This window comes from Rhipicephalus microplus, chromosome X (genome assembly GCF_043290135.1).
Source record: "Rhipicephalus microplus isolate Deutch F79 chromosome X, USDA_Rmic, whole genome shotgun sequence".
NCBI classification, from domain to species: domain Eukaryota; kingdom Metazoa; phylum Arthropoda; class Arachnida; order Ixodida; family Ixodidae; genus Rhipicephalus; species Rhipicephalus microplus.
The window spans coordinates 279,634,511-279,752,303 of NC_134710.1; the positions used below are offsets into that span (position 1 = coordinate 279,634,511).

Genomic DNA, 117,793 nt, shown 5'->3' on the forward strand with positions numbered 1-117,793 from the left:
CCGTATGCTGCCTTTACACCCGTCACGTCTTTGTGCTAGCTTCTGTCACCGGCAGCCGACTCAGACGCATGTTCGAAAAAAAAACGCTTCTCTAAGTTTCGATGTGCATTAACTTTGGCGTGTTGCTTTTGTTCACTGCAATCTCACCTCGTACTTCACCCTCCCTACTTTCGCCATACTGTCCCCCCGGTCTAGAGAGAAGAGCGCTAAGGTCTCTAGGTCAGCGCAGCACACATTCGCACCCGATGACCTGTGTCCACTCCCCCTCCGCACAGACAGAGAGAGAGAATAAACGTTTCAAAGCATTGGTTCCGGAAGCCGCCTGAAGCAGGAAAGCCCACGTAACCGCGTGGGCTTTCCTGCTTCAGGCGGCTTCCGCCTGAAGCAGGGGGGGAGGCTCGGGTAACGGTGCCACTTCCACGCGTGCTGGCGGCTAGCGAAGCACTACCGTAATGGACTACCACACATGCTCCTGCATTCAGTGGTTCACGCCTGAGCAGCTCACGTTTTTGATGCGTAAGGCATAGGTAGATGTTGATTGTCTTATCTCACCTTTCTTATTTAGAATCAACCATTTAGGAAGCCGTCAAGTCACAATTCGGGTAAAAAACTAAACGGCGAATAGCTCGTTTAGCTCTGAACATTTTGTTGCAAAATTTCAATGAATAAAACAAAAACAAAGTTCTTTTTGCTCGTTGTACTGCTTGCGACCTTTACTGCACCATTTAAAAATCTCAACGATGCTTAGCCACTTTTTATGACGTCAATCTTGTGACCAAAAAATTACTTACCGATTGTTTAACGTGTTAGAAAGATCAGAATATCAAGCCCAGGAGTCTTTTTTTTTAAACTTCGCTTAGTCTCTGTTACTTGGCACATATCTGTGTTCACATCGCCAAGCAAAGTGAACATTGGCGAGTATTTTTCTGCACCCTTAATGGCTACTAGGATATAATATCTTTCTCAGATTTGTCATGTAGACCTCAGTACATGCTCCATATAAGTCAAAGGCCACAACGCCTTCTCTAGGTCCATATTTAGTTAGCCAAAGCTAAGGGTAGACGTGGTGTAAAAGTGTGAACAATCCGCCAATTTGTAAAAGAGAAACCACGGAATGAGTTGGCTTACAAACAAATGAACTATCCCAATAAATAGTGAAGGGCGACACAAATTGTCCTCTTACGTTGGTTCTCATTGATACCCCACTCTAAACGGGTGAACACTCTATGCACGGCCTGGTCTTTTTCTGATGAGCAGTTTCGTACCTGACACACATAAATAACATTTGCGACGAGAAAGCCTTTGCATAACTGTGCGCAGGCGAACACCTAGTTCTCCTCACCGCATTCATGCTTGCGAGGTGCGCTTGACAACCATCAGTGCTGAAGAGAAGCGGGGCCCTGTGTATTGTATTCGATGCAAAGCAACAAGGTGCCGGAGTGCTGGTGCACTGTTCCGTAAAATACCAGCAGATCTAGAGAATTTTGTTCTCATTACCCAAATTTTAGTTTTCTTCATAATCACGACCGCTCCAGACGAGGGGAAAAACTGCCTAGGCTTTTCGAACACTACATTTGTCAACATGGAAATACGCTTTGTCATCAGTTTAGCATTAACAAGTTTAAGCCTAAACAATTAAAATATCAGCACTCTTTCAAACCTGCTGACCATGCAAATGGTATATGTAGCGAGATAACTGCTTTTATGGGAATGCGCAAGATGGTTTTACTACCCGAGATATCCTACCAAGCTACTATCCTTCGACCTTGGTAACGCGTTTTACTTTAAAACACGTTACGTACTTTTTCAGTACTTTTGCAGCTCTTAGTGCATATCGTGACACTATATTTATGGGGTCGTTCATTCTTAACTCAATGTAACTATCAAGATGCATTTCTTACGCTGAGGAATTGAAGGAATGGAATGTAACGGCCCCGCCATTCACGAAGTGGGATTGGGCTGATTTTTTCCATTAGGAGGAAATAAAGGGAACAGAATGGCGGCAAATCCTGATTCATCGGAATGGGATTAGAATAGAATATATTGATAATCCGTTATACTGCAGTATTGTAGGTAACGTGATGAAAGCATTGTGGGCGGGTATGCAGTTGCAATGTAGCAGTTGATCACGCAACGATCACTTCAGGACAAGCGTGCGTGGTCTCCGCTGCGGGAACTGACCATCGTGCCACTGCGCTTTGACCCGTGTGCTCGCTTTTCTCGAATTCATTCTGTTGATATATGTGTATTTCGGTGGATCACTACTGACTTTGTATTTAAATATAACATTATTCCAGCACAAATATGGTAGATTCACACATGTAGACACCCAGGCGGGTTGGTTCATTATAGAATATATATGACCGCAAACTGACAACACACAAAAAGAGAGAGCGCTCGTGTAGCCTATTCTTGTGTGTTGCCCATTTAAATCTATTTACTTCCGACTGTTTATTCATTGTATGAATACTGGGATAGATACATAACGTGGTGCATGCGCATATTAAAACTGTTGAAACCATCTGCACACAGTATGCGTTTGTCACAGCCTTGAGTTCATATATATCGTCTTTTGCCGGAGCACAGAGATAGCGACGATGCACTTGCGCAGTGGTGCTCATTGTTTGTTGCGAAAAAAAAAAGCCATGTATAAGGCAGTTTAACGCACTTCGTTCGTCATCAACATTTTTTACCACCCTCCATGTAACAACGCAATCGGTGACGCTGCAGATCAGACTCACCACCTGTACAGGTGTTTATGACAAACGTGGTGCCGCTTCTTGTCACTATTTTGCAGCAAATGACACCACGCAGTGCTACTTCTGTAAGTCATACCTATCGAGAGGTGCCTGATCAATATAACGGCTGTAAGTATATTTTTCACGCACACGTTAGCCCCTGCGCCGGTGCCTTTTCGTTGCCTAAATGACTTGGTTGAAGCTTTGTTGCTTATATGAACAGACAGGTAGGCGCAAAGCACATTCCAAGTCACTATATAAAAAATGAAATATACGGAGCATTTTTGTCTTCGTGTCTACAACAGCCGTTCTCAGTTAGCAAACATTCAACTACGAGTTTATGTCTAACTCAGGAAAGAAGCGACGAAATGACTTTTTGTGTTTAGTGGGTCTTGCATGTGTACCTCTGAACGTGTCACAGGCGGATGTTCCGAGAGTAACAAATCGGTGGCAGGCGCTGCCTTCATGTGCAACGCGTTTAATGTAACCAAATGAATAATGCCTCAATGCCTTCTACATCCGTTGCTCCGCAGAGGCCTATCGAATTGAGGTGTACAGTAATGCAACGCGAACAAACAAAAAACAAAAAACAAACAAACAATTGAATAAATAAACAAAAACAAACAAACAAAACAAACAGAAGGCACACTCTAGCTTTAAATGTATCAAAGTGCTATAATAATGCACTTACAAAGCTTCTTAAAGTTGTCTCGCTAAGATTACCGCACCCTTAAAGAGCGAAAAGGAAGGCAAAAGACAAAACCTCTTTCTATTCGTCTCTGCTCCGTCTTCGTTATCAATGCGTCTCTAAGATGTTCAAACGAGAAGCCTGCCTGTTTGTAGTACATTGTTAAATGCATCAATTGTATGCAGCGTATAGCAATTGGCAACCCGTTACAGGCGTAGGTGTGTGTTTATGCATGAGTGTTGAGGGGGGGAGGAGAACTGAGAGTGACCTGTACAACTGTCTTTTTTGTCTCGTCCTCGCGTAGGTCACCCTTAGTTCAAATGTACCAATAAGATCAGCTTCTTCATAGTAATTTGAATGCGCTTTGCGCGTTCTCTATGCTTTCATGCTCACTTCTCCGTCGACCAAGATGGAGACGAGTTCAGTTATGAATGAGGTATGCAAATAAAATGAAGCAAGGTTAAAGCTTCCTCACATTGATTCCATATATTGTTCACAGGCGCAGGTGATGTACCATGTCAGCGTGACTTGCGAATTTTTCTAGACGACCATTGAATAACCCTGCAGGCTTGCCGTGGACAAGAACGCCAACATTATTTACGCTGGCCTCGGGTATCGCAGTGACCCGGCCATGCTGTGTGATACTTTGACGCTCTGCTGCGTAAGTTTTGATTCTCTGCTGTAAATGTGTGCTGTCTATGTTTTTTCTTCATGTGCGGTGTTGTCGAGATTTCGGCGCGAAATTTACTATTGAGTTCAGGCATGCACAAGCTAGCAAAACAGTGAGTACTACTGCTATAGACAATTTTCATGAATACGCCACCTGACGGCCAGCTTTTCATCAGTTTCGTTTCGAAGAGGAGCATGGAATAGCTAGCGCCATCATGAGGGCATGGAAAACGGGCCGTCAAATGCGTGAGTGATGTGATATTTGTGTTGACGGCTAGTTCTCCGTATCAACCACTGCAATCGCACCGCTTTCTAGCTTGAACGAGCTTTCTGAGCTTTCTGAACGAAGCTTTCTGAGTTTATTCTGCTGCACAACGAGCAATATTCTGTACATTTCAACAGGTTGCACGAGCAGTTTGGCTTGTTATGACTGGCATTGCATAGATCCAGCCTGCAAGAAACTCTCATCGGCGTGTTCTCCCGACGTGGTCCACGTCCTGCAGGAACGCAAGAGGTGTGCGCTGCAAGAAACGTGCATCAGCGTCGCTGGAGGACACAGCCTGCGTCGTCTGCTGCGGTGCCCTCACAATGGCTGCAGACCGTAGTTCTTGTCCGCGGCGCTAAGAGCGCGTTTTTTCGAAAAGGGTCTATGATAAAAGACAGCGCATTCGATAAAGCTTTTTCCTATAGCTTGATAAAAACATTAAACAAGCTATACCGAGTAATTTTACACACAACCTTCTGCAAGATAAACAGAGGAAAAATGTAATGTGCCAACAATGTTGCTAGTTGGCTGAACTGGAACGTGTTATTCATAATGGTATTGAGCGCAAACAGACAGAGGACAAGTGAGGAGACGAAGACGTCTGTGACCTCTCGCTTGCTCTCTGTCTAGTGTTTGCGCTCAATAATATTGTGATTATTGTGTCAGATGCTGTTAATTTAAGTACCTTATAAAATATTTAGATTTCGTAGCGAGTTATGTTGCCAAAAATACTGCATCTCTAAAAGGATGATGAGTCCATCATAGCCTCCAAGAACGTGTCATGAGTTCTCTGGTGTTATCGCCAAGGCATCGACCTGCTTATGTTTATGCATGTATATAAAGTTGGGTTATTCACTTCGACAATCATTCGTAAGGAATGGAAAACCTGAATAAAAATGATGTCTTAGCGTCCTAGTCGCTAGGCCACTTCTTGAAGCATCAGAGTTAGCCTGCTGTCATTACTACAGTACTATTGCTCACGGTGTACAACTCTCTCTCCATATATATATATATATATATATATATATATATATATATATATATATATATATATATATATATATATATATATATATATATATACAAATTGGCCATGCTTGGCATAACGGTGTCCTGAACGACAGCAAAATAATTGATATTGATATGTGGGGTTTAACGTCCCAAAACCACCATATAAATATGAGAGACACTGTAGTGAAGGGCTCCGGAAATTTCGACCTCCGGAGGTTCTTTAACGTGCACCCGAATCTGAGCAAACGGCCGTATATACTGCATTTTCGCGTCCGTCAAAAATGCAGCCGCCACAGCCGGGATTCGATCCCGTGATCTGAGGGTCAGAACGTTGCCAAATTGTCTTTCTCATTCAATACATTCGGCATTTGTCACGTTTCGCCGTGCCTCTTCTGTGCCGCAAATGATTTCAGTGAGAGTCGGCTGATCGGTATCGGAAAATAGAAGAACATATTCAATAACTGCGTGGGGCTGTCCGTAAGTATAGAGCAGATAAAATAGACTGTGTATCATTGGCGCACCTCGACAAGGACACGAAAGAGCGACACACACACACACAGACACACACAGTGCTAACTTGCAACGAGGACCCGTGACCGAAGTACGCGTGATATCATTGAAGCCCAAGAAACTCACTAAGTGAAAGAAAAACGCGTGAGTGTGGCTTCATTAGCTCTGTCAGCTAAAAAAAAGGTATATAGAATGTTCGCTGTGATGTTGGTGACTGCAGATTGTCGTGAATGACACGTGCATAAGCTGTGCTGTATATTTACGTGGTATTTTTAGGTTTTATCGATTCACTGTTACTGTACTTAATAACATGCGTGATCGCAAGTACAGCATGAGCTGCAAGTAAGCGCTATGTGTGTGCGTGTCTTTTCTGTGTCGTTGTCGTGGTGCGCTATACTCATATGAATGATAACTGTTAGTCTGCGAGAGATTCAGCGTGGTGAGATGAAAATGAGACGTAGCAAGACGAAAGAGGTCTTCACCCACATGGGAAACAAACTGCCGGCCGCGATCACTGATGACACGTGGGGACTCATGGCTTAATTTGTGACAACATGAACGGCAAAAATGGAGTGGTAGTTGCGGCTGGAATTGCCACACTTTAGGCATAGCGTGTCAGGTGGTTGACGGCCACTAAAATCCATCGGTTGCCGTTGTTGTCCGTGGAAATTGGCGGAGCAGATTAACACCAACGAGCTGAAATGGCGAAATAGTGAATGCTATGGGAGAAAGAAGTCCTGCTGGCTCGGTTTTCGGATGCTGGTAGCGTCGACAGTGCTGGCAGCTCGCAGCGTACACGCAGTCACACTATGACGCATTTTCGGCCAGAAGAAGCGTTCTTGTGTTTGTTTGAATATCCTAGCAAAACCCGTATGACCAGAATGAGGGTTGTCTTGCTTGCTTGAAGTACTTGATGTCTCAAACTTGTCGGTACACCTAGAAGTAGATGGGCGCCTATGCGCATTATTTCTTCCTGTAAACAACGCCATGCTTTACGATGAAACGTTGACCTTTCGTTTCGCAAAGAAAAAAAAAGTATGGGACTGTTGTCACTGTGTCATTATGCTCCCAAAACAGCCAAGTGAGGAAATCGGGCATTGACTACTGATAAATATTCATCGAGTTGCTTCCGTCACACCCGGCTTTCGGGAGGGGAAGCATTGAGATGCGATCTGCGTAAGCAAGACGACGACTTCTCTTATAATAAACGCCAAACGAGCAGGACGATGACTCGAGGGGGACGTAGTCCAGTGCTTCAGCATAAACAATCATGGCCTGTGATAACTGAACATCGGCGTCCACAGATAGACAACCGTGACGAGGTAGGTTGTCGGTTCACTTGCACGTGCTCTTGTCGGGGTGACAGCATCCCGTCGTCTTCAAGTCTTCGAAACTAGGGAGCAAGGCGCCTTTAAGGGGCACTAAAGATAAACTATATCTTGGTTTAGATTGATAACTTGCACTCAGTGAACTCTATTTACATACGTTTAGTTATGATAAGCTCATTATTAGCGGAAAAAATCAAGGTGCAAGTTTCATTTCTTTGAAATTTTCCGCCGAATTTCTGCGCTTGGCGTCGGAAATTTCTAAATGTTTATTTTGTATTTCGGGGTTCACCATCGACATTTTCTGAAACTTGGTATGCTAAGGTCTATGACGCCTATAAAAGTCTATGTGATTCATTCTTTTCAATTAGAAGCTGCGTAGGACGCAGTAGACGCCTTCGAAATCTATGACATTATGGTGTTTCGTGTGGGAATCGAAAGGTGCCGCTTCCACTCACATTTTCTTTTCGACCGTTTTTTGGCTTATAGGAGTCGCGTTGCAGTATAAGTGGTGTTTTCGGGATTGTGAAAGTGTACTTCACTAATACGCGAAAAGTCTCCTTGCTGTTTAGTGTACGTTTCAAAGTGCAGCAGTGTCCGATTGTGGCCGCTACGGACTCCAAGGTGTACTTTATGATGATGATGATGATGATAATTCACGAAAGAATGGCACTACCCACAAAGCGGGATGGGCCACGAGGTGTGCGGCAGTATAATTTAATTGTAGACATCTTCAACAATCCATTCTAAGATATGCCCAACCATGTCATCTTCTTTCATGCGTGGGTCTGCAGACTTGCACAATTTGAAGATTTCTTCAATATGAGTTGTGCTCGTCTGGTGGGGGATTTCGGCACGCTGCATAAACGTTTGCTCAGCGTGCTTTTTTTCATTGAGAGATCGCTGAAGCAGCTCTGGATTCTTTCTGAAACTCTGCTCAAGTCGCCATTGTTTCTTCTTGGTTTTTGAACCACAGGTATACACCGTTACTTCAAGAAACAATCCGACGTTGGTCAACCGGGAGGCCTATTTCTAGCGGTTGTATTTACTCACACGATTGTTGTGCTTCAGCCATTCGCCAACATCTTCTCCGACCTTCCCAGAGAAAGTTCATGGCACAATGAGTTGGGGCCACGTAGCACCAGATGAAGACCACGTGTTATCGCCATCAGCAATCGGGCTCGTAGAAAGGGGTACTACTCCAGCCAGTCGGTGGCTTTGGCTTAGCTCCACATGTAGCCTTCACGTGATTAATGTTACGGGCAAAATTGGGAAAATGTCAAACAATGGGTGAATGCGCATCCACACGAAGTAGCTGCTGCACAATCAAACATAGAAGGCTATTCGTAGCATGTGTGATAGCTGTCGTTTATTTGCTCCCATTGTCATGTGGCAAGATATACGTTGGCCAAATGGGCCGATGCCTGAATGAGCGTTTAAAGGAGCATCATTACAATGTATAGTCAGCTGTGCAAGGTCATTTGGGCATCCATTGTAGAGATTGTGGTGGCAGACCGGAATTCGAAAAGTGCACTGTGATAGTCTAACACTGTCAGCAGCTAACACGAGAGATTATGGAGGCCAATGAAATACAAATGCTGGGTGATCGATGTATCAGCAGGCCTTCGCTTGCTCTGACTAAAAAAGAAATCGAGTTTCTGGCTTTGACACAATAGTTCGTGAATTTTGTGCTGAGCTGTGGCGTTGTAACCATATAATGAGATGATTGTCTTGCTGTGATGCAATAGGTTGCGCGATTGCGCGGTGATGTTCGGTCACGAGTATATTTTCAGCCTTTTCGCTAATAAAATTTCAGTTGAAGTCAGCGCTATTTCTTTCCTTGTCTCTTCTTCTGTAGTTACGCCATAATTACTCGTAGTCTTGCGCTGTGCAAACATGTTGGTTCATTCCTCGCAAGAATACAAGCAGTTTCATCACCTGCAGTTTCCACGTTCAAGGTGTACTTGTGTTTTCGAGTACGCAACAGTCAGCCTCGCCCACCAGAACTAAAGCATTCACCGCACTGCTGCCATCTCCTGTGAAGCTTTAGTGTGTTTACAGAACTTTGCTGGGACAGGGAACATTTTGTCTTTTTTGAAGTTGTTCACTTTTAACCTTTTACTTGCCAATGTTCCAAAATTGGAACATACGAAACCTAATTTTTTATTTCCCCTCCCATATATCACATAATAAAATTTTTTGTTTACGCATACTCATTAATACTTGTGAAAAACGTAGAAATTTTAATTTTTAGTATGAACCGACGGAGAATCATTAGATAAATCTTCAAAAACAGGCATATTTTGCGCTCCTTGACCACCAGATGCTTGTTGCATTATTCCGCAAGAAAAAAATAGTGTTGCAGGGAGGAAAGTAGAACTAAAATATCGGCAAATAGTTCGGGATTACGCGGCAAAACAATAAAAAAATAACAAAGAAATTCTAGTTTTCAGCTTGAGAGTCTTGTGCGGATGTTCCTTTTTTGTAACATTGGCGTTTCACAGTGTCAAACGCAGCGTAGGCGCGCGCGAGCGTTTCGCTTGATTTTTTCTTCTTTTTTTGGCTTGTCGATGGCGTCCTCTGGGCGGCGCTTGACAGAAACTTGAACTTAAGCTTTCCTTGGCGTCATTTTGAGTTTGCCAGACAAGTGGAAAGAGCAGCATTGAACTACAGTGCCTAGCCACATCAATCCCTGTGAGTGTAAGTAGAAAACTGCCTTGCGGCTGGTTTTATTTTTGTAGTACTGTGCTTTACACCGCAATAACTTTCGCTGTAGGTCATGACACAACGCTTCCTCACTTTGGAGGCAGCAATCGACCTTTTGTTCAGCCTTCCCGATGACGAACGCGAAGGTGCATCTGTATGCCAATTGCCGCCTGTTGAAGATGGCAATATTACTGACGAGGAGCACGTGAACGAAAACGACTTTTCTGCAGTTGTTCCCGATGATGTTTGTGGGAACGTTGAAGTTATGCAGTGCAGCGATGAAGACGTTGATTCGCCTTCTGCATGTTCGAGTCCTGAGCCACGACGAAAGAAACCAGCGGGGCGGCATTTCACTGCTGGAAAAGGATGCAAAGCGTCAACGAACGCTCGGAAAACAGATACTCCAAAGCGCTCCCATACACCAGTATGGGGTGACCATGCCACGTTTGACAAAAAACTTCCCAGTGAGAGTCCTCCGTTGTTGCTAGAGGCATTTCCTGAGCTTGCAAACATGAGCCCATTTACGCTGTTCAGCAAATTTATTTCTCCGGAGTATCTTGGTTCACTGGCTGAACTAACTGCAAGATACGCACTACAAAAGGGGGAGGAGGTGGACGTCACAGGAGTGGACATAGGTCAGTTTTTCGGCCTTTTACTTTTCAGCGGGTACCACTCCGTTTCGTCTGAGGACTCGTATTGGAGCTCTGCAGAAGATCTTTGTGTGCCTATAGTCGCGACAGTGATGGCCCACAATAGGTTCCGGCAGCTCAAAAGGTTCTTTCATGTTGTTGACAACACTCAGTTGAAAGCAGGTGACAAAATGGGAAAATTCAGCCGTTTTACGACGAAATCTCCAAATGTTTCCGCCAGTTTGGAGTGTTCAATGAAAGCCTAAGCATCGACGAGTCAATGGTGCCCTATTATGGCCACCACTCGTGCAAAATGTTCATTCGTGGTAAACCCATTCGATTTGGGTACAAAATATGGATGATGTGCTCTTCGAATGGATACCGCTATGCGATGGAATTATATTGTGGGAGGAAAGAGAAGGAAGACAAGACACCTCTCGGGATCAGGGTTGTTAGCAATATGGTATCGGTCCTAGAAGCGCCTGAACAGCACGAAGTCTACTTTGACAACTTCTTCACTTCGCACGGCCTCTTGACAAAACTGGCTGACCAGGGGATTCGAGCAACAGGGACTGTGCGAAATACAAGAACTGGTGGTTGTCCACTGAAGAGCTTGAAAAGCATCGAAAAGGAAGAAAGAGGATCTTTCCACTACAAGTGTGACGGGGCAGTCTACGCATGCAGGTGGAATGACAATGCAGTCCTCACAGTTTCTTCTAACCACCTAAGCCACGAGCCTGTTGGAAGTGTGAAACGCTTCTCACGACGCTCAAATAAAAAGGTGGAGATCCCTCAACCATATTTGATCAAAAAATACAATGAGAGCATGGGCGGAGTAGATGTGATGGACCGTTTCCTCGGAAGCTATCGACCGAGACTGAGGAGCAAGAAATGGTGGTGGAACCTTTTCAGCAATGGTTTGAACATGGCTGTCGTCGCAGCATGGCTCCTCCACTGCGAGCTTCACAAGGGTAGTGATGCCGCCATGACACACATCGCCTTTCAGCGGGACGTCACCATGTCCTTGCTACAGCTCAAGCAGAAACTCACTGTAAGACCTGGGCCCCGCGTTCATCCGAGACATGAGGACAGAAAAACTGATGTCCACTACATCATCTCAACGACTCAGGGAAGATGCGCGGAATGCAAAAAGAATACAACAAATCAGTGCCAGCAGTGCAAAAAGCGGCTGCACAAGAAATGCTTTGCCATTTACCACGGTTTGCGATTTGCTCACTGTAGTACGGTCAGTAGTATGAAAGAAGAAGTTTTCGTAAAATGTTGTTATAAATATTTGTACTTTTCAGAGACATCGTATGATGCTAAATATTATTCTTCAGTTATCTTAAATAAAAAAACCCGACTGAAAAGTCAATAAAAGTTGTTCCAGGGAAAATGTGTGTTTTGTATATGGGAAATGCCAATGTTCCAAAAATGGAACATGCGAAAACATATGCTTAGTCATTGTGAATATGGCTGTATTATTTATCATAGCTAATTTAGAAGGCCAATGCAAATTATCAACATAAATTTTAGTTTTTTTCCTACCGCTTCATAGTGCGGCGTTTAAAAGGTTAAGCCATGCATGATTAGTTTTTGTTGCTGTTCGTTTGATGTGACTTCTTTCGGGGAAGGGGAAATCCTGTGATGTAAAAAGGCAGGAATGGTTAGTAGAAGCAGAGGAGGAAGAAGTACTTTGAAATAAATATGGCCTATGGGCCAGGCCACGTCTCCCAGTCATGTATGGCATAATTCATAGAAGTCATGTATGGCATAATTTACGTCCAGCTCGTAATTTTGTACTCATTGTAAAGTGACATATAAACCTTCCTCATTCGTGCTTCACGTGTCATTGATTCCCTCTGTATAGGAGATCTGCAAATTGTTTTCACAAATTTCATTTTTTATAAATTTTTGAACTTCAATGTACCTTTTCCAAACATTCACTGAACGAATTCTGATAAAACTTTGCGTGCATGAGTCTTAGCAAGTTGGAAACAACCTGTTTTGAAAAAAAGTGGGATCTAGTAGTAGGTGAAGCTGAAAAAATATTACACACCAATGTGTGCCGTCTGTGGTTTTGTGAATGCAGCTATTTTGTTTTTTTACACAGACTCTCAAAAATGTCTTAATCTTTTTAGTTTAGATTTAACATACATGTATGTACAATTACACGGCTGATTATCTTTACATTTTTTTGGTGGTTGCTGAGAAAGGTACATTGAATAACTGAAGCTACATTAAAATTTGGAAGTGGACCATACAAAGAGTACGCATCACAGCCATAAAAAATGATATCGTTGTATGCCGACTGTCATTCTTCGTTAGCATGCAAAATTGTGCGTGGATACTAGAAGCCGCGCCTGAAATATTGCGTTAAAACTGACAAGTACCACACCCCCTTAAAAAAAGCTGTACTTTCGTGAGTTATGCGAAAAAAATGTGATCATTTTAATTGGTGGTTTAACACAGGAGAAAAATGTGGACTTCAGGGTGTGTAAATAAAAAGATACCGTACGACATCGTGGGTATATAAAGACTTTATTCAAGGTATATCTTAAGTGCCTGATCACAGTGATCCCAATGATGAACGATTAGAAAAAAATTTTGTTTCCAGAATTTCTGTGGCTGTGTCTGGACCTAGTCTTTCGCAGCGTCATTGAGCTCGCCATTGGAGTTGAAGCACTTCTATATCAGATGTTTTATCAGGAAACCAAACACAATAGAACGGCAGGCGAGTGGTCGGTTGCGCACTTTACGCTGTCAGAAATAGAGTAACGCCTTGCTTCTCCGCATTTGTCAAATTTTGCGACATGAATGGCATCTTATACTCACACGCGCTGCCACGTCAATTGCAGAATGCTTTTTATGGGAGCCTCTGCTCCCTCCTGCCTATGCAGTTGTCCCCGCACTTCGCTATTCATGGCGGAAACTCTAATCCCATTCGTGGAAGCTGCACGCAATATGGGCATCAGAGTCCGCATGTACAACTTCATTGTAGAAGATAGAACGTTTCAGGTTTAAGTTGGCAATGAGTGCAGCTCATACCGTCACAACTGGGTTGGGGTTCCGCGGGAGACCATAATCTCTCCCACCTTATTAGATATTTTTCTAGCCGTCTTTCTCCAGGGATAGAGAAAATTAAGGGTATTGAGCACGCTATGTATGCGGCAATTTGACGCTTTGGAGTACAAAAGGCCCCCTACAGCAATAGGAGGCGCAGCAAATGGCGCTAAATGGTGTCGGTGACTTCACGAAAGAGATTGGCTTTACACTATCCTCAGAAAAACTTAAGTTTGTAGTCATTTACGGAGGCAGAAGGCCAAAGTTGAAAGATTATAAAAAGGCCAGCGTCCATCTCTACGTCGGTCGGGCACCGGTCCTCAGGAAGCGTGTAATAAGCATACTGGGGATGTTCTTGAACAAGCAGTGCATACCCACAACATAGTTCAATAAAACATTAAAGGCTACAAAACAGTTCACCCAAGTTGTTTGCAGGATCGCCAAAGGTACGAGGGGTGCAAGAGACAAAGAAATGTGGCACTTCGTGCCGGCGTTGATATATTCTCGTATCATGTATGACGCCTTCTATAACCCCTTCACCCGAACATAGCTACACACCCTAGAGTGCCTCAATAACGAGTAATCACAGGGTTGCCAAAGTACACGCCCCTCCCTGCACTGAAAAGCTACTGTGCTTTGAGGGACATCGGTCACCCTATGTCTATGCATAAGGTGACACAGATCGCGAAACTTCAATCTACGCATGCATGGAGAGAGAAAATCGGGCATGACAGACGTATCTAATCTTCCTGTGCAACCACACATATATCTCCCAGCGCGAGCACACACTAACTGCAAATCCCAAACCCATAAAAGCGACATGGGAAATGAACATTCAGAAAAGAGGCAGAGGCAAGCCCATGCCCAAAGCCACGAGAAATCCATGCTGAAGATACGCAGTGGCAACCACCCCCGCAGCTCCTGCCAAGTAGTGTACGTGGATGCATCCATCAGGTAACAAAAGCAACCACTGATGTTCGCTACTGCATGGTTACCGAAAAGGGAACGAAACTGAATATAGCGGGTAACACTGTTTACACATCTACGGTGGGACTGTGTGCTATCCTCAATTTTGTCAAAAATGCTGAGTCAACCATTCAAAGCTTGCCAAGCAACAAGCAACTTTACTACAGAGTATTTACTCGCAAGATGCATTCCGCGCTTGCAAGCACACTCGGACAACCACTCTTGTTTTTCGACAACTGCGTTTTTACTTGCGTCGTCTGTGAAAACAAGAACATGATTTGCATTTGCAATAGATTCCGGGCCACATGGGTGTACCAGGAAATGTGCAGGCACATCGACTGGCGCACGCTATGCTACTATTCACGCAGTTGAAACTACCTGTACACATATTGCGCAGTGCACCAGAAGAAATTGAACAAGACGGTGATTGGTACGACCGTTTAAAAGCAATAGCCCAAGCGAACCGATAGTGGCAAAGCTAACTCGTCGATGTATTCAACCCATTGGACATACGTCCACTTCCTCCAAGCGCTGATGCCCGCAGGCAACAGGTACTGTTGCGGCAGCTACAGACGGGAACTCTCCTTACCCCCTTCCTCGTGCAGTGTTTTCGCAGAGACATAGGAGTATCAGCTGGAGGGGAGGGTAAGGAGGGCGCAAGCCGCCCCACTGAAAAAGTTAGGGGGGGGGGGCGCTTTCGACAGGGATCGCTGTCGGCTGCACGCTGAGGTAAACAACAACAAAGGCGAAATTTTTCTTCACCACTGTAATCACTCAATTATATAGTTACGAGGAAAATAAAACATTACGACGTAAACTTACAATATAGTGACAATTTGACGCTCTACGACAAGTGACGCTCTACGCCCTGTGCTGCAGCGCTGCACAGAAGGCCAGCGCTGAACAGGGGCCCTATAATACTCCATCACTTGTTCATGTTTTAATTTGTTGCGACTGGCTGATACAGGTAAAGATGGGAACGAACAAACTTTCTATGGACCGGTAAAAGCATTTGCTGCTTGAAGAAGATCATTTTCTCTCATCGAAAAGCAATACCATCACCGCTGCTTTGCCGAAGCTGCTGTGAGCACATGATTGCGACTAATATTTTTGAATATTTTAACGCGACAGCGTTAAAGAGCTCATTTCGCAGCGTCTGGCATGGCCCCATTGGTTGTGAGCGAAAAATCATGTGTGCGTCTGCAACCGAATAATCAAGTTACCGAAATAGCCGCGGGAGGCAGCTACTGGTCCACGGGTGCGCACGCAGTCACACTAAAAAGCCACGCATTCGAAGAAGAAAAAAATGCTCAAGGTCATGAGGCATGGTAGTTTCTTTGCCCTTCCACCCTTCTCTGCTCAGCTTCCAGCGCTTTTGTCCTGACGAGAGAAGAGAAAATACAATTGCAGCATGCGACAAACCTTGGTAACTGGACTCACACTGGACGGATTCTTAAAACTTTTGCGGCGTTGAATTCGTGAGGAAATAAACTCTTCTAGTGAATTCTTTCCATGGTTACTCAATAAAGTGTTTCAGGGCCCCTTTAACGCACTTTTTTCGACAGGTGTCACGACGAAAATGAGCCCATTCGGCGAAAATAGTGCGCGGTGGTTCAATCCACTGTGTGCGTGTTTGTGTGCGTCTGTGTGTATGCAACAAAAATGTGAATAATTATGCACTTAGCGGTTGAACGGTGCACTAGGGGCCAGATTTCGCTATCGCATTATATTTTTAAAGGCGAAGCTTAATGGTCCCCCAATTTTCAGCTTTGCTGTGCTGGAAGCGCTGAGAAAGGTTTCCGCTTTAGTCTCCGATAAATCTTATCAGCCTTGCTTATGGCAACTTGAATCGATGGCGGCTTGATTGCAAAGTGGCGACGAATGAAGCAGTGGACTCGAGCTCAGTGGGAAGCAAGTAGATAAAAATTCTCATTATACCTTCGGTTTTACCATCTGCAGCTACTGCAACACCCGAGTGGACCTGGCACACCTCATCCGGTACTGCCCGCTGTAAGTACTCTGGAATTAGGCAACACGTCATTGCCACAATCCCTCCGGAATGGCGCCCTACTTCATTCCAGGCCTGGGCACAACCTCTGTGCATTACCGGCGTAGCCGCCAACGTGCTATGGCGGTCGCTGCACGATCCCAAGGCTTTAGCAGTTAGCTCAAGGTTTCGTCTCGAGCGTGACAGCGAGAACATAGCTCGCAAGACGTTCATTAGGACTGTATTTTTTGTGCCCCTTTTTCTTTTTGTTATCGTATCTTTTCTTTTATTTATTCTCATTCCTTCCCTTATACATTCAACGCAGCCCTCTAAGGGCACAAAAAGGGAATAAAAACGTGTCAACAACAACACAGGCTTGTATGTTGATGGTCATGCTCTGACAACGTTTCGTACCTTTTCATTTGAACACCTCTCACAGAAATATGGTGCAGCCCTCCTACCTAGCTACACTAAGAATCTAACTTCAGCAACGTACCTTTCTACTGTTGGCTGCTGAGTGCTGTTAGTTTAAGCTCCATGACCTAGTGCTGAGGCCCATGGTTGCCTTTTTTTCGAAACATAATCCAAAATTTTATATAGCTAGATACCAAACCCACATTTATCAAACCGATTGACCGCCACAGCGAGATGTATGTCATTCCTTAAGATTTATTCATCTAAGCCAATGGTATCTTTATACGAAATCTACACGCTAAAATCACATGTGTTGATAAGATTCCATTGCTTCAAAAGAATACACCGATGCGAAAATCTTGTCTCCGCATTTTTTTTACTTTTTAAAGTAGCTGCAAGCTGGCGATTTTATGATACCAGTACAAAGCTCGTGCTATTGAGAGCGCCACAAAGAATTCACTGAAGCGGCTGTTTGCGTGGCTTGTTGAAGATGGCACACCAAGTGTGATATCAGTTTCATTCATGAAGGCAGAACTATTTTTGATTTTGCAGCAAAAATAAGTGGCAAAATGCAAAGAGGAGGAAGGCCATAGGCTGGAGTGCTGATGAACGCTTGTCTCATGTATTGTACGTATGCATTCAGCTGCCCAAACTATATTGTAATGGAGTAACTTACTAACTGCACACCGCAGTGCTTAGGTTTAATAGAAAAATAAATACTAGAGCGACATCTATGTATTGTAATGAAAATAAAAAAAGCACAAATATTTGTATCAATATTCTTTTAAGCATGTTGTGTATCTCCGTGTTGTGGACATTCACAGCCGTGGAAATAATGGTGCCTGTTTCTTTTAGTATCGTCCTAACGTATTTATTGTTAGCACAGACATAAACACAGTAATTGCAAGCATAAAGGTAATTATATACTTGGGCACATAGCAAACGAACGGATACTGTCGCGAAATACGCGTCGAAATAAGTGAACATCGTGGAAAAGACCAAAGCGAACATCAAACCATGTGAAATCCTTTTAACCAAAAGGAGCTTAATCCAATCGCAATATTTCATTCATTAAAGAACATGACGTGACAACAAGCGAATTCATGTACAATTTAGTTAAAGACATTCAAAACACGACTGACCGTACGTTTAAAACTTTCTATAAGTAGAATTATCGATATCAAGGAAGAACACACCAGATACAAAAACAAGCAATACTTGGAATAGAATCCGCTATTGTAGACTGCGTGTGCAATAGCCATTCAAAGCTAAGATGTATAAAATTGGCTTCGTTTGAGCGCAAGACGGATGTGAAAGTAACCAAATGGTTAGGAAGCATAACACATCTGAACTAAAGTAAGCGCCCATATATTTTGCCTTCTAAGCACAATGAATCGGTAAGAAGGTTATGCATTAAATGATAGCGAATGCGGAATTCAGCTTTCAATCGCTGATATGGCGTATTTGGGCTAAGCATTCTAGGAGAGCGAGAAACCAGCTAGCCCACTTTCTTGTTTGTTTCGAGCGTGATGCACGCACCTCTCTGCATTGCTGTGCTGTTTAGGACGTGTAGTAACATTGGGCGTATATATATATATATATACACATACCGTACGTGTTCCTGTTGTTTGCCGCGGCATAGATTCTCACAGCTTCGATGTGAGCGTAGAACCAATGCACATAAACTGCGTGAAAAAGAATGTATTGTTTCCCCATTGTGTGGTGTCGATAGATGGCGGAAGAACTGGCCTATGGACTGTAAACTGTTCCTCTGAGCCCGTGACACTACCCAATGGTTTGAAATTAGCTTCGGTCAGCAAAGAACACGCGACGTTATCAGTGGTCGTGCTCACAGACGTGCCGGAAGAACGTGATGGAACTGGTTGTCACAATTTGGACGAGTGGCTTAAGGCAACGATAAATAAATCGCTTAGCTCAAGTGAGCGCCGAACTTTAATGAATGTGCTGTTGAAGCACGTTTCGGTATTTGACTTTGCGCAGAAGGGCAAAGTAATCCGTATCCCCCTGTCTCGAACGCGCCATACCATCAACACTAGCGCGGCAAGTCCGATTCGCCAAAAACCATATTGTGTTTCCCCGTCAGAAAGACAAATTATCAACAACCAAGTGGAGGAAATGATGCAAAAGGGAGTGGTACAAGAGTCAGCCAGTCCATGGGCAGCACCGGTAATCCTTGTTAAGAAGAAAGATGGATCTTGGAGATTTTGTGTCGACTATCGCCGACTGAATGCCGTGACTAAAAAGGACGTATACCCGCTGCCCCGTATAGAGGACGCAATAGACTGCTTACATTCGGCCTCTTATTTTTCCTCCGTAGCCTTACGATCCGGTTATTGGCAAATTCCGATGCACCCAGAGGACAAAGAAAACACTGCCTTTGTAACACCTGATGGGCTCTTTGAATTCAACGCGAGGCCATTTGGACTGTGCAATGCACCGGCAACGTTCGAGAGGTTTATGGCCACCATTATGCGTGGCTTGAAGTGGAACATCTGCATGTGCTACCTCCATGACGGCGTCATCTTTGGCCGCACGCTCAGTGAACAGAGTTCTCGTCTGGATACTGTTTCGAACTGCATCCGAAACGCTAGCCTAATTTTTAACTCGAAGAAATGCCACGTAGGAGACCGCCAAACGCTTCTGCTCGGGCATTTCATTGACAAAGATGGCATCCGCCCTGACCCCCAGAAGACAGCAGCAGTCGAGGCGTTCAATGTGCCGCGTTCCGTAAAGGAGCTCCGTAGTTTCCTGGGGCTTTGTTCGTACTTCCGCCGCTTTATTCCGAAGTTTGCCGACGTTGCGTATCCTCTCACATGCATCTTACAAAAGGACAATTCCTCTGAGTGGACTCCGGAGTGCGATTCTTCATTTCGTCAATTGAAGTTTTTGCTGACGTCACGACCCGTCCTTCAGCACTTCAGTTCTTCTGCTCCGACAGAGCTTCATACGGATGCTAGCGGCATAAGTATTGCAGCCGCCCTACTAAAACGTTACGGCGACCGCGAACACGTCATCGCATACGCAAGTCACTTCCTAAGCAGGCCGGAACAAAACTACACTGTTACGGAACAAGAATGCCTGGCGGTATTATTTGCAATTCAACGGTTTAGGTCTTACCTGTACGGACGCCTATTCACTGTCGTAACTGACCCCCACTCGTTGTGTTGGCTTGTCAACCTTCGTGACCCTTGTGGCCGCCTTGCGCGCTGGGCACTGCGGCTACAAGAATACCGTTTTACCGTCACTTACAAGAGTGGTCGTCGACATGCTGATGGGGACTGTCTTTCACGTATGCGACTTAGCACAACGAACTGTGAATTCGATGACTTTGACCAGCTTGTAGCTTCTTTGTCACCTACGTTCCCGAACTACCCCAGTTTGAGAGAAGAACAGTGAAAGGACGCTAAACTAGCACCACTATTTGCCGCTGCATCCGCTTCGACTATTGTACGCCGTTTCTGTATGCATGATGGACTGTTGTTAAAAAGGAACCTCTCCAGCCATGGCGCGCGTTTCCTTCTAGTGGTCCTGAAAAGCCTGCGAACAGCTAATATGAGTGTCATCCACGACAACCCTACATCTGGACATTTAGGTTTGGCGCGGACGCTTCACTGGACTAAAGAGCGCTTTTATTGGCATGGTATGCAGAAGTCCGTTGAGAGTTATGTGGCAAGCTGCATGCAATGTCAGCGTCACAAACGTCCATCAACGGGTCCAGCTGGTCTTCTACAGCCGATGCCTACTCCAAGCGCACCTTTCGAACAAGTGGGGATTGACTTTCTTGGCCCCTTTCCAAAATCGGCTAAGGGCAACCGATGGATAATTGTTTGCATCGACTACCACACAGGCTACTGCGAGACGGTGGCCGTCCTCTCCACAACTGCCAGTGAAGTCTCGTCGTTTTTGTTACAGTTTTGTCATCCTCCGACATGGCCCACCTCGCCTGATTATGAGCGATCATGGACGGCAATTCACAGCGGATGTTGTGGAGGAGCTACTCCGTTTATGTGAATCCCGCCTGCGTCACTCGACACCATACCACCCCCAAACTAATGGGCTGACGAAGCGTACCAACCACACTATTATCAACATGTTGTCTATGTATGTCTCATGCGACCATAAGAACTGGGATGACGTATTCCCGTTCATTACTTACGCGTTCAATACTGCGAAGCATGAGATTACTGGCTATAGCCCTTTCTTTTTTTACTTTATGCACGTTCGCCCCAGCACACAATCGACACAATATTACCTTTCTGTGATCACGACAATGTCACTGTCACCGAGACTCTCTGCCTCGCCGAAGAGGCGCGTCGCATAGCTCGACTACGCACATTGGCATTGCAAGACAAGGCGAAGGCACGCTATGACATTCACCATCGACCAGTGATTTATCGCCGTGATGATCTGGTGTGGTTGTGGACACCGATGCGCAAGTGCGGGTTATGCCAAAAGTTTTTCGCCACTTACGATGGACCTTTTGTCATTGTCGACAGACTTACAGACGTCAACTATGTAATAGCTCGTCTCACGGCGAGTGGTCGACGAGCTGCCAAAACTCAAGTGGTTCATGTTGCCCGCCTGAAACTGTACACGCTACGACAACTCGACTGACTCGTCCGGCGGCCTTCGTCTGCGCGGAGAGGATCGTTGCGCACATGCACGAAGAAAAAGAAGCATATACGGTGAACGCACTTGTCGCCGAGCGCCAGAAAGAATGAAGAGGATCAGGAGGAACTCTAACCAGTCGGCCGCTTCTGACCCTCATCCTCCGTGAGCGGTCACAACGTGGTTTATTTCGACGTTTCCGCCTAAAGCGTACTATATATATATATATATATATATATATATATATATATATATATATATATAGAATTAGTGTGAGCTCGTGCAGCCGGGGCTCTATATTGTATGCGTGCCTGTTTATCTAAAGTAAACATATTTTTCACACGCCTTCTGCCCGTAACATTTTGGTGGAGAGTGCGGGTCTCCCCACAATCAACATCCACGATGATTCTACACAGCGGACGTTCGTTACCCAAGTTTGTTGCCCTGCTATAGCTTAATTCAGTACGAACTGATTCGCTCATATGTCATTCCTTCAATCCAGTTCGCCATACTGGTGGGGGTCATTATTTCATATACACAGCCAGGTAGTAACGAGCGAACATTCACGCCAGTATATAATTTACTTTTATTTTTGAATTTCCTTCACTTATTATTTTGTACACAATATGAGTAACAGATAGATGCTCATTCGCAGGGTGTGGTGCAGGCACGCATAGCGAAGATAGTTTTCACTTTACTCGCCATGGCAGAGCACCTTCGGGGAGTTCTTTTAGCGGAGTTACTCACTACCGCAGCTGTAGAGCTGAAGCCTCTCTTGCAAGCTAATTTTCCCACTCAGTTCACAACGCTCGCTGCACTCGAGGAATAAGGTATGTATTGCTTTGGCTTTCTTCAGTTCAAGATGCTGCAACAAGGCTCTCTGCACAGAATGAACAATGTCGTCTATTGCTCGTAACACCACAGCGAGGCCAGATCGAAAAGACCTCAGTTCCTCAGTCACTGGCGCTCCGTTTAGGCGAAAGTACAACTGGGAGTGATCGTTTTATGCCTTGCAGTATTGGGGCTTGTCGTTGGTGGTGAGGAGCTGGACGCCTCTTCCTGGTGCCATGTGGCTAAAATAACCCATGAGGCCCCCCTTGCCACTTGACTGACACTTATTCTGCTCCAGTGCGGGGAAGCCTCCGCCACAGAACTTGGACAGGAAGCGACAGCGCTTGTTGCGGAGGGACTCGAGGAAGTAAGCAGTAGCTCGGAAGTGGTCGCATGGCAAATCTGCGAAACAAGGCAAACATAGCCCAGACAAGAGAACTTGAGCATTCCAGTTCTCACACAACAGTTGTCGGATTTTGCGCAACATCTTTTACGATTGGCAGGATGCGCCATACAATGCAAGAGCGTATCACTTGGCCATAACAACAGTTTCAAATGGTTAGGAGGCGTACGTTCACAACGCTCACACGTTAACAAAGACACCCTCTATTTTTCATAAAAGCGTCCATAGTCAGGTACAATTACCTCAAGAATTTCCAAGAGGCCCGAAAAATACCCGCTGATTGCCTCCGCAAACAAAAAAAAGTCGTACTCATGCACTCGGCAATGTTCTCCGAAGGTGTGGTTACCAGCTGCCCGGCTCATGACATCAGTCCGGAGTGCGCGTAGATTAGAACAGGCATGTATGCATCCGCCTTTAAAGCGGAAATGCCGCAGAATCCTGAAATTGTACATCCGAATATGAATGTGTCATTGCATACGTGCGTTTATGGAAGTATGTGTGCTCTCTTTCGGGACGTTAAATCCCACATATCAATCATCATCAATTACCAAGTGTGTGCACATGACATGTGCTCTGAAGTCGTTACAGCTGTAGCCCAGCCACAAGTTTTGCTATATAGCCTAACGAGTTTGTGGTCTACGTTCATTGTCAGGACAGCGGAGTCAAGATATTCGGGATAAATTTTTATGGTGGCCAACATACATTGAGCACAAAAGCGTATAGTGAGTCGGTTGTACTCCACGAAACTGTCGAATTAATTTTACCCCGCACATTCTTATCTCTGCTGATAGGGGCTGCTCCAGGAGAATTTGGTGCAATGCTGTTAAACAACTTTTGTGGTGTTTGCTGAATTGTTAAACAAAATAAAAATAAATTATTGTACGACAAGGTAAATGATGGACATAGTGGAGACAATGTTCTTTGCTACTTTGTTGTGTTTCATATAAAATGAATGGTGAGTAAGCTTATGAAAGCTTCGTATTGACGCAGTTGCGAGCTTGATCACTGGCTCAACGGAATAATTATCCTCCAAGGCCTGGCAGCATGCCAGCCAATCAAGTGCCATTTAACACCACTTTTTTAAGATCCATTTTTTGTCCAAGTGTACAGTATTGCTTAAAGTCAAGTCTTTCATCTCGATACATACTATTTAGTTTTTCCCATTGAAGCAAGAGATAACTAAATTTGACAGATCCCACTTACAGCGGGAATCGATGATATACTAAACACGAATAAGAAATGTTGATATGTCACTTTAAAATCAGCACAACGTTGTGAGGTGTAATTAAATTATGCCGTACATGACTTCCATGTCATTACTATTATGTTTGAACGTGCCATTTACCTTTGTCGTCTATTAACGTCACGTGATACCAGATCTAGTGTACATAGAGCTAGCAAAATGGTCGTGAGCGCGCTCTGAGAGTAGCATGTAGTCATGTTTTACATGACACGCATATCATGATTGTCATGTTTGAGTGTTTCATTTATCTTCGTCGTCTATTGACGTTACGTGATACCAAATTTTGTATATGTGGAGAAGGCGACTCGGCCGCGAGCGCGCTATGACCGTAACATGTATACGTGCTTCACATGGCACCCAGGTCATGATTATCATTTTTGAACGTGTCATTACCGTCGTCTATTCACGTCACGTAATACCCATATTGGTATACGTGAAGCTAGCGAAATTAGCGAAATGTCCACGAGCGCATCATGAGCATGACGTGTAGTCGTGACTAATGACCTACATGACATGCATATCATAATTTCCACGTTATGGTCTTTCACTTATGTTCCCCATGCAGTCATGTCATACCATACCGGTTTTGCAATATGTCATGTGAAATAAAGCACCACAAAAGCTGCAAAACCACGAAATGTAATCATGACATTCATGACACACATGCCATGATTTTAATGTTATGACTAGTCACTTTTGTTTGTCAAATAGTCGTGTTATGTCGTACCAATTTACGTATTGATACCATTATCGAAATGGCCGAGCGAGCTAAAAGTCTTCGGCGGCTATATAGATAGATAGATAGATAGATAGATAGATAGATAGATAGATAGATAGATAGATAGATAGATAGATAGATAGATAGATAGATAGTCACCTACGCTCTCTAAGAAATTATTGGCATTTAAAAGTGCAATTTGAAGACACTATAGCAGGAGGAGCTAGATAGGTACATATACACAAGGACTCACCAATCGGCTTGCACCCTGGTTGCTTCTTGCCACCGTTGGGGTAGAAGTCGACGTGGCCGACTGGCCTGTCGATGCCCAGTTCACCGACTACGAGGTGCTTGCCACCGCTTGTGTGAATTGCGTCAACATATTGGGCGTCACTCACGGAGAGGCAGACGCTTGTGTTGTCAAACAGTGGTCCGGCTGGGTCCAGAGCTGCGTGAGGGCCATTGCCGCCAAGAAATAAGTGAGTAATGACACTGACCCAGGTTACAGCAGATGCTTCTCATTCAAAATTAATCGGGAATAGTTAGCGTCAATTGATATTTTTAGGTGTTATAGTGTCGTGTTAATCTGTGGGATTTCATTTCATACTTTGTTGATTAAAACCAGGAAGCGGAGCCAAAGTAGATTACGTCTTCTTCATTACACGCTGGGTTAAAATGTAAAAACAAAAAAAAAAAGAATGCGGGTGCGCACTCCGGGCCCGTTCTCGTCCTCTTCCTCGTCTTCACCGTCTTTCCAGAATAATATTTAACAGCCCCCGCCGATCAACTTGCATGGATTTTTTTTCTTTTAGGATGATTTTTTACGAGGTATGCAAGCTTGTCCGGCATATTCGAGAGGATACACCAGTTGTATACACCAGGATACACCAGTCTTCAGTGTGATTCCACCAGACATGCGCACCTTGCTTGACTGAACTTTGCCGTCCTTGCCCTGAAAGAGTTCTGTAACTTGTCCCATATTCCACAATTTTCTCGGCGTGCCCATTTTTTTTTACGAGTACGATGTGTCCTTTTTTAAGTGATTCTGTGCTTGTTTTTTCATTCGCAGGAGCTGAACAAGGCTCTTGAAACGAAGCTCTTGGAGGTTCCAAAGATTATGCAACACTTGCTCTCTCTGCCTCTATCTTTGTTGAATAATGTCACGTGACGACTCAGTTCCTTCTGATGGTGTGCTCACACAATTTGCAGGAAGCATAGTCAATCGTTTTTCTGTGAGGAAATGGCTTGGCATAAGTGGGGTTGGTTCGCATTATTTTGTAAGTCAAAGTATTCGGTCGTGAATTTATCATTGATTCAACTTCAACAAGAATGATCGAAAGTTCTTTACAATGAAAGAAATGATTTGCCAGTGTGTTCTTCAATTCAGACTTTACAGATCTAATTAATCGTTCCCAAAGTACTCTCCACAAGGGAGCCTGTTTAGTGACGAATTACCAAATGATCCTATGACTGGAAAAATACGATTGTACTTCTGGTGATTTCATCAACTTATGAAGTGACTGAATCTTCCTTGAGGCCTTTCTAAAGTTCTTGGCATTGTCGAGGTGCATATTCCTGCAAATGCCTCGTCGAGACACAAATCATTTGTAGGCTAGTAGGAAGCTGCCACAACTAAGATTGGTGACAGGCTCCAAATGAACAGCTCTGACGAGTGCACATGTAGGAATCAGTATGTAAGTCTTTTTGCCTTATCTGCCCATCTGCCTTATCTTTTTGGAGAAGGGGTCTGGTAGAATCTACACCCATACTTCGAAAGGTGGAGAGGGTTGGAACTGGTCTTCTGTTAAAGGTGCGAAGGGTCCTGAGTATGGCTTCCAGGAAAATCGGCGGCCGACAGCGCATTCGTGATTGATGTTCTTCACCACCTGCCTAGCTCTCAGTATTCAGAACTTTTCTCTCAGTCCCGTCATGAGTAAACCGAGTCCAGCGTGTAAAAGCTGTTGATGTTTTTTCTTTAACAGCAACTTTCTGAATGTGCCTGAAGCAGGAAGCAGAACAGGGTTCTTGGAGCTTTCGCAGAGGTTACTGAACTGAAGTCGACTTCCTAAGCAAAGAAGCCCTAATTCATCGGGATAGGAACTGAACCGCTGAAGTGCAATGCTAAGTCACCGGACATCCAGTTCAAATGCTTTGCGTTCGACGTATCTAATGAAATTCTGCATCTTCTAATTCGTTTGCGGCTATGGTCCTTTCTCTCTGGTGTCTGAGTGTCGGAAATTCTTAGCGAACTGCTGTATCCATACACAAGTTGGTTATAAGACCTCTAGTCAATAATGTTTACAATCGTAGGTTCTTGTCATACAGCTGTTTTCAAACACATAGCTTTTTTTTCTATGTTGACTGTATCCTCGCTGTAGCAGGGCTCGTCAAATGTCGTCTCAGTGTGGAAAAATTTAGTGCTTTCTGCCAGAGTGGGCTTTGTTGGAGTTGCTCAGCAGTGGCTGCTCTAGACAACAAATCGGCAAGATTTTGATTACCTGGGTAGTGTCTCTACATATCCACTTTCATTAAGGGGAGTATCTCCGACTTTAAGTTTGCTACCAACTATTTCCATCGCTTTGTTGAACTTCATAGCCTATGATACATGATGATAGAGTGTGTGCACATAACAGTTTCAAAATCTGATAAGTTTAGGGAACATCTCACAGTTGCAATTAGTCGAGCTGCAACAAATGCTCTCATCAGCTCTATTTGTGGGACAGTCACCTTTTGTAGCAGTGCTACTTTCGATTTGGCTATCAGAGTTAGAACTTTCATGGCTTCATTGAAGTCTCGTATCTAAAGGTAGAGCAGGGCGCCGTACACAGCTGGGCTTGCATCGCTAAAGGCATGTATGGTGACACGAAAATTGTGTGAAAGAAATTGACCAAAAAGCCTCTGAACTTCAAACTGACTGACTATTGGCAGGCCTTTCGTTCGTGCAGTCCACTCCTTTAAAACAGACTTGAGTAGAAGCGCATTTCAGGTGCATTACTGTAGCCAAAGCTTTTGTACTAATAACTTCACCAGCAGAACGAATGGCGCCAGGAATCTAAAAAAATCGTACATGAGTGAGGCAAAGCCTAAAAACCATCGCTTCGCAACCTTTGGCTCACATAATGATTCAATTATCTTGTTTAACGATGGCTTCAAAACGTCTTTATCGGTATTCCAAACAAGTCCAAGAATCTTCTTTTTGTTTTGCTACGTCAAACTGTACCTTCAAGTCTTAACGGATGTAATTGTTTCGTAACTGTCCATAGTTGGTCGTCCACTTTGCTAAATGCATGCCCGCTTCTTTGAAAATACTGAAGCAGTTGTTCACAATTGCTTGTGCTCCTTCTATGCTTTGTGCTCTGATGACCAAATCAAGAACGTAGAAATTGTGTTTCGTAGTTTGGCCTCGTAGAGTAATTGCCTTCCAATAGTCGGAAGTAGGGTCGCAGAGTTACCGCAAGGAAGACAGGGCTGCTGCAGCCATCGAAAGGAACCGTTGTCATGAGGAGTTATTCAAGGTTAAATGACCCCATCTCAAACCAAAAGTAACGAAATGCATCTCGGTGTTCGGTCAGTGATACCTGAAGAAATTCTTTTTAAGCGTCAGCGGAAATTCTAATTATGAAGCTGTGAAACTTCAGCAGTAGGTCAAGAATGTTGACGTTCAAATTCGGCCCAGTACACAAGAAGTCGTGAGAAGGAGAGCCTGAAGAAGCGTGAGATGAGCGTCGAATACCACCCGTACCTTTGTTTTAATTTCCTCACGTCTTACTACTGCTCTATGTGGCTTGTAGTAGGTAACATGCCCACTCATGCTGCTTGTTGAAACCTTCTCAGCGAAGCCATTTTTGTAGTAGCTCCTTATCGCAGTTTCATATTCCTTGTGAAACACTGGCTCTCGACGTAGCTTTCTCTGTATGTACTCAAACCTTTTCAAAGCGACATCTCGGTTGTCTTTGAGCTCGTAATAATTGTTACTCCTAGAAGTTCCACCTCGTTGCGTCCATTGGTTGTAACAGCTTCTTCAAGAAATTCTTCAGAACGTATTCGTTATCTTTCGAATGTAAATAACCGTGGAAAAGTCCCAGATGATTCACTTCCCAGGGTGTTCTCCGTCTCGGAGACGTTGGCTTTCATTAAGCATACGTTGAAAGTCCTTACGGTGTCGGGCTGCTTGAGCTTCGGCAAGCTTCTGGTATCACCGTGTAGTGTCCATCGCATGATAGTTTCAGTGGCGGTTAAGGAGTCGTCCAGTCAATGAATGTTGCCGCTGAGTAGTTGCCAGTAATAGTCAGATTCTATAAGCACGCATATTTCAGGCTTAGGTGAGACCTGTAATACTAACATCAGCCGGGCGTAAGTTCCCGTCCTTCATCCTTACAAGCACAATTGTCTCTGTTAATGCACACAGGTAACTGCCTACTTGTGGGACTTCTATAGCCTCAATTTCAATCGAGTTTGAGTTGTACTGGCAATGCAGCGTCACTCTAACTGTCTGACAAGATTTCTGAGGGGCGAAAATATTTCGGAATCCAGAGATAGCTCTTCTTCTAACCCGGTGGCTTTCAGTATTCTAGCGAACTCTTCTGTGATGAATCTACGTTCACTACCACCATCAAATAACATTAATACAAAGCGTTTCCTTCCAGTGTCTTGCGTGGCCGTGCCGGTATATTTCAGCACCATTCCAGCCGGTGACTGCAGCGCCATGGCGCATCATGGCGCGAACTGACACGAGTGGCCGCGCGCTAGGTGCTTTTCTGGCGACCACGCACCTAGGAACCAAATCGCACGAACATCCCTAGGCGCTTTAGTTCCTTGCGGTGTGCCGACATCATGGAGGAAAGAAAAATATAGGAGAGGTCATGACGTCATATTCGTGAAGCCGCCGCATCGGAAACACCCGCACTACCTCCAAGCGGAGAAGCAGATGAACACTTTGCGATTTTCGGCGACCAGCTGCCGCAGCGACCTTAGAAGCGGTGTTCTCTGCCGGCAGCGAGTCAATCCACTAGTGCTGCTTCTTTTGCGTGTTTAATTAGAAAAGATGTGCGATGTCCAGCTGTAGTGTATACTCGGTGCGAATTGCGTGCACCGCCGGATGTACCTGGTAGCACTTTTCGCGTATATTCGCTTCACTATTGATGGCACTTGCATACGGAGCTCTCAGCTGTACGCTCCGTCGGTTCTTAATCATTGTGTCAACTGAGAACACACGCGAACTTTCGTTTTTACTGTTGTAGGCATCATGTCGCGTTTTTACAAGTTGTGTCGTTCATACGAAAGGACAATAAACTTTTCTTGTTACCGGACTGAGTGTGTATGCATTGTACGTGCGCTCGCTACGTGTTAGTTGTGTGCGCACTGGAAATACACACTTTACATGCACAATCAATACAGCTGTGCCTTTTTACCGACGTGAAGTACGTCAAGTGCTAGGCGGGAGTTGCACGGAATAGCTACGAAGCAAGCCCTCAAAATCGTGCATTGCCACACTGACATTATATACGAGCAATGAACTGCTAATCGGCCCGTAGATAAGAAAATATGACTAAGAGAGCGAGAGAAAAGGCCTTGCGGCGAGCAGAACTCGTAAGTCACTACCGGGTGACTTACGAGTTGCGAATACGATGATGCAGGGGCTGAATGATTTTCATCCCGACACGTACTGGTGCTTTCTGTGCCGTTGCACAAAAACACTCCACGAAGTATTTCAGCATGCCGCGCTTGGGCCTGCCACCCACAAACAGTCTGGGAAAGGTGTGCTCACAACATTTTAGTGCATGCAAACCATACAATACGCGTTAACACCGGGACTATATAAGCGAAACAGCGCTGAGACCACACCGCAGAGGGTCTGCTGTTTTGCTTGCCCCTTACCGGTTTGTTTGCCCCATAAGTTTGACGTCACTTCCGCCACACTTCTTCCAATGCATTGGAATAAGATAGGGCCTCTCCTTTGTTTTTCCTTCCTCCATGACCGACATCAACTGTCAGCACTTTGTCTATTTTGGTCAACGTTGATTTTGGTGTTGTACGGCGGTGTGTATGGATTGCGGTATTATTCCTTGCAAATTTCGTAATGCGGTAGCGATTCTCGGCCGACCGATCTTTCAAAGGGGGGATATTGAGCGCCGTGGGTGTTTTGTGCAAGCGGTAGCGTTCAATGACAAACATCCCGCGTCTATGTGATATGCTCAAGTGCTGGCTGTCTTGTGTGTGCTTCGCGGTGGTTTGTTTTACAAATTAATTCCCTGCACATGTGATGATACGTTAGTGTTGGCTGGTTCATGCGAGCCGTAGCATTGAATTACTTCCGCGTTGGCGTGATCACGCACTAGGTGCGGGGTGTTTTGTGCAGACGTACTTATGAATGAGATTTGGGGTCTGATGCACTGCATTGACAACACCACTGTCACATGGGTTCTTGTTTGCTATGTCGCACCCTTTTATATCGCAGTTAGATGACGGCTGCACCGTATTTTATTCGATTAGTGTGGGCAGTTAGCGGTTACTGATACTGGTGTCACTGGAATGCGCTTGACTGAGATCGACAGGTCTGTCGCTGCTGCGCCGGACTGAGTTTGGCGCAGACGTCCTAGCTGAAAGTGCCCGTGTGACACCGGTATGATCCCACGTACGAATGCTCGAACCCTTTCTGTGCGCTGTTGAGGTCCCTACCTCCATGGCTGCTGGTTGCGTCAGTAGACGAGCATGCAAGAAAAGCAGTTTACTACATATACAAAGCTATTCTATCAAAATTATGCAGAATAGGTCATCAGGCTGGGTAGCTAAGTCTGTAATAGTGAGACGTCCGCAAATAAGCACATGTACACAGAAGGACTGAAAGCTGGGCCAGTTGGTGACAGTACTTGTAAATATTTTAACACAGCGCACGACTATGCGGGCACAAGAGTGATTTGTCCATGCTCTAGTGTCCGTGTAGTTCTACCCTATGTTACAATGCGTTCAAGCACATGTACGTGTTCGGTCGTGCTAAATCAAGTGTCAATAATAAATTGAAGAAATTTTCATTCTTCAGGAAGTACAATGTCGTTTTGGGTCTTATTACTAGTATTTCTGCGTGTTATTTTTTATGCAAAAGATTGTGATGTTTACTTCACTATCAGATTAGCACATTTGTCCCCGCTTAGTAGTCAGTGCACGGTACAATCTTTTGGTCTTCGTTGTTGCGTGTGGGCAATATAATGAATAGCATCAAATTATATTTCTCAACTCCTCTATATTATAAATAACTTTATTTCTTGGGATAGGCACAATGATAAATTAATATGACTTTTGTATTGAATGAAATGTCTAAAATTTTGTTGAACCTTGTAAAAAAACAAATGCACTTGCCAAAACGTCGTCTCCAGCACCTACCCCCCGTTTACAAATTTTTTTATGGCTCCCCAATGTGTAGTTTTTACTAACAAATACCATTAAAACTCGACCTAGCAAAACCATTTTACCAAGTTTGTAATCAAACGAAGAACTTCTATTCACCAGCAAATATCTATAGAATGTAACGTTGCCCTCAAACCGATTTAAAGTTTTTTCTATAACGACTCGGCAAAAAAGCAGTGATTTTCTTCTTATTTGGCCACAACAAATTTGAGCATGCGCTCTGAAATTACCACGTTTGAACATTTATGTGCCCTTGCTTTACTTTTATGGCACTGCATGCTGTAACCCTGTGCAGAAGAACAATGAATGCAGCCTTTGGTAGTGTTTTTACGTTCTAGACGGTGGCGGTGGTTACTTTTGTAATTTCATGGCTTATGCGACAGAAGACACCGATCACTCCTAGCCTTTTTCTAGCTTGGAATGCTCGCATATTCACTGCATTCATTCTCCATGTCATTGCATATCGGTAACTCGTCATAGCCTCATGTCTCCCTGATCTGCATCACCCAGACACGGTGTCCCTCTTCTATGTCAAATTGGCCCCTACGGATTTTTAAGACACAAAGGTCAGGCTAGAAGCACGCTTTGCTATTTTAATCAGTTCTTGTTCTTGTAGAAGCCACAAAGATATGGCTGTTTTTCATGTCAAAATAATGAGAAAATGGGTCAAGGTGAGCTCAAAATTTTGACAGTTTACTCATCTTGTCGTGCATCGAAAATTATAAGCACGAACGTGTAGAGTAAGCTAGGCTCACATTGAGAGAACACTAACTAATCACAATCTGTGAACTTGTTTTCTACCTAACAGAAAGACAAAGTATAATTGGTACCTATAGAACTTCCTGATTTTATACAGAATGCATCCACGCATTCACCAGTAGTTGTGTCCCTACTTCTGCCAATATTCCAAGCCTTATCTAGGTATGGCTGAAACTAATGAGAATTGCAATGCGTCAGCAAATGTGCCCCACCTTTATCTTTTAACGAAAGCACATGTTTCTGTGCGTGCTCATTCACGCATATTCTTGCCCGGCCATGGTTCATCTTTTGCCGTAGGATAACGGAAATTCATAAACGACCCCGTTGATCCATTTTGTGCATGACTTGGCATGCCTCTTGCCATACCCACCTTTGTTGCTTCCATGTGATAGTATACTAGTATACATGAGAAAGCTGAGAAGATTTTCGTGGTGCAGAAAAAAATAATCGGCATGCCATCTCTGTTTGCAAATGTTTTAGGTTGTGTGCAGCTTGGTGCATACACGGTACGACCTCAGTTATCGCTGTTCTGCGCTCTTGCTTTACCCCAATACCGTGGTGTTCTCTCTTGATAGTCTGGTGGAGCAACTCAGCTAAAGCGTTAAGGAGCATGCAGAAGAAACCAACCACAGACAGCCAATTCGATAGGTTTTGAAAAGTTTTCTGCATAACGTGCGAGCACGACCATGTACATGCATACTCTGGGCATTGTTCAGCTATGGCCCTTTTCACAGTTTTGGAATACGTCAACTCGTATGGAAGAAATTTTTTTGCACACCTAGACAAAAAAAGCCAACAGCCGTGATGACTCTGCAAGATAATGTGCTAAGCCAAAAACTGCAAAAAGCCACAAGCCTTCAACTCATGCGTAAACACCAATCCTTTTTCAGTCTGCGAAAGCCAGCTAAAACATTGTCAATAATGGGCTTATATGTGACGGTGGTTAGTTGCTTTAGAATAACACAAGAATTATCATCATACGTAAGAACTTCCAAAACCTCCGACTAAGTAAAATGTGGTTAGGCGTAATTAAAAACAGTTATGGTCAAGCATAAGAAATTGCACAACACGGGAGCGACATAGGAGCCTACAAAAATGCCTCGTCTTTGAATATAAAATCGCTAATGAAGTTGGCTTTAATATAAAACTTGAGAAGGGCCATAAATGCTTATACTGCGATGCTCGCGGCATTCCTGAAGGCAACCACACCACTCTCGTCTATGCAAATTCTTATGCCTAAAAAACAATTCACCGTGCAGGACAGAATAAAATAGGTCCTCAACATCAGCCAATAACAAGTACCCATCGAAGTATTCTTTGAAGAAAGTGGATGATACATGAAGAATTCTTAGTTTAAAATGGGTCTCTCATAACAACCGAGTTTAGCTGCTTCATTAAAAACTGACTAGTCACATTCTGCCAGATACCTCAATCACTCACAATTGTCCTGAATGAAACACCCGTATTAGGCGTCCTCGTTATAAAAAACACAGAAAGGGTGTTGTTTTTGCTATCTGAATTATGCAATAGACGCTGATAGTTGTGCAAGTTCTAAGTCCTTACTAAGAGCCACCGCCTTGCTTTTCAAAACTCTTGTTTTGATGACTTTCGACTTGACGAAGTTCATGTAGACTGCTTGTTCTGCCTTGAAGTTGCACAAATCTACATTCATTGCTACGGAGCCATTACTTTTATCCACTTGAAATCGACACAAATTGTTGCACTTGAAGAATGAAAACCCCCACCATAAGACTACCCTGACGAAGTGTAGGTTCTTCTCCTGTTCTGGCTCGAGCTTAGACAATGTCTTGTAAGCAATAGTCCCGAACTGCTACAATGACTTTTGCCGCAACTCTTCGGTGCAATTTTAGTTGTTAGTGAGCCGGCAAAAGAGGTTCGTGGCTAAAATTTGGGTCTTTGTTGAGTACTTAGCGCATACTTTCTGCAATGTGAACATTTCCCAGCCCAGCGAGGCCTTCCCGGGTCGTGCGAGCAGGCTTCTTTGGTATGAAATAGTGGGCATGCCTCACCGTCAGATTACAGTTTGCCTCAGTGATGTGGGATGCTGAACGCTTGGCACCGCGAAACTTCTTCAGTGCCAGCCATTTCAGGTCCAAACTGAAGCAAAGTGCACGAAGCAGGTAAAGAAAGCACACCTGCTGCCACAAATTATAATTTCACATACTTTCGTAACATGATCAAATGAAGGTTTTACTTCCCCAAAAAGAGCACACACTTAATTCTTGTAGACCATAAACTTTCGGGGAAGTCATGTTTTCATTTGGTTGTGTTAGCAAGTATGTAAAATCCGGATTGCGGCGGCAGGTGCGCTTTTTTTTCATCTCCTTCATGCAATGTGCTTTCGTTTGGAACTAGAGTGGCTGGTGCTAAAGAAGTTTCGCAATGCTAACCACATCATACTTGACTAAGCACAATAACAAGTGCCTAGTCAGGCTCGTGTTATTAGTCGAAACGCGTCATCTTTCAGAAACCACGTGCTGAAAGCGTCCTGAAGAATCATGCATCTTCGGTTAAACAGGCACACATTTTAACATGGTCACTCTTGTGCAAAGCAGCCCAGCATGTCTATTAGGACACGCGTGCTTTTCGGCACACCACGTTGTATCCCACAACTGCCCCAAGGTATCACCGATGAAGGCTGGCTGTAGATGGTACAGAGTGGGGAAGATGGCTGTGCATGGTTCTGCTAAATGGTTCACATATGTTTGAACGTCGCTAGGAACCTGTCAAAATGCAGTTGGTAGTACAACTACAATACGTAAACAGTAGCACTGCGATGTGAGTTGAATAACCTCTTGGTATTGAAACAAACCTGCGATGGTAAACAGCTCATTAAACAGTTGGTAGTTGCTGACCTGTTTTTTCTTCTCTTCTGCTCTTCCTGCTTCACGTTATGTTTTTTGCGCCTTAGTCTTCTGCGCCTAGTATGCACCAACTAGCCCAAAAACAAGTCCTTTTGGAATGTAGGTATAGTTATGTTCATTTCCTCAATGTCATAATTTTTCTTTTGTTCTAGGGCCCCGCATACGAGTGTTCAAAGCCAGGGCTGAGAATGCGCGCTACTGTGGTTCTGCTTCATTTCAAAGGAGCCTTGCAATTTCTCTGCAAATTAAAATAATAACAAAAAAGAAATAGCATTTTCGGGTGCTTTAAAATTTCGCATTAAATTTTGGCGGGCTTGCTGATGAGGATGACTAGAGAATTCAAGCATGTGAAGAGATTGTTTTCGTCAAACATTTAAAACGAAAAGTTAAAAACGAAAATAAATTAAACACATTTCGCCGGTCCTCGCAGCTGTATCAGAGGTGGTAGCTGTGTTGAATTTTGCTCACAACAAATTAGGCTTACGTTGGCTCGTGGGCACTGCGTCTGTTTTCTGTGAGTAAAAGTGTCATGACGGCTTTCGGTTTTGTCGTTGGACCAGGGCAAAGTTCAAGCTACGTGTTTAGCTGGAAGCAATAGCGCAGCAAAATGCTGCGCAATTGCTTCCAGTTATTTGTCATGCTTTCTTGACGCCTATTTATAAAATGTTAACAGGCTCTCCTGTTTGTTTAGGAGGGTTGAGAGGTGGGCTAGTTGGTGAGATATCATATCAACATGTGATGTAATAGCGCAACTTCGACCGGGCACACAGAGGACCAGAAAAGCGAATGTCGTGTTTTCTTGTACTCTGTGTCCCGAAGTTGCGCTACTACACCATATGGTAAAATGTTGTCCTGTTTGTGACAATACGTATATTTAATCATGTTGATGATGTTTGAACTAGTGCCGGTAAAACTAAACTTTATACTATGCATAAATCACTTCTACTGCTTTTAATTCTAACATATATAATTGAAGGTCTTTGCAGGTATTAAATTTTGGATGACAACTAAGTAATTTGTGTACAAAAAATGCTGGTTTACTTTTGCATGCACTAACATGTCGGGGAACGTTTTCCGAAGCGACTCGTTGCTTGTATTGCTGGGTAATACTTGCGAAGGATACTATTTAGGTTTGGAAGTGCGTTTTGGTTTTTGACTGCAAAGGCTAGCGGCTGGTTAGGCTGTGCTATGGGACATGTTCAGCTAGTGATGATTTCCTAATTTGCAAGCTGCATTTTGGATTTTGTTGAAAGTGTTGTGCAGGTCATTTCGCCAAATGTCTCTTTTGGCTTGCTTAATTGTGAGCATAGTGATCATTGTCGCTACAGACACTTCTTAAACGCTTCGCCTGTAATTCATGACATGTTTTTGCCATGTCATGAATGATGGCTTGTGTAGTCTATGTATTATAGTTCGTTATTTTTTGGTGGTAGGTAGAGCGTAACCTTTGATTTCTCTGTAAAAACAAGAACTCCAGGACAGCCCCATTTAGATGCGCATTGCGAGGATTCACCACTGAAGAATAAATTTGGCCAAACGTGTTAGTGGCAAGAACAACATTGTAAACCAAACCAAGATTTTTTTTGTCCGGTTCGACTGGGAATGAAGTCCGCTTCTCCTGCACATCATTTCTCATCGAAATTTCACTTGGCTGTGCCCTGTTTATCTTTCTTTTATAATTGGCATTTCTTTCTATATGTATTTGTGGGCACAAAGACTTTGTCTTTTTTTCATACCCAACAATAAAGAATGTTTCAATAGATACCGTCTTATCCAGGAAGTTGATTTTACTGAAAGGGTGGTGCATGGTAAATTTACTACTAGGGTGAAACTCATTATAATTGCCAATTAATGCAATTATCATGAATGCATGTCAAAAAGGAGGCTAGCAGCACATCTATTGAATCTATTCTTGAAAATGGTTCTTTTTTCAAAATTATCAGTGTTACCTCAAGACAACTTATTCATTGAAGTATCAACAAACAATATTTAAACCAAGATACATCCATCTCTTAGTCTGTCTTTATGATAGATTTGTAAAAAAACAAGTGAATTAAATGTCATGTTTTACCACTATTGAGCCCACGTGGTTGAAACTGTGGAAGGAAACTTTGGAGGCATTTATAGGCTTCTGCTGCTGCTGTAGTCTCGAGCAGTTTGGTTCCCTTCACTGCAGCAATGTGGCATGGGTGAAATCACATTGTACAAACTCCATACTCCTAACACCAGTTCGCTGTGCAGCTTTGCACTTGATTCACAATCTTATTCTTTGCATTTTACAAAAGCATTCCAAGGATACTTAAGAGAAACAGTGGTCTTGTTCAAATTTACAACCTCTTATATGAGAAATCCAATGCCAAAGCCATATGTTTTACTATCGCAAGTTCATTATTAGTGGAGAAAATTAAGGTAGAAGTTTCACTATTGAAATTTGTGCCGAAATTTACATCCGTGACGTCAAATTTGTTTTGTATTTTTATATTTTTGCTATTGGCTCAGTAATATTTTATGAAACTTCGTATGCTAGGTCTAGGACACCCACAGATGACAATGTCCTTCATTTTTATTGACTAGACGCTATGTAGAACCCAGTAAGCGCCATCAAAATTTATGACGTCATGGTGTTTGGTGAGACATCTTTGCGTGGTTTAGCACTTACCAAGCATTGTGCTGTGGCAAGAGTGGTGTTGTGAAATCATACTTTATTAGTATGAAAAAAATTATTTCGCTCTTGAGTGTCTCTTGAATACCCAGAAAAAACTAACAAGAATGATGTAGAGTAGCTGACCAGATCATCCCCCTGTTCCAAAGAGAAACGAAAGTCAGTGTACTTTCATTGTTAGGTGTATCACATCTCAAGGCGTATAATGCAAGGAGGATAAAGGATACGAAGTTTGACACAGAAGACAAATAAATGCAACAGACACACATTACACGTACAATTAAACGAGCCCATGCACAGCTGCTTTCAGACAAGCATAAGAAGTACGCAGTATCACAAGTCTGCAGCACTGTGGTGCCTTGTGAGGCGAGGCTCGTACGTCCCAGCAGTGTACATAGAAATGGCTTTAAAGAATTAACTGTTGTGTGTTCTGGTAATCAAGGTTTGCAGTCAAGATAACTGGGTCTTTAGTCATTAATTGCAACGGAAAAAATGACACGCCCAGTTCTTGTGTTGGTACTCCCAGTATTATTTATTAACTGAATTGGAACAGCTAAATCAACCGCTAAGCAAAGCACATCGCCTTTTGACGCCGCCTATCGGCAAACATAAAAGGTATTCATAGAGATGTCAAATGAATTGAAAATTTCTTATCGGAGCGCAGGCAGTGTGTTGTTATTAATGGCAAAAGATCGAGTTACGCAAATGTCACCTTAGGAGCGCCTCTGGGCTCTGTATTGGGACCTATATTATTTTTGATATACATAAATTATATAAATTTAGGTATTAAGTCCTCCTTGGGACTGTTCGCAGATGACTGCGTGGTGTACCGAAGTATATCTTACGACGAAGATGCGACAGCGTTACAGGGAGACTTGAACAGAATATATGATTGGTGTAAACAGTAGAACATGTGTTTAAACGCGAAAAAGTGCGTCTATATGTGTTTTCCTAGAAAAAAAATGATCAATAACTATTCTATAAATAAGGAGGTTCTTACCACAATTATTGTCTCTAAGTACCTAGGCGTCGTGTTTTCTGCTGACTGCTCATGGAATGAGCACATGAGTGAGACAGTTGTTAGGGCTGGACGGGCGCTGAACTTTGTTCAACGAAACCAAGATGTCGCGAAGTTGAATTAAAACGGAGTGCATTTACTAGATGTATTAGACCTATACTAGAGTACGCTTGCCAACTATGGAATCCACCGGAAGCCAGTCTCATTTCTCGAATAGAAGTATTCAAAACAAAGCAGTCAGGTACGTACTGGGCAGGTATCGTAGAATGGACAGTGTCACAAGGATGAAAAAAGAATTGAATTTGGAATGCTCGTCTTCACGAAGACGGAAGTTAAGGCTAAAACTGTTTTTTCAAATATATAACAAAGTAGGCATAAACAAAAATAATTAATTAAATACACCTTTTTATGTTTCTATGCGTAATGATCACAAACACAAAATTCGTGAATACCAACCCAGGAGGAGCATGTTTGCGAATTATTTTTTTCCGAAGTGTTTAGCCGAACGGAACAAGCTTTCTGAAGAACAAGTCTGTTGTGTAGAGGAATATCTTTTTGTAGCTCTGTTGTAAACCCCCTTGCTGTAACGCCCAAGGGCGATGCGGGGTAGTTCTTTAATAAAGAAAAAAAAAGAAAGAAATCACAAACTATAAATAGGTGCTGCTAAATAACAGAAGTGGACACGCTTTTTTCAGTCGTAGGTTGATGGTGCTGTAGCCAGCCGTCGCAGAGCGCAGGCCACGATCTCCCGTTCTCCCTTTCACAAAGGAGGACAGTGTGTAACCATGCTGACCATGACTGGTAACTTGGGAAGTATGTCTTCACAAGCTCAATGGCTAAACTCGGGTGAAGCTAGCCCTCATTTTGACAACTTGTTTGATGGACATGCGAGTTTCATCATGGTGAAGTAAAACTTGAAACAGTACAAAGCGTATTTGGCCTTGCTGTGTTTCTTCTCCTTGCATAGGAGTAGATGCTGTCCAGGTTCTTATGTCCATATTCACAAACCAACCTTGGTCTTACCTTACGTTTTCTTCAAGTTTCTGTACTCTTTGCTTTTATTATAAGGACCAAAAAATGCAACAGAGTAAAAGATAACAACAACATTGGTTCATGCATACTCGCCTACTTCGTCTATCGATATCGAGCGCAATAAAGGCCTGAAACTTAAAGAAAACTTGAAGTAGGCTTGAGGTTGGTTTGTGAATATGGGCCTTAGTACTTCAAAGTGAAAAATCCACAGTGGCACAAGCACTACCGCCCACTTCATACTACTGTAAAATTGCGAGAAATCACCCCCTATACGCTGATAGATGATCAGGCATGATCTGGAGGGGGGCCCTTCCTTGGTCTCGGACACTAATTCAATATGGAAGTGCCTTCAGGAAATATTCGCACCTGTGTTTCTAATGAAACGCTGTATAGAATACACATTTTACTGTTTTTACAGACCCGCGAAGAACCCTTGTGTGAAATTAATGTGTTATGACAAGGGGGGAAAGATGTCCTACAAATATTCAGACAATTTGTGACAACTCACAATGCAGCCTTAAGGCATCACACTGCGACAGTGTTAAAAAAATCTTCTTCATAAATAAGGACTCTCAGAACTTTGTTTCCAAGGAACTGCTGCTGCTGACTTTTCTTTTGGAGAACAGGTTGAAAATAATTGTGGGAGGGGAGGGGGTGCTCGCTCGGTATTTTACAGTGCCCACTCGGAGTTGGCGTTGGGATAGAGGCACTAGCACGTGCTTTTTTCATAGCATTGCCAGAGCTGCACAAGTGCTTCATTAAATGTACCTGCCCGTTCAACGAAGGAACGCTCGCTACCAATTCAGCTGCTCTATCTGCGAGCGTTATTTTCACACTATCACTTTTTTGCGCTATACCTTACAGTAATAAAAGAGCATATTATAATATTTTTGTGTTTCAAAAACGTTTGCCTGAACCCTTGCAGTCTGAACAAAGTGGACACTTATCACAGTTTTTTATGAGAGTTTATGCTTTGGATTTCAGCCTGAGTCATGCAGTGAAGTTCATGCATGCATGGATGGATGAATGGATTGATATGGCTTTACCCTTTAGATTGGGCGGTGTCTAACGCCACCAATCCGAAATACTTAGTGAACCAAAAACAAGATTTCTTTTTGGATTTCTTTTTTTCTTTTGAATAGTAGGGTTGAGGACTCGTACTTTGCAGTGAAGGGTTCAATTTTCACTCGTGCTTTGACTTTAGCTACCAATCAGATAACCTCCTTCTAGTTAATTCTACCCGCTTAAAGTCTATTTTGCCCGCCCTGTCCCTAAACCCCAGTGCTTCAAAAAACTATGCGCCATAATTCTGAACAATAGGGTGAAGTCTTTTGCAGAACATTATCAGGTGTTCCGCAGTTTTCTCCTCCTCTCCACACGCGTTACATACCGTGTCTACCCCTTCGTATTTGGCTTGATATGTCTTGGTTCGCAATACTCCCGTCCTGGCATCAAACAGTAGAGAACTACCCCGAGAATTATCACATATTCTTTCCTTGGCAGTTTCCTGCCTAAAACTTCGAAAGATCTCTTGTGCGGACTTCTTAATCATGCAAATTCTGCACACATTGGTCTCAGCTTCCTTCACCTTCTTCTTAACCGATAATTCTTTTTGGTTTGGCCACCTGCTGTTTTCTAAATATTTACCAGTCAATTTTTTGGTGCGCTTCCTCCACTTTGTATCGACATTCTTCATGTACAAGTAGCTGAATACCTTCCTAGTGCAACGCTCCTCCCCCATTTCTCTCAATAGCTTCTCAAATTTTATCTTGCTGCTAGCTTCCCTGCCATCAAATGATGTCCATCCCATATCACCTTGTACTCCCTGATTTGGTGTATTCCCGTGAGCTCCCAAGGCAAGCCTACCTATTCCACGTTGCTTGTTTCTAATCATGCTTGAACTTCTGATCTCCTGCACGAGACTCCATTGCCGAACGTCAGACCAGGAACTATGACCCCTTTTTATATCCCTCTCACAACATCATACCAATTGTAATTTCACAGTGCCCTGTTTTTCATCACTGCTGCATTCCTGTTACTTTTAGTCGTCACGTATATTTCGTGTTCCCTTAGTTACTCGGTCCCATTGTTTATCCATACGCCAATATATTTGTATTTATCTGTTATTTCTAGCGTGACCTCTTCTATTCTAAGCTCACCACCTTAATATCATTAAAAATAATGACTGCTGATTTTTCCTTACTGAATCTGATATCTAACCTATCTCCCTCATCACCGCAGATGTCCGTCAATCTCTGCGAATCTTCCTTGTTGTTGGCCATTAGCACAATACCAACTGCGTACATGAATGCTAATAGTGCCTGTTGAATGAGTTTTCCTTGTTTGACAAAAGAGGGGTTGAAGCGAAGTCCACTTCCCTCCAATTTGGCCTCTAATCTTTGTAGGTACATCATGAATAACAAGTGTGACAGGACACCCCTGCCTAAGCCCCTGTTTTACCTCTGCCAGCTTGGATACCTATTTTCCCACTTTATAGCTACCTTGTTACGTTTATAGACATCCTTTAAAAGATTAGTGACGTACTCCATCTTCAACACCTAGTGTGCCCAGTATTCCCCACAAGTCCTCTTGAACCACGCCATCGTACGCTCCCTTGATATTCAAAAATGCTAGCCACAGGGGCCTGTGTTTCTTTTCTGCTATTCCGATGCACTGCGTCAGTGAAAACAGATTCTCTTCCAACCTCCCGTGTTTCGGAAACCCCTTCTCTAGTTCCCCCAGAACCCCCTCATCCTCTATCTATGCCTGCAGTATTTACGTTATAACCTGAATTGCCAGCCTCTAGATCACTGATGTCAGTTTTATAGGACGGTAGTTGCTTATGTCAGCTTTCCCCCTTTTTTCTTTATAGATCATGCTCATCCTGCTAAGTTTCCACCTATCGTGAACTCCACCATCGATTATTATTTTGCTCACTGCCTCTGAAAGTCTGCTTAGACTTCTGACCCAATGTCTTTATCAGCATAATTGGAATGCCATCTGGACCTGTTGATGTACTACTAAGAACACTCTTCTCAGCCCTTTCCCACTCTCGTTGTGAAAATGGAGCCATTGCGCCACTTCATTCATTCTTGCCTATCGTGGTGGATAAGGCACTTTTTTGTTGAAATTTTTCTGTCAACCTTGTTCTTATTCATTCAATAGCTTTGTCTCCTTCTATCCTAGCACCTTGAGCTGTAGTTAGAAACCCCTGCTCTAGCCTCATCTCATTTCTTAGGGAATTTAGATGGTTCCAAAATTTTGCAGCGGCCTTTCTATCCTTTTTATGTACTTTTGCCAGCCACTGAGCCCCCTCTCTTCAAAACATTATTGATCAGAAGGGATGTTTTCATTCTACAGCTTAGAAAGATTGCCCATTTTCTTTCAACATCATCTGTCGGTTTACCTCGCTGCTTAGCATCGCTGTGTTTCCTAGAGGCTTAGTTCCTGGTGTTTTGCTATGGCTCTCTTCCTCATCCCACCAACTATTGCGTTTGTGTCTCTTTTTACGAGGTGAATTGTCGCGTGCCTTATCAAGCTGTCACTCAAACAGTCTAATTAGATTCGTGTATGTCCATACTGTTTTATTTTTCTCTGTGATTACTTTCTCAATTTGTTCAGTAGCTATTCCTATTTGCTTTTCCGAATAAAATTTTTTATGTGGTTGCTGATCTTGTCTCCTTCCCACTTTGACTGCTCTTCCAAAACTTAGCTTGATACGTTTGTGATCGCTACCCAGACTTTTGGAGCCACATTCATCTATGTGCATTCCTCTGAGCCTATCATAGATCCTATGTGGCATCAGTGCGTAATCTATCGTCGACTGCAGCCTTCCTACCTCGCATGATATTTGTCCTTCACACTTCACAGTACTGTTGCAAATGATCAAACCATGCCTTTCACACATATCCATGATCATTTTGCCTGTTGGGTTGGTGAACCCATCTATATCTTCTATGTGCGCATTCATATATTCTAGTATAATTATCTCGCAATCTCTTCGTAATTACTCAATGTCCTTTGATATACACTCTACCATTGCCTGGTTTTCTTCTCTGGCCTTTGCTCCCGTCAAGAAGTACACCAAACCAAGGAGTGTCATTTGCCCTGCCACTTTCCCTTTTAGCCTTAAATGTTCCTTGCACTCATGCTTGACCCTTTGCCAGTCTGTACTTTTATAAATGAATGCCCTTATATCACTTCTCTTTTTGCTGCCTTCTGTTCTATTACAATATTTTCACGGGTAGTCTGGATTGCTAGCAGTTTGTTCCATGTCCCTAAGAAGTGTTCCTACAAAGCCATATACCATCGGCCTCTCCTCCCTTAGCTGTTTTTCTATCTCTTCCCACTTCAGCCTGTTCCTTCCACCCTCCATGTTAACATACCCTATGTCTGAATTGGCTCGGCCCTCGTGACTACCTCGTGACTACCTCTATTTCTGCCCCGGACTGTGCCTATCTTAGATACTGGTGTCACTTTGGAATTGTATCTGTCCATACCACCTGTCAAAGAGTGTCCCTGGTCGTTTTCGTCGTTACCAGCTATCCTGCACCCCGAAGGGCCTGCGTGCCCCCTCCCCCCCCAAAAAAAGCTACTGCGCGTCCTGCAAGTGATCAACCCACGTCACGACCTAGCCACCCATCGAAGTGAATTGTGTCTCATTGAAAACCACCACACCTATGCACCTCTCTGTTTATTTCCACTACCTAAAAGTCTTTCTCTCGACTCATCCACCATATCTCTTGGTTCGCGTTGACAACCGCTTTTTGCTGGTTGCCGTCACGCACCGGTACCTCCGGTATTGTGTATATTACTACCTGTACCTGAGCAGAAGTGGCGCACGTGTCATCGAACCCTTTCGCCAGTGTGGCCGCTACTCCTGCTGTATCTTCATTTAAGACATCGTTTAAACCACCTGAAATAATCACGAGGTTTCGTCTATGAGCTGTAGTTTTGAGCTTTGCGCTCGCTTGCCTCATGACTGCTTCCAGCTTGCGTCCTGCGAGCGTCCATACTGCAGACCTCTTGTTATTTCTAACCCTCTCTCTGATTGCTTCTGCGCATCGATTTAAATTCCAGTCCCCACTGATTATCACATGCTGTGACTTCTCAGCTGGCGCGTCCTGCACCTAGGGGTTACTTGCAGCTGTGACGCCAGCTGTTTTGTCCCCTCCCAGCCCCACCACTACTGCACTGAAGCTGGGTCTTGCAACCATTGAACTTGCTGAATCTGTTCTTTCCAAACTTGCTTGCTCTTTCTTCTCCGTCGTCCCGGGTGCCGGTCCCTACTGTTCTCTCCGTCGGCCACTCGTTTGTTCACCTCCGCTAATGCTTCCTCGGCGGACTTCAGCCTTTCTCCCATAGCCCTCGTTTTCTCTTGGTCTGTCGCCAACGCAGTCTCAAGCTCGGTGATTTTATTCAGCAGTTCACTCTGGGCAACCATTGTTTTCTCCAATTTTTTCTCGACCTCACATTGCCCACACTTGGCGTCACCCTTCTCTTCATTCGCTTCTGCACTTGGGTCCATTTTCAAACCCACCCCGCATCCTGAACACTTTATCGTCTTTTTAACCATGTTTTTCTGACATCAATTGCCCTTATGAATTGTATGACTCGATAATTACAAAACACAATCCCTGCCCTACGAAAAAGAGAAAGTCGAAGCTCTACTACAAACATTTGAGTGTTCAATGTACGTGCAATTCCCTCACGGGGTGGCAAGAGAAAAAAAAAGAAACAAAAACACACACACGCATAAACTAATAAATACCTGGTGACGGACCCCCTAAAAACCGTACAATGTATTAGTTGCTACAAAGATTTTAACTGCTGCTTTCTTAATTATAAAGGCAAGCTCAAAACATGCAAAACCACTTTTCTACGCAGTCGATTGAGAGCGCTCAAAAACACGTCCATCCACCGTGCCAGTCTAAACTGAACTCAGCTTACCGCCACCTTTATTTGTGAGTGGGAAAATATGCTGCTGCTTGAATTGTACAAGCAAGTAAAGAAGGAGGTGGGGTAATTTGTCATGTCTGTTACAGGTAGGTGTACTTGCTGCCAAGTACCTCAAAGGAGGATAGGTGACAGTGGTGGAAATGAGTCGGCACTCCAGCCAAGGGCACAACGAGCTAACTCAGGAACATTATTGAAAATATCCACAAGTTAAGAATTTTGAAAACTGATAATAAAACATTGTCTTGGCTTCATCAGCCCGCATCTAGTTTTTTCATGATGTATTTATTTTTTCTGCATGAAAAACCTCAAGCTGAGCATTCTTTTGCTATTACTAGCGCATATGTTTGCAGGTGCCTATTTTCCTGCCATCTTGGATTGCATACTTAGTAAAAGTGCTCAGAAACCTTAATGTTCATCTGCTTCCTCGTTTGGTTAGAAAATGCACTTTTTTCTAGACTAGCACTTGTCTCTAATTGTAGAGAATTCATATTGATCCTTTAGGTGTGTAGTAAATAACAACCTACTTTTTCAACAAGGTTAATTTAGCATTTTCGATTATATGTGCGGTTTAATGTCCCAAAAGCACCGTATGATTATGAGAGACCCCTAACTTTGCAATTTCCTATCAGTAACATTTATTAAACATTTCTATTTGTCCAGAACATTTTTTTCTTCTACAGTATAGCTGCATGACTACTGCACAATAATATACAATTAGTTTGCATATAGAGGATGAAGAAATTTCGCTGTTGATTTGGAAAACGCGTGTGTACGGGCCAAAATGAACACATTAAAAATGCTTGAAAGACCCTCCCATGCAGTGAATATTCCCTAGCGAACTTATCTTCTGGTTTGAAGAAATGTAGAAAAATAGTCACGGCCATTGCGAAGGCCTTGAAAAAGCAAACTGCTAAATAATGCCATAAAGTATGTGATAAACCAGACATTCTGCAACATTCCACATGAAAAAAAAAACTGGGTGCAGGTTTTTGCAAGCAGTGTACTGCTGGCTTAGAGAGGAATTTTTAAAATAAGTGCTACGGTTTTATGTCACAACACTAAAATTGTGTTTTGAGATACACTGTTTCAAATGAAAGCCTAATTATTTTGACCTCATATTCTCTCTGAGTGCATGGCACTAGCACATTAGTACATATCGCATCCATTAAATTGTGACTGCTGTGATTCGGAATCAATCCCATGATCTCGTGCAGAACTTCACGCAGTGGCGGATCCAGAAGGAGAGAGTAGGGGTGATCGCCCCCCTCAAAGCCTGTCAGTACTCCCTCCCCTTCTCTTCAGTGCTTGCCATCCGCCTGCTATCACCAGTTAAGACAAATGAGTGGGATTGCTTTGAGCACACAATAATAGTGTTTATGCTATGATAGAGTTTTTGTGCTAGTAAAAACAAAAAAGTAATGACCACGCTCCTCTCTTCGGCGTTATTTTGAGCGACCCGCCTCCCTCTAAAATGAGTGACTGAATCCACCCTTGACTACACGGCACCGTTTCCATTTATCCTAGGAGCAGAATAGAGATGCGGACTTTTTTTCTTTTAATTCACTACTTCAAATTCAAATAAAGACAGTCGCATTTACACTGATAATTTTTAAAACTACATATGTAGACCAAAATAGCATGTAAATGCGACCGATGGTATAGCGTCCTTTACAAACAAACAGTGTTGCTCTACTGTAGAATCGCTGAATAACGTCGCTGCCTTGAACAACAGTTTAAAAAGAAACCTCTTCGAGGTGACTGGGAGATGTGACATATTAAGCTCTTTTGGCATGTAGCATCGGACACAATGCTAAGTTGGAGTGAAATATGACAAAGACCGGTAATAATAATACATTTTCTGGGTTCAAATGTCAATAATTAAATGCACAGGTATAAAGAACAGGATCAATATGGCGCTGTTATATGTACATGCAACGAAGTAGAGCTTCAATACGATTATTTATATTCAATTAGTTATATGACTGTGGAGATCACCAGCAGTACTTTTACTGAAAGATATGTTACCCCCTTTATGAGATGCAATAGAACAGCGCATTCGAGTTGTACAACTTTACTGTTTATTAATTTGATGCATTTTTCAATAGATCAGTTGCGATGTGATTGACAATCTGTGAAAATATATGGCAATTGAAGCAGCAACTGTTCAATCAGAGCGAAAATATTCTATTCATTACAGTGAAGTTCAATATGTTATGATGCCGACCTGACATGCTAAATAAAATCCGAATAACTTGCGACAATCTTACCTTCAGAAATATTTGAATTTCTTAACATTTAACGTTCAGGTATCAGCAGTTTGTTAACGGATATAAAAGAAGCTATATAAAAAGTAAAAAAAGAGCTTAGTATAACATTTTTCTGAGGCATGCAAAACAGCTTAGAACCTAGGAAAACTGGTGACTTTTCTTGGTAATAGCGATGGTTGTTAAAACTCTCCTGCCAAAGACTAGCAGATGCTTTTTTATTCACAATCAAGAGAAGCCTTGCCTTGGTTTTTCTGCTAAGGAAGCATTGTCTTTTTGACCACCACGGCCTCCACAGGGAATGTTATAGCATCTAAAGATTATATTTACATTTACCTGCTCAACTAATCTTAACCAGACAAACTTCCTAGTTTAAATGTATGGCTGCAAAAGGTAAATCGCCTTCTTTTATTATGCTTTTATTGGTCAGCATCTTAGGTTTCTTGTGCTCTGCTGTGCATGAGCCTGCAAGCACAGAAACTTATGCAAGTACAAAAGATCCGTACATGATGACAGATTCTCAATTGAACTGTGATCAAGTGCTCGCACCTTTTATTTAACTGCAAATAACTTGCTTAATCATGAGTTGCGATTCGTCCCCTGAGTTACTCAGCAATGCAATGTCATCGGCGAAGCGCGGGTAACTAAGGTACTCTCCATTAACTATTATCCCTAACTGTGCCCATTCTAGGCCTCTGAAGACCTCCTGTAAGCATGCGGTAAATATCATTGGGGAGATTGTATGCCCCTGCATTACACCCTTCTTGATTGGTATTCTGTTGCTCTGTTTATGAAGCACTATGGTAGCAGTTGATCCCCTGTAGATTTCTTCCAGTATGTTAATATATGCTTCATCGACGCCTGGCTTCCGCAGTGTCTGCACGACTGCTTATATTTGTACTAGATCAAACGCCTTCTCCTAATCTATGAAGGCTATGTATAGTGGTTGGCTATATTCTGAGCATTTCTCTATTACCAGAATGATAGTATGAATGTGTTCGATTGTTCAGTAGGCTGTTCTAAATCCTGCTTGTTCCTTTGGCTGATTGAATTCTAATCTTTTATTAACTGTGTTAGCAATTACAAGGAGAGCAGAAAGGTGTGTTTTAAAATTAATATGCAGAAAACGAAAGTAATGTAGAACAACCTCGGAAAAGATCAGCGCTTCAGAGATAGGTAATAGTGCACTTCAAGTTGTAAATAAGTATGTCTACTTAGAGCAGGTAATAACCGCGGAGCCGAACCACGAGGTTAAACTAACTAAAAAAACAAGAATGGGGTGTAGCACATTTGGCAAGCACTCTTAAATTATGAAAGGTAGATTGCACTATCCTTCAAGAGGAAGGTGTATAACAGCTCTCTCTTGCCAGTACTTAGCTACGAAGCAGAAACCTGGAGACTTACAAAAAGGATTCAGCTTGAATTGAGGATGATGCAGCGAAAAATAGAAAGAAAAATTGTAGGTGTAATCTTAAGAGACAAGAGGAGGAGGAGGAAGGGAAGAAATGAAAGGCAGGGAGGTCAACCAGACGCACGTCCGGTTTGCTACCCTGCACTGGGTGAAGGGGTGAGGGGATTAAACGAGAAGAGAGAGAGAAAAGTGAAGGGCAACGTGTGTGTAGATGTGACCTTGTCCATTGCACGCTTATAAGCGGTCGCGTAGTCCGGTCGTCTTTAGAAAACTTAGCAATGCCCGCGTCGCTTTGCTGACCAGTGACGCGTAAAGCCATGAGCCAAGGATCTTCTCTTCGGAAAAAGGTCTACTGTCTAGTGTCTCTAATGTTTCGCGTAGCAAGTTGCGTTCGCTTGCAAAACGTTCAAATGAACACAGTAGATGTTCTATTGTTTCGTCAGTGTCGCACGATTCACATCGGGAGCTATCCGCCATTCCTATGCGAAAGAAGTACGCCTTTGTAAAAACTACTCCGAACCGCAGGCGGCAAAGTAAAGTTGCATCCTGGTGGAAGAGGTCCGATAGAACTTGAAGCTTTCTCGATGAGTCCAATTTGTGTAGGCGGCTGTTCCGGAGACTGGGGTCACTCACCCAAGTTTCCGACATAATGTTAGCGAACGAGTAAAGGCCCCTTGCAGCGACGGTTCTTGACAATGGAATTGGGGTTGTCTGGGCGTCCGCGTGGGTGGATCGGGCAGCATTACCAGCAAGGTCATTACCGACAATACCACAATGTCCCGGTAACCACAGGAACACCACGTCATGTCCTTTCGATAAAACTTCGTGAATCACTTCTCTTATTTCAATCACTAGTTGTTGATGTTCCCTTTGTCGTAAAGCTGATTGCAAGCTCTGAAGGGATGCCTTGGAGTCGCAGAACACAGCCCAGTTTTGAGGTCGGGCTTCCGCGATATAAAGTATAGCAGCACGTAAGGCGGCAAGCTCCGCTGCTGTGGATGTTGTCCTATGCGACAGTTTGAACTTTATAGTGACCTGGTACGTCGGGATGACACCAGCAGCTGTGGAGCTGTCAGCCGAGACAGATCCATCGGTGTAAATGTTGGTACTCTGGTCGTATTTTTCGTTGAGTAGCGACAATGTGACCTGCCGTAGGACCACTGTTGAATGACGGCTCTTGTTCGTTATTCCTGGAATAGTGAGGCACACCTGCGGTTGTTGTAGGCACCTTGGAGGTGACGCTGGTCTTGTTGCTGGATTGAAGCCAAAAGGAAGGCATTCTCTATGGGCAGAAATAATCTTTGAAAACATCGTTTGTGGTCTTTGAAGTGGCAACACTGCAACATGGTGACCAGGAACTCGGCAGAGATGTCTTATGTGGGCTCTCAAATTGTCAGTGGTGATTTATGTTTGAATTGGATGCTCTCTTGCGATCATAATTGCCCCGTAGGTTGAGGTGCATCGCGGCAGTCCTAAGCACACGCGTAGTGCTTGTCCTTGCAGACTTTCAAGGGTGCAGATATTCGTCTAGCACGTACTTGCCAGTAACGGGAAGCTGTAGCGCAAAAATTCCAGAAACAGTGCCCTGTATAGCTGCATCATTGACCTGGTCGATGTGCCCCAAGATTTTCCGCAGAGGAACAGTATTATATGGACGATGGAAGTTAGCCTTCTCTTCAGGTAATCAATGGGCACAGCACGAAAGGCCCCTGTCAATAATCACACCCAGGAAGCGATGGTTCTTCTGGTATGAAATATTTTGTCCGTTGATGGTAACGGGGTATTGTGTCATGGCTCTGCGAGTAAACGCACCAATTCACATTTCTCCGTTGAGACGGAAAGACCTTGCTTACGAAGATATGAGCATGTCGGGGTGGCAGCCTGCTGAACTCTTGCACGTACTTGTAGACGAGTTACAGCCGAAGTCCATAGAGAAATATCGTCAGCATATATGGATATGAGAATAGTACTTGGCGAAATTTCACGAATTCCTACCATCACGAGGTTAAATAAAGTGGGACTTAATACGGCGCCCTGAGGGACCCCACGGGACGTATAGTAATTGGTGGTAGGTCCATCTGAGGTTTGTACAAAAAAGGACCTTCTCGTCAAATAATCCTAGATCCATTGGAACATCCGACCACCAATTCCGACAGCTTCAAACGAGTCTAGGATGGCTTTATGTGTCACGTTATCATAAGCCCCTTTGACATCGAGAAAGAGTGCCAGTGGTATGCGCTTGAGGCTTTTCTGTTGCTGGTTAAATGTTGTGAGATCAATCACGTTGTCAAGAGATGACCTACCTCGCCGAAAACCCGTCATGCAGTTTGGGTATACGTTGTAGCGCTCGAGGTACTATTCTAGGCGTGTAAGTATCATCCTTTCCATGACTTTTCCTACGCAACTTGCGAGGGCAACAGGGCGAAATATTGCCAAATCAAATGGTGACTTTCCTGCTTTGAGTAGTGGCACAAGTCGACTTATCTTCCAGTCTTGGGGAACAATGCCCGCCTGCCATGAGTGGTTGTAATAGCTTAACAACTATCTCCTTGCCTCCTGTTGAAGGCTGGATAGAGCGGCGTAGGTGATGCCATCGGGTCCTGGTGAAGATGATCGTCGGGAAGCCGCCATAGATGCGTCAATTTTTTCTATAGTGAAAAGATTGTCCACTTTGGAGATGCGGCGTTCAGGGATAACACTCCTAATGGTGCTAGCGGATAAGGCGGACACACCAGCGATTCGCGTACAAAACTCGTTTGCCACTTTAAGTTGGGTGTGGCCTAAATTTAGGGCTAAAACCATGAAAGGATATCTTTGTTGGGGAGGCGATCTCAGGCCACGAATAGTGCTCCAGATGCGTCAACACGGCTTTCGGGGATCCAATGATTCGCAGAATGATTTCCAGCGTTCCTGTTCAAGTTTGTCTGAACGTCGTTGGACTTTTTTTCTGTGTGCGTCGTGCCAGCCTCAAGACGCATATTGCTTTCGTCCGCCTGTACCTCCTTTCCGCTCTTCGGTGAAGCGCACGCAATTTTTCCAGTTCAACGTCGAAATCTAAACGCTTGCCGGTGAACGGGAGGAGACAGTAAGCTTCCGTCATTGCCTCTTCCATGACATCCTCCAAGTTCTGGTCAGGGTCCTCATGGCATGTATTTTCCATGAGTCACTGAAATTTGGACCAATCAATTCTTCGTATTGTGGTCTTAGGAGAAGAGTTAGTAAGACCCCTTATTCGCGTATAAGTTGGAATGTGGTCACTCCCATGCGTTTCGATGTCTGAAAACCAATGCACTTGCGTTGAGACAAGAAGAGAGCAGAGTGGATTAGGGAACAAACGAGGGTTAGGGATATTATAGTTGAAATCAAGAAGAGGAAATGGAGATGGGCCATGCATGTAGCGCGTAGGCAGAGTTACCGCCGGTCGTTAAGGGTAACTAACTGTATTCCCAGAAAAGGCAAGCGCGTTAGGGGGAGACAGGTCAGGTGGGCAGATGAAATTAAGAAGTTTCCTGGTATAAATTGGCAGCAGCAAGCACAGGACCGAGTTAACTGGCGAAACATTGGGGAGGCATTTGTCTTGCAGTGGACGTAGTCAGGCTGATGATGATGATGATGAAGTTGCCTAAAGTGCCGCAGCTGTAGTTTCGTACCCATCGACTTCATATTTTAGACAAACACTATTACGCTGTGCTATGATCAGGAGGCATGGAGTATCGTTTGGTGCTGTTTAAAAACTAATGAACCAGTTGTTGTCAATTGTCTGAGCATGTTTTCACAACCAAAAGTATACAGACAAATGTTGCAACAATAGAATTTATTATGCAATAAATGTGCCAAGCAGTGGTTTTTGAGTTGCAGTTTAAAATTGCAATTTGTTTGTGCAAGATGAAAGTGCCAAGGCCCTCCATTGCTCTGGTCCTTTTATTAATGTATGAGATGTGATCTTTTTTAAAAATATTTTGCGTTATCAAGCGAGAAAAAGCAACAAGACCTTAACTGATATTTCTTGCCCATATTAAGTTACTGCTATATCATAAAAAGAAGATGACTGAAATACGCCACACTTTACTGCACTGTGGAATGTACCATATTGTTCACATAATCGCGTGCCATAAACATATCAAACTACAACTTCACATAAAACCAACACCTATACATAGCCTTCATAGATTACGAGAAGACGTTTAACTTAGTCAAGACATCAGCAGTAATGCAGGTACTACGGAATCAGGGCATCGAAAAACCCCACATAAACATACTGGAAAAAATCTACAGTGGAGCCACAGCCACCTTAAAGAAAGCGAAAGAGTCCCAATAAAGAAGGGGGCAAGGCAGGGAGACACGACCTCTCCTATGCTATTCACCACGTGTTTACATGAGGTATCCAGGACCCTAGACTGAAAAGAGTCAGGGATAAGAGTTAATGAAGAGTACCTTAGTAACCTGCGATTTGCTGATGACATTGTCTTGATGAGTAATTCAGGAGATTAATTACAGCTCACGATTACATAACTGAACATGAAAATCAGAAAAGTACGTCTGAAACTGAATGTGCACAAAACTAAAGTAATGTGCTACAGTCTCAGCAGAAAACAGCACGTTGCGATAGGTGGGGAGACGTTGAAAGTTGTAAAAGAATATGTCTACTTAGGACAGGTAGTAACCACGGAGCCGAACCATCAGAGTGAAAAAGCTAGAAGAATAAGAATGGGATGGACCACGTTGCGCAAGCATTCTCAATTCATGAATGGTAATCTGCCACTAACCCTGAAAAGGAAGGTATATAACAGCTGCATCTTGCCAGTATACTTACCTACGGAGCAGAAATCTGGAAGCTTACAAAGAGGGTTCAGCTTAAATTAGGGACGACACAGTGAGCGATGGAAAGGTAACTGATAGTTGTAACTTTAGGAGACGAGAAGAGAGCAGTGGGTTAGGGAATAAACGGTGGTTAGGGATATCACAGTTGAAATCAAGAAGAAATGGACATGGGCAGGGCACGTAGCACGGAACCAGGATAACCGTTGGTCATTAAGGGTACCTGAATGAATTGCCGAAAAGGCAAACGCATGAAGGGGAGACGGAAAGTTAGATGGGTCGATGAGATAAAAAGTTCGCAGGTACACCATGGCAACGTACAGCACAAGGCCGGGTTGATTGGCAGATAATGGGAGATACCTTTGCCCTGCAGTGGGCGTATTCAGGCTAATGATGATGACACCTTCCCTTTACGACGAGCTTTAGATCAAGGTGTTTAGCAAAAAGTGAGCATGCTAAATTTGCGCTGAAGGCAAACCACGCGCTTTCTATGCGCATGCATATTTACAGGTGAATGTTTGACACAAAAATCATACAATAAATGTATAATGCGGTGGTCCACTGGGGCTCATGTCAGCAGAACTCTAACAACAAAATTTGCCAAAAGCTGGAGAAATAAGCCTGTTTGCATGACCGAGCATGTACATGTGCTTCTTTGCAGACGTTTCCTTTTTTCTAAAGACTTGCCTAAGTATGATGCATTTTTTTCTCCGTACTTTTGATGTAATTAGTAGACTGCTTTTTTCTTCAGTTGTCATGTAAGCAGCAGCAAAAGAACTAGAGGCTACAAAAGTGTACAGAACTGAACGGTTTAACTTGGTATAAGCATTCACGTGTGATCACTGACAGAAGTTATCGCCATCACAGGTTTTTTTCTCCATGAGACTTGGAATAATTGTGTGAGTTGTAGAAATATTGCGATATTCATACCGTCGGTGTCACACAGACACTTGTGATCACGGTTAGGGCGTCTGGGCCAAACTCAATGTTGTATAGCGCAGCAGTGTCAAAGGTGTTGCGCGCGATCAAACTTTCTCGAGGAAAACCGGTATTAGTCACCGCGACACATTCTAAACCAATCTGGATCAAATTCAGTGCAGCGCGACCACATGCAGCAAGTACCCGTGTCACAGCGTTCACTAAAGCGCGTCAGAGCGCACCGCACTTTCAGAACTAACGTCCAGGCAGAACAGCCAGCACTCACGAATCACCAAATTTGCAAGGAATAACATCGCAATTATACAAACCGCCCCACAAACAACACTGAAATAGAGGAAGCGCTGACACACTCATAACACAGCCAGCGGCGCCTTTACACACCCGCACCGCTCAAGCCAGCACGGGCGCACCGCTAGGGACTGAGGAGCCTAGGGATGTTCGTGCGATATGGTGTCAAGGCAGCGTGGTGTCGCCAAAAAAGCACCTAACACGTGACCACTCGTATTAGTTCGGGCCATGACTCGCCATGGCACTGTAGTCACCGGCTGGAACGGTGCTGGAATGCAAAGGCGCTGCGCGGTCTGCAGAAATATGCTCTTGAAAGCATCCACAGACGATCTTGAAACAGAGGTCTGCGGCTTCGTTACTTTTCTGTTTCAATTTTGGGTCGCATACAGAAGTGATGAGCTTTTTCTTACATGTTGCACAACTCAACCTTTTCCAGTTTCTGAATTTTTTCGCTGTGTTAATTTTTGAGCGCATCGGAAGTAGCATCTCCATTTGCACAGTTTCTCTTTTTTTTGCGCCTAGTGTTAGTGCAGCTGGGCAGTCATCTACGTGTGACATTTCATCTACGTGTGACATCGCAGAACGTACAACTCTCTAGTGAAAGTTTGACGCTCAACATAGACGCTGAACCTCTATTATCTTTCTTAAGTTTTGGTTTGCCGGTTCAGGCTCGTTTTCGGTGTTCATGCAGTACCACATGTAGTTTTCGAAGACAAGGCCGGCTGAGTATAACGAAGTACCATTTCTTGTGGGGGATTCTGTATTAATGGCGTTTTGAACAACACTTCATACTCTTTCCCTTCGACACCAAGGATACTAAGGTATCTCACGAGAGTTCACACCTCTTCATACTGTCTTTGAAGCCCTCAAAAGTCTTCACGTGAGCGTACTTTACGTAGGTTGAGAAGCTGGTGCATACGGTTGTTCACAATCAGTGATTTATGAGCGAATCTTTTTTTTACAAGATCTATAGCTGAGTTATAACTTTTGTTGGTTGTAGCCAAGCCGCTAATGACACAATCCGCGTTACCCGAGAGGTAGCTCTGGAGATATTCCAGTTTGTCCCCATCCGCAAGGTGTCCATTTTAATGAATAGTTGATTCAATTGGATCCCAAAGTTTGGGCCATTTATTGGGGTCGCTATAAAACTTCATTGCATTAAGTTTAGGAAGTCTAATCTGTGAACGGGCGGCTGGAAGAGAGTAATGATGAGATGCGTGCCTACAGCTACGACTTGACGTGCTGACAAAATCAGTTCAGCGTCGGACTTTGCTAGAACGATAGAATCTTGCATGATATTGCCCAAAACTTTGAATCTCATCCTTAAGATTATTGTCAGAAACATGTTGTTATATCCAGCTGTCAAGGTCCATTAACAGAGTTTCCTTTATCTTCAACCGGTCAAGATGATCGCTTAGCGCACCGGTTGGCGTAGGTTCTGTCCGCATAAAAGGCGTCATGTCACTGATGATCCTGATGACCACCGCTCGAGCCGTGGTGCATTTCCGTCGTAGCTTTTCCACGTCGCCACGTCGGGAATCGAAGTCTCGTGAGGGCGTGGATCGGTCGCCCGTCATCCAACATCACCGCGTTGGTCGCGTCGATCAGCCGTCCTCTTCAGGAAGCTCGCCTAATCATTAAAGGTCTTAACTGCTCGTTGTGCTCCTAGTCACGGCACCATGTTGATGAAAAACAGGAACCTGAGCCGCAGACGAGAACGCCTTTGTCATTAGACGCTCGGTTAAAAACTAAAAACAAAATGGATTGTGGGCGCGCACTTCGGGCATGCTCTGGTCCATCTCTTCGTTTTCACAGCTCTTCCGAACTGATATTTGACATAATTTAATGATGCGGACGAGGCTCCAACTATTTGATTACTGTATAGCATTTCTCCTGAGTAGACAGACATGTGCTTACACAATCCAGTGCTCCCAGTTATGGTGCGAAGTATGCCATAACTTTTGTGTTATTTTCTTTCTTTTAGGTGATGTGGTTGCTCAAATCATTCCTTAAGTCTTCGCGAACTTTTTGTTATTTGACATCGCATCGAGAGGGTTGTTCCCTGTATGTTTTTTTCTATTCGCTCTATAGCCCAGTCGAATGATTCATGAGTATGCGCGAATGCTCCAATGCTGTAGCATCGGAAGAGATAAGTATTTGCACTTTTAAACAAAGATATGCGTTGCACTTTCGTAATTTTGTAAAGAAACTTCAAAGAAGGTCTCTCAGTTCTCTTACTCATCCATGTGAATTGAAATTATTGTCGTGAGCTTAACAACATCTCTGCGTGCTTATGAAGTCAATTATCTTCGTCTTTTACTACCTAAGGAGCTTTGAAAGCTTCCTATGGGAAATTGTACCCGACTGTAAACTTGATCTCCTTCTAATTGTTTGAGATAAGTACTTTTCTGAGGTTCTAGGTTATCTCTCAGTAACCCCTCCCAACTCCCACACCTTTTCTTGATATAAAAACAGTCACATATGTTCACGTTCGCGTAGAACAATGCCACATGTGTTTTTTCTTAAACTGTTACTCCTTCTAACCGGAGTCGTAAAGCATGCGGTCTTATGCAGCGGTCACAATGATTAGATATGGGCAAGTCCACAACGGAAAAGGAGCGGTAGTATTTAATTCAAAAAAGACTGCCTGACGCAAGGCACATTCTCAAGCTTGATTAGTTCCAACCGGTTCATATACTAAATTAACAAAAAAGAAAAAGAAAAGCAGCGGGAAATCGCTCGCAGACCTTTAAACGTGGGGTACTACGTTGGTTGAGTACAAATGATAATGAAACACTAAAGAGGTCACAAGAAAAAAAAAACCCTATTGCTGAAGCTCACAAGTCACCGTAAGCACCAATTTTAACACAAGTCGCCGTTGGCGTCATTACAAGGTGGAAGTTCTAATGAAGTCGTTTTCTGGAAGATTTGATAACGTCTACGTCACAAGGTTATACTTGTGTATTGATTTGGCCACGTGATGGCTTAAAATTGAGGCCTTCTTCTGGTATGACCCATTCATTTATACTGATAGGCCAACGTAAGACTGCATGACGCATAGCTCTACCTCCAGGGTTGCCTGCCATTCGTGCAGAAAGCTTGTTTGCGGATACACCATCGTGGCGACCGCACTCAATGCGCGCTCACCACATATATCTTGTAAAGGGATAGCGCATATAAATGATCATGCGCTTCTTTTATTGTGACAGCAATTATGTGGAAACTCTCGGCTGGATTTTGCCACCAGCGTCGGCATCGATGTCATGCACCGTATATGTATGCGTATCGGTATATGTGAAAACGCCAGACAGAAAGAAAATATAAAATAATTAAACGCTACGGCGCGCGGAATCGAACATGGGATGTTTGGGTCGTGAAGGTGAAGCGTTAACCACTGAACCAGCCCTGAGCACACCCTGCACCCTTCAAATGGCAAGCTACTTATATCTACTGCTTACCGCTGCTCACAAGTATCTAGGGGGGGTAAGGAATCGTGTTTTCAGCATTACCAACAAGATAGCGCAGTGAGCGCGCGTAGCGTCACCACATTGTGCGGTGGTGCTCGCTATAACTCCTACGCGTACTTTGCCTGCCTTAGAGAAGGGGAACGACGCTCCCTCACGCGCCCTTATCTCACGGTGGCGAGGAAGGGAAGGTCGTATACCTTGGATGGCCTTGGGCTTTACTTGGAACGATTCTGCGGTAGTTACCCGGGGCACAAAGGTCACTGCAATCACTGCAGTCTCCGTTTGCAAAAAGCACGTGCTTTTTAGACGCAGCTAAGTAACAAATGAGACGCTTATTCGCGTTCATCTATACCTGTGAGTACGTTTTGTGCGTCATTTGTGCGTGAGGAACGCGGGGCTTGTTTTCATCTGCTTTTCATTCTGCGTGCGACCTTTCAATTTGTTGCTATCGCGTTCATTGCTTCGCCTTTCCGGCAAAGCTGTGACTTTTTTGTTGAAGGCTAACATTGTGGCCGCGAAAACTTCTCATGTTTCGCAAGTATACACAGCAATATTCAGGAGGGCTTTCATGCGATGGCTTTGTAGAGCACCACAAGTCGAGCCTACATGAGGAGCGTGCTGGCGTTATTCTATTCCTACCACGCTAGATAGCACTTGGTAGAGGGTGGCTACGTAACGGCTCGTCTTCACTGCTGTACAGCCTGAGGATAGCAATACTCGAGCATATACTGAATCACACAAGCACTTTAGTATGTTCAGTGCCTTACTACAAATTACTAGTTTTTTACTGTTATGATATCACAACTCAAGTAACGCACGGTTGCCCACCGCTGGTGTCCGTAACCACATCGCACGAAATTAGAAAAAAATTAGCACCATTACAACATTGGGGCTCGAACCCAAGTCCTCTGGGTGCCATCCAAGTATTCCACAACTGAGCCACGCCGATGCATGGAAATTTACGCAAACTTGCGTTAGGCTGGCTTGATGTCAGGAAAGCAATAGCGTTAATACGGCTTAAAAAGCATTGAAACAGTGAAAGAACAACCAGTTTTCGCATAATGTAAATAGCGCAACGACTGGGTCTTCCGATGCTCCATCCCAATACAAAAACTTGTATATTAACTGTGGCGCGTACTCACTTCAGGCATACTTCCTCATCATCGTCAGCCACTGCATTAACAATTGGAACAAATTTCCTTGCAACTGTTTAGCGGTTACCAGGCTTCTAAAAAAGTAATGAAAATTAGCATAGCGAATGACGGCTTACTAACCTAAAATTTTGTTATTATTACCATGGTGCCATGGGTATGAAGCACGTGTGCTTGCTGTTGCCACCCAATGAGAGTTTAGAAAAGGCTCTGAAAAGCCGCTCTTCTAGTTTCGCTGTGAATGTGCTATGAATGTGCTGTGACTTCCCCGCAGGCCTGGAGTTTTGTTAGGTGAAGCATGATAACAATGTTTTGTGTAACCTTCCTAATTATCAAGTACTTTAAATCGTAGCATGGCCCACAAATAGGCGCTTGTGTAGAGTGTTCCACACATTTGTCGCTGTATTACAAATGGCTTCATTTCAATTACAGCGAAGACTGTTATGAGGTCATTTTTCGGGTCAGGCGCAGTTGTTGTGCGCTGCCGCCGCCGCCACCGGTGTCTGGAACCACGTCGCGCGAAAATAGAAAAAAAACTGTGCACTAATCACACAGCGCGGCTTGAACCTGGGTCCGCTGTCTGCCAGCCCAATATTCTACGACTGAGTTACGCCGGCGCTTATAACTTGTCAAACTTGCCTTAATAAAGTATGGCATAGCACCAATGGCACAGTGGGGATCGAACCCGGGTGCGCTGGGTGCCTTCCAAGTATTCTACCACTGAGTTACAGCAGTGCTTGTGAGACGTTGTCAAACTTTCCTTAGGTAGGCTTGATGTCGGGAAAGCAATCGCGTTAATACGACTCATAAAGTGTTTTACAACAGCGAAGCAACAACCAGTCGTCGCACAATGCGAATAGCGTAACAAGTGGGCCTTTTAATGCTCCAAACCATGACAAAAGCTTGATCTTTTCCCCTATTAACTTTGGCGCATACCCACTTCTGCCATAATTCCTCATCGTCGTCAGCCACTGCATGGACAATCGGCCCAACATTCCTTGTAAGTGTTTAGCGGATACCACGCTTCTCATAAGAATGACGAGAAATAGCATAGCGAATGCCGGACTACTACTCAAAAGCTTATTATTAGTTCCTAGTGGGTACCAAGCAAGTGTGCTTGCAGTAGTTACCTGATGAGTGTTTAGAAAAGGCTCTGAAAGGCCGCTCTTCTAGCTTTCGCTGTGACTGCGTTCAGCCTACCGCGAAAGCCTTCAATTTAGCAATATAGCTCGGCATATATACATGCGCAACGTCGCAAGTGGCACGTATACTAGAGCAATAACACGCACGAAAGGATGTGCGTTGATAGGCTATTTAGGCAAGGAGGTCAAGGGGCTACTGGTGAAGTTTTGGCCTCTACTTCTCGGATATCTTATGAAAAATACACTTGATAAGAAGAGTGGTGCCTCACACTATTTACATGAGCGGTCTTCGAAGACGCCCCGGATTTGCTTTAGTTTCAAGTTTTTTCTCTTTCTTTTTTATATTTTTCTTTTTCTCTCTTCGGCGCATTGGCTCAGTGCATTTTATTTATATTTTAGAGCTACACCAGGCTTCGCGAAAGCCCCTGCAGACTTTCGTTCACTGGTTTAACGCAAAAATGAAAAGAAATACCTGTGATTCGCGAGATGAGCTGGCCGGTGCTGTTTTTGAAGTGTCTGCCGAAGAAGCCCGCAATTTGGCCTCCCAGGCTGAAGCCCACGATGTGCACCTGATCCTTGCTAAGCGTGTTGCGGTAGGTGCCGATGAGTCGTTGCACGAGAAGCGATGTCTCGCGGCCCACGAGTGCAGTGTTGCCCGATGCCTTGATATAGCTAAGCAGCTGGGCTCCACCGCTCCAGTCGATGATTATTACGTTGCAGTCCTCCTGCAAATTTCCTGCGGGTGAGCTCGTCCGTTTACAGCAACGCACACGACTACAGTCGCAAAGAAGAGATCGCATTCCAATGAATGAATCGTACTTTGTCCTTGGCAATGCGGTTACGCCATTACTGATTACCTGACACTTTCCTAAACCGATTATGTATAAATAGGAGATACGGTTCTATTTTGTGGCCCATAGGACGTCATCCCAGCTGCCACGGGCTTTCTAGTCTCTGCTTGAGGACGCGCAATGACGCATTTCTGGGGATGTCTGATACGTTTTGTTGGCCTCTGGCGGTGCATGGAGCACATTGGGGGATCAGTATTGTTCACTTATTTCGGCTCTCGCCACAGCTTCAGGCATTAGAACGTTGTCAGGGATTAAAATATAGGAATCAAAATGAACTTCAATTCGCATAAAGGCAAGGAGGTTTCCTAGACAGCGTGTATGGCTCGTTAAAGAGGGCTGGTAGTGGTGGAGTGGCAGAAAGTACAAGCAAAAGAAAGCGAAAGGCTCGACTAAATGAACAGTTGGTATAGATGTTCAACAGAGGGAACATCACCGCACTATTGAGGGCACACTCGCACAATAAAAAAAAGAAAAGAACAGAAAGACAGAAAGCAACGGCGTCTTCAAACTTTGCGAGATTAAACCGAGGATATTCAAAGGCGGTTTTCAAGGACCAGTTGTCTCAACGTCTCAATACGACCACACGTAAGCATCTGCATAACAATAAATCGCGAGCAGAGGCAAGAAAGTCGAATATTGCTCTTTGCAATTGTACTAGAATTGTCAAGCAACTCTATGGGCGATTCCTGCTAAAAGCAGTGGGAACTGCTAAAGCTTTGCGATTGAAGATAAACGACCCAATGGAAGGCTTTAGCGTTTCCTTAATTGGAGAAAGAAGAATAAACTAGCAGTGAAGAGACTTCAATATTCACGCAGCGCTTCGACTTCTTTTTCGATGGAGGCCAAAATGCTGTATGCCCGTGTGGTCAATCTGGGTGCACGTCAGAGAACCCCAGGTGGTCAAAATTTCCAGAGCCCTCCACTACGGTGTCTCTCATATTCATATTCTGGTTTTGGACGTTCAACCCTACACATCTATCTATCTTTAATTCGTATTGCTGGAACTGTTTAGTGGAGCGCCTTGAGCGTTGTCAGCCCAGAACAGATAGGAATATTTGCATATTTTTATGTTTTGCTCTTTCATGCTTTGCACGGAATGTGTTTACTAAGTTGGCTGTATATGAATTACGCATTGGGAATAACAAGTTGGCGACCTTTACCGAACGCGTAGAAGCCGAGTGTTTACTGCGGGTGGATCTGGCCTTGCAAAGAGTGCCAGCAATTTCTTCACCTGAGCACCACCAACAAGGGCGGTAAATTTTATGAACTTGTGGAAGCATTTCCTATCGTTGCGTGTTATCGGAAAGCGCTTGCTAGGTGGAATGCAAAAGTAATCAAAAAGAAAACAAACATCAATTAACACCGTAGTTATACGGTGTGGGGCATGTTGGTTTAATATACACATCACTTGTTTCAAGAAACGTTTCCGAAATCCCTATACTCAAGGAAATATGATGTTCGTTCAAGGCCTTCGCAATGTCTTAATTTGTAGCCACAAGAGAGACAGAAAAGTACAAAAAAGGCAGGAATGTTACTTTGAATGCATGCAATTAGTTACCCTATGAAGAGGGAAGGAAGAAAGAGAAAAAAGAAGAGAGAAAGAAGAAGAAACACAACAAGTCATACACCCATGCGCATATCGGCGGCCGCCGCAGGCATACTAAGGTGTCTAAGACATCATTCGAGACAGTATTTTAGAAAGTTTTTTAACTACCTTCATAACTAGCGTAGTTAGGTGGTTATGTCAAACCAAAAAAAAGGCAAAATCCTTCACGCGAAAAATGCATTACAGGTTTGAGATTTTCGAAAATTAAGACTGTCTTCGACTACGTTGTACCAATTAGCTTGTGTGTACATCAGCTGAAAGTGATAGGCTTTGCACCGACCGTATAGGGCAGCAAATGATGCGAAGTGTTCATTAAAAGGGCAGCTTTTTTCGGTATTTGTCTTTTTTTCTTCTTTCCCTTGAATATAACCATAGCCTCATGGCTACTCTATCACATCCAGTCGTTTCGGTGTCATCACACCACGGCGAGCTAGCTAGGCAATTGCATACAGTGTGTGCCGCGGCAATTTCGTTCTCACGTATTTCTCTTTACACGCTTCATTTATCCTAATTGTGCAACCAACTACTGCATACGTGCGTACACGTACCTCGTCCAGAAATGCGTCCTTGATGCCCTGGATCCAGCTGACATTGCCACTCTCGAGGAAACCGTGCACGATGAGCTTAAGAGGCTTGCGCTGATTGAACTGGGCGAGGTTACCTATGCTCTTCGTGGGCCGGTAGTCGAGCTTCACGGGTGAGCGCCGGTTGGAGCGCGAGTAAAGCATGAACTTTGTGTCCACCTGCTCCGGATCGCTGGGAAACGAAGTCGGGTGTGTGAACCTGTCCCGGTTGCTGAAGCAGCCCACGAATTTGTAGCACACCTTGTCTTTCTTGCCGTCAAACTGCATTAAACGAGGAGAGAGGGAATGGAATAAACTTTGCGTCCTGATATATTTTCTCTATTTCAGTCATCTGGATACGGTATAATCGATTATATTTTCAAGCTGCACACACGCAGTCAAGGTTGCAACAACATTATCGTCTCTTATAAATGGTGTGCAAATTATAACGCAGCATGATTTAAAAAAAGAAAGTATGTTACGCGAAAATAACCTAGTTTATTGTAGCATATGCTCTTATTGTTTTGGTAATGAAGTTTGGTTAATTAGTTATAATTATATTTTAAGTCCACAAGTGCACACGTACCTATATAAACATGTCACCGAGGCATACAAAGGCAAGATCAACTGATATGCAACTGCGCTATTTTTAACAAGCTTTAATTGCGCCCTCATGTTCTCTCAGTGGATAAGGAGAGCCCACATACAAAAAGCGGCACGTGGTTAGACTTGCACGCATCGGGAAGATGCTCCATCGAATAGGCTCACTGTGAGGTAGCCAGTATAAAGGAAAAAGAAAATATGGATCGCTTTATCTTCAACTAGCCTGCTGGAGAAATGCGCCCCTTTTATGTTGCAGAGTCGGGCCGTAGTCTTAATAGGGGCCCCGCCGCGGTGGTCTAGTGGCTAAGGTACTCAGCTGCTGAGTCGCACACTCTAAAAAAAAAGGAGCGAGAATGGAGAAACGGGCTCCGTTCCTCCTTCGGCGCAGCGACTTCCTCCCTTTCGGGCGCTTTACCCGTTGCGCCCTCTCGCGGCAAGGACCAAAGGAGCAACGTTCCTCCTTCAGCGTTCAAGTTTCTCCTCAGTCATGGGGGTCTTGCTCACGCGCATGCGCACGCCAAGCCTATAGCCAGCCGCGGCCAGTCGCGAGCGATTGCTTTTACCTAAGATTGTTGTAAGCAATGCAGGAGTGATGTTTTCTTTTGTTTTATTAGTGTAGAGTTAAAGCCTCTCTTTTTTTATCGTCAGGCACTCACACGATGCTCCGCACACTTCCATGTGTGTCTCAAGTTGTTTCATACTACCAATTTGTCACGAATACAAGGAGCTCTGCTTCCCAAGGAGTCTTGCTTTATCGATTACCTTAGAGTGTAAAAAAATAATGAATTTTTTCGGTGTTGACATACTTGGTAAGCCCACGCATTTTTAGTTTCGCATGGCACCAACAGCACTCATGAGTTCAACGAGGCGCGTAAAAAAGCATCACACTTAATTTTTCAACATTCTAGGAAACCTGATACTGCTCTACAGTCCATGCGTGAAAGTACGATCATATACAATAATAGAGTTATACGTGCCACTACCCCCATATGGATGTTCTTGGCAGTTTACCCCCCTTCGAATACGGCCGCCGTGGCCAGAAGTCGAACCTGCGTCCTCCAGCATAGTCACACGACACCCAATAAGGCTATGCTACCACGGCAGGTGAAAGCACAAAGGGAAACAGGCTGCGAAGTTTCACCGAGTGTTTATTTGCCAGACTAGGTTACAACCACCAAAAACTTTTTAAGCATCATTATAACTAAACTTTTGTGAAAAGTGAACCAATGACTTCTGTAGGTTAAGCCAAATTCTCATTGGCATTCGTTTTGAATTGCCCACGCCAGCACTGAGAAGTAGGAAGGAATTATGCACGCGTGCAGTATGCCTTTCTCGTCCATGATTCTCCTTTGTCGTGAGAAACTCAACACAAATGCTCTTCTAGTAACAGCTGTGCACAGACATTAAGTCCTAACGCTCACTCAGCTTTGTGAAAAGAGTATTCCGAATCCAAGGTATTAACCACCACAGCCACAGCGCTAACAACAAAATTGTGGCACGCACTATGATTGCAAGTTGACACGCGAGGCGAATCGCAAGAGGCATCTGAAGTAGAAAAGTATGCAGGCACAACATTCCATAAGGTTATAGCAAACTTGCGCACTGCAGTGATAGTTCCTCCACTCAAGTATTAGAGCTGCCGCGACGCCAACAGCCACTGTCATAGCTCACGAAAAAATACCGTCGGATGCGAGGTCATCGCTTATTTCTCTCGCAAGACCCGAGTTGTAACGTACGTATACACTGCTAGGACGGTCGTTACCGCATCAAAAACATTGTCATTGAAGGGCTGGTGGTGTACTGTATCCATGGCTAACGGTCACACTTGTGGTACGCACGTAAAAAGAATATAAGCAAACGTTAAGACGAAACAACTAAACGAGGTCGACGTCACCACAGAACACCTACCACGACGAAGACAAAGTTTGGTCTGCATGCTGCGCCCTCTCCAAGTAACAAGAAGAAAAAAAAACGTGACCTCCAAAATGGCTAACGCACAGCAAGTGTTTGCACTCTCGGAGGCTTCAAGAAAAAAAGTAACTGTGGCAGTGGTCTACAGATGGCGCAGCGTTCGGAATGCCGTGGGCATTCTATGCATGGCTTGGGGGTATCCGCCTTCGGGAAAAAATGATAAGCTCTAGTAATTATTTCGTTCATTATTGTGCAACCATTATTAAACTTACGTTTGTCTAAGCATCAGATCAAATATATTTACGTGTGCGCATGTTGTGGTATTGATACAAAACGCAAAAAAGTGTAAGAAAACCTACTTGTAACTTGTGCCACTATGGTCAGTCGAAAATTATCGCTATATAAGCTGGCGCGCTTTCACAGTAGGGTGTGAGTAAACACGTCGATGTGTGGGCCGTTGCTGCGAATTGCAGATTGTGCTCTTGTTGCGTACTTGTTAGCGTATATGTTAGTGTACTTGTTGCGTACTATATGTGTAGTATGTGACCATGTGTGCATGTGTAGCTATATGGATTGCATCAGCACATATTAGGCTTCCGGGGTCAGTGAGTAATCTTAAATGGGCTGAGGTGTAAAAAATACGCAAGGGAGTCGTGTTTGTGTGTATGACAACGTACGTCGTGTCAGGCAACTTTTTTTAGTTTCGTTTTGTCCCTCTAGATGGCGCCAGCTACTACCTACTTCATGGCTATGACGCTCTCACACCTCCAGCTACTTATAAAACGTTGAACATCTATCTATCAAAGCTGCACTATGGATAGGGTGGCTGGAATGGGGAAGTGTGATGAGCGGGGCGCTTTTCGCTTGTCGGAGAGGGTCACTCGGTGCGCCGATGCCGCAAGGGGCGCTGATGGCAGCGACGTGGGTAGGGAGCGGCGCACTTCCCTGTGTTTGCTGCAGGTGCGCTAGGATTTTCTTCACAAGCAGTCACTACATTACAAGTATGACATCAGTCAGTGTTTGCGCGAGGTCCCTCTGAAATGCCCGAGGATGTCAATGGTAAAAAAAAAAAAGACCCAGCGTTGGTGCTTTGTGCCTGGGTGCCGATAGTGTCTATAGATCATGCATCGTACACTGCTGAGCGAAGTGACTCCCGCCTTGTATATTATGTCGCAGGCTACGTTGCGAGAAAGCGTATAGTTAGCAATAATTGTGATGAGTACAAGAACGTCTGTCTTGTCTCGAGAGAAAGTGTGCCAGGAAATCTCCCAGCCCAGGCAAGCAAGCTGTGGGATCTGGGCGGACTTTTGCATCCGTCGAATCACCTGTATGCCCTCATCCTGAACCTTGACGACAAAATCACTCGTTTCTTGAGCTCAGCACGTTTTCACGCCAAGTCGGCCTTAGAGATGCTGAAGGGGATTGGCGAGACACAACAAATTGGCGGCCCAAAGCATGGTGCTCTCTTGACCAAAAGTGTGGTGCGATTTTATTGCCTCACTCGTGTCCACTTTTTTTTGAAAGGCATCAACCAAAAAGAAGACAAAAGAAAGGGCGGAGAGTTAAGCCATGTGTACTCTAGAGGCAGAGCACGAATACCTCGGCATGCATGGAAATAAATTTATGTTTTTGTTGAAAAAGTGTCTCCTCTATTTTTGCTGCTGGGGACGATTCTCGAGTCATAGGCTTCGCGACATACGCAAGTTTTTGCACTCTTAATTCGTTACTCGTCCAAGTTAATGAGCAAAGGTCGGCTGTTAAAACTTCTACGTTCGGAAACCGATAATTGAATGCCAAGTGAGAATTTAAGCTGCGACTCACATAAGATTGTGCGTTCGCGGCGGAGCAGCAAAATGAGGCTCTTGTACCGACGTTTGTGCTCGTGGATGAAGGAAATTAGGATGCTCTAAGTAATATGAAGCTTTCCAGTAATCGCAACGTCTCGTAACACACCTGCAGTTCTGCCGTGAGTAACCGCAATATTACGAAATCCACAAAAGTTGGTGTCGGGTCTCGCTCATATGCCTTCTCGAAAATTGTTTTCAGAGACGAGAAAATATAGAGATACTTAAGCCGCGTAAGACATTACCTGCCTTAAGTATCTTAAGTATTGTCGTACATTGACTCAACAAAAAAAGGTTTTCACCGAAAATAGCTGACCGCCTTATAGAGTGAGAGCAGGCCCGTAGCCAGAAATTTTTTCCGGGGGGAGGGGCACTTGCTAAAAACTAGGAGGGAAGGAGCCCCTAGCTCCTCCCCCCCCCCCCCCCCCCCCCGGCTACGGGCCTGCGTCTAACTGCGTGAGAGAGATTTCTGCGGAGAGGAGCGCACGCTCATTCGTATGTCGCCTGCGCAAGGGTACCCGCGCCTCTGCGTGCAGCGCTCCAAGCGAAATCGGCGCGCTTTGGGGACCGGTTTCAGCAGCCGCTTATCACACCTCCTCATTCTAGCCACCCTACTACGGATTCGGAATGGTTTCGCTGCGATCGAGTGTATGGTTTAGAGGCACATCTCGTGACCTGCGGACCCGTAAACGCATGAATAACGTCGCTACACTATGTGAATCTGCGAGAAATAAATACAGGAAGCCTAGCATGCAGTCTTCAGGTGAGGGCTGTGCAGTATCTGTGTTTTTCGGAGTGAACGTGGCTTCGCTGACCGAACAAAGCGTACTTGCTCCGTCGTTCTCTTTCGCAATGTGTTCATCGCCACAGGTTCGTCTGCTTGTTTTTATAATCATTTCGTTCAATATCAAGCTCAGCGGGACCGTTTTTTGTAACTTTCAGTGCCGTGTACTCCTTATCAGTCAAGAATCATTGCATTTGCTAAGCCTACTCGCTTCGCCGGGGGGCAGCCATGTTGCTTTTCATAAGAAGGAACGCGTTTCTCCGTGGATGAGGGAGCAACGTTTCTCTATTTAAAGACGAACATTGGGAACATCGCCGTTCCTCCCTAAATAGAGAGAACGTCACTCCATTTTTTTTTTAAGAGCAGGTTGCGGGATAGAGTCCCAGCTGCGGCGGCTGCATTTCCGATGGAGGCGGAAATGTTGCAGGCCCGTGTTCTCAGATTTGGGTGCACGTGAAAGAACCCCATGCAGGTGGTCTAAATTTCCGGAGCCCTCCACTACGGCGTCTCTCGTAATCATACGGTGGTTTTGGGACGCTAAACCCCACATATCAGTCAGTCTTAACAGGGCTCCTGCCCGCGTGAACAATGAGATCAATCGGCCGTGCGATGTGAATAATGACATTGGAGTACAATCGAGCTGAAGGAATCCTAGAAAAGTAGCGATTCATAATGGATTAAGGCTTAGCTGTACCCTTTGCAAATTGCGCAAAGTTGCTCTTGACAACGAACGACAGGCAAAATGGTTGCTTGTAGTACTGTTATTTGAGGGCGCTGCTTTCTTTTGCGTTTCACAGCGTAGTGACAAGGTAGTTTTTTTATTTTGCGGGCTTCTTTATCACCCAGAAACGTTGAGCAATAAATTTTTCTTCGTAGCTTAAAAAAAAATAAAATGAGCACCCATTTTGTAGGTTGTTGAAAATGGCGCTACAAGATGTCATTGGAACATGTTTACATAGGCCTCGGCGTGGACCTAACGTTGTGTGCGACAGTGGGGGCCAAGAGTCGTCGGAGTATGGACTTTCAAGCTGACGCTTTGTAGTGAGTGGGGCGAATACGACATTTCTTTTGTACGAACTTTTTTTTTCGCCACTTTCTAGAACTAGAAATAATTCGCCCCTTACCCTCCCTTTTTTAGTTTACGTTATTAGGCTAACCGTTCATGTATTTACTAATACATATAGCTGACTTCAGTCTGTGGAGCACTGTGTTGTTTTATGTCTATTTAACAGAGTGTTTTTTTATTTACTACCCCAAAACGCAAGAATAATAGGATACAGCCTTAAAGGCAGCGCCTGTCTGTTCTTTAGCAGCTAGAAACGTTTCGCAATTACTTTTCTTTCGGGAATGATATTGCTTTTTACGACTTTTTTTTTCTTTCGCCGCTTTCCGGAACTAGAAATCATTCGCCTCTCACCTTCAATCCTTTGTTTTACGTTATTAGGCTAACCGTTAGCGCATTTACTAATACGTATAGCTGACTCCCGTCTGAAGGCCACTGTCTTCTTCTGCGTCTATTTACCAGAGTGTTCTTTATTTACTACCCCAGTACGTCAGAAAAAGAAGACACATCCCTAAAGGCAGTGCCTGTCTAATTTTAAGCACCTAGAAACTTTTTGCGTTTATTTTCATGCACTACAACCACCCGCGACGTATACGCTCAACGTAAGAGTCACATGGAAGTAGCCAATTAGTCGTAAATCAGGTGCGTGCAACTCGTAAGTTTACGGGAAACGTCAAAGTAGAGGTGCGACCACTCGTAATCAGGAAAACTACGACGTTGCGAACACTTTCAAACAAGAATGTCAATATGGAGCGTGACAGGAAGAAGTTAGAAGAGAACAAACCCGTGTGAAGGAGGGTCACTCAAAGCACTAATCCTGCGTAAACTCGCAAGGTGAGAAGTTCGAAACCACACAGGTTTTTTTTTTTTCTGGGAAATTAGATTTTCAGACATATAGAAAAAAAAGGTGAGTCGAGCTAAGAGCCATGTAAAGTTGGATGATTATAGGCGGGTCAGGTGGTTTTCTACATTGATAATAAAGAGCAACCGACCATCTACTTAGAGATAGCGCAGCAGCCAAGCATGCCATGACAAAATCTGGTTTGAATAAAGATGTCAGACCGTTCTCAATCATATATTTACTGAAAATGCGTGTGGAAGGAATCGTTGAAAAAGAAAAAAAAAGAGGTCTGGGGTGCGGCCTCGCTGGCGACCATCTGCCGGTAACGCAATCCGTAACCAGATCGGTATTGCCCACCCTGGCGCAGTATCTGGCCACAACCTCCCGTGAACACAGCGATTAACTCTTAACCCTCAGTCCACAGCAGCTGCGAAGCAACTGTTCGAGGCGGCGGTCATTTTGTGATGCAGCGGAGGGTGCTAAGAATCCCTCGGCATGGACAGGCCGCCATTGGAATCTGAACATGGCTACCTTCAGCACTAGAACGCTATTTAGTGAGGCTAGCCTAGCTTTGCTACCAGGAATTTGAGGGTGTTAAATGGCATGTAATAGGGCTCAGCGGAGTTACAGTGCTGAAAAATGGACACGTCGTATGCTGTAATTGATTAGTTGACAGAAAAGGAGTGGAGTTTCTCATATACAAGAATATCGCTTGTAACATGGAAGAATACTATAGCATCAGCGAGAGGGTAGTAAGTAACAAACTTAAGTTTAACAAAAGGTACAAGATGAAGGTGGTACCGGCATATATACGCACCTACAACGAGCCATTATGATCATTTGGTTGAGCGCTTTTATGAAGACGTACAGTCAGCCAATAGTAAAGTAAAGACACAGTATACTATTCCTATGGGCGACTTTATTGCCAAAGTAGGCAAGAAACAGGCCGGAGACCATGGAGGGGTGGAATACTGCATCAGCTCTAGAAATGCCAAAGGGGAGTTATTAGTATAGTTCGCAAAACGTAATAGTTTAGGGATAATGAATATCTTCTTCGGAAAACGGGCTAACCGTAAGTGGACGTGGCGAAGACCTAATGGTGAAACTAAAAATGAAGTTTGATTCAGTTTGTGTGCACACTCAGACATTACACAGGATGTAGAAGTAGTTGATAAGATTAGATGCAGTGACCTTAAAATGATAAGAGCTCGTATTCACCAAGATTTTAAAAAGCAAAGACAAAAACTGATATGCAAGAAGCCAATTATTAAACTGGTGGAGAAAAGAAAAATACAGGAATTCAGAGTTTTTCTTCACAATTGATTCGAGGCACTAAATGAGTTAACCGACGTTAGCGTTCACACAATGAACGATAATCTAACTAGTATCATCAAAGAGTGTGCAATTGAAGAGGGAGGTTCAGTCACTAGACGGGAGACTGCTATCTGGAGACGAAAAACCTTATTAAGAGAAGACAAACGATGAAAGCCTCTAATGAAACCGATCGAACAAAGCTAGTGGAGCTTTCGAAGTTAATCAATAGGCGTAAAGAAGCCGACACCAGGAGGTATAACATAGAAAGAATTGAGCAAACCGTAAAAAGGGGCAAAAACCTAAAAGCTGCGAAAGCAGGCTTGTGCATAGGCAAAAATCAGGTGTATTCATTGAGAAACAAGGCAGGCAATGTCATAACCAATATGAATATAGGACAGTCGAGATAGCGGAGGAGATAGCGGAGGAGCTCTACAGAGAGCTGTACAGAAGTCAATAGAACCAGGATGGTATTGTGAGAAATTGTAGTAGTGCAAGAGAATTCAACATCTTACCAGTAATGACAGGGGAAGTAAGGAAAGCCCCAGAAGGAATGCAAAGAGGCAATGCCGTTGGTGAGGATAACGTAACAACAGACTTCCTGAAAGATGGTGGAGAAATTGCGTCAGAAAAATTAGCCGCGTTATATACAAAGTGTCTCTTGACGGGAAGGGTACCAGAATCTTGAAAGAACACCAACATCATCTTAATCCATATGAAAGGAGACGTCAAGGACTTGAAAAATTGCAGGCCGATCAGCTTACTTTACGTTCTCTACAAACTATTTACAAAAATGATAGCTAATAGAATAAGGACGATATTAGAAATCAATCAGCCATAGGCGAAGCAGTATTTCGTACCGGCTACTCCACAATAGACCATTTGCGTACTATCAATCAGGTAATAGAGAAATGCGCTGAATACAATGAACCCTTATACATAGCTTTCATAGATTACGAGAAGGCGTTTGACTCAGTCGAGACATCAGCAGTAATGCAGGCACTACTGAATGAGGGCAGCGAAGAACCCTACATAACCATACTGGAAGAAATCTACAGAGGATCCACAGCCACCATAGTTCTCCATAAAGAAAGTGAAAGAATCCCAAAAAAGCGTGTAAGGCAAGGATACACGATCTTTCTAATGCTTTTTACCGCTTGTTTACAGGAAGTATTCAAGACCCTAGACTGGGAATAGCTGGGAATGAAAGATAATGGAGAGTACCTTAGTAACCTGTGAATCGCTGATAGCATTGCCTTGATGAGTAACTCAGGGGACGAAATACAGTTCATGATTACTGAACTTGACAAGGAAAGCAGATAAGTAGGTCTGAAAATCAATGTGCACAAAACTAAAGTAATGTCCAACAATCTCGGCAGAAAACAGCACTGAGGTAACTAGAAGAATAAGAATGAGGTGGAGCACAATTGGCAAGCATGCTCTAATCTTGACTGGTATATTGCCACTATTCCTCAAGAGAAAAGTATACAACAGTTGCATCTTGTCAGTACTTACCTACAGAGCAGAAACCTGGAGGCTGACAAAGAGGGTTCAGCTTGAACTGAGCACGACGCAGCGAGCGATAGAAAAAAAATGATAGGTGTAATCTTAAGAGGCAAGAAGAGAGGAGAGTGGGTCAGGGAACAAACCGGGGTTAAGGATATCATAGTTGAAATGAAGACAAAGAAATCGACATGAGCCGGACACGTAGCACGTAGGCAGGATAACCGGTGGTCATTAAGGGCAACTGACTGGATTCCCAGAGAAGGCAAACGCATGAAGGGGAAACGAAAAGTTACGTGGGCTGATGAGATTAAAAAAGTTTGTGGTTATAACGTGGCAACGGAACGCACAAGACCGGGATGACTGGTGGATCATGGGAGAGGCTTTTGCCCTGCAGCGGGCGTAGTCAGGCTGATGATGAAGATGATGTTGCTGTTGCTGCTGCTGCTGATGATGATGACAGAGGCCTCGTTGACATTTGTGTAACTGAGTAATTGCCAGTAGTAGACCACGGCAACAGAGACAACGGGAAAAATGGGACAGCTGTGCACTAGTGATGCCAGACTGTGAAAGCAGAGGAGCTGGTAGCATTGTCTTCTTTTCCCTTTTCGTCACCCTCGCTTTTCTTCCCCACCCTTCACTATCCTATACAACACAATACTATGATATTCCTTTCCTTACCAACTTCTGGTTTCCTACTTCACATTATCGCTTCCCGCTCAAAATTGCTATACTATACAGGTCAGGGCGATCACGACGAAGCATTTTCTAGAATTGAATGATAGATTATTCATTTCGTATTGATTGGTTATCGAAACCTATCAGTCATAGATTTTTCTGTTCAGGCCAAGCTCATCCAAGGATTTCCACACTCTATCGGTTCTTGATCGATTGTCGATGGATTTGCTGTCGAGTGGTTAGCGCAATAAACTAATAATGCATTTGGCTGAGCCGAAAGTCATCCAAGCTTTTTGTAGAATTTGTTGGTTATTGACTAATCATCGACTGGCTAGTGATTTGTTATTGATTGGCTATCACTAGGTTTTGACCCTGTAATTGTGCCTTGCTAAACATATCTGAACATTTACTAGAATTTACGTAATATTGATATAGTATAGATTAGGTATTTATTGGTTGTGGACTGGCACTCACTAGGCTTTGGCCATGCATTTGGGCAGGCTTAGCCCATGGTTATTTGCCACTTTTCTATTACCTATTGATTGGCTATCGCTTGACATCGATGAATATGCTAAGAGCAACTTCTTCCGGCGCAGTACACGCATAAGTGAGGCCTAGTTTTTTCGAACAATGGATGGACTAGTACAGAAAGCTACGCTGTTAAGGATCTTGTGCGGTGTAGCTGCTTAGGCTGGAAGTGAGACGTTCACTGCAAGAGACCATGCAACGAACGTAAATCTTACAAAGTGGCAAGTGTTTTTTTCTGAAGCCCTGATTGCACCCTGGAAATTGGTGGTTTCTATGTGCTAGAAATGAAAGAAACAAAAGTAAATCCACAAATATTAATCTGTTCTTAATAGTGCGTTTAAAAGCAATGCTGGAAGCTTTCTTGTATGATATGTCTGAAGTTTCAGAGCGCAACTAGCAGAGAGTGAAGATTTGTGGCATTGCATGAATAATTATTCACTTTCCATGGCAAGAAATACATTGTCAAAGTTAAGCACAACTGCTACACATAATGTCAAGTACTTAGATGAATACGATGCACCGTTTTATGAAACTCGATAAAACAGTTTTCATGTAGAAAGTTTCTTTGCGTGCCTACTGAGACTGCATTCAATAATATAGAATAGTTTCACAGCGCTTAGCTTTCAACATCTCATTTTCTTCTTTTTTTTCATTTCCTGCTAGAAAGTGTGCCAACTGCACCACGATCAGATACTCCAATCTAAGTGTATGGTGCGCGGTGACATCGGTGACTGCCCCAACAGTGCAGCCTTTACTATCAACATGTATTACAACATCATTCCTAAACTGGCCATATACGACATTTTCTGTCGTTTGCCATTCGTTCAACCTTTTTTATAGACTGAAGTCATGCGCAGTCGCTTATCGCTTGGCGAACGCTCAGTCGTTTTTTCTGGTTAAAGAAGAGCCTAGGTTCTTCAACTGGGGGTGATAGCTCGCGTTGACGTTGGTCGCCAGTGACTTTAGAAGAAGTTAACGATCCCAAAAAGTTTGCTACTTTATTTTTTCTTTTTCTTTCCCCTTTGCAGCTCCCCATACGAGGTGCTAGGAGCTTCCGCATTTTTTTAATCTCCATCACTATCCTGGCTGCGGTGGCTGCATTTCCGATGGAGGCGGAAATGTTGTAGGCCCGTGTGCTCAGATTTGGGTGCACGTTAAAGAACTCCAGGTGGTCCAAATTTCCGGAGCTCTCTACTACGGCGTCTCTCATAATCATATGGTGGTTTCGGGACGTTAAACCCCACATATCAATCAATTCTCTATCACTTCCCGATGAAATGCATCGACCCGAGAATCTTCTGACTGAACTAGAGTTCGAAGAAAGAGCGCTTAGAAAATGCAATCGGCGTTATGTGGCTCAGACATATGAGGCCCCCGCAACCAAAAAACATTACAGAAGGCGAACAATCTACGCTGCTCAAACGAGTTGGATTAGTGCAATCTAATAAAGCATCTGATTTCGAAAATTGAATATGTCATTGGTGGGAATGCTAACACCCCCTGTAAATGGCTTTGCACCTCGTGGTGCACGTGTCTCACTCATAGGCCGCATTCAGGGTCAGAACTATCGAGCGGTAGGTTTCGTTGTGCTAGCGAGCGTTTACCACCACCATTATGATCATAGTGAGCGTGGTCGAGCCGGCAGGGATGCCTGGCGGCAAGCCTAGGTGGCGGCACATCAGAGATGAGCGGTACTTTTGTGCGTGTGGCGGTTGGAGCGAGCGGGCGTGTCTTGCGGCGGGCCCGCAGTAGACGGTACCGCGAGGCGTCTGGCGTGGGTCCTCGTGGTGAGTCGAGCGTTGGTGACCACGCCTTGTGTGGGTTTTTGTGTTTGTTATGTTGTTGAGTTGTGCAATATTGTGTGATGTTGCTTTGGCGTGTTGATCAGAATTGATGTATAATAATTTGGCTGACGACATCGTCTATCTAAAAGCAGTTAAATAAATCTGTGTTTTTTATTTGGCGCAACCATGTCTACTGTGCCCATTCACTCTAAGAGTCTGGTGCTCTCCACAGTGGGACCCCACACATATCAGGTACACGCATAAGGAGTTCCCAGTAAGGTTACCATTGCGGTCACCGGTTAATTCAAGAGAATTCACATAATTTGGGAGAACTATTCTCGAAACCGAACAACGATGCTTCGCACCCTGTGATGCTCAAACGACATTGCGGCGGCAATTATTTTGATTTTAGAAAGTCTCTTTCAGGCCTCAGCAAGCTGGGAGCGTTTTCGCTCGCAGATACGCAAGAGAAGGTCAGCGAGCCTTGAAATCTAAACAGCAGGTCTGGCTTACCTTGGGCAGCAGCTTCTCGGCAAACTTCCCGGGAACAACTGAGTCAAAAACTTTTGCCGATGAGTCCAGGTAGCGGGCGGCGTCGCCTGATGGTGAACTGGTGGACAGTTCAGGATTTGATCTTGATTTTGAGGTAGGTTGCAGCTGCAGACAAGCGATGTGGAAACATGTGATTAGAGAGTGAATTCGTGGATGTTTGCGATCGCCTATGGCGTACACGTGCAGCGCACAATCAATGTGAAAGAACAAGGGAAGTATAAAAAATTAAAAATTTAGCTATAACGATTTTGTGTAATGAGGTTTTTTGTGTGATTAATGGCCGCTTAGCTCTCATAACACTCTTCCAATACGGCATAAGAGTTGCGCTTGCTCTTTAAAGTATGTTTATCATTACCCGCAGATATGAGCAGGATTGTGATTACTCAACAACTGCGCGGCTCAATACAAAAAGTCGAAACCATTGTTGCAAACATGCTTTTTCCTGTTGACCAACGGCGGCCACTGTCTATAGAAACGGTGGCCAATGACAGACGTCGTCCGCGCTTTTACGTGCGCACCATTCCTATGTTAAAGGATGATAATGTTCTGGGAGCTGTACGCCAAACTCGCAACGTGTGCCACTCTTGTGTTACTTGACGCATTTTATATAGCATTTGCTTAAAGCGTTTCCTTACACGTTTATTCATTGCGGTGAAAAATGTTAATGTCGTTAAGGTTTTAGTCTTCATCTTTTAAGCTTTCCTACTAAGCTTTATGTGACGAATTCAGTCATCATCATCATCAGTCTGACTTGGTCTACTGCAGGACAAAGGCCTCTCCCATGTTCCGCTAGTTAACCCGGTCCTGTGCTTGCTGCTGCCAATTTATACCCGCAAACTTCTTAAACTCTTCTTCTTAATCTTAGTATCCCCCTAACCCGCTTGCCTTCTCTGGGAATCCAGTTAGTTACCCTTAATGACCAGCGGTTATCCTGTCTACGCGCTACATGCCCGGCCCATGTCCATTTCCTCTTCTTCATTTCAGCTATGATATCCTTAACATCCGTTTGTTCCCTAACACACTCTGCTCTCTTCTTGTCTCTTCAGGTTACCCCTACCATTTTCCTTTCCATTGCTCGCTGCGTCGCCCTCAATTGAAGCTGAACTCTCTTTGTAAGTCTCCAGGTTTCTGCTACGTAGCTAAGTACCGGCAAAATACAGCTGTTATGTACCCTCCTCTTGAAGGATAGTGGCAATGTAGCTGTCATAATTTGAGAGTGCTTGCCAAATGTGCTCCACCCCATTCTTATTGTTCTAGTTACCTCAATCTCTTGGTTCGGCTCCACGGTTATTACCTGCCCTAAGTAAACATAGTCTTTTACTATTTGGAAGGCACTATTACCTATCTCGAAGCTCTGCTCTCTTCCGAGGTTGTTGTACATTACTTTCGTTTTCTGTAGATTAGTTTTAAGACCCACCTTTCTGCTGTCCTTGTCTAACTCCGTAATCATGAGTTGCAATTCATCCTCTGAGTTACTCAGCAATGCAATGTCATGCATACGTCACACATGCACACGTCAATTAACGAAATTAGTGGAGCTCCTGAAGGCGCTTAGAACGATAAATGGTCCAAATAGTCAGCTTGATGTTAAATTAAGTATAAGACCCCGCTGCACTTTGAACTCATGATATCTAAATAAAATTTGTGTCCCTCAAAGGCCTAGAAAATATATTATCCAAGTAAAGGAACGCGTAGAAAAGGCTCTGCAGTAATTACTACTACTACTACTACTACTACTACTACTACTACTACTACTACTACTACTACTACTACTACTACTACTACTACTACTTTTATTACGTCAATAAATATATATTACCACCTTTGTGGCTCGTGTCTCAATTTTAGAGAGTTCACGCTAGTTTAGTGTTTTGGGCCAGGTGTCGGCGTTATTAGCAACAAATTTTCAGGCGGCTCACAAACGTTATAGCTAAAGAAAACTTCCAAGTTTCTTGAGAATCTCAATACTTGTGGCAACGTTTCTTGTCGCAAAAGTAGAGACACCCGTATGTCGGTGATGGTTTGACGGATGTCACACGAATCTTACATGGCCTCAGACAAATAAGGCAACAGAAAATGCACACTTTATTATGCGTTCTTTAGCTGCCATTCCAGTATAATATTTTTATTGTTTCCATGTCTCAGTTTTGGTGTAATCAGAGAATGCGGCATCTGAACATAAGGGTTGGGAAGTAACACAAAAGAAATGAAATAAAAGAGGTTCTGAGGTAGGTAACACTTATTCACACAGAGTATGAAATCGTTCCGGTGGGCTGTCACACAAGCACACGTAGAGAAATAAGGGAACAGTACACACAGGCAAGCACAAGCATGCATGCGTACGTTACGACCTTTTAGGTATGTCGTTTCCTCATTGGTGGTCTGAAAAGGAAGACGAAGCAGCAAACAAAGGAAGCAAAGGAGGTATGCCACACCGATAGAAACGTTCTCGTGGGCAGGAGCGACAGGCGACGGATGGAGCGAAACGCTTTGCCCTGAACAAAATAAAACACAAGACTTCACCAGACAGCACAGGTTACAGACAGGACAAACACAGGCACAAAAATACACGTGACGGTGGGTATTAGAGGGGTGAGGGAGAGGAAGGAAGAGATTACACAAGTGGCACATTGTCCATGAGGTTTTGCGCGTGTGGTTTAGCGTCTCGGGTGCGAATGTTGTGACACAGGTTAAGAATGGCTGGCTTAAAGCCCTGGTACGTGAGAATGCTCCAATTCTAGGGAACACCACAGGGTTCGCAGTTATACTGCAGGCGTTACGCTAATCCTTCGAGGCTACCTCGAACAAAATGAATCGTGCTCAACCTTTCTTACTATAACTGAGTTCGTGGTAGTGTCACTGGTGGCTCTAGATACACAAAGTACATTAAGCACAATTTTGTAGAAAAGAATGAAACTACTGTAATATTTCAATGACGAGTTTGTTTGGCGTGAGACGATAGTTGTTTGCAGTTTTGAACTGAACTAGCGGTTCCCAACTCACGAAGAAAACAAGACTGCCTTTATTGCGGTGTGATAACATCAGTCGGAAAGTAAAGCATTCTACCGTATGGTATTTCAACTCTTATTTCACCTTGAACCCTTATCTATCTATCTATCTATCTATCTATCTATCTATCTATCTATCTATCTATCTATCTATCTATCTATCTATCTATCTATCTATCTATCTATCTATCTATCTATCTATCTATCTATCTATCTATCTATCTATCTATCTATCTATCTATCTATCTATCTATCTATCTATCTATCTATCTATCTATCTATCTATCTATCTATCTATCTATCTATCTATCTATCTATCTATCTATCTATCTATCTATCTATCTATCTATCTATCTATCTATCTATCTATCTATCTATCTATCTATCTAGCTAGCTAGCTAGCTATCTATCTATATATTTATCTATCTATCTATCTATCTATCTATCTATCTATCTATCTATCTATCTATCTATCTATCTATCTATCTATCTATCTATCTATCTATCTATCTATCTATCTATCTATCTATCTTCGTATAGCTGTGCTACTATCAGTGTGAAAATTGAGATGAAGTAAAATATTACAAGATCAGCGACTCTAAGCATGCTGCATATACCTATGTGTGTCCGGTGAATTATCCTAGTGGGATCGTACCCTAGACCTATAATGTATCATGGAAGATATAAAATTACCTTCATTGGCTCTTGCGTCTAACTACACAGACATTTTCGTATATCATGGTTGTGATTTACTTTATACGTCAGCTAGGGACTGACGTATATTTGTAATTTTTTTAGGTATAAAAAAGTACTTGATTAACTCCTATAGCTCATCCACTCCATGTTGTCATCTTGTAAGGGCCTAAGCTATACATATACTATATTTTTATTTTTATATCTTTTTGGCACTGCGCACTGATGAACGTTTCGCACTCTTCACGCCACGGCATGACTTTTCTGCACAGAGTTATTACACTGTTGGGACAAATTATGAATCCTATCAGACAACACAGTTTAATGAAGCTGATGGACCTCAGGAATTTTAACAACGGTGCGTGCAGTGCTGAACGAATCATTGCTGAGCCGTGTTGTTTCGATTAGGGTGCCTTAATGCACGCGCCCCAATTAGAGTGTAGCCACTTTTTTTTCAAGATGCAATCACGCCGCGATTCTCTCGTCAGCGTCCCGCACTTATTAGCGGTGCCCTCGTCCCCTCGTCGAGCTGTGAGACACTGTTAGCCTGAATATGGCGGCCGTGCTGAAGCGGATGGTGTATAGGCATTCACTCTAAATTGAAGAACGCGCGCACCAAGGCACCCTACTTTCTATAACTGTGTGAGCTAGAACACTCTGTAAAGAAGTGTGTAGAGTGGTGATTGCCGGAGAGTTTCAAAGCCATACCAGGGCGCCAAACCCGAAGTTTTCTTGGGGCGCAGCGTGCACAAGGAGCACGTCCGTGGAGAAACACGCCACCAGAAGCACGAACGCTGTTCACAGGGCAAGAAAACGTCAGGACGTAAGGAAGAAATAAACATAGAAGCCATATTTAACATTTTCTGGAAAAAATGATGCATAAAAATGTCATTTTTGAAGAGTGGGTAATAAACTATATGAAATATTACACCTATTGTATCCTTTAACTTCGCTCCAACATCCATAACGCTGATTACGATGAGGGAAGCCATGGCAGGTGGTTTACCGCTACTCATTTTTACGTGTGCACGATACATTACGAATATGGTGCACGCGTATATCTGGTATGCAGCTGTGCTCGGTTTCACATGAAGTGACTCTGTACTCGAAGTTCCGAGGTGGGTTAATTGTGGGTGGTCGAAGGCCTGATCGAAGCTCTTTGCAGAAACCTACACGGTGGTGCACGGGTGGTATAGGCGCACCTATGCATTCTTATGAGTGAGCATTTCATGGGATTTACGTCATAGAATAGAAAGTTGGGCGAGTTGGTTTATATTCATATTAAAAGAAAAGCGGCGCACAAAAATACGGAGACAAAGAAGAGAACCACACACAGCGCTGCACTCACAACTAAAAGTTTAATCCGAGCAACAAGAATTTAAAAAGTAATAGCCGCGCATGACAAGTGAGGTACAACGATAATAAATGATGCGCTCATCAATAAAAGTGAACTCTTTTTTGTGCAATGTAACCGAGGCTTACGCAAGCATCACGTGACGTGTTAATATGATAGGCTTCAGACACCTCACGGGTGAATTGGTCGTAGCGCTTAAAAATAATAACAGTGTTAGACAGATCAGGTGTGCACGCACACGTGGCACAATGCGAAGCCAAATGGGAAGGCGTCCCGTTATGCAACGAGAGATAGTGCTCCCGCAACCTTTTATTGACACAGCGGCCCGTCTGTCCCACATAATGACGGCCACAAGATAAATGAATGCGGTACACCACCCCCACAGCACAAGGCACATACTTATTTCTATGGTTTATGGCACATTTCTTAACACCTGGCTTGTCCTTCTTGTCTAGCTGATTGGACACCAGTGCACATATCTTTCCCAATTTATTGGGTGCCCTAAAAACCACATCAACTCCGTAGCGGGAACCAACATTTTTTAACCCATGTGCCAGTTTATGCATTTAAGGAATTGCTGCGAACTTCATTTTTTCCCGATTGAATTTCCTAGCTGCACGTCCTTTTAAACCACCAATTAACTTATCGCAAACAGCCACAATTATGTTAGGGGGGAATCCTGCTTCCTCTAGTCTTGCAACTTGCTTAGCAAAACCCGAGCCCAACACATGCCTGCACGAGTTTTCTAGAGCGGATTTAAGGCAGGTGAAAGCGATGCCCCTCTTTACCACCTTTGAGTGGGCTGATCCAAAATTAAGAATTGGTTTCACTGATCGTGGCTCAAAACACCAGCAAATATGGGAACTCTGAAACTGAAGTTTAAGATCGAGAAATTGTAGACAGTCAGATTCTGGAACCTCCGATGGGAAGGACAAACCCATGCCTTCTGTCCTGAACACCTTCAACACATTGGAAACATTATCCGGGAACGTGGTATCCTTTGTTGATGTGGTTTTTAGGGCACCCAATAAATTGGGAAAGATATGTGCATTGGTGTCAAATCAGCTAGACAAGAAGGACAAGCCAGATGTTAAGAAATGTGCCGTAAACCATAGAAATAAGTATGTGCCTTGCGCTGTGGGGGTGGTGTACCGCATTCCTTTATCTTGTGGCCGTCATTATGTGGGACAGACGGGCCGCTGTGTCAATAAAAGGTTGCGGGAGCACTATCTCTCTTTGCATAACGGCACGCCTTCCCATTTGGCTTCGCATTGTGCCACGTGTGGATGCACACCTGATCTGTCTAATACTGTTATTATTTTTAAGCACCACGACCAATTCACCCGTGAGGTGTCTGAAGCCTATCATATTAACAAGTCACGTGATGCTTGCGTAAGCCAGACCTCGGTTACATTGCACAAAAAAGAGTTCACTTTTATTGATGAGCGCATCATTTAATCTCGTTGTACCTCACTTGTCCTTCGCGGCTATTACTTTTTAAATTCTTGTTGCTCGGATTAAACTTTCAGTTGTGAGTGCAGCGCTGTGTGTGGTTCTCTTCTTTGTCTCCGTCTTTTTGTGCGCCGCTTTTCTTTTAATATGGATTTACGTCAGCTGCGGTGAACCTGCACTCCCGATTGAGGTCACTGCTATATGCCTTACAGTTGAAAATACTCGTGAATTCATTACACATTGCGGCGAGCTGGTAAAAATTGATCTTGTTATAGGCATATTTGTTGTTGTGAAAGATGACGATGTAGCCTAACCACCACGTTTTTAGCACGTGTTTCCACTGAAAAGCTAATCAATATTTCCCCATCATCATCAACATCTTCTCTGTGTTTACCTTACCACCCCTTTACCTCACCTAATGCTGAGTAGCAGCAGGCCACAAAATTGAGTCCAGCTTACCTGTAAGCTATTCTCTCACAATAAACCTCTCTCTCTCTCTCTTCGACTTTCTGTTTACGCAAACATAATTATTTTATATAACAACGCGCCACCTCTATTCGTCTTGTATTTTTTGTTTGTGTTCCCCGTTCCCCGCCGCGGTGATCTAGTGGCAAAGGTACTCGGCTGCTGACCTGCAGGTCACGGGATCTAATCTCGGCTGCGACGGCTGCATTTCCAATGAATGCGGAAATGTTGTAGGCCCGTGTTCTCAGCTTTGGGTGCACTTTAAAGAGCCCTAGGTGGTCGAAGTTTCCGGAGCCCACCACTACGGCGTCTGCCGTAACCATATGGTGGTTTTGGGACGTTAAACCCTACATATCTATATATATTCCCAATTACTCGCGTCATTAGATACACCTGTGGCGCAGTTACGATGCAAATTTTAGCGACTATGTCACCTTATTTTTGAAGTATAGTGTGAAAAAAATTATGCTGTCTCTGTCTCGTCGTTTTAGTTCATTCAATGATTATAGCAGACAAAGCAAGATGACGCTTCTTAGTGGACAAACACTATAGCCTTCATCGGAATAGGTATGGCGATTTCGTTATACCTCCATTGACGAAACTAGAGCGAAAACACTATAGCTTCTTGGGCAAATTGGTCCTTACGGAATGGCATGGCTACGTGAAATACCTATTGACAAATCCCCGTGAAGATAACTTGCATGTTATGGTTGAAGTTTCTGTCTAGAGTTAGCTCTCAACAATACAGAAAGCACGCTGATAAGGGGCTGGGCCTTCTCATATGTGCCAAGCCCTTTTTATCATTTTTTGGTGGATAAAATAGGCAGAGATAAACAAGGCTTCCGGCTGCTGGGTGTCATTGGGAAACTGACAGCGCACACTTCCAGAGGGTTTGCATCTTTTTTAGGGAGCTTCCCTGAAGAGAAGTCAATGTTGCACCTTTAAATGATATCAAACATCCCGCATTGTTTGCTGCTAAAGTTACCAGCGAAAGGTATGGCAGGAAGAAGCAGACAAGAAGATAGGGTGGTGTACATTCCCGTATTATGAAACAACCTGAATTAATGGCAACGTCCTATTGCTCTACCGAAACAGCCTTCTTCTTCTTCTTCTTCTTCTTCTTCTTCTTCTTCTTCTTCTTCTTCTTCTTCTTCTTCTTCTTCTTCTTCTTCTTCTTCTTCTTCTTCTTCTTCTTCTTCTTCTTCTTCTTCTTCTTCTTCTTCTTCTTCTTCTTCTTCTTCTTCTTCTTCTTCTTCTTCTTCTTCTTCTTCTTCTTCTTCCAGGGCCTTATTTTCTGGTCTATACCGGTAAAGTGCTGCAGGAAACCGTCTTGTGTACACCTTCAGCATTCGAAAGCTTCTGCTCGGATATAACATTCACTTAGGACTTCAGCTTGGGTTATTGAGTACAACTGGCTGTTCACAAACTGTTTATACGTGTATATATTCGAGGTATCGTCACACGTACATGACGCTAGAAGACGCGCTTCGCTCACTATCAGCTCACTCGGAGCCCGGAACAACAGAAACAAGAAGATTATACAATATCGGGAGTAAAGAACACAGCTTCACATGAAGTAAATAACAGAACGTGGTGCGTACGTTTATATTTAAAGACAATTCAATAAAGAAAACTCCCAGAGGTATTAAAGTTTTTTATACACAACCTCTTCATTGTTAGGACATGAAAGGAGGTAAGTTGCTACACCCTTCTTGACGAAGCCTCGGGACAAGTTCTGCTGAATAATTTCTAAGGCGTATGTATGTCTGTTAAGAATGCTCGGGATTTATACGAAAGCATTGGGGACTGTCATTCGAAAACAAAAAAAATGCACATGTTTTTTCTTGAAAAACATACGACAACCACGTGCTGCTGTGTTTTTAAATATTTGCTAGTAGTTTCATACTGCTTTTTTAAACAAGTAAAGTTGTAACAATTTTTATAGTTATTCCTAGAAACATAATCTCAATAACAAGAAAGAACTCTAACATTAAAATTGGGTGATGGTCCAATTCCTCTAATAGATGTCACACCTAGGAAACACGAGCTGTTACCACAACAAGTATTAATCAGTACAGGAGAATGCTGTGCCTGGCATTTGCGTATGAAACCTATGCACATCACCCAGCAGTCGTGAGCCCCGCATGCTTATATGGGGCTACAACTGCGTGAGATTTCACGATGCTCATTTAAGTGCTGGTACTTTGTAACATGGTTCTTTGGTGGGGAATGTGAAGTGAACTTACCGTAAGCTTCACAGAGTTTCGCCATTTTTCCTATTCTTCGGATAGGTGAAGGTAGAGTGGTCTGCATAAAGAAAGTTGAAGGATAAAAGGGAAACATGTCAATCGTTTTTGAAACGCGCGTGGATTCAAGAGAATTTTCAAGTTGAGGCTCGGCGGAGCAGGAGTAAACTCTCTACTCTTCTTAAGTGAACCAGAATGAAGCTCGGGTCTTTTTTTTGGCTATGAGATCAAAACTGGATTTGTGTGGTTACACGTGTCTACGTGACGTGTGTAACTTCAAAAAAAAAAATCAAACGTGAGTGCTGTGAAGTGCATCGGCGAAGACGTAAAAACCAAAAGTACACATATCAAAGAGCTAATTGCATGTGAATCTTGGTTAGAAACGAAGACCTTCGCAATCTGTATTCACTGCAAGAAGCAGTGAACTGCGGGTGCTAGGTAAAGAATTCCACGCTGAGTCGTAAAACCAGCCTTTCACGTGTGGGATGTCGTCTTGTTGGCAGAATGCACATCTAGGCGTACCTTCTAACAGTTTACTACTACTCCGAAAGAAATTACGTATTGTGATTTGCCATCATATACATTGAAACTTTGTAATAATTGTCTTAAAGAAAACAGCGAAAGAAAAGAAAACGAACAAAAGACTGATTTAAAGGAAATATTAGGACCATTCCTAAATAAGAAAAGTGTAGCATTTAAATTTACTTCACGGGTTTGAATAGTTTCGTATTACAAAAAATGCACAGTCGTAAGCACAGAATATTCTTTCTGCCCTGTTCCGCTTTCACTTACGCTCCTCCTCGTGAACACGATAAGTCTTCTCGCTTTCATCTACTCTCATCCACTTTCTTCCTCTTCTATACCTCGTAGATAAGAGGCATGATGATGCTTCGTTTGGGCTTCTTGTGAAACAAAATGGTATTTTTTTTTTGCTGCTACTGATTGGAGGTGACTTCGCTATAGTTTTGAGCTGAACTTTGCTTATTGTATGTGAGAGAACGCGGTTCACAAAAACAAAATCGGACGCAACAATGAGTCTGAAAAGTGAACTAGCAGCCAAATCTCGGGCAGATATTATAAACGAAGTTGTAAGTTCAATTTAGAAAGTTTAATGATATGCCATATACCCCAGGGGTGGATTCAGAAATAAACAACTGTGGAGCCCAAACTGTCATTGCCGTACTATTACACAGCACCTGGAGTCTCGCTTTTGGTGCCATGTTGGGGTGAAGGCCGTCTTCTCTCTAACAAGTGACGCCCATGCACTAAGCTTCCCATACACTCAACTTTTGGGGCATCTGGTGAGGCACCAGAAGTCTCCACTATTCTCCAGCGTGGCTTTCCACAGAGAGTTTAATGCTATTATCATGACGCCAATAACCCGCACCCTTTAATACATGAGACTCCGGCGAGCGCAGAAGCTGCTGACGTCATGGGGACAGATAGGGTCATCCTTGAAAGCATACGAATTACATCCCCAAGGACGCGCGTGTTCACTGAACACACAGAAGCATAAAGCTAGCCAATAATGAGAACTGTTTACACAATCGCAATGTATTTATTGGTACCTTTTCATTCGGGGTATAATTAATAATATCCCTGGACGGCAAAGGGCAAATGTTTCGAATGATCACAACTTTGTTAGCTTAGGGTAATTTGTTGCATTTGAGATACGGGCTGTTTCAATGTATTCGTGATGGCTCAATAACATGGTTTTACGATCTGTATCTGTTAACGAAAAGAACGCAACAAACATTTTGTATAGTTAGTGTACGCAGTATGCGCATTCAAGATATTCTTGTGGCAGTGGTCTTGTTTCACTTCGTAAGTTTTGCCTGCATCTTTACATGGACGACCGGAAAGTTTCTTTTAACACTAACGACTTTGATTTTCTGTGCTTGTGTACTTCTCTTCACTTATGCAGCGTGTACTTGCACGCAACAGCAGAGAAAGGCTGGGTTGCTTGTGCTGTCGTAAAAATCAAATAATATATTGTGCGTGTTTTGTTAGTACTATGAAGAGTTGCAGCAGCACTTACGTTTTTAAGCCGGGAAAATTCGGATAAGAAAGAAGAAAGGTGTGATACAATAGACCTAGAACAATACAAAAGAGGTTGCCTGTCACACCAACGTTTCATCATACTGTCACACAAACCAGCTTGTGTTACTCTGAGTTCTGAAACTTATTTTTAATAGATGGTGGGTGACAACTAATAATAGAATAAATAGTTGTCTGGTCTAAAGAAATGCATTTACAAAATTCACTGAATAGTTTGAAGGAAGCCTTTTTTTGTTCTGTGTGCCTGAGGTTCATTTATATCTCTTGACAAATGCAATGCATGATGTAAAAAAACAAAATGACTATTACAAGGAAGCAGAAATTTTACAGCAGTGACATTCAAATGTGGTGCTTTACTATGCACACTTCTTTAGGATCATCTTTAAATCTTTAAAATCTTTAAAATCTTTAAAATCTTTAAAATCTTTAAAATCAATGACTTTAGTGTCTTATACTCTTTGATGTTGCCTTTCCTCTGTCGCAATTTTTTTGTAGTTTCTCCCTCTCTTCGCAACATTTCTTTTTAACATCTTTCATTCCCCTCACCCCTTTCCCCAGCACAGGGTAGCCAGCCAGTCTAAGAACTGGCTAACCTCCCTGTCTTTCCGCTTAAAACTTTCTTCCCCTCCACACTTCTTTAAGGGCCCCAATTTCAGTTTTAAATTTTGATATAAATATACACTACGCAAGCAAGAATGCCTATTAGTGGTATCTTTGACGCTGTTTATGATAAAGTTCTACTTATTCAACATTATATTATGAACTGTTTTGGCAAGCTTGAGCTCAAACTATAAAAAAAGATGATCTCGCATGCAACTGTACAACTGTGAACGAATCTGTATAAGCAATGTTTCTGGGTCTTTTTCATCAGTAAAGTCTGCATTGAGCTTCCAGTATAAGAGTTTGTGTGTTTTACTGAAAGCGAGCCAATGTTTCGCCTTAGAGTGTTTAGAGAAATAAATCATGTTTTAGGGGAGGGCACGTTTTTTGAAATTGTGATCATTACTAGACATGGCGCTACTAGCTACATATGTAGGTTCACTTCAATGCATGTTCTGGAGTCGCCACATGTAGTGGCAACGTTTTCCTTAAGAATAAGTTGTATAAAAATTTAGGCCATTTTAGCATACATTATTTAGTCATCTCATTCTTCTGGGGTGACGAGTCAAACCTTCACAGATGTCAGAGACTCTTGATTGATGAATGGGTAACCGTGTTGGCAAAATTGATCGCAGTGGGATGGTGGCAGAGTGTTTGCTCACTAGGTACTTTGTAGACTCATATTATCTTCACATAAACAGATAAATAAAAAATTTGAAGAATATTGATTGACAGAATTGTATGTAGGCGTGACGCTATTGTGTTTTATTCCTTCAAACGTTACCGTTCACGTGGTCACGTGTCAATACTTTTCACTTCACCTTTCATGCTTTCCAAAAAAGATTCTTTTAGGCGATCTCCAATTGGACTCTGAAGCAGATCTGGAGGCTTCCTGTTGTCACTAAACGCTCGATAACGGCGAGCACATTTAATCAACGGTCTTGAAAAAATTCAAAACAAAAATAGTAGATCCCACGCACAGTGGGAGTCAATGATATGCGAAGCACGAATGAGGAAGGTTGAAAGGTCACATTAAAATCAGCACAACGTTTCGAGGCAAGAGATAAATTATGCCGTGCATGACATCCGTGTAACAATTATTATGTTTACGCCTGAAATTTCTTCTCAGTTGTCAATTCACATCACGTAATACCAAATGTTATATATGTGAAGCTCGTGAAACGGCTGCAAGCTCTTTATGAGCGTAGCATGAAGTCATGTTTTTTTGTGACACGCATGTCATTATTATCATGTTTGGACGTGTCATTTATCTTCGTCGTCTACTCACGTCACGTAATACGCAATTTGGTCTATGAGAAGTTAGCGAAACAGCCGTGAGCTCATCATGAAAGAGGCATATAGTCATGTTCTTGCATGACACGCATGTTATGGTTATCATGTTCACACCAGTCATATACCGTCGTCATTCATTGACGCCACATAATACCGAGTTTGGTTCATGTGAAGCTTGTAGCATGTGGCCATGTTCTTGGATGACACACATGTTATATTTCCATGTGAGGACCTTTCAGTTATGTTCACCATGCAGTTATGTCTTACCATACAAGTTTTGGATATGTCATGTGAACGAAACCACCCCAAGAGCAGCGAGACCTTGACATGTATATCATGACATTCATGTGATACACATCATGATTTTCTTGTTAAGACTAGTCACTTATGCTCGTTGTACAGTCATTTTATGCCATGCCAATTTTGGTATAGATCCCATTGTCCAAACGTCCCGGATAGCAAAATGTCGTAGGCGGCTAGATAGATAGATAGATAGATAGATAGATAGATAGATAGATAGATAGATAGATAGATAGATAGATAGATAGATAAATAGATATATAGATAGATAGATAGATAGATAGATAGATTGATAGATAGATAGATAGATAGATAGATACGGTCAAACTCGCTGAAGTTTGCTAAGAAATGCTTCGCATTTAAAAATCGGAGAAGGAAATAGTCCCGGTTCGTTCTAAACACGTTGATGGCAGCAAAGGCATTGAATATCATGCATTCTCGTGTTGGTATTAAACTCAATCAGTGCACTTGAAAAAAGACCAGAGGGTCGAAATTTCCGGAGCTTTCAGCTATGGCGTCTCTATAATCATGTACTGGTTTTGGTAAGTAAGATGGAGCCTAGGTATTATTATTATTATTATTATTATTATTATTATTATTATTATTATTATTATTATTATTATTATATTATTAATATTATCAAGAACTACGTAATTTTTGTGGAATTGAGTAAAACGGTCCTTAAAGCTTTGAGAAATTCAGCTTGCAGAACTGATATATTCGGGGACGTATTCAGAGCAGTCAAGAAAGATGACCAATTGTACAACAATATGATCGTTGCTACGTTCATACGAACGGCAATAACGGGCGCACTGTTTCTAGTAACAAAAAGTATAACTGTGAATTATCCAGAAGTTGGAGTAAGTAGGGTGTTTATAGCGGCAACGGCCTTGTCTTTCTTGGTGGTACAGTTCTGCTTGCTGAAAAAATTTTATTTGTTGGATTGTGAAATGAGCACCTGTCAGATCCATAGAGTATCAATTTGCCAACACAGGAATGAATGAATAAAGAGATGTGCAGCAGCCTCAAGTACTCCTTGAAAGCCCTCCCACCGCTCGCCCCCACCCACTCCTCTCCAAAAAACGGATAGACAACGCTTACTCCAGGCTGAAAGAGAAAGAAAAGTTTTATGCAACAGAGCATGCAATCGAAGAGAGCGTGTATGGCCTGCTTCTGCACTCAGCGATGAAATTATTGTTTAGATAACACAGCGCGAGTCAAGAGTGCGTGATATGTTATAGATCAGACTTTTGGAAATATCGTTCTCTCCTAAAGTAGAAAAAAGAACAGTTGCTGAAACAAACTGTTGGATATTTTTCTAACCTTCGCAGTCTTCTAATTTTTGTAAGGAGACCACCTAACTGTGAAGCTTATCATTTTAAATTCGACGAAATTATAACTTCTGCAACATTTTGTGGTTGTTGCACTTCGGCATATTCAAGAAAAAATTGCCTTAGCTGAACTGCCGAGAAAAATTGACAAAATATTGTGAATTATTATAAACTTTAAAAAGTCTTCAAATGAGTTCTTCCCTGCACACACACACACACACATATATATATATATATATATATACATATATATATATATATATATATATATATATATATATATATATATATATATATATATATATATATATATATATATATATATATATATATATATATATATATATATATATATATATATATATATATATATATATATATATATATATATATATAGGCAAAAAAGGGGCGACGAAACTTTCGTGGGAGCGTCTTTACTAAATGTTTTCAGCTGGTGGACCAGCCTTCGTCAGAGTGACGAAGGCTGGTCCACCATCTCTGACGAAGGCTGGTCCACCAGCTGAAAACGTTTAGTAAAGACGCTTCCACGAAAGTTTCGTCGCCCCTTTTTTGCCTACAATACGTCGGGTCCAGCGTGAATGACGTTCAAAGCACCTGGTATATATATATATATATATATATATATATATATATATATATATATATATATATATATATATATATATATATATCTATATATATATATATATATATATATATATATATATATATATAACAAAACTCGTGTCTACAAAATAGACGGTACAGTAAAGGCCTTCGGTTTTTTATTTTAGTGCCATGACTTAATCTTAGCTTTCTTGAAAGAAGCATTGTAATTTCTGACTGTTTTTTTATACTTCGCTTTGCTGCGACGAGATTTAAATTGACAGTCAGACAAAAAAAAAAACGTTTTTGCACGAAACTTTGCTGACACGGATGTAGCTGGTATCTCATAAATGCTCCAACATTGCAAAATAACGTTGGACAGGTTCGAATTTCCGGCTGGTGCGTTTAGCATAGAAAAACCCCAAAACAAATACAGAATCTAATAAATAAAAAAAGTTTATGATAAATAAATAGTTTTATATGTTCTGTTCTCGTGATGTGATTTTTAAGTTCCATTTTCTAGAGTTTACACGTTAAATATTTGTTTTTGTTCCCGACGAATTCACTAGTGAAGCAAGGATGGTTATACAACTGCGAACATAGGTGCTCCAGCCCGTAGATTTCTGAAACAAGAGAGCATTTCACTCAGCCTTGGCGAAAAAGCCAGAGTGTCAGCAGCGTTCCCTAAAGTACAAACTTTGCTCTCTACTTGAGGTTCGAGTGGCAGAGAGCGAAGTTTATTCAGGAATGGGGCTCTTTCCTATTCGACGGCTGTTAGCAATGAGTTAAGGCTCGCGCCGCGGTATCTTTGCTCGGTGATGTAAAACAGACTGCATGTATCACGTATCTCTTTTGCACACTCCCCTAGAGGTGACGATGATCCAACAAATGTTTTCCTTCTTTTTCTCTTGTGGTGGCTATTGATCGCCGCATAATAGGAAGGAAAACAACAGGAAGTCTTTGTTATAAGAAAGCTGAAAAGTTATTGCACATAATAGAGAGTGACTGTTTTCCTCAGCGTGTACTAGCTTACTTTGAGTCGGTCCTGTACGAATAAGTATGGCGTAATAATGAACCTGATCTTCTCGTATTTCGACTAGTGTCAATGGCACACATCAAGTGCATGAATGTCGACGCGGCAATAATAAAATTGAGCCTAATGTGAAAGTGCACAAGTGTGTGTAAAAGAAGACAGCTGGATGGAAGGCGCTTACCTATACGTAGGCGATGTAGTCCCCGCGCTGACAATGACGTAGAGTCCGGCTTCAGTGACAGATACAGCGTGCCTTGATTCACCCACTCTGTGCTCTCGATGATCACTCTGCGACTTTACATCCACTCACTCGCCTGTGTATTACGGCACGGTCACCGAGTCTGTAGCCCTCTCTCCAATACTTCCTTACTCTTCTACCTTTTTCTTCTCTCCGTTCCTAGTCGAAGGGCAGCCTGTCGAAGCTGAGGTGAGATCAACTCTTCAGCGGCTGCGTTTCCTCCTATCTGCGAGTGGTTGAGGAAAGATTAGAATGCGGCAGCACTCCCGAAGTTGGCGAGGCTGTGCGAGCTCTGGGTGCTCCTGGGAGGGGCATACCGCGCTTTTTCACAACGCCATCGTGTTCCACCCCCCCCCCCCCGCCTTCGAGGCCAGATCTTAGATGGCCCCAACGAGTGAAGCCTATCGTTCAAGAGAGAGAGAGAGAGACCTTAAGAAACAAAATACTGATCGAATAACTCTTGGCTAGTCGTGTGTTCCAAGGACGATTACGTGTACGCCGCTAGATGGTGCGAGATATCAGCTTTTTCTCTTGACACTGCCTCGTATTTGGCAAGTGCTAACCAACGGTACTTATAGACCTTGGCCTTCTTATGGGATCTATATTCTGCTGTCTGACATCAACACGGCGTTCGTTTCTTCGCAAAATTTCTTTTTCCGCCCAATTTGGGCGTACTCTACTGCTGTATTTAACAAGCACAACAGGCACGTGGCTGCGCGACTAACTTTTAAATCTCTCATTCTTTATCTTTCTGTGATTTTAGAAACAAAGTAGGCCTTCCTTTTATCCTGATAATTACCGTAACGTGATATTCAGAACTGACATTTCAGTGGTTCAATAAAAGAATCGTGAAAGAAATAAAATCTTGAATTTCGTGTTTTCTGAAGGCTGGCTGAATTCACCTACAACAGCACGTTTCTTATGCATTGCCATGGTCATAAAGCTTTTTGTTTGTGTATTGGCTGCCTGTATTGCACTATGCATGACTCGTTGTGGTGGGCAGTGGTTATGGTGCTCAGTGCCGAACCGAGGGTCGCGGGTTTAATCCCGGTTATGACGGTCGTATTTCGACAGAGGCGAAATAGTAGAGGCCCATGTTCTGTGCGATATTAGTTCCCGTTAAAGAACCTCAGGTGGTCAAAATTTACAGAGCCGTCCACTATGGCGTCTCTGATTATCATGTAATTTTGTTTGGACGTTAAGGATTCAAATATTATTATGTGCGATACATATACTCTAGAAGTGGGTACCGTTTATTGTGCTTTTATTCATTGTCATGTTTCCTAACTTTATGTTTTGTTTTGATGGTTAAGCGAGAAGTAATTGCAGTTGCGAGCTTTTTAATGCCTATCCGCTTATTTCATCATCCCAATTAGAGAAAAAAAATTTCACTCTCTTCAAGAAGAAAAACAGACCACCTGGGTATAAATATCAATTGTGTCTTAAGGAAAAACACATTAAGCTTACGCAACCGCATCACTTTCTTCTAGAGAGGATCAAACGGTGCAGTTATACAGGTGTAGATTACTTAAGAGTGATGAAACAGTGCGGAGTGCCGCTACTTTCGCCATATCTAGTACTCTAAAATTTAACTTTGGTACGCGTACAGTGACGCAGTTTGTTGAAACGAGTCATTTTATTCAATGGAGAGAAGAATAAAGTAGATATAACTGACTCACTTTCTTTAAGACGCATTAATACATTGACGGCTATCAAATGCAGCGCTAACATTGAAAACAACTCGTAACAGAGATGAGTCCCATGTTGCAGACAAAGATTATTATGTGAGAGCAGTCTAAATAAACAAGAAACATTCCGAGTTTATACTAAAACATAGTTAAGTAATTAGGTGCCAAGATCATCTTTTAAAGAAGAAGCAAACGAAAAAACACCCAGTACCTAATACGCCTGGCAGGCCAGAAGCAGTCCGCCGCTGCGACAAGAGAACGTCAGGGTGAGCACTCAAAAATGGCACCTACCAGACGAACGGGTTATGTGTAAAACTCCCGAGATAATTGTATTATAAAGTAACAAACAACGTGATGCCTCACTCTACCAAAAGATGTTAACGTGAGTTCACCACCGCTTACAGTTCCTAAATGATAACGAGTACGTTACTAAACATGTTACCGGTGATGATGTTACTTCCAGCGCACTACCGAAGGCGCTGGCCCCACCTGTATAGACTTCAGGAGCAAATTACGATGAATTGACCACCAGGCCCACTGTCAGCAGTTTATTTTAGGAGTGGGGCATTTATTCCAGACCCTGGGAAAAAAAGAATTTCTATATTTATTCACAGGAGAACACCATGCTCCATCTAAATTTCGCGCGGCCACGTTGGTCCAGTGGCTAAGGTATTCGGCTGCTGACCCGCAGGTCGTGGGGTTGAATCTCGGCTACGGCGACAGCATTTTCGATGGAGGTGAAAATGCGGTAGGCCCATGTGCTCAGATTTGGCCGCACGTTAAAGAGCACCGCCGGTTGTCAAAATTTCCGTAGCCCTCCACTTCGGCGTCTCTCATATTGTGAAGTTTACATACCATAATTCCGAGACAGTCAATATTAGAATCCTAAAATTCGTGGCTGATCTGTATTTTTAAGAATTGGATTTATTGTTATGTGGGGTTGACCGCCGCAAAACAACCACGTGATCATGTGAGACGCCGTAGGGGAGGTCTCCGGAAACTTGGACCAACCGGGGTTCTTTAAGGTGCACCAAAATGGGAGCCCGTGGGCCTACAGCATTTTTGTCTGCATAGAAAATGCAGCCGCCACAGCCGGGCTTCGATGCCGCTGAATTCTGGGAATCGGTATACAACGAAAGTGAAACGTGCTTTCACAGATGTAGTTCAGCGTTTATTGTGTATTTTTCCGCCACATGAGTGAAAGAATGAATGCTTTAGCAACAAATGGCAAAGCCACGCGAAGAAGGGCAAGCCACTGGAAACTATCAGCGTGCACCTCAAGCAGAAAGAACGCACAAAATGAGCATACACAGGACGAGCGTGGACAAACAACTGTCAGAAGTCGACACTTAAAGCACGCTGCTCAAACAGAAAGAAGTATGAAACAAATGCACAATTTTATACAGGACAAGTCTGATCAACTGTCACAATTCGTACTTCGTGAGTGACCAACGTGCTCTTTTTGTAAACACATCCGTGGCAGCAAGGAAAGGAACCTTTGACATCTCCCGAATCACGGGTTTTACCGAAACGCAAAAGGCGACAACGTTTAGAGTGCACCCGATCCAGCCAACGTGAACTTGTCGCTTCATCTCACCAGAGTCCCTTAATACCGTTGAAGCATTGAAGGACTCTGATCTCACTAATGTGGAAAATGCTCTGCAAGTTACGGCGCTTTGAGAACCGCCAAGTTCTGTACGGTGTTTATAAATGATTTGCCGTTAACAGGTTTGACTACGTATGCTCCGAGGCTTATTGGTTAGGGCCGTGCGATGCGAATCGTATAAGGTGGATTGTTGATTGTCCCGCGACAGAACCTTTCCTTCTCATTTTCTTTTTTAGTTTCTTATTATATATTTTACAACGTCGTATTTATGATGGAAATCTTGTTTTCTGTGAGCTTTAGAACTTCACTGTAATTAGCCTGAAATTATATATTTAGTTATTCAGAATGCAGTCCTGTTCCATTTTGGCAGAATGAAATCATAGGTTTGAATTGTGTGTACAATTATTTTTTGGTTGCATTCATTCCAGAAAAAATAAGTAATACTTTTGACGTTGTTTGTGGAACGCGACACGTCGAATGACCCGACCCGTCAAACATCGTACTGCCTTCGACAAAGGGCACACTGAGTTGAGATCAAGAAATATTGATTATGCATAAAGTTAAGGTAATTTATTGAGCTATGTATCTCGCTCTTCTTTGACCCCAAGATGACACAACTAGCATGAAAAAGTGGCGGACACAAACATAGCCATCGCCAATGACGGGGATGTACGCGATGCGCAGATGTGCTGTCAACTGCGACCAATTACAGAAACGCCAACTTTTTGTGCTTGTGCAATTGAATAAATACCTTTCTTGCCCGTAGTGGTGCGTCTGATGAGAAGGAAAACATCGGCTTTGAGTTACTTTAGAGACGTTAGATGCAGAAAAATACCGAAGAAATAGGAAAAACAAAAACGCATGTTTTTGTTTCCTTCTGGCACCACGAATGCGCGAAAATTCCTGAAAAATCTCCCACATATTGTACATACTGCAAATGAGAATGCGATGGATTAAAGGCACAGTTACTATAAAGTACATTCAAAGGACAAGCGTGGCTTATCCTACCAGAAACTTTGGTCCAGTACTACTAATGTATCTTTTGTCATGCATGCAATATGCCAATTTACTTGCCTGCGTAAGGTTTCTAACAAGCGTCAGCACAAACCATAGCCCACAGCGATTCTTCAGAGGCCAAATAGCTGCTACAAATGCTTATCTCTGTGTGGAGGAGCTGACCAAAGCAAGATAATCTCGCGTTTTTTGAGGTGTAAAAAGGAAAGCCATGTTATGCGCGAAATACTTTTCCAGTGTTTTCACATAGTTGCTACCGCTAAGAAATGCAAGTATGCACGTAACCTGTAGAACTTTTTTGTTTTGTTTAGACAAACAGCTACAGTGAGCCTTCATAAAAAGGTGGTAATAATATTTTTTCATTCAGCATATTCATCCAAGCACAGTTGTGCACGTGTGTTACGCATCGTGAAAACATGCGGGTATTCAAAAGACGTCTGACCTCACTTTTGTGTGTGTCAAACGTCACGTAAAGGTATACGAAGTCAGTGTTGTATGAATACTGGAACATGCTGTATGAATAAATACACATGATCAGGCTTTTAATTTTTTTATGAGTGCATAAAAACACTCAATCCATAAACATGGGTTTTATGCTCTAGCCCACGTTTCGACAACTGCACTCCTATTTCTTAAGTCTAGACCTTCTAACCTTGAGGACGATAAGCTTACTTGTCCAAACGTCGACACGAGCACACAGCCTCCGTTTGCGGATTTCTTCATGGCAAGCTTCTATCTTCCCCTTCCGGCCGTTAATAAAAATACTAAAGCAGTTAATCTATTTTGTTGCGCAAACGTTAACAAAACTTTGCGTTTCTGAGAGTGAAATGAAAGGGTTTATGAAAAAAATTATGCTCACATCTGTAAACATATTCTTATTCATTTTGGCTTGCAGTTACTGTGGATGTCCCCCCCCCCCTCCCAACTTCGCCTACCCCTACCTATCGCAATGCCTTTGATGAAAAGTAGGTATCGAAAGAAAATAAATAAAGCCTCGAGAATCGTGGATTCATGGGGATATTTTCGGCGCATGTGCGTCATGTTGGCGTGACGACGCGCGCAATGCAAAAGTGAAGATAATGGCTCTTGTAACTTCCAGTAAGTTGTGTTCCTCATTGACGTCGACCAACAGAACTTTGAAATATTGTACTACACGGGAAAGACTCCTAAAATGCCAGTATCGACCAGATGCATGATAAATATAAAATTTCCAGCAGCTGTGCATGCTGTGAATAAGAAAGGAACGACACTGGCTAAATATTATTGCAGGATCATTATCAGTGTTGAATTAACGACATGTCACTATGAAATAGTATGTTAATTAGAATATGCCACATCCTTTGCTGGATGCATTATCGAGATTCGTGCACACTTCTTGAAGGAACAATACAGTAGAGCAGAATAAGGCGGCTTTCTTTCTTTCTTTTTCATTTTGACAGCGTAGTATACTTTTTCGTTTGTCTTTGGTTAACAGCAGAAATAGCGACAAGATTTTGCTAACTAAAATAATATCTAAAATTTCCCACTTAAAAGTGTAACCGGTTGATTTTCAAATCACATTGAAACCTTTTCATTGAAGAACGGCAGTGCTGAAAGTGTATTTTCTTGTTTTTTTTGGTAAAAATCAGCAGTGAAATTCAATAATGCTACAGAGAGGCACGTTCGTCTCAAAGCGTGTAAAATAATCTCTGGGAAAATAACTTGTATGTTCTTTACCTCAGATGTGAGGCCGGGCATCTAAAAAATGCACGTTTCCCCGCCGCGGTGGTCTAGTGGCTAAAGTACTCGGTTGCTGACCCACAGGTCGCGAGATCGAATCCCGGCGGCGGACATACACAAGTCCACGCGAGAAATACAGTTCCTAAGTCATTCCACGACTATTTGTAACCCTAACTTTGAAAAGTGCAGCTGAAGCCGCTTGGCAGCTATGCTGTAGAATGTATATTTTAAGTTAGGCGCCCTCATTTGTACAAAGTACAGTTTTTTATGTGCACGAGGTAACGTAGTGTAGGACTTTCAATCAAGTATATTAAGAAAAAAATTCCGAAGACCCAAGTTGTCCACCGTTGCAATTCGTAAGCAGCGCCGACAGATGAACATCGGTTCTTGCAGCGTTTCATTTGCTTGATATACTGGGGTGACTAGGATGTTGATTGTTCAACACAGTCCCAATACTACTTGGTTGGAGCAAAGAAAAAAATTAGTTATGTCTGTTTTGCATAATATCGCCTCAACACGGCCTAATATGTAAGACATATGACTGGATAGTAAGCTTAATTATGTTGCCTCAGGGAACTTGAATGCATCTTGTGCTACTAAACAGGTTGTTGGACGCTCGTAGTGATAAGCTCCAAAGTTTGTTTAAGCAGTTCAGTAAAGACGTGCATGACGAAAACTTCCTAATGGTGTGCAAAAGTTTGTAGCTGTTACAACCTTCAAGCGTCTGCTAACGTGGGTAGTAAAATGGTCGTAAAGAGTTAGTAATTCCTCAAAAAGGTTAGTAACAGCTGCTGTTACTAACGTTTTGCTCGTGGTTGCAACCTTTTTGCTAACTTTTTAAAAAGTGCGATTACATGAACGAACGATTAATTATCATTCAATGTCTGCAAGGACTGAATTAGCAAACAAAAAAGTAGAAGGCAAAGGATGAGGTTGATTTCAGGTGTTGCGGTCCCATGCCGCCAATTTCCCACAAGGTGGGTGGCCTCCCAAGCAACCATGAACCAGGCAGAAATGAGCTTGTACTTGTTTATGCCAGTAGGTACCTGACGGCAGCAATTCTATGCCTCCCAAAGCAGCGGAGAATGCTCTACTATTTTTCCAAGGCTCTGGTGGGTTAAGGTACGCGCAGGGGACTTCGCAGAACCTTATGGGGCTACCTTTCAAGATGAGTACCTAGAAACAACCGAGTGCCAGGTCAGTGTACTCCTCTAGCGATTGAGAAAAACTGATGATTTTCCGGTCGGCACCGGGAACGAAACCTGGTACTGCCCGCATTGGAAGCGGACGCTCTAACCATGTAGCCACCGCGGTTGTGCATATGAAGGGAGCGAAACTTGTGAAAATGCGGAAATGTTAGTGTTGAAGTAACGACTTGCCGCTATCAAACAGTTTGTTAATTGTAATATGCGGCGTCAACGGCTGAATGTATTTCCAGGTTCGTGTACATTCTTGAAGTAACAATATGGTGGAGCCGAACTAGGTGGCTTGATTTGTTTCTTTTTTTCATAATACATGACATAAAAAGGATGACTTTAATTTTAGGATGACCTAAAATTAAGGTCATCTTTTCTTATTTACCGCAATGGCCGTTACATGGTTAGAGCGTCAGATTCCAATGCAGGGGAGGCCAATTCCTAGTGCCGACCGGGAACCCACCGGTTTTTCCCGAGGGGTAGAGGAGTTCAGCAGCCGGGCGTTCGCTTGTTTCTGGGTACTCATCTCGAAAGGTAGCCCGGTAAGGTACTGGAGAGTCCCCGGGGTGTACCTTAATCCACCGCAGCCTTAGTGAAATAGTTGACCATCCGCCGTTGCTGTTGAGGGCAAAGAAATGCTGCCTCCACGTACCTACTGGTTAAATAGGTACAAGCGGCCTTCCGGCCCTGTGCTCGGTAGAACGAGGCTATAGTCGCTTGGGCGGGCACCCATCTCGTGGGAAATTAGCGGCATGACACCGCTCGGCCTAAAAATAAGATAATCTTCTTTTATTGTTTTTGATTTTATTGCATGGTTTTCAATTCAAGATTTAGGCTTTTTTCGCCCAAGAATTGAAAAACAAACTATAATAGCAAAGATGGGTGATTCGTCACACATGACAAAAATTAACGTCCACAGCTGCTGCATGTAGTCTTCACTTCGAAATAATATGTTTCGAAATGAATAGGCACCACAGGCATAAATGTTCAAAAAGCATCAATCAACTTTATTCAGGCACCTACCGTAAGTGGAGGTTATTTATTTTTCTCTCGTCTCTCGCGTATTATAGGGAAGAGCTACGCGTTGGGCGCAAGGGCTCACGTCGGCCAAATTGACGTTGCAACTTCTGGCACTGATGATTATAGTGACTTTGAATGAAAAACATGAAGAGACCTAACGGAGCAAAATCCCTGAACGAAATCCCCCCCCCCCCCCATATATATATATATATATATTGATAGAGCATTGAACGCATTATAATGGTTCCTGCCAACGCCAAGTTATCTTTTCACCCACTTTTCTTTCTTCACATTTACGTTACAAGTTTATGGATGATTCAGGTGTTAAGGTGGGCTTCAGTGAGTTCCAATCGAAATGGTTAGAGGAAAAAATGAATATTTAAAGCAATTAGTGTTAAAAGAGCATTATACAAGAGAATGGGAAGAATTATGATTATGACCAAAATTTGAAGCAGTGTTTGCTCGAATACTATCAGCCGTATGTGACTTTGCTGTATTTGTAACCATATTTTGGCGTCACAAACAGTCTGTGTTGTTTATGTTCTCGTTAGAGTGGCACTGGCGAGTAGTCCTTGAACAAGCGCTTATAAAATCATACTACACAACTAAACAATTAGACATTTAAAATGTCACAGCTTTGCCGCAAAGGCGAAGCGATGAGCTCGATAGGAATAAATGGGAAGGTCACGCGAAGAATAGCAAGCAAATCGAAACGTTCCCCACATTTCCCACGTGCAAATGACGCATGAAACGTACTCGGAGGTACAGATGAACGTGAATAAGCGTCTCAGTTGTTACTTCGTTATGTCTGCAAAGCGCACCCTTTTCGCAAACGAAGACTCTGCAATGAGTGCAGTGCCATTTGTGCGCCTGGTAACTACAACAGAATTGTCCCGGTGAAATCCCAAGGTCAGCCAATACGTGTGATCCTTCCCACCGCGAGATAATGGCGTGCCAGCAAGCGTCCACCCCCCTCCTATCTGCTGGACAAAATACGAGGGGGAGATACCAGCACGCACCGCCAGGTCGTGATGATGTGGCGACGCCCGCTCATTGCGACATCTTATGGTAATGCTGAAAACATGATAGGGCCCCCTGGGATGCCCGTCACCAGCGGTAAGTGGTAGACATAAATAGCTTGCCATTTGAACGTTGACAAAAGTGCTCCATCGTAGCTCAGTGGCTAACACCTCGCACACACAATTCAGAGGTCCCACACTTTATTCCGCACGCAAGTCTTTTTCTATATAATTTTTTTCTTGTGTTTTCATAGATATAGACACGTATACAATAGAGTGAATGACGATTACGCTGACTGCGGCGGCAAAATTCACCCGAGAATGTCCTTATAATTGCTATTGCAATAAAAATACGAATAACAAGTCAGTACATTTATTCATTGTTAAGCTTTGCCTTTGAAAAAAACGTTTCACTAGACAGCTCACTACTCACTCGACTGATCTAAACAGGAATGTGCATGTAATGTACGGAGTCTTTTAGCCAAAAAAAAAAAACATTGACGTCTAACAAGGCAGAGTGCTTAATCCTTAACGCCTTATCTAAGTAGACATAATATATTCCTATACTCTTTTACTGCAATATAACCCAATGAAACCAACAGATCATGAAGCTAAGGAGTGTACCAGGAGACATTACTTGTTTGTTTTATCTGTTGGTTTGCCTTTGCATGCGGACGTCATGCTCAACTTATTAGTAGCTGGACATTTACTACATTATATACGGTCGGAAAATCTACGAACAATGTTTTCTGCAGTTGTCTATGAAAGCTTTGCGAATGCTTCGCTTTTAGGGAATAATATAAGCTTTTTTTGCGAATAGATACAAGTGACGCGTAAGTAAAGCAGCTGTAGAATGTTTGACATGGATGTTTCCAACGTATCTTGTTTTAGTTACGTATTTCTGTTGAACATTTGTCGTGTGTTCATTCCTCATTTAGGGTTATTGTTGTTTAAGATTTGCTTTATTGCACGTAAATGTTTTATCGTTTTTTCGTAATTGGCCTTCTTTCGCTTGGACTTGTAATGAGACTTGCAGTATGCTACTAGTAAATAAAGTTTTAGGCAAGGTATTTATACTCTGTGTTCATTTTATAGTCATAAGAAGTCACCTGAAAGAACACTGTTGAGGCCTTGCTTCATCAGTTTGTTTTCCCCCAGAGTGTTTTTGTGTGATGATATAGTGATCTTCAAAACAAGCTGGCACTCTTCGGGGCAGTGACATGCGAAATTTGTTTTTAGAGAATGCCTGTCCCTTTCAGCCAAGTGCCAGTGATATGTGTATATACAGCACTGATATTTCATTCGAAGAAATAAAAAAAGAAACATGAGGTGTGCTCTTTTATTCCTCTCTTCCTTTCTGAAAATGTCCATGAATGATGGATTCATTGAATTTGTAGTTGTCCCTTTTTACTCTGGCTTGTGTGACACGTGGAGGTGAAGAGGAAGAAAGTTCTAATTTTAACGCGAAAGAATTTACCTACGTATTTTGTAACTAAAATAAGTGTGGAATAAATAATTAACACACACAGACTTTTTGAGATAAAATTTCATCTCTCAACATCGTTCGCCGCGCGTTTGTTCCTCAGTAAGCAAAGTTAGCTGTAAAATAAACAACCTAAGAGTCTCGTTCTCTTTCCTTTGTACTCTATTCTGTGCCTAATAGATGGAGGATCATTTAGCGAGATAAATAAACTCAATCTGTGCTGGCGCTATTTCAAATATCTCTGTTGTTTTTTTGGCCATCTATTTCTCCCTTCCTGACGTATCACGCCCCTGAAGGCCTACGGGACTCGGAATAACGTGCGGAGAGATTGTAAGCAGTTTTTATGTTGACAAAAGTGTCCAAGGTTAGTTTGAGACACTTTCTATCTTTACAAATAAATGTAAGTTGATATTAAGTGGCTGAATTTCGAGAGCGTCTGGCTTCAATTAGCATTTATTTGTGTTTTCTGTTCGCACAGCGCTTTGAACCAGTCTGACCATATCCTTTCAAGAAACAACCCAACTGGTGCATTTGCGGAAAGAGCCTTTCAGGAATCTTTTTGCGACTTTAAGCCGCTAGAGCTTAAGCAATTTATTGGTATTCATTCGGATTGCCTCTAATTTGGCATCGCTTCATTTCAAACCTTATTGAGTGGAGAAATGAACGGTCATTTCCTTTTTCTTTTGTTTCTTACTCCGAGGGAAAGAGTCTTGAGGCTAAAGACGCCCTCCAGTACGCTTCTTATGCGGACACACAAACAGAGATGCTGAATAACTTCCAACTTAAATTAAAGTTCGCTGAAGTCTGCACAACAGCTCTTATTTAGTCGTGTGCATGAGGGTCAGTTAAACCAAAATGTTGTGCTTGTCCTTACGCTTCATAACATTTCTTCATTGACTCGTAAGTGTGATAAAAGTGATGTAACTTGCGGAAAATAATTCAAAACATAGCAGAAGTTTCCAGCTGAAATAGCACCGTCACCTATCCGCACAATGGACATGGCCATACCTATCAAATTGTAACAACATTTGTTATCAATTGCCTAAATAGTCACAAAAATATGAGTTCTTTTTCTAAACATGAAAGTTGAATATAAAGATGCATGTTGGCCGAATACGTAATTGTGCAAATGCAGTCAAATATTTAGAGTTGGTGTGAAATTGATTGAGAAAATGATGCTTGAAACTACAGTGACGAACATGTATTTGCGAGGTGAAGGTATAAAATGGGTGACACCAGGCATTGCTCGGGGCACTAGTTTAAAAAACATAAACGTTTACTCCTCTCTGTCTCTCATAAATTTGTACAGAATTTACTATCATTCAATGTCTGCACTTTGAGTTTTTGCCATGTTCATGCTAATCATCTGATCTCACCTCGTCGGACTATCGTATGTTCGCACCGCTCAAAAAGAGACTACAAAAAACGCCACGCCTGCACGAAAAGCGCAGCACAGTCACCGTGAAAGCTACAAGAGCGCCCTTTTGAACCTTTTCTAAATATTCATTGGATAACTACTCCAAGCACATTTGCTTGATACCCACTACGGCAATAATAAAAAAAATTATGGTAGCCTGACATTTGCAACGGTATTTTTCGTCTTTCTTCTGAGAAGCGTGGTATCCACTAAGCACTTGCAAGGAATTTTGTGCCAATTGTTCATGCAGTGGCTAGCGACGACGAGAAATTGTGCTTGAAGTGGGTATGCGCCACAGCTGATACGTGAACAGGTACAAGCTTAGACCCACCATTACCTCTGTCTCAAATCGCATCTGATAATCTGCATCCATCCCTGCTCAGATATACTCCTTTTTAGAGTTTTGGCTTTTCTTTCTATATATTTTTTCAGTCCAAAATTAGTTTGTGTTTGTAAAACCATAAGCATTTTACCTAAAGATCCTGCCGCCCGGTTCTTGGCCGATCCCCCTTTGTAGGTGTGCGCCAGAGTAACAAGGATCATAATCATCATCATCATTATCATGACCACCACCACCATCATCATCATTTTGTAACGGGTTGGAGCATTGGATGATCATTTCGTTACGCTATTCACATTGTGCGACGCCTGGTTATTCTTTCGCTTTTTTCAAACGCTTTGTAAGTCGTATAAACGCGATTTATTTCCCGACATCAAGTCTGCCCAAGGCACCCCGCCGCGGTGGTCAAGTGGCTAAGGTACTCGGCTGCTGACCCGCAGGTCGCGGGATCAAATCCCGGCTGCGGCGGCTGTGGCGTTGAGTGAACGTTAAAGAATCCCAGGTGGTCGAAATTTCCGGTACTCTCCACTACGGCGTCTCTCATAATCATAAGGTGGTTTTCAGACATTAAACCCCACATATCAATCAAGTCTGCCTAAGGAAAGTTTGCCTACAAGTCCTAGCACCGGCGTGGCCCAGTGCTAGAGAACTGAGCTCGCACCCAGTCGACCCAGGTTCAAGCCCCACTCTGTCTTCGATACTAGTTTTTTTTTCTAATTTTGTGCGTTGTGGTTACGGACACCGGCGGTGATGGCGATGGCAGTAGTTGAGCTGAAGACTTATCCCAAACATGAAAAGAATCAAGTGCAATAATGATGATAAGATGTTCATAATTTGTTAAACAACTCAAATACCCAATCTGACATGAAAAAAAATTAAGCTTGTTATCAAGCTTGAAAACATTTTTCTAACTGTACATCGTATTTTTGACTCTCGAGCAACAGTGATAACTATAACAGGAGAGTATTCTAAATAATACGATGACTTCCCAGACAACCACAATGAGGTGCAAAGAAAATTTTTCAATGCACTGAAATCTAGCGAGAAATGCTCAATGACGAAATCCATTGGGTGGTCGAACCTAAACGACCAAACGATAATTGTAATTTTGAGGTGTCGCAGTGTACATGCGACCGGACAAAAATGAACTATTTGACAAATACTCTCTATTCGCAAGTTTCGTCGCCTATAGGGGGTGCATATAGGTGGTTCAATATGGCGCCCACAGAGAGTATCGAAGTTGCTGAGCACATGTGCGGACTGCAGTGCAGTGTTGTTTTTTTTTTTTGCTTCGCGATGGCTCTCAACTTTTCGCAGTCGGATATTATGCGCCTCCAAGACGTTTTAGAAACTCAGATACGATGCCTCATTTAGGGCGAAGGGATCCTGATTGCCAAACACATCGCTTCTTGTGGCGTGAAAGCCTGTAGCCCATCTGTCATTGTGCAAGGACTCTGCCTGCCGACTTCTCATGGCCGCCAGAAGTCATGCAAAGTGCATTTCACATATGACTGGGAAGTTCTGTATAAGAATGTTAGCTTGCTTTTCGTCTTTGCTCTAATTGTGCCGGTCCGCAAGACGTGCCTTTCATGCACTGACGTTCGGTGACACAAGTAATCTTACTGTTGTTCAGTACTACATACGTGGGTGCAGCGGCAAAGTGGTGGTTACGATGTTGTTCTCTCACCCGAGCGTCGCGTGTTCGATCCCAGACGCGGCGGTTTCTTTGCGATGTAAGTGGAATGCCAGAGGCCGAGTGCCGCGCATTGTCCGTGCACGTTGTCCTCCACTAAAGGCGTGCCTCATGATCATTCCGTGGTCTGTCACGCGAAACCCCAAATAGTGTTATAACACTTTGTATTTCCTTCACGCTTTCAATTTTGAGCGGGTAATTACCGCCGTAAAATTTCGCTAAGTTGTCCTAATGCCTTTCATATTGTTTCAGATGTCTTTCGTATTCACTATAATAAAGACTTTAAATCAGCCTGACAATAGCAGAAGGCGTTGCAGTAGCTGAATATTTGGGAAACCTCTTGGAATATGCGCAATCAAGGGAGGAAATAAAAAAAATATCCGACATATACAAACGTACAATCAGGTATGTTCTACAACTCATCATGCTTGTATACGATGTGTGACTGGAGGGTACAAAAACAGTTGCTGCTGTTTTATTTGAGGCTCTCACGCAAGTGAAGAGCGATGCCAATGCATGTTCTGGTAAATGAATGCTCTTCAGCGCTGCATTAGCTATGCGAGAACACTTTTACATCGCACGAAGATTGGTGGTCAAAAAAAAGTCCAGATTCCACAATGAAGAAACTCATGATAACGGTAGCTTTCAATTGAATTTTGGGGTTCCACGAGTTAGAAGTATGGCATTATTATGATTGACGCTGTATTGGGCGACTCTGGCTCTCATTGTTTAAAGGGCGCTTAAATTACAGTGCATCACTGGGTGGGGATTTCTACCCAACCGAAATGCGGCCACTGTGCCGAGAATCGCGCATATTTGAGGTTAGCACCGCAAAAACCGTTGAGGTAAAAGACGGGTGTACAGAGTTCTCGGACAGTTCAAACAGCACACAGTTTTGTTTGAGAAATGCGCTTTCGACTCACGCACACTAATGCATAGTGCTCATATATTAATTGTAAACCACGAAGCATAAAAGCGAAGCAAAGGTCTTTGGTCAATTTTAAAAAAATAGATGGCCGTAAATGGTGGTAAAATATGGGATGGGTCGAGTTTTACTTGAGATGATGGCCACATTGATATGTTCAATAAGTTTAGCCCTCTTTGAAGGAAAGCGGAATAAGGTCAACACGTTCGCTACTTGCTCACTGTTGTGCTCTCGAATAAACTATTGCGGCTCGCAGGAGTGTTTTTAATGTTTTCGATTAAATGTAGCAATAGTTTTGATGGTGTTATCATCATCGCGCTACACAGATTTGATTAAACCGTAGTTTTACTGTGTAGAAACCACTGCCATGGATCACTGCGCTATGGATCAAAGCACCCCTCACGGTGAAAGTTTTGGCTGCAATTTTTTAATAGTAATTTGTAGCTTTGCACCTGGTAATGCTGAAATCGAATTGTAAATGCTTTGACACATCGTATACTTAGTGCTGGCATTGCGAATTCAAAACAGATTTGTTTCAGTTCGGCAGGCCCGCCTAAATGCCACAAGAAACTAGCGCCCACTGCGGCACACCTGAGACTACGTGCGCTCAAGCTTCGGTGACGCTGCACGCGCCGTTTTTCGAATAGGAGAATTCACTGGTGGTGAAGAATGAAACGATGTGGATGCTTTGAGCACATCCCCGTCAGAAAAAAAAAACAGAAAAACGCATTCTTGGCGTAAGCAGTCAAAACCAACTGTATAGAAGCTAATAACAGTGCAAGAGGGATGACTAACAATAGTCCACGCCGGGTGCCACTCAGAATATTGCCCACGCCCCGCAAATGTCCTTGACATCTGCACTGCCATAAGAGGGCCCCCTGTCTACATCAAACCCCAGAAAATGTCGATTGCACCTGAATACTTGGATGAATACGCACTCTTACTACAAAAGGCCCATAAACAACCTCCGATATTTCTTCAAGCATTTGAAGTAAACGCGCGCATCGTGTGCAGAATGCCGTTGCGGTCAACAATTCTGCACGTGGCAGTGCTACGAGCCGCCGGCGCGCCATAAATTCTTAGTAACGCCTCCTTCTTTCCGGGCTTTGCGGGACTCCACATGACGCGCCGTGCCATATCTCTGACCCGCCGAGCGAAATATGCTGATTGGTCCAGCAAGAGCCTACGACCTCTGGTCAGTCTGCAAGCAGTTGTCCACACTGCTTGTTGTTGTTCGTCGTGTTTGCGAGTGTGCACCCGCTTTGAAGGCGTGCACGCAACGCAGGGTCCATAGCGGCACGATTACGGTAGCTACGGTTCGCCAACACAACGCAACCGAAGAAATCGACGGCGGTAGCTGCGGCAACCAGAAGTAGACGGTGTTTCAAGCAGCGCGTTAGCGATGACGTATGCCACGTGACATTAGGAGGGGCGCTCGGCGAGAGGGCAAATCGGCATGGAAGAGGATATCAGTGAAGAGAAGCGAAGGGGAGAGCGAAAGGTGTGGTCGTCAGTTTTTAAACAATGGAACCTGTCTAAGTACTCTACTACTGCACCGTTCAGAAAAATTCTCACGGCTCCGTGTTCCCCGTAAACTCATCCACAATCCCCCCCCCCCCCCACCCCTTACAACTGAGTTTTGACTCCTGTGTGGTTGACGGCCCCTTAACAACCAAATTAGAACACCTATAGGAAACGCTCGTCTCTAATATTCGATCAAAAGTGGCCCCGCATCAGGACAATGAAACAACACAAGAATCTGGAGACCCTAAATTCGTTGTCAGGGGTCTTTTAGCCTATTATAGGACGTTTAGTGGTACGCATACTTTGCTTCGCAAAGAGTTCCGCCAATTCCCGTTTTTTTCTGTGCGCGGCAACCTCATGAATATTATGACGTACAAACTAACATAGACTAAGTGAAAGAGGTAAAAAAAAAGTCTCGCAAGAACTGATAAAAATAAGTAAGTTTGGAGGGAGACCGCAACTGTTGGTTCTCACGTGTTGATGGTCTCTGCCTCTTACAATGGGTAAAACTACTGCAGTTTTTTGTTTACGTTTTTTTATTTTGCGCCAATAAAAAAGTGGCAATGTTTTGCAGAGTCACTGTCATATATCAGCTGTTAAGGCTAGAATACTAAAAAAAACACATAGAAAAACTTTTACTTCTCGGACGTTGTATAAAGTTCATTTGAAGGATGTTTTCATGGTGTGAAACAAGTAAACATAACACGCTTTATTGAAGTGAGAAAGAGAGAGAGATAAATATAGAGGAAAGGCAGGGAGGTTAACCCTCCCTGCCTATTCTGTGTGAACATTCACATATTGTGCATGGATCTGCTCATTGTCTAATTCACTCTACGGTTTGGCACTGACGTTAAGAAACTCCACCAACGAATAAAAAAATACAAGTCCAGAAGTTTATGTTTTCCTCATTGCTACGGCGCAACAGCAGCATAGTGTACTACGTTGGGGCCTTTGTCGTTTACGGCACGCGGGAAGGTCGTGCTGGCAAACAAGTGATGCAACGCGCGATTACGCGTCTTGACACTTGAGCGTTCTTTGGAAAGGATTAGTCGGTCAAGGTGGCCCTGAATCATGTCGTGGTGCCTCGACAAACAATGCCTAGGCGGGTGCGTGACGCGCATGGCTACAGTTGGCCTCCTGTGGCCACTGGGCAGAGGCGATGCTGAGCCCAGATAAGGGCACACTAGCCAATGCCAGATGGAAACGCGACCGTGTTCGAGTAGGGCAGGGACGACAGTTTATGAGGAAAATAATAAAATAAACCTTCTACTTGGAGCTCTTTTGAACTGTAATTAATGTTCAGGAAGAGGGAAGCAACCAACGACGCGAAGCTTCCTTAAATATGACACCTGTAGCGCTGACTTAGTGTCCGAATAAATAATATACCGTTGTCGACTGCGCGGTCGTAGTTTGATACCAGCGGCCACGTCATCGATATTGATATGAACGTACATTGAGTGGGAAACGGTGTTTGGACGCTCTTCTTGACCTGAGCGCACCGCCTGGTGGCCTTCTCAGTCCAGGTAGACGTGACTCGTTGCTGCCACCACGGTCCTGATAATACTAATAATTATTATTATCAGGACCATGGACCTAATAATAATAATAATAATAATAATAATAATAATAATAATAATAATAATAATAATAATAATAATAATAATAATAATAATAATAATAATAATAATAATAATAATAATAATAATAATAATAACATTATTATTATTATTTCTGGGTTTTTACGTCCCAAAAGTACATGATTATGAGGGACGCGGTAGGGGGGAATTCTGGAAACTTCCACCTTCTGGCGTTTTTAAACTGTACTGACACCTCACATTGCACGTGAGTCTACCATTTCACGTCTACGGAAAGCGACAGCCACTGCCAGGATCGAACCCGCTACCTTTGGGTCAGCAGCTGATCACCCTAAGCACTTATCCCCCATGGCGGACTGCCGAGGAAATTCAGTTTGCCCAGATTTCGAACAGTGTAACGGGAGAGGCGCGATGAGCAAGCCCACGTTAAGGATGAATATTCGCCTAAAGGAGAAGCCCAGTCCACCCTTCGCAAAGTATAAAATGAGGGAACCTGCCCCAACTTTAAACACTTTCACAGTTCTGTAACGAGAGAGCCTAGTGACTGGAAACACTAGCAAGTAGAAAGATATACTGTTTGATGTTTTTCTTCGTTTTTTTGTTTTTATTATTGTTGGTGTAACGAAATAGAGGTTTACTGGTAACTGGTTCTAGCGCAGCCTTCTGATATTTTTAAACAATAAACAAAAGCATAGCGCTTACTTTCCTGTATGCAAATACTTTTTGCAAGTAGAGGTATGAAACCTTTTTTTCCTCGTGAAGTCGCAGAGGATGGAGCCCTCTGTCCAAGGCTGCATTCGCTTCTGGTATACTCGGCTGTCCCGGTCAATCAGTCTCTGCTGGTCGTCCAAGTACCGGCATGGTTGTGCTGGAAAGAGCGGCTTTCGAGAGGGAGGGGGAGGAATTGTGAACTTTAGGTATAAGCACGAAGGTTTGAGCCATTCGCACGTGAAATGGTACAAGCTTGGGTGTTCTGCACACAAAAGACACAGGCTGGGATACAGTGTAGGGTAAAAAGTGTAGTAAACATGTTTACATGAACCAGATTATGAGGGGAAACACTATCATGCTTTTGTTACTTAAAAAAAAGTCCTGAAATGTGGAAACGGAAAAGAGCGAAGAAATAATACATCAGAAACCATCGATCGATCTTTGTTTGTCAGTGCCAAATACCGCACGTAAGCACATTATAAACACACGTGTTTGGTACAAACGAGGGCAAATCACATGACACTCCAATGTCGTCGTTAATGAAGTGTTTCTAAATTAGCTTATCCGCATTCATGTGTGATTTGTTGGCGACTCGAGGACACTGGTATCGCCGTGAAGAGACACAAAATGTGTCGACGTGCTGGCTGCCTCTAAGCGAATTCCCGAGGAAGTTCCACGAAAAAAAAAATAATGCGGCAACTTCAGGGGTGGCGAGCCTGAGGAAAGTATTGAACTGGGTAGCCTTTTTCGCTTCTCTCGGTTTCCTCTCTTTTTCATCCTCTCTTTCGTTTTTTTTTTGTCATTTCCTTCTGTATTTCTTTTCTTTGTATTTCTGATTGATATGTGGGTTTTAACGTCCCAAAGCCACTATATGATTATGAGAGACGTCGTAGTGGAGGGTTCCGGCAATCCACCTGAAGTTCTTTAACGTGCACCTAAATCTGAGCACACAGGCCTACAGCGTTTTCGCTTCCACCGAAATCACAGCCGCCACAGCCGGGATTCGATCCCGCGACCTGCGGGTCCGCAGCCGAGTACTTTAGCCACTAGACCACCGTGGCAGAGCTTCCTCTTTATTTCTATTCTTTTCTTCTTATCTCCTTATTTATTTCTTCGTCCTTTTAGCTTTTTCAATTTTCTGTTTAACTCTTCTCTCTCTTCCTATTTCGCGCTTGCTTCTTCTTTTCTTTTTTTTTATTTTGATACGTGATCTTGTCTGCGTAATGCCAAGCGCACTAGCTTTTTTTTTGCTGATGATGATAGGTGGTCATCATCTACACATGGAACAACATGCTACACATGGAACATTAGCCAAGTGATGACGACCGCACACGACAGCCCGGCCCCCTGAAGTTCTGAGCTCTTAACAGCGCTAGGCGTCTGAATGAAGTTTTTCGCCCCAGGGAGTCAGGAACGTACCTCATTGGGTTCTGTTTCGTCTGATGAGACATGATAAACTTTTCGTACATGTCAGCATATACGTTTGCACATTTTGTACCACATTTTTCTATACAGCGACAAGAACTGCTTTTTGAGAAATCAGTCTTGGAGCGCCGGAATGTTCGAGCTTCAAACCAGGAGAAGGCGAAAGCACTGCGGAAGCATCTGCGATTAACCGGCATCATTCAAAGAGTACAGAACACCCGTGTTTCAGTGCATTTTTAAATTATCTCTCTCAACACTTTAGTTTATTTTCTACCTTTCAGTCTCCCATTCAGGCTTCCCAGTACAGTGTATGAACTCAATACGTACACGTCGGTTAACATGCCTGACCTTCACGTGACCCTTACTTCTCGCCCTTGTTTCGCTGTATCTTGAAGAAGATGACAAAGAAGGAATCAAAGATCTGTGGATTGGTGGACGTAGCACCGGACTTCACCCGTATAGTAGCGAAGTTCAAACCCAGCCATTGAATTAGTTTAACAATTATATATACGCAACCACGGTGGTCTAGTGACTAAGGTGCTCAGCTGCTGACCCACAGGTCACAATTTCGAATCCAAGCTGCGGCCGCTGCATTTCCGATGGAGCCGGAAATGCTGTAGGCTCGTGTGCTCAGATTTGGGTTCACGTTAAAGAACACCAGGTGGTAAATATTTCCGGAGCCCTCCACTACGACGTCTCTCACAATCATATAGTGGATTTGGGACGTTAAATCCGCATATCAAGGACGGAATGTCTAGAGCAGCGAGCCATTTTGGTACTACTTATGCACTATTTTGAGGTTTATTTATTCATTTTATTTTATTTTTTCTGTACACGTGAAAAAACGAAGCAAAAGCAAAAGGTTGTAAAGCCTGACGGAGGCTTTCGCTCCGAAACGCAGTTTAGTGCACAATTTAGACGCAGATAAAAATAACTTTTTACACAAACACTAAGAATCAGCAGATTATAATCAGACAAATAAACGCTACAATATGAAAAAAGAACGCAACAATATGTATAATGAAACACAAAATACCAATGAAGAAAAACATCATTGTCACAATATGTAGAATAGTTGAGATCGAAATGAAATTTTGAGACATATACATTTCTAAAGCAAGCAAAAGCATTGAAACTATACAGTTAACAATTAGTACACATAAAGTATTAAATAATCAAAGTATTATATTATACATATTCAATGCAGTTATGAAGGATAATTTTTTTGAATGTATTTTCGGAAATTTTTTATTTAGGTCAACCGCAGTTTCAAGTTCACTGAGGAGACTAGGTATTTAATAGTCAGTATGTTGCTGACCAAAGGTGGTCCTATTTCTCGGTGTTCTTATGCCAGGTGGACGGAGGCAGTACTCAACACACCGAGAAGAATCAAACATGGGGTATAGTTTGTTCTTTTTTATCTACAAAAGTAACTTGTAGTAATATATTTGGTTTGCTTGTAATAAGAAATATTTGGAAATTAACGGACGTGTGCTAAAATTTTGTGAGTGACCATAGTATACTTCGATTAGTCATACATTGTTCTTTCTTCTGTAACGTGGGTAACATTTTATAGTTTTGTGATGTGGTTGTTTCCCACCACAAGACACAATAACTTAGCCTGGAGTTTATTTATGTGTTCATACTAAGAAAGTTCTTCCTGGAACCACACGCCTGAGTATTTTTGTACCCTTACTTTTTATGAAGGCTTAATCTCAAAGGAGACATTTAGACTTATGTTTTGTGGCTTGTTGTTAGGTGCAAACAACAGAATTTTAGTTTTATTCGCATTTAGCTGCAACTTGTTTAGTTTATTACAGCAAGACAACTTATTTAAATATGTGTTCACAGTAATTTGAAATTCCGGAATTGAGCAACAAGCAAAAAAAATATTGGTGTCATCAACATACATGAATAATTTAGGAGAACCCGGATCATCACATAAGTCGTTAACAGAAACTATAAACGAGAGAGGGCCAAGTATCGATTCTTGAGGCACACCTTTGTTAACATTGGCACGCGGAGATTCCCTTGATTGATAGTAACATACTGACAGCGCTCTGTTAAGTAGTTCTATACTAATTTATTAGCAACACCACGCACACCGTAGTTATAAAGTTTTTCTGAAGGAACACTATGGTGCACGGTGTCGAACACTTTGCGAAAATCAACAAAAAGTCCGAGCGTTTATAGCAATTTGTCAAAACTGCTTAGTATCTCATTTTTTTTATATTAAGTAATGTAGGCTTGGTAGATTTGAATTTTTGAAAACCAAATTGGGCGTCACTTATGACATTTTACCCTCAAGCCACGTCACCGCCACGCA

At 43.1% G+C, this 117,793-nt stretch overlaps 1 protein-coding gene across 2 annotated transcripts; it reads right to left on the reverse strand.

The window, feature by feature from the left end:
- Positions 1-22,167: 22,167 nt before the first annotated feature.
- Positions 22,168-95,175, reverse strand: LOC119167138 (pancreatic lipase-related protein 2). Of its 2 annotated transcripts, XM_037418574.2 has the most exons (9): positions 95,036-95,175; positions 87,634-87,694; positions 82,825-82,910; positions 80,851-80,910; positions 78,377-78,520; positions 64,999-65,295; positions 62,466-62,718; positions 25,049-25,243; positions 22,168-22,833 (listed from the first exon to the last, which is right to left on the reverse strand). In XM_037418574.2, the coding sequence occupies exons 2-9, from the start codon at positions 87,656-87,658 to the stop codon at positions 22,604-22,606; spliced, it is 1,290 nt and encodes a 429-aa protein (XP_037274471.1). In that variant the 5' UTR covers positions 87,659-87,694; positions 95,036-95,175; the 3' UTR covers positions 22,168-22,603. The 2 variants fall into 2 exon arrangements, with proteins under 2 accessions (XP_037274471.1, XP_037274472.1); XM_037418575.2 differs by lacking the exon at positions 80,851-80,910.
- Positions 95,176-117,793: the final 22,618 nt, after the last annotated feature.

Coding starts and splice junctions, on each gene's coding strand:
- LOC119167138 (XM_037418574.2), bottom strand. CDS start 87,658: ATGGCGAAACTCTGTGAAGCTTACG. Junction 78,521..80,850: donor CCACGAGAACGTTTCTATCG/GTGTGGCATACC, acceptor GCTTGTCTGCAG/CTGCAACCTACCTCAAAATC. Junction 25,244..62,465: donor GCTCATCTCGCGAATCACAG/GTATTTCTTTTC, acceptor GCCCTCACGCAG/CTCTGGACCCAGCCGGACCA.